Genomic DNA, 144179 nt, shown 5'->3' with positions numbered 1-144179 from the left:
GTTTAAATCCTACAGACGTTAGGCTTGCTCTTTCTCCTTCCCTTGCTATTCGTGACATTCTAGTCTATTGAAGTTGATGAGCAGTGTCGTAGTTGTTAGTGAAGACTCCAGAAGTGAAGGTCCAGACTGCTAGATTTTATGTGATATCTGATGGACTATCTGAGTTAAATCACCACAAGTGTACTTTCAGGTCAAGCAAAGGGATAATAACAAGTGATAAGTGATAGCTCAGTGGTTGACACTCCGTGTTGGTGATCAGAGGGTCAGAGGGTCAGCTCTGGTGTCTCTTGTATCATGGCTGATCCTGTGGTCTGACTGTCCCTTCCTGAGAATTTCACTGGATTGCATACAATGTACTTTCATTCTTTTCCAAAGTGCGTTTTTGTTGAAATTTAGTTCAAAATAAATATAGAAGTAGTGCTTGTAGATAGCTAAATGAATCTAATATATTTTATTATTATACTATTCTGTATACTATTAAATGATGTAAGTACTTTCTAGAGAGCTGTATTTTTTATTTAGTAGATCACTCACACAGGCCATCATCAGCAAACACACTCTCTCATACAAGGGTGTGTTGGAGAAACAGCTATAACACTGAGGAAGGACAACCATCGCTATCTAACCAGACTGACGTAAACCCTCCCGATGCCCATGAAAGCCATGGCAGAGATCTCTCACCATGATATAACTGTTCCAGGATCTCTGCAGGTGAACATATATCTGGGACATGTGCATCACAGCATACAGATGAAGCTCAGCCTCCCTCTTCTCTTCGTCCTCTGTTTTCTTCTCTCTTTCCCCGGCTGCTCTTTGTTTCAGTCTGGCCAGGACGGAGCTTGTAGGCTTTCTGTTGCTCTTGTGTACATCTCCGTCATCTCTGGAATAAAGATGCAGTGAGAACTAAGTGTAGGAAATGCAGTGGAACAGCCAAGCTGTACCAGGTAAGAAGACCAGAGACGTGAGTAATGAAATCAGATCATTTCCAATTTTCTGCACGTTTTAAAATGCTGTATGAAGTGAGACTGAGAAGTCTCAGTAAGTGTTTGCTCATTGCAAAAATCACAGATTTCATAGCTGTTTATTTTTCTCTGCAGTAATCACTGACGGATATTTACATTAAGTTGAGACTTGAGAGAACTCTGAGTATCTTTATTTCCTTTCTTTCTAAAATTTACTCCACGAAATCAAGTCAGGGTGAGTAAAAGTGCCTCAGAACTTCATGTAAAAAAACACAGGAGCATTATAAATAAACTCTGTTAGTAACATCACTAAATGCAGGTGATGTACAGGATGACACGATATCTGTAAATGAGCTAGTTTTTTGTAATATTGATCGAACTGACTAATTTGTGATGATAATATGAAACTAAGTTGTATATTCATTTTCATCTCACTAATATGCTCTCGCCTCCTCTCTGTCTCCCGGTGACTGCTTCCTGTCCCTGGTGATAACAGCAAGCTCTACAAACATCTGTTAATCCGGAGCTAATGGCCTCCCCGGGGTGTAATGAGACAAAGCACTCGCAATTCAAAGTGCTACCCATACCCATGCACCCTGACACTCGGCTCATCTATAAACACGAACAGACGCAGAGGAACGGAGGAGGCCGAGCACTACTGGGCCGAGCGAGGCTTTTTAATTGGCCAGTTATTGTCAGGGACTTCCTGCTTCACTTTGTGTGCTAGAAAATGACAATAAAAGATGGCAAGAGACTGGCTTTTTTTCTGTGTGGTATGTCATAAACAACAGATATAAAAAGTCTACACACACCCCTCTGTTAAACTGCAGGGTTTTGTAAGGCAAGAGACAAAACCCGAGAGTTAAATCATGTCCGATCTTTTTCCACATTTAATGTGATACAGCAACCAAGTGAGAAACAATACTAAACTCTTTAAGAAAATAGCCCAGAATCAAACGTTAACCTTTAACCAACACTTGAGTCTTCAAACTTCAGCACAGTCTGATTTGATCATTTTATTCCGCAAAAATGCTCCAGATCTATGGAGCTGTGAGAGGATCTCTCCTGTACATGTCCATCTTCACGTCATTCCACAGGCTTTCAATAGGAATGAAATCTTTAAAGACTTTTTCCTAAATGCTTTTAAATCTACTTCTTCTAAAGCTGTTTCAGAGTTGACATGGATTTAAGCTTTGGATTGTTATTGTACTGCAAGGTGACATTTATCTACAGGGTTTATGCCAAAATTGATTGGTATTAGAAGCTACCCATGATTCCCTCTATCTTGACTAGAGCTCCAGTCCCAGCTGAAGAGAAGCAGCTCTGCAGTGTGATGCTGCCACCACCATCGTGCTTCACTGTGTGTATCTTTTAGAATTATGCACAAAAATTCTACCTTGGTCTCATCAGACTAGAACACATTTTACCACGTGGTTTGGGGTGATTTTGGTAGACCTGGATTTTTTTTCCATGACAAAAGGCTTCTATCTACTGACCCTACTCCATAACCCAGACTGTTATCACATGATCGGCATTCACACAATCAGATTTTCTTGAAGATCTCAAAAGAACCTCTCTGTTAACTTTTCCTCTTGTTCTTGCCTCAGTGTTGGAGGGATGCCCTGTTTTAGCTGAGGTCACTCTGGTGCTCCATTTTCTCCATGTGTTGATGATGGCCTCCATGGTGTTCCATGCGACATCTAAAGTTTTATGAGTAAGATCCTTCGTATCCTTGTCATGGTGTGAAAGCTCATTGGTTTGAGCATTCAGATGAAATCAAGATGTCAAGAAAATCCAAAAGAAAGAGCTTATCTTCATTTAATCAGAATCGCTTCATTAATGACGTGTATTCTAATTAGTTCTGAAAAGGAGTTTGAATTATTTCTATTTTTATTCAATTTTTCTATTCTACTTTTTACACAGAGAGCTGTAAAGCACGTCACTACATGTCGTACTGTTTATGGTTGTGTATTTGACAATAAAATTTTTTTTTATATGATTAGCTCATTTTTCCCTTACAATAGTTTCTATTGGTTTTTCACTTGAATTTGGTGAGATGCTGTAGCCCATTAAAGGTGGAAATGAATATAACACTGTTTCTAATTTTCCTACAGATTAATAGATGTAGTATTTGTCATACATTCATGCAATTCGATAAACCAATTGTTTTTTGTTTTAATTTCCTGTCCAAACTATCCGTGTTGAAAACGAGAGGTTTCACTGATATGACTGGATTAAATAAAAAGCCTCATATTAAGTGAATTTTCTATCCCTGAGATAAAAAGTGAAACGTGAAGAGACATAAGAGCAAGAGCAATAGAAGCAGGGTCACCTTATAAAGCTGACTGCATTGTATTCTCACTCATCTCATTAAAAAGTCATTGGTAACTTAACCAAGCTCGTCTCCTGCTCTCTCTTCTACTATTTCCTTGCTGCTTCTCTCTCTCTCTGTCTCTCTCTCTCTCTCTCATGTTTCAGACAGCATTTTCCCCACATGAAGCACGACGCTGTCCAGGTGACTCATTATTAATCAAGTTACATAAATTATGAATGAAATACAAAGTGCACCAAAAATGTGTTGTGTATGGATGTGTGTGTGTTCTACTTGCTCACTCCATCCCCTTATTCATTTCCCATTCAGTTCTTCTATACTGTTTCCTCGCACCACAAACACCCTTCATGTCTCCAGGCCAACCTTCACCCTTCCCTCCTGATGCTCTGCCTCCCAGCGGGGTCTCGGAGCAGGTAATAAACAGTTGTGAAAAACCAATAGTGTCCTGGCTATGCTTGTAAAACAGCCATAAAGCACTACAGTGTCCTTGTGCACATGTGCAGCGACAGAGCAAGAGGAGTGAGAGTAAATCTCGCAGTTTGAAACAGTTAGGACAAAAAGCTTCGAACTTCACTTATTATTCTACAATAAAGCTTTAGTTGAAAGCTTCTGTTTGCTCGGAACAGGTCTGGTGTCTTCACAGGTTTTATTTTCAAGCAGCAACAGTAAGCCATGATGTTGTATTTACAGTGGAATATGATCATTAACTGAAACTCGAATCATGACACAGGATCCGTACTGACTGACTGTACTGACTGTACTTGAGCCTAGCCTGATTAAAATGGCTCTGCGTCAGCTACAGGGTTAATCCTATCTCGGTCGCTGTAATATTAATTTATCAAAGTTGAAAGCTGTGAGCTTAAATCCCATCTCTATAAGCAGCTAAAGCGAGCTGATGACACGCACTGTCCTTTTCACGCCATTGTACACAAGCCAGTCAGGGAAACATGGAAGGTGGAGATAAGCTCGCAGAACAACAGAACCAACAGAACCTCAGTGTGTGAGGGGACGAGTGATTACTGATTAGCAAATGGTATAAAAAGAAAATTAGTGCATTAGTATATTAGTGCAGTGTTGGTGTGTGAGCCCCAGAGTGAGAGTCTTGGTAGGAAAAAAACATTTTTAAAACTAGTACAAGAGTCTGAGTATCTATGTTTAGGAAAAATCTCAGATAAAGAACGCTGAACATAATAATAATAATAGTAATAATAATAATAATAATAATAATAATAATAATAATAATAATAATAATAATAATAACCTACAGCACTACACTTCCACATTTCAAGAAACAGATTTTATATATATATATATATATATATATATAACAAAAATAGACAAAAATATGATACTTGGTCATTTATTTCTTGAGAAGAACAAATCACTATAACACATCTGTGAGCATATGACTGTTTGCTTTCAGTATTGTTTCCTCTAACTGTAGATCAGTCCTGCATGTCAGACTGGAGGAATTTTAGCTCGTTCTTCACAGCAGAACAGCTTCAACCTTCAAGCACCAGTGAAAAATGAAATATTTGGAAGATTCCACATGTTCACAAAAATCACAGGAAGAAGAAAAAAAAATGTTAATTAACTAGTTCATTCTATATTAAAGTCTCAACCCTGTTACCAGAGCAAATTACAGACTTGTGAAAAAATATTAAAAGAAATGTTTTTCAGTAGACGGGATAACACCGTCTTAAATGTCACTCAATCATTGAGTCACCCAGTGAGTGTGTGTGATGGAGCTGTAAGCTCAGTGTGTGAAGTGTGTACCTGCTAGAAGATGGAGACGTTCTGCACTCAGGACTCTGCTGAACTCTGCTGGTTCCTGCACAGGAGAGGGAATTAGAATTAGAAAAGAAGCTATTTATTCTCATATCATTTGATTACTGGCATACGGTCAGAATTATGGCCTTTGTGGCGCTATTACTAAAACAAGCAAATGTGAATATATAAAGTAAATAATACATACCAATTTGGGTATTCGTTTTATTTATTACATTTTTCTGCAAAGAAATGCCTTTGTTCCGCTTTGTTTTCTATACCATGTATACTTTCTTTTGATCCATGTCTTGTCTCCGCCCAAGTGATTATTTGTTTCTTTATGTATCACGAGATGTTTTCAGGTTCTTTCTTGATTTATATCTAACTATTGACATTACTAAGCCTCTCATTCCGTGGCCTCGCTCTTTGACCACAGCCTGTTCCTGATCTGCCTTTGACTTTGCCACATTTCTGAGTTCGCCCCTAGCCGAGCCTGTTATATTCTGTTGTTAGCTACATTTAGCTCACAGGCTGTTTTCCTGTTTTTCGACCCTTAGCCAAGCCCCTTTAGCCCTGTTTTTGCCACGTTGAAACCATAATCTGTTTCTTGAGTCTGTTCAGCTCTCCTGCACTTGCTTCCTCTGTGTCTCTGCGTTACTTCTGACAAAAAAAAAAAAAAAAACAGTTTGAGTTTTTCCTTTATTAAAGAATGACATGTACCTTTTATCCATTTAGAGTTGTGTTTAATGTTGTACAACCTCCAAGAAACAGATTAGTGCCTGTTATTGCTATAAACAACAGTGTTCCTTCATCAGCTTCACTTTTTCCTCTGACGTGAAGATAACGTAGTGTTTCCACTTACAAGGAAACCACAAAGGCTGCCAACTGGGTACAAATTAATAAACATTTCTTCAAAGAAAGCAAATCAAACTCCGGATTGAAGACCTGGACAGTAATGTGATATAAAGAGGACTAAAGTGCAACAGAGTGTATAAGCTAGTCCTGGAGTATTAGCTGTCAGAGATCTACGGACATGCTCTAACTCTACACACTCAGCAACCCTGATAATCAGATTAAACGGGGTTATGCGGTACCAGAGGGAAAAGAGATCTATTAATGATCAGCAACTTTATTAATGAGATTACCCTGATTATCTATATCACACAGCATTGTAAAAGCTCTGCAAGAAATACTGTGTTCATTACTGTATTTATTTAAGCCATTTTACACCTTCATGTCCTTCATCCGTGGCAGTCTACAAACATTTTATAAATCTGACCAATCCCTCTCTGCTAAAACAAAGCCTGTTGTCTTACCCTGTGGAGAGCAGCTGTGGCTGTAGTTGTCTTGTTGACGTGATGTGACAGCAGACTGAGGCTTGGCCCGGTCTCTTGAGCCATATTTCACGACATCCTTCACATGTGTATGTACAACACGTATATGAACTGACTGCTCTTGGTCTTTGCCACTGAGGAATTCAGGTAGATCATTGATCTGTGGAGAGAAAGTCTCATAATTAATTAATTCATTCATTCATTCATTTGTTAATTCAATTTATTCATCTTCAGTTATCCTGGTGTATCTGGAGCGCATCACAGGAACACTGCATGTAAGACAAGTAAGAGAGCACTCTTTCAATTATTCAGTTTTCTGTACTGGAAATAAGTCTTGCAAATTTCTCTCATGAGCATCTAAAATCGAAAGATTTTTCAGAGGAGATTAGATACAAGATCTAACTGATAACAACTGTGCAGGACCTGGTAGCTTCACTCTTGCTTCAGATGTGAAAGAATCCACAGGTGTTTCTGTCCATCCTTCCACTGAGAGAAAAGAAATCAATGCTGAATGTGTAGCTGTCAAGAAGCTGTTACAGAGAAAAGGAAAGATGTGGAATACGGCCTCACGGGGTGAAAGGTCTAGCGGTGGTAGCTCACATGGTTAAGGTGCTGGGTCATTGACCGGAAGATTGGGATTCAAGCCCCAACACTGCACCAAGCTGCCAACGTTGGGCCCTTGAGCAATGCCACTAACCCACCCTGCTCCAGGGGTGCTGTATCATCTATCTATCTATCTATCTATCTATCTATCTATCTATCTATCTATCTATCTATCTATCTATCTATCTGTCTATCTATCTGTCTGTCTATCTGTCTATCTGTCTATCTATCTGTCTGTCTGTCTGTCTGTCTGTCTGTCTGTCTAGCATGGTGGAGGATCAGTGCCAGTGTGAGGATATACAGTGTGACCACATCTGGAGCTGGTGTGTTGTTTTCAATTGAAGGGATCCGTAATGCTAAATGGCAAGAATTTCATTCTACACCATAGTAATGACCCCAAGCTCACTGAAGTATTGATCAAATTAAAGAAGAAGCTGCTAGTCTTCTCAGAACAATGAGACCTCACAGCCACCTCAGAGCCCAGACCTCAACACTGTGGTTGAGCTTAACTGGATCACCGGAAGTAGAAACTGCAATTAATATTTAAAACGGAACACCGGAAGTGGAACGTCTAAAATGTTTACAAGACACATGGAAATGTACTCCTGCAGATTTTGTTGTAAGTCTTCTGAAAGCAATAGAAGGTGTAATAAAAGCAAAGACTGGACATACTGAATAATATTTAAGTGTTTGCATAAAGTTGTTGAGGGTTCTGTGCAATTCTTTGTCAAGTGTCAGGAAAATTTGCTTTTTTTCCCTCATGCCGGAATAATGAATAATTTGTACTTAATGGACATTTTGGCTGGAAATGAATTAAAGGAAATGAAGGAAATGTGAGGTAATGACGTAATAATTCATCATCATCATTATCATCATCATACATTTCATTTGTGGCCAGGAAATATTAACAAAGTGTGCTGTTCATTTACAAACTAAGATCAGAACATAGAATAATTTTATCCACACACTAGACCAAACTGTATAATACTTCACCTTGTTGCTCAGATGGAACCATCATCAGTACACCTTTATGAATGAGTCTTTAACTGGTAGAGGTGCATGTGGTGTGCCTTTCATTAGCTTTCAGAGTACATCAGTTGTCCTTAAGGTCCAATTATTTTATCTAATTTATTTTTAAGTGCACTATATTCATGTTTCCAGGTGAACGGTACAGAACTAGTACCCCTGATAAGCCCCAGTGGTGCAGTTTGCACAGTGACCAGAGGGATTTTGAGCAATTTGTCTTTTTTTTCATCTTTCAGTCAGCTTCCTCTTGTGTTGACAGTTACTCCTGTTGGATGTGGTTTGTCCTGCGTGATGGAATGCCATCATTACCCTGGATACTGTGGATCTCAATACGACACAGACTTGTTGTCCAGGTCACAGGTGCTCCAGTGAGACACGCACCATAAGTTTTCTTTGTCTTGGTTTTCTTTTTTCCATCAATATGTATCTGTTCCCAATGATCAGTCACTGATCACCATCGCTCAACACACATTTACATTTCTGCCATTTGGAAGACTTCCCTTTACGGAGCGCCTTACAACTTATCTCATTTTTATACAAAAGGGGTTTAAGGGCCTTGCCCAGGGGCCGAGCAGTGGCAGATTGGTGGACACACAACCGTCCCATCAGTAGTCCAACACCTTAACCACAAAGCTACACACATCTTTACGTAGCACCACGCTCGGTGCATCATGTCAGAAAGACTGTATTTATTCACCAAAAAGTCGTAACTACGAGTGGGAAAACAAGTGGGTTTTTCTTTGAGCTCGGAGTTTCCGAGTTGGGAGGCGAGTCAGTCAGAAAACATGAGGGAAATGAGTTGAAATGAAATGTTTTCTCTATATGCTATTTTAAAAAAAAGAAAAATTAACAATAAAAACAGCTAATTTCCTACGATATAAACTATGATAGCGCTGTACGAGTACAGTAGAAGATGTAACGATAAAGTTTACAGCGGCTTCATAAATTGATTAAAAACATAAAAGAATTCAAAACACATCTGAGGAACTCGAAGTAAAAAAAAACTTGCTGTATTTGTTTTTGTAGTCAATTCAGAAAATGATCACCTCCATCTTGTGACTTCAACGCACCTGACGTCGTAATTTACGACTTCCCAACTTGTAAATACCAGATTCCCATGGTAAAGATGCGTGATTTTATATTTTTTCATCTTTTATTTATAAATATGTAAATAATTTATGGTGCCACAACATTTCCTATTTTTAAATCAATAATAAATAATAACCTTTAATCTTTATTATTTTAAATGTAATTATAACAGGAAACAACCCAAATACTGAGGGGTTAAAACACTTAGTATTAATGAATTACTGCATAACTGTTAATAAAATTATTTAATTATATACCTCACTAATTAATTAATATATTTTTAAAAAGCTAAATAAATAAATAAAATATGTTTTAAAAGCTATTTAAAGGTACAGCACCTGTACCATCCCAGGAGAAACATACTAAAGTTACAACAAGAAGAAAAATATAGTGAAGATACAGAACATGTCCCTTCGACAGAACCACCACAACAACCAGGACAAACATTTGTTTGTTTGTTTGTTTGTTTGATCCTACTTTTGCACTTACCAGCTCGAGGTGCAGAATGAGGCTGAAGTGAAGAACCCTGAGGAGAGTTCTGGGATGATACTCGGTCAGGTAAATGGAGTCATCAGTGAGCACAACATGCATGAACACCTTGTCAAGATCCTCTGAAACCACCACACACGCCTCGTAGTACCGAATGCGCTCGTGCGCGTCCCGGGGAGCATTCCTCTTAAGAAACGTCTCCAGTTTGCTGTTGCGCCGACAGAGAGATGCACCCGACACTGGACTGTCCATCTGGTCATCACCTGAGTGAACTACACCTTACCATAATCTACTGCCATAACGCTCAGCTCGTGCAGTGTGTGTGTTCTCCACACACTCCACACACACAGAGGATAAAATACGGCACTGAGTGCAATAAGAGAGATTCACACTGACTACTACAGTCCCTTAGGAAAGTGTGTCAAAACACAGGGGTGAACACACACACACACACTCAAGAAAATATGATCTGAAATAAGACACGCATATTCGCTTTGTAAGCCATTATGAATGGCTTGTAAAGTATAAGTAAATAATTAAAACATTTTTCCCGGGTTGAAAATAGCTGTTTCTGTCCACAGTGGAACAGGTGACATTTTTATTTAATTTATTTTTTTTAGGTGTGCTCATTTAGAGAGCAGGAACAGTGGCGCCATCTTGTGGATGGAAGTTTCAGAAAACGTGAGAAAATGTGTGGAAAATGTTAACAAAAGATAATAAAAAAGGCATGTTAAAAAAAAATCAAACTGTTAACATTTCAGGTGTATAAAAGTCAGGTATGGTTTAAAAATAAAGGTTAAAAACAAGCACTGGACATTTCCCGTGGGATGATGAAGAAAAAACATCCGGGATATTAAGAAAGTGTGAATTATAGTTTATTTTTATTTTATTTATTTATTATCTATGCTTATGGATACTGCTGGAAGTTGTAAATTTCCCATTGGGATGAATAGAGTATCTATCTATCTATCTATCTATCTATCTATCTATCTATCTATCTATCTATCTATCTATGTGAAGGACCCGGGGGTTCTAATAGACCTCAGCCCTGGCCAATCACAACACACCTGTGAGCTCATGGAGGCGGGGCTTCACTGTAATTATATATTTTATGGTGAAGTATTCAGTCAGTCAGAGGAGCGGCTCAGTGGCGTTTTCCACAGGTTTAAGTTTAAGTTTTAATTTAATGACAGTGTTAACTACAGATATAAGCAACCGCTTGCTTTCCTCAGCCCGGATTTAGCATAAGACGTTGATTAAAGTAGCAATAGTAGAAACCGTATCGGTAGAGATACGGGGAGTGAGCGGCTGGTTTCGTTTCCATGGTAACAGAGCGGCGGGTCTCTCCAGGATTATTGCTAGAAAATAAATAAATAAATAAATAAATAAAAGTAACATGTGGTATCTACAGAAACATTTTCCATACATTAGAAAACACACACACACACACACACACATATATATATATATAACCTTGTAATTAAAAAGGAATTTTATCTTTTAGGGTTCTCTCATTTGCCCCGCCCACAGCAGATATCACTTTCTAGCACTAGCTGGTAGCTCACTAGCTGTCTATCTGAAGTAGGATGGTTTTATTTATCAGAACAGACTGTTTTTATGTTGTTTTTTCACTATAGACCTACAGTGATTTTCAAGATGAAATTATAAATAGTGACTGTAAAAGGTATGGGAGTGGCATATTGGTATTTGGGCTAGTTTTGATTGTATATTGGGATGGGTTTATTATGCAGATCTGGCAACTCTGATTTAGGAAACCTCAGGAGGAAGACTGCACACTCAGTTGGACTCCAACAGGTTATAGTTTATAATTGTGATTCTGTCTGAAGTGCAGCAGAAGACCGGAAACACCTGCAGGTTCTGCTTTATGTTTACAAAATAGCTCAGCTTCACAGAAGACACATAAAGGTTCACCATCACTCATATTATTTTAGTTGTGGACCATCAGCACAGATAGGCAGGTGATGTGTGTTGCGATGGTATGAGTAGACCAGATAGTAGCATTGCTCCAGTTATTAAACAGCTCTGTGTAACTGTATAGACTCAGAAAGAGTCCACTAACTACACAATAATCAGCTAACAGCACCCTGATAAACTGATACTGATGAAGTGGGGGTCTAATTGTAGTTCTACAGTGTTCACACAGTTTAAAAGCTGCTGCAGGATACAGTTGTTTTAATCTAACAGGCTCATTGCTCTCCAGTTGTTCTATATATAATTATATTGGCCAACTACAGAAACCCCAGAGCTCTATATAGAACCCCAAGGAACCTCTTTTTTTAAGTGCAGGGTGTGATGTGATGTGGAAGGTGGGAGGTGCAGGCTGAGCAGGTCAGGTGGCTGTCAGTGTTGGGAATGGACACATGGAGGTATACAGGTATGCTGGAGCTGGTTGGCAGACTGGGAGCTGTCACGGTGGACACTCTGTGCAGGAGATACCACTGGCTCTCTGTGTGGTACAGCCCAGGCAGAGAATCATTCATCAAGCTCTCCTGACTCCTCACACACACACACACACACACATGCATTACACATATACCATTTTGTACTTCTCTATTCATGAGTGTGGAGACCCCTCTCACCTCTGATATCCATGGTTCTCATAGCCGTCAAGTCCGCTCTCCAGGTGCTGAGGGAGATAATCACTCCTATGATGGCGTGGATGTTTATTTCTCTTCCTCAGAAATGAAACGAATCAAAATCAAAAAGAACAACAACACAGAAAATACACTATTCATTTTCTAAGTTTTCCTCATTGTACAGGTGTATGTACCTGCTTAAGCTTTCCCTCCGCTCCTGCAGGTAGCAAATGATGAAGGACACTGACATGACGAGGATGATGATGCAGCTCACTAGCGAGGCCAAGATGGCCACTTGGAAGCCGAGGAGCTTCGGTTTCACGATGGCTGAGAAATAATAAGAACAGAATTAGTCCAAAAGTTTCTTTGTTTAATGTTATATAAAGTTATTATCTTATCCAGAACGCTAATGTGTTTTATTAACAGGAAGTATAAGCTGTTTCGCAGGCGATGTCATCAAACGCACGTAATGTGATGATGTGAGCTTTAGCAAAATAGGGTGAATTTTTAAAATGTTGAAATATAAATCACACAACCTGGGCTAATTTAAACCACATTTAGATTTTCAGTATAATCGCACTATTTATACTCCAGAATGGTGTATTAGGTGCAGATTTATTGCTCGCCTCGTTGACAGTGTACATGGGGGAGTGTTTCATTTTCTCACCAGTGTGTGAATGTGTGTCTCCACAGTGAACAAGCAAGAAACTGACCCCTAAGAATCATGTGATCAACCCGCATTCCTGTTTCATTAAGCCGGGTGTAACTGGCACAGCAATACCGACTAGGGCTTAGTGATGTGCTGAAGTTCACAAAATGTTTCTCTTTTTCACCAAACACACTTGCTTGGGGTGTGTGTTCCTTGCTCTCCAGATACTGTGTGGAAGTTATGAAGTCAGTCATGAAGTGTTTTAATCTTAAAACACTGTATTAAAGCCTGTAATTAAAACTTATTACTGATATTATGATTAAAATTCAGAACTTACCTTAAAGATGAGTGAATGCATAATGATAGCAACTGTTTCCTCCTTTGCTTCACATTAAGACAAATTTTAAAGCCTTATTATGGTTGATAAGCTACTGTATATCTAACATATTTACAGGCATTTTTTCCAGTTCTTGATCTACTTATCTGCTGACTGTAAATCTTTGAACCCAGAGCTCTTGTACCGGACACAGTGCAGTATAGCTCACCTGTACAGTTACTTGTTGGAGTCTCACTGTTATTAGTTGACTCTTTTGCTTCACTAGCATCCGTGGCACTCAGTGGAGTTCCAGTACAAGTCAGTGACCAAGCCAAAGTCCATGTAGAAGCCATAAAGAGAACCCATACGCATCCTGCCCTCCTCCAATCCTTCCATCTCTCCATCACACCTCAGCAGTCAGGTACACATGAGCAAACCTGTTTTCTCATAGCTGCTTAGAGTCCACATGCAGCTCTCACTAAGAGCTTTCCAAACAAACTCTGTTGATTCCACAGCCTCAGAAAAGCTCGGCTCCGCCCACCCAGTTCACCCAATCTCCAGTCACACGTTTCACATGATTAGCATTCAGCTATCACCTTAACGTTAACACGATAGAGACAGACGGAGGTCAACAACCAGGGTTTTAGTTGTCCACACAACACAGTTTAATGAAAGAGAGGTCAAATCAGATCAGTTAAAAGGAGCTGATATGAGATGTATGTATTTGTGAGACTTGGTGCAGTAGACAGACTGAGGCATGGATGATTCTGTGGCTGAATGTGCTCCTAATCTACCTCATCTTATCATACAGAAGATTATCCATGATTGTTTCCAGGTTCTTTCTCATTCTCATCTCAGTCACTGCCTCCATCCTGTCCATTTTTGTTCAACACCACCACAGAGCTGAACTTCCTCACCCGCTTGCAGTTTGTTGGCACCAGGAGTCCCAATGCCACGTCCCCAGCACACCACAACAAAGGATAGTAGCAGCTGTAGCGACTTAGTACACACATTCAAGGACCTGATCAGAAAGGACATCCGAGTATGATACGAGTATATACTCATAAAGGAAATAAAATTATACAACTGAGCAGTTGAGGGTTAAGGCTTGCTTTAATAGCTCTCCTTTATTGCAGAATTGAAACATAATGTGGAGGATCAGTGGAAGCAGGTGGTGTAGAAGTAGAAGGAGGTGTGGTAGTAGAAGCCAGAGGGGTCAGGGATTGGGGCAGTTAGTGTAGTATGGCAATGTGTTATATAAAGAAAACTGAATCTGTAAAAATAGCATTGTGTATGTATATTATGTTTATACAATACATTTGTTGTTGTTCTTTCGGCTGCTCCCTGTTCAGCATCACTACAGCAGATCATCTGAGTTGCATGTTTTGATTTGGCACAGGTTTTTATGCCGGATGCCCTTCCTGACGCAACGCTCCCATTTTTTTTATCCAGTCTTGGAACTAACACTTAGAATTAATCCCTCAGTGGCTGGGTGAGTTTCCTGCCCGGGAATTGAACCCAGGCCACAGCAACGGAGAGTACATATATCATATGCCACTGGATCACTAGGGGTCTTTCACAATACATCTGATCACCTACTTCAGATTTCACACAACAGACATGTCAAAATTAAAAGCATTCATATGATCATATATTCATATATTCTTGCTCAAAATGTTGTACTGTTATATAGTGGCGTCTTTATCAACACTGAAACCGATTGTATCACCTATTACTTATGAAGGCAACATCGTCTAGGCCGACAGAGAAGTCCCCTCCAGACCACCAGATGGCAACATCACCCATTGTTTGAACAGCTGCTGGCCACTTCATTTCTCCCCTTAATTATGTTGACCTGTTATGTGTTAGTACATCAGTCACACTATTAAAGGCCCTGTGTTTGTTAGTTTCTTTGTCTTGGTTTTGTTTATTCCATATAGTTGTTTTGCCTTCCATAGCTAAGTATTATCCTTTACGTTATTACACAGAATTGTTTTAGCTTCATAATCAGAATTACTTGTAAGACATTGGAAGGTCAAGTTACACCTTCACCCTGTGTCTGTTCTACACTGTCCACTGTTCACCTTTGACATAAGGGCTGTGGGAGAAATGAAAAGCCATAAGGTCCATAACAAGCATTACAACATTTATTCCTTATAAAATCACTGGAAATATAATTATATCAGCACTGTACACTTTGATTAATAATGTAGCTTTAACCCAGCTCCACATCACACACGAAGAAAAAAGTTTTTAATCTTTTAAAGATTTAATTTTTGATTAATGTTTTAATGCCACTTTGTACGTTTAATGAGTCTTGAATGCTCCAATACTATAGGGAAGTATTTTAGTGTATGTTTAGTGTTTTTTTTGTCAAACTTTCGGGGCATTTTGGACCACTTAACATGCTCAAAAACTCTTGAAAATCACCAGACAGGTTGGAATCTGCGGCCATTAGGACGTCACTGTGGCTCGGCCCTGGGCGTGGCACACACCCGTTACAGCACCCCCTGGAACATCTTGCTGCATAGCTGATACACACTTGCATCCATGTAAAACTTGGTACACACTTAGATCTCAGTGAGCTGAACAACTTTCACACTGCATGTCATTAAGTCTAATCCACAGGAAGTGAGTTATTTTGAGTTGTTTGCAAAACGCACCCAGTGGAATTTGAAATACTCCTCCTAGGGAATTGATACAACCGCCACCAAACCCAGGCTAATATGATCTCAAGGCATTGATACAACCACCACCAAACCCAGGCTAATGTGATCTCAAGACATTGATACAACCGCCACCAAACCCAGGCTAATATGATCTCAAGACATTGATACAACCACCACCAAACCCAGGCTAATGTGATCTCAAGACATTGATACAACCGCCACCAAACCCAGGCTAATATGATCTCAAGACATTGATACAACCGCCACCAAACCCAGGCTAATATGATCTCAAGACACTGATACAACCGTCACCAAACCCAGGCTAATATGATCTCAAGACACTGATACAACCGTCACCAAACCCAGGCTAATATGATCTCAAGACATTGATACAACCGCCACCAAACCCAGGCTAATATGATCTCAAGACATTGATACAACCGCCACCAAACCCAGGCTAAAATGATCTCAAGACATTGATACAACCACCACCAAACCCAGGCTAATATGATCTCAAGACACTGATACAACCGCCACCAAACCCAGGCTAATATGATCTCAAGACACTGATACAACCGCCACCAAACCCAGGCTAATATGATCTCAAGACACTGATACAACCGCCACCAAACCCAGGCTAATATGATCTCAAGACACTGATACAACCGCCACCAAACCCAGGCTAATATGATCTCAAGACACTGATAATGCAAAACTGATTTTTGATTTCTCACACGGTTCAGCCGTGAGGAGCCCTTAAACTTATGGCGAATAAAACGAAACAGGAAGTGGCTAATAACTTCTGTGTACATTAAGTGATCTACATGAAACCTTAGGATTATGTTAAGCATTGAAAGCTGATCACACTGATATGACAACTGTGAGTCTCGGTCATAGCGCCACCAACTGGCAGCAGGAAGTGTGTCACTTTTTAAAATCTCTAATATTTTCTCCCTTACTTTCACCTGATTCGGTTCAAAGTCAGTCAGAATAATGTCAAGACATGGCTGATGTGAAACTGTGAAGGAATTTTTGATACCTTGAATCATTACTATGGTGATGATTTACATGAGAACATAATAGAAGACAATGAATCTTCTCATATCTTACGAGTGGAAAGGCCTAATGTTCCAAAATATTTCCCATAGAGAGTGTACATGGGTATGAGAAAGTCCAGTGTGGCTGGTGCTATAAATACTAGACTATGTCCACTAGAGGCTCTTTCACCTTTATTTTTTTTTAATATAGTTTCATGTTTACAATTTATATATACAGGCATGGGTGTCGCTAGGCCATTTTTAGGGGAGGCCTTTAGCCCCCCTAACATTTCTACTCAGCCCCCCTAAAAATTCTGAGATTCTCCATAAACTGTACACAAATTGGGGTTCGCCTCAGTTCCTTTTAAATTTCATATGAAAACGGCGGCTCTTCGGTTCCTCCCCGTCTTTCAGCACGTTCTTCAATCCACAGACCACAGCATCACAGAGCGAGGATCAGAGGACAAGTGTGTGTGTGTGTGTGTATGTGTGTATGTGTGTGTGTGTGTGATCAGGAAGATCTTTGGCTTCAGTTCTCAAATGTTATACACATCTATGCATACAGTGGAATGCTGCAATAAGTTTGCCATCCTACCCTGTTAGTCAAACCTTTATTTTAATTAATTAATTAATTAATTTATTTATTTATATATATTTTTTACTATTATACTATCATTGTGGGCTGAGCCCCCCTTAAATGAAAATCCTAGAATCATCCACCAGCCAAAAAATGTATATACACTTTAGGATAAGAAAAACAGTATGATGTATATTATGTTAGTATCATATATATATATATATATATATATATATATATATATATCAATCTATAATGTATAGCAATAAATTTTGTAATAAAATATTTATACAAATTTTTCTTTCGCTGGAATGTGTATACATTTTTATGTATTTTTATCACCCTATATATATATATACTACTCACAAAAAGTTAAGGATATTGGGCTTTCGGGTGAAATTTCAGGATGCACCGAAAATGCACTATAACCTTTCCAGGTGAATTTAATTTGACCTTCTCTACACTTTTGAATGCACATGTCCAACTGTTCAGTGTTTCAGTACTTTTTGCAGAACTTGCTGTTCTCTAACAAGGTGCTTAATGGCAAAATTCACAACTGGTGTTTGATCCATGAATCGACCAATAAATTTTCTGGTTCCATTAGAATTGGTATTTAAACAGTCCTCTTCATCATGCTGTTCACATTTTGACATCATGAGACCAAGACCACACCTAACAACTGATCAACAGTACCTCACCATTGCGAGGCTTCAAACAGGATGTTCTCAGAGGGAAGTGGCTACTGAGCTTAGAGTGTCACAGAGTGTCATCAGCAGGTTGCGACAGAGATACAGAGAGACTGGAAGAGTCACAGAAAGACATAGAAGTGGACGTCCTTTGGCCACATCCCATGTTGATGACTGCTTCATTGTGAACAGTGCCCTGCGGAACCGGATGATGGATGCCACTCAACTCCAGGCACATTTAAGGGAGGTGAGAGGCACCCAAGTGTCACGTCAGACCACTTGAAACCGTTTACATCAGCGTGGTCTGTGTGCTAGACGACCTGCAAGGGTACCTGACCACACCACCAGGCACAGGCGTCATCGTCTTGCATGGGCCAGGGAGCATTTATTTTGGACGAAGGACCAGTGGACCTCAGTCCTGTTCTCTGATGAAAGTCGATTCACGTTGAGCAGAAATGATGGCCACCAATGATGTTGGAGACGTCAAGGAGACAAGCCTTTGGTGCTGTCAATCTTCAGTCTGGGCAGGTGTGTCTACTTGTGAATGGTACAGTGACAAGCCAATACTACCTGAATAACATCATTAATCCAGTCATTGTGCCCCTGCATGAACAATACAGGCCTAATTTCATCTTCATGGACGACAATGCTCCAGCTCATCGAGGTCGCATCATTAGGGAACGGCTGCTGGAGGCTGGGGTACCTCAAATGGAGTGGCCTGCACTTTCTCCAGACCTGAATCCCATAGAAAACCTATAGGATCAGCCGAGTCGCCGTGTAGAGGCTCGTAACCCTGCACCCCAGAACCTCAATGACCTGAGGGCTGCCCTTCAAGAAGAGTGGAATGCCATGCCTCAGCAGACAATAAGTCGACTCGTGAACAGCATGAGATATCGTTGTCAAGCTGTAATTGATGGTCAAGGGCACTTGACAAATTATTGAGACATTGACATTTTTTGTTGTGGTATACCCACCACTGTTGTTGGCTTTTGTTTCAATAAATTGTTTGAGATGAGGAAATCACCATTGCATGCATGGAAAATGTAAAAAGTACACGGTACAGTGATATTATATCATGAAAGTAGGGCATTTCCGCATCATCTTGCTGTAGCGCAGAAAGAAGCTCAGCCTTAAAATCCGCAATGCTGAACGGTGGGTCAGCGCTAGCTAACGAGCTAACAACACGCGATGAAGCAGCTGCAGCAGGAGAAGCAGGCCTTTGTGATGGAGCTGACACGCTACTAATTTTAACTGTTTTGGCAGGCATGTTACACAGATATCTAATAACCAAAAACACCACTTTAAAGTTGTCGAACAAACTGTAAACCTCCACAACTGGGTGGTAAAGAAAATGTGCCCAAAAAAAACAAAACAAAACAGTTAGATTTGGCGGGTGCTTCCAAGTACACGTCCTACTCCATAGTTAGTCACACCGGAAATCCATACTGTTCATTCTTTTTCTGATTAATCTATTCTACATTTTGTCTTAGTATCAGTTTGTGTGTGTTAATATTAAAAGAAGCCTCACCCCATCTCTGTTTTTACTTCATATATCTACGGATGTGGCTTCCTGTTGGTCTAAGACACAGAGTCTCAGGAGTGTCTGCTTTCGTTTTCATTTTTCATCAGACAACACGCCCTTTTAGTGTCTGAAAAATGTATGAAATTTTTGTTATTACTGTTTAAGGACATATTTCTCTGTCCTTCTATATGTTTACTGGGTTTACATAAACCCAAGATTCAAGTTTATTTGTCATATGTACAGATTTCAGTGACAGTCAACAACTACAGCAATATAATTTAAGCAACAAATATACATACATAACTATTTCCACTTTTTCTCTACGTTCGATCGTCTTGTCAGTCTTGTGCATATAATTTTGCCACTTTTGCTCCTTAGTAGTACAGAGATTGTATTTGTCGTGTGTGTGTGTGTGAGAGAGAGAGAGAGAGAGAGACCCGATTTCTTTTCTTAATCTTTCTCTCACACAAGCAGTAAATCAGAAACAGCTCTTTCAGGATATTTGGGTGGCTCTTAAAAGAGCCGTTGTGTTCTCGTCGTTCAGTGTTGAAGCGTTTAGTCATTGAAGCCGTACAGATTGCGTCCCTGGCGTTTCAGGGCGTACACCACATCCATGGTGGTGACGACCTTTCTTTTAGCGTGCTCGGTGTATGAGACGGCGTCACGGATCACGTTCTCCAAGAACACCTTCAATTGATTGTAAAAGTCTTCGCATGTTAGGCTGGAAATAAGTTTAACATTGTAATAGCGAACCAGACGGTGAACAGCCTGTGTGAATATTCTCTGGATGTTACTGCATTGACGCCTTGCGCCCCATCTGCTGAATCTCTTGCGGCGAACAGCCGGCTTGGTCATTCTATGGATGTTAAGGACCTTATGGTGACACCTTGCGCCCCATTTGCTGAACCTCTCGCGGTGTTTGCCTTTACCACACATCCTGCTCTGTCGAAATGAAACCGCTTAATGAAACTCACCACCCAGCGCCTGCTTATTTATCTGCCATCTCCAGGACCTTGTTGAGAACAGGAGAGGATGCGGGCCTGAACGGAAATGAAACCAACAAAATGAAACAGAACGCCACAGCTTTTAACTTACCAGCTTCTTTTTCTTCCTAATCCTTTCTATATATACATTACTGTTATTATTAGTAGTAGTAGTCGAAGTTGTAGCAGCAGAATCTAACTCAAGATATGCAAGTGTAAGTAAATATACAGTAAAATCACTCTGTGGTTGTATATCATCATGCAGCGCTTCCTGAAACACAATCGAGTGATTATTTTATTCACTACCCTTTATTCTTTCTTTATTATTTATCCTATTAATTATTTAATCTAATGTATTCCTCTTCTTATTCTTCTCATAATTTGTTAATCTATTTTCTAAAACACATCAAACAGAGAATCATTGAGAAACACTTAAAATTAAAATGTATCATAAAGATACTACATTACTAATTAATTCCATTTTAGTGGCATGTTGAGATAGTTATATATGATTTTTGTATATACAGCTTAAGGTTGTATCCTGACATCAAAAGGCAATTATTAGCATCAACTTTTACTAATACAATTAAACGATAATTAATGTTATATCTGAAATTTCAGAGAAGAAATTTGGAATACACATTTCTGCCATTTGGCAGATGCTCTTATCCAGAGTGACGTATAAAAGTGCTTTAAAGTCTCTAATGAATACATTAACACTGGTTCAATAGGTTACAGACTTAGGATACTATTAGTGTAAAAACTAAATACAACATATAACAATACATAAAAGACAGGAAAAAATTTGAGCTAGTTTAAATGTTTTAGGAAGAGGTAGGTCTACAGTCGTTCTTTGAAGACGGTCAGTGATTCGGCTGCACGGACATCCGGGGGAAGTTCATTCCACCACCTTGGTGCCAGTGTAAATGGAGAGTGTAAATGGGTATGGGAAAGTCCAGAGTGGCTGGTCCCCGGGCGTGGCACAGGGCTGTCACTGCGCACCCTGGAACTTTGTCAGAAATATAGCTGCACAGCTCATGTTCACTTGGACGTATATGCATGAGAGCCGGTAAACATTTAGATCTCATTGAGCTAAATGACGTTCATCCACCTGTCATGGGATCTGCTTAACAGGAAGTCAGTTATTTTGGGATGTTTGAAAAACGCACCCAATGGAATTTGATATACTCCTCCTAGAGGGTTTGTATGATTTTGACCAAACAGGGTCCAATATGATCTGAAGACATTGAGGATCTAAAGTTGATAAGGGATTTTTGATATCTCAAACGGTTCAGCCGTGAGGAGCCCTTAAACTTATGGTGAATAAAAGGAAACAGGAAGTGGCTAATAACTTCGGTGTATATTGTGTGATGTACAGCAAACCTCAACTTTATATTAAGAGAAGAAAGCTGGACATGACTACTGTCAGTGTCAGTCATAGCGCCACCAACTGGCAGCAGGAAGTGTGTCACTTTTAGAAATCTCTAATGTTTTCTCTTCCTTTCACCTGATTTGGTTGAAAATCAGTGAGAATAATGTCAGGACATGGCTGATGTGAAACTGTGAAGGAATTTGTGATATTTTGAATGATGTTGCTATTGTGAGGACATTATAGAAAAATATTAATGTTCTTATATCTTAACAGTGGAAAGCCCTAATGTTTAAAAATTTTAATTTGATTCTGCTTAGTTTCCTGATTGTGTGACGCTCAAACGGCTCACAACAAATTTTTACATTTATCAGTCCATTGACTAGTCCATTTTCACCTGACTCCTGCAGTACTAGACTATGTCCACTAGAGGCTCTTATCCCGTTATTTAAATTTTTTTACAATATTGCTTCATTTTCACAATTCATATATACAGAGTCAACCAAAAAATGTATATATACTTCAGGAAAAGAAAAATAGTTTGATGTAAATAATATTAGTATAATATTAATAATCTTATCATAATATTGTCATAATATCATCATATAAATCAATTTATAATGTATAGCAATAAATTTAGTAATACAATATTTAGACAAATTTTTGTAGAAAAAAAATTTCTTAAATCCTGAAATGTGTATACATTTTTCTGGGTGACTCTCTCTCTCTCTCTCTCTCTCTCTCTCTCTCTCTCTCAGTGGACGTTGCTGTGATCACTTTCATTACACCCAAATTGTCACTCTTGTCCTTTTGGTATTTCCCCTTTTAATGCATGTACCCACTGTGCTCACTGTGTCTGGTGCGCCTGGGCGGCGATGGCACCGTGTAGTGATGGCCCATAGTGCGAGGGCCCGTCATTGCTGCTTGCAGCTGTATTTTACTGTTATTTCCATTATGTGACTGATCTTTGTCTTTACATGCTTGCCTCCTGCTGGTCCTGTGGCAGCATCCCGCACTCTCATTGCCATGGCCCGGGTTCGATTCCTGGGCAAGGAGCTAACCCAGACACTGAAGTGTTAACTCCCAGTGGTGTTCCCAAGCCCGGATAAAAATGGGAGATTTGTGTCAAGAAGGGCATCCAGCATAAAACCTGTGCCAAATTGATACATGCAGACTGAAGGATCGGCTGTGGTGACCCCAAACAGGGAGCAGCTGAAAGAACAACAACATCTGTCTTTACATGTTTGCAGTCATTGAACTCTACCCCATGCTACTCTATTAAATATTGTTCATTAATTTAAAATGTGTGTGACTGCCACGCCCACACCACCACCCAAAAGCAGCCTGCAAGCACTTCTTTCTAACCCCTGGGTGCTTAATGGTCAGTGCTGGTACAACATCCACAGAGCACTTTTTCACCTATCTCTGGTTCTGGTGTGTGTGTTTAGCCCGTCACAGCTGTGAGTCTGCTACACTGGTGGAGAGTGCAAGCATGAACTCATACCTCCACCATGACACCGGAATGGACCAGATGCTAAAGCACATTCTCGAGGCGAGCCTCCAGCAGCAGGCAGCGACCCATGACGAAACACTCCACCACCTCTGCCATTCCTCTTGCTGCCTCACGCCACAACACCCCCTGCCTCCCTCTGAAACTAAACATCAAGGCCTACATACAAACTTTTGAGTGAATTGCCGCTCGGAAAAGGTGTAGCCTGTACTCACATCCTCACTCCCTTGCTCTAGGAGGAGGCCCAGCTGGCCTACTATGCACTACCATCTGCTAATTGTGACACATTGAAGGGTGAGAGTCTGCTATGCTACAGATGCACTCCCACCACCACGAGTTCCACCACTGAAACTACCAAATCTCTAGGTGCATGTGGATCACCTGCTCAGGCCTACCACATTAGGCTCATGCCTGAGGAAATCGCTAAAAGGGCCACCATGGAACACTTCTTAAGAGATCTGTCACCTGAGGAGCATAATGCGGTGGTCCAGAGAGGACCCACGAACCCCACAGAGATACTGAAGGCCCCAGTCCCCCGCACCAAGTGCACTTCAACCTCCCCTTCACAGTCAACATAGATGCATCAAAGACCAGACTGGAGGATGTCCTGTCCCAGACTTTCAAAGGGGAAGAACACCTGGTCCTCTAAATCAAGCCCTGTCCTCTATAAACAAGTTGAGCCCCACCAAGAGAAACTATGCTGCCATGGAACAAGAAGCCCTGGCAATCAAATGGGCCATTGAGTAGCTTGGGTATTACCTAGCAGGTAAACTCTTCACCTTGGTGACTGACCACTCCTTTGCAGTAGATGGCCAAGGCAGAAGACACCAACACCCAGAGCAGGAGCCCACAGTGGCAATGTGGATGGTCAGTTGAGGATGTACACCATGTGGGTTCTGAATGGACAGTGCCGGTTCAGAAATCATGTAGCAGAAAGTCTTCACTCTAAATGACAAGCATGGAGAGTATCAAGAGGCCCAGCAGACTCGGGGAGGTAAGACAGTTATCATGGGGTGATGTTAATTGCTCTCTCTGTCTCTTTTAAAGAGCTTCATGCTGACAGCAAAGACAGCTGTGAGTTTTCTACATGTACTTATTTATGCTATCAATAATATGAATTATTTAGTTCACATATCCAGAATATTTTCAGTAAAGGACAAAGAACCAATAAAAAATAATACATGAAAATAAATGAATTCATAAAAGCTTTAATATAGAACTTTTTCACAGGCTACAAAGATGTTTACAGTTCAAACTAAATTTGTTTCTTTCCTTCTATGTCGTCTTTTAGTAGTCATTATAAATCATGTCTCCATGCAGATATACTAAAAATGTATATTGCAAAAAAACAAAATAAAAACACAATCTCACTGTGTTTCTGTGAATAATTATATGATAAAGTAAATGCATTGTTACTGTCCTACCTTCTCCAGCTCACTCTTCACCTCTGACACAGGAGCTGCGATAGGTTCTGCCTCCTTTGGTGGGCGTGGATATTGGAGATGGAGCAACCTTGTGACAAGTCGCTGATCAGGCACAGGCTTCAATGCTGAGGGCTTTACACACTCATCTGAATAAAACAGATGAAAAACAAAGGAAAAGAGACAAAGTAAAATAAAGGAACTGAATTTAAAGCCATAAGACAGCGTAAAGTACATAAACATTACAACCTGTGTGAAAAGAATCATTTTCACAGCAATTGGAACTTCATAACTAAAATTACTAAAAGTTAAATATGAGAGCAGAAAATTGTGGTTTGTTTCAGAGTATTGTCTACGGTGAGGCAGCACATCAGCAGCAGGAGCCATGTTTACACCACTGCTCCAGACTGAGAGACAAATGCAGAGAGAAGAGATAAGATATAATGTCTTCTAGTAAAACTTCAACATTTTGAGGACTTTGTCATTTGCCGTAGAGCTAATCTTTTTTCCATTCTGAGTCCAGTTTTGAAAAAATCTTGTATTGAGTATTGCTCAGTAGAAAACTAACTTACCATGTCCCAAACTGTGCCTTTTTACTTCCTGGTAGTTATTATAGCTATTATACAGGCGAGATAGGAGACGCTTCTGATCTCTTAGAGATGAATAAACTTTGGTGTGAAAAGTGCAAATCAATCCCAGAATAACAGCAAATAACCCTGTGAAGATGCTGGAGCAAACAGTAAGACAAGTATCTATATCTATAACAAGTCCTATATCATCATAACCCACATCATTAGAAGTGCACATGGGGACAAAAATCTTACCTCTTAGAGAAATGTCCTCTGTCCACCATTAGGTTTGAAGGAAAAACAGTGAGTCTTGCAAGTCAAAGAACACCATATCAACTGTGAAGCATGGTGATGGCAGCATCATGGTGCCGAGGTGCTTTTACTGCAGGATGAAGTGGTTTCCTTCAGCGTGAGGAAGGAAAATGTTGTGGATATATTGAAGCAACATCTCTAAATATCAGACAGGAAGTTAAAGCTCAGTCACAAACAGGGTCTTACAAATGGAAAACCACCTCAAGCATACATCTAATGTTGTGGCAAAATGGCTTAAGGACAACAAAGACAAGGTGTTGGAGAACTATCACAAAGCCCTGACCTTAATCCGATCGAGGAGCAAGGAAGCCTTCAAACCTGACTGAATTTCACCAGTACTGTCTGGAGGAATGGGCCACAATTCTAGCAACGTATTGTGAAAGCTTGTGAAAGTCATCCTAAAGGGCATTTGATCCAATCTGAACAATTTAAAGGCAATACTACCCATGTGTATGTAAACCATGACCCAGTGGGAATGAGACGAAAGAAATAAAAGCTGAAAGAAATCATTCTCTCTATTATTATTCTGACAGTTCACGTTTTACTGATCATAACTGACCCAATTGACTAAAACAGGGAAGGTTTACTACCATTAAATGGCAGGAAATATAAAAAAAAAACTGAGTTTAAAATGTATTTGGATAAGATGGAAACTTCTGTCTTCAACTGTAGGCTAGAGGTTTAAAGCGTAATACTTTGGTCTTTTCTGATATGAAGCATTTTATAATCAGAAAGCCCAGTGTTTAATTCAACTTAATTATTCAGATTTAAGAAATGGCCTCATTGATGTTGATGCAATCAGCTTCCTGTTTTAGATAAATATCACATTCACACCAGCAAAAAAAAAACAAAACAAAAAACAGAAAATCACATACAACAACAAACCCCGCCCCCTGCTCTGGTCAGTCGATTACCATTAGGCTGCTGATTTCTGATTGGTCAATGAGAAGACAAGGCGGGGCCACCTGGACAGTTGCGCAATTGGGGAGATTTTTCTAATATATAAACCATGCTGGTGGTTCCTGTGTGTTTTGATTTGTGGGATCACAAACTTCACCATGCCGACACACAGAAAAGACTAAATGAGTGATCTGCTCGTGCGCGTGAGTGGTCAAAGAAGGATCTGGCTAATTTCTCTTTAGGTCTGGAAAAGTTGGCTGGTGAAGAACACATCATACACCAAGGGAAAAGCATTTGCACTCGGCATTCATGCACAGCCAAGCTCAAACGTGACACTTTAGAAGACATGCATAAAGGGAAAGTTCTTTTTGTAGTGGACTAAGTAAGCTCAGGGAATTGCATCACCTGAAGAGAAATCACAGCACACGACTTATGCACACTTAGTCTCAGAAACCATAAAGTCCGTGGACGTTCGGAGGGGAAATAAATACCGAAAAAAACACACTTACAAGAAGCGTAAAGACACTGAGGTGAGGCTGGAGACAGCAAGAATGGACCTGTTCAGAAAGCTGTGGGTGGCCAGGAAGCTGATTCTTGTGGTCATGATCCCACTGTCCCTACTGCCGCTGCCTCTCATCCATCCAAGCAGTGTGAGTACATTTACAATCTACGGTAGCCTGTAAGAAACATGTTTTATTACAGAGAATCAATTAACTGTTCAGTCTCTACGACTCAAAATCGCAAACATCACTTATAATATAAACGATTATAATGGAGACGATTTACCGAATTTCTAACAGTTCAGGATAAGTCGGACACCTACAAAACAAAATATTGGGAAAACTAAGCACGTGTAGGAATCTTGCGACTGTTTAGAAACTTTGGAAACTTTTCCCCCGGTGCGTTCTGCGCGAGACGCGTCTCCGTGCGCATTTACGAACAAGTGCACTTTGCGTAAATGTGTGCGTGAACGCGCGCTTCGGTAAATCTCACTGGGTATCTCACTCATTTATAACGCACTGATTCTCAACACCAGGCTTGTGTAAACAGTTTTGAGGTTTCTCCTCTTCCAAACACCTGATCTGTGTTGCTTAAGAGATGGATCAGGTGTAGTGGCAGCATTTCTGCTTTAAATATTGGATGAATAAAACTGCATGAATAAATTTCACTGCTGTTCCTAACGCACAGATTCTGCCGAATAAATGCTTGTCTTGACAGATACAGGAAATGGCAGGCTGCTATTCCTGCATATATTTATAATAGTATGTCACCACGAATTAGAATATCTTTGATATGCCAGAGATAAAGATGCCCTGTAAATAAAGAGTAAGAGAACCTTTCACCAATTTGGAAAGTTTTCAGATCAAGGGTGTTGTGGTGATGCGTTACAAGTAATGACCAGGCACCCTCCTGATGTCCTGTAACATCTTGCTTTGCTGTACGAATTGTTTATTTGAAACACCAGCAGCTTTTGCAGATGTTGTTTGTTTATAGTGTTTTTTGGGTCCCTTTCGAGTCAAACGCTCACTGAAATCCAGCGAGAAACAGCCAATTTTTTTTTTGTTAGTCATGTGCTAGTCTTAATTGACTTCTTTTTAGACTCTAGGCTGATAATGATAATCAGTCTGACCCTGAGGTCAAATCAGTTTCAGTTACCATGATCAATACTTTTCCCACCATCAGCTCCACATTCTGTTTGAACTGTCAGCACAAAGGAAGCTACAGATCAGATTAGATTAGCATTAGCTGCTGATCTAGTGCAGAATAATCAATCAAGAAATAAAGACAATGGTGAACAAGAGCTGAGGATTACTCCGCACGAATGTGTATTCTGACTAAAACCACTTACAAGGCCACCTCATGTACTCAGTGATTAACTACAGAGACTTCATTCTTTTCATCCTGACCCTTACATGCATGATTCATGATCATGGAATACCAGGAACCCCTGGAAAAAAAAAAAGTAGGCCCACATCAGGCTCCTTAAAATAGCCTAAATCAATCACGTTGGAACAGTGGAACTGATTAACAACAAACAGATTAAAGCCCAGCAAAACACCATGTGCTGGCCTGCAGCTTAATCTGCCAGCAGTGCACATTGCTGCGGCGTGCCTTCACCTTTGAGCTCGGGCACAGCCAGCAGGAGATACACATAAGAGTTAGAAGTTTGGGAGGGATGTGAGAGCAAGCCAAGTAAAGACTTAGAATGTCTTACTGGCTGTGAAAATATGTCCCTGCCACAGTCACCATGTCCACTTGACGTGGACTAAGATGTGTTTTAGCCGAAGAAACGGAGACGAATAAAGCTTCATTTAGACCTGGTGGAATAAGTGTATTGCTTTCCTGCATTACTATAGAAATACATGGGCAGGTTTAACGCCGCTTGACTACTTTTAAGCCTGTTATAAAACCTTTTTAATACACCAATAGGAATCACCTGACCAGAACTTCCTCACTGTTCTAGCTTAGCATGCAGGAACGAGTGCCAGAAGAGAAATGACTTCATTTAGTATTCATAATGGCTGAATTCTTCATAGTTCTGATTCAATGCTTTCGAAGATATCCTTTTTATTGCCAATAATAAACCGTTGTATTTTTCTTCACTCTAAGTGAATGGACGTTTGGACAACCTGCTCACTCTGTGTTGTGATTGTGATGTGCAGCGTGTGATTTTTATATCTATTAAAATATTATTTATGTCTGACGAAAATGCTTGAGAAGTCCACATTGTTCTGAAATCAGCAGCATGTGCTGGAAGCAAACTAATGCATGATTTGTGTACAGTGTCTTTGGACAATCTTAGCGAGTGAAAATATCTTGAATATAGTCTAACTGATCCAGTAGTTCCTGTTTCTAAACAGATTTCTGTTTCTTATTTCAAGTGTTCCTTCCTTCCTTCCTTCCTTCCTCCCCCTCTCCTTCCTTCCTTTCTTTCTTTCTTTCTTTCTTTCTTTCTTTCTTTCTTTCTTTCTTTCTTTCTTTCTTTCTTTCTTTCTTTCTTTCTTTCTTTCTTCTGTCTAGATATGAAAATACTACAAATTCAAAGAAAGTATTCAGTTTGAAATTCTTCATAAATTAAATCAACTATTTGATCATTTCTAAAAAACAATACATCATTTATAAACACCTCATTATCACATTGTCACGGCGTAATCTACAGTGAGAAAGAAAGCACTGGCACTGATTTCACCTTACACAGTCTCTGAATTATAGAACCACGTTAATGTAAAAGCTTCCTTTTTGTTTTCCCGAAAGGCTACTACATAGAACCATTTCTTTTTAGAGAAGGTTCTCCTAGCCGCTTAGAGAACCCCAGGGTTCTATATAAAACATCAGGAAACCTCTATAAGAGAGAAATATTACATATATTTGCTCATATTCATGATATTTCAGCTGCAGTGAGGTTACTCAGTGTTAGCTATGATCATGTCTGTATCCTAATGCTAATGTGTGTAAGTTTGTTGTGTCCTGACTCGTCCCATACCCCGTGTCTGTCCCTCTGTAGGAGTCCTCCTGTGCCTATGTGCTGATTGTGACAGCGGTGTACTGGGTGTCAGAGGCGGTGCCACTGGGGGCTGCAGCGCTGGTGCCAGCGTTCTTATACCCGCTCTTTGGGGTTCTCAAATCAAGTGAGGTGAGTAAACCTTTCTGTTACATTAAGAGACACATTATTTAGGAGAAAACCTTTTTCTACAGATAAAAGATATAAAGTCAAATCGATGTGAACAAGAATTCACTGTAAAGCATCAAATAGAATAAACCATTTTACAATGTAGTATACAGTGCCTAAGGAAAGTTTTGAAGAGTTCATTTCTCTTTTTGTTGTATTGGAACATCACATTGAACTATAAACTCTATTCTATATAAAATATAAATATACGTTTGGCTCTGTTTAAATACAGACCACCATTACTGTGATCAAGCACGGTGTTGGTGTTATTATGAGCTGGAAATATACTGTATGCATCAGGACAATGAGCTGAAGCACAGGGCAAAAACTACAGAGGTTATATTCGGGGGAAAATCTGGACTGAGAAAATGTGCAAAGCTCATAGAGACGACTCTGAGACCATTCAAATCTGTAATTCACATGGAGGGGGTGGTGAATACTTAGCTGTTAAATTCCATCTGAAAATATGACATGATTTTATTAAATGTATTTCTATAGAATTGCTTAAAAATATTAAAAACATAAATAATTGTCATTGTGATGTCGCAATACAGCAAAAAAAAGAATGAATCTGTGCAGGAGGAAGGGGAGGTGGTGGTGATGGGGGTGATGATGGACCTAATGTGTGTGGGGGGGGCGGGGTTGATGGAGGGGGGTGAATACTTTCTGGAGGCCCTGTATATTAGAGTTTGTATTTTAGAAATACAGCGTATAGAGAGTCAGAGGGTCAGACACACTTGCGCAATGGTCGTGCGCTGTGGGCTCTCAGCCATGTGCTCTCGACCTTTTGTCAAATTCTCTCAGCATCAGATGACCGATATACTGCTGAGTACACCTGCATAAGTAAAAGAAGCACTAGTGTGGGCCTTTTCTAGGCCAGATATTAATCAAAGTGTTTCTTGAACAAAACGTCTTTAGTATTTAACAATATTCTGACACCGTAGATAAATGGGAAATGAATTGTCCTGTGTAATCAGAGAATTTTAATAAAAAGGGATTAACAAATTAAGTGAACATTAGTTTACCTTTGTCCTGTTTATCACCACTGGTGATGATTTGCATTAACATACTGTAGAGTATCTGGTAAAGTACTAATGATACTAAAAGACATAATCACCATATATTCATGTAAAGTACATCTATCAACACTGTAAAGAAAGGTGGAATTTTGGATGGTGGTCAATTCAACCCCTACAAATCATTTCAAATGACCTTAAGTATATTTAGTCAGCAAGTGAAATATAGAACAGCAGGTAAATTCCACATCTATTAGCTGTTTGTTAAGACTATAAATGCAACATTTAAAAATATACATGGGATGAAATCTACTCACCTTAGCACTAGTACTAAAGCAGTAACCATTTTCTGTATAAAGTCTGGTGACCATCCAACCCATATTTACCTTATTATATGCATAATAGAAAAGAATATACAAAACACTTCGTATAAGACTGAGAGAGCGAGAGAGAGAGAGAGAGAGAGACAGAGAGAGAGAGAGAGATTGAGAGAGAGAGAAAGAGAGACACACAGAGAGAGAGAGAGAGAGAGATTTTAATGCTGTTAAGACATTTGCTCTTTAGTTTATCAAAACATGAAAATGCATGAAACAGTTTTCCTTTATGTGATTAGATTAGAAATAATTCTATTTAGTGGACTAAGACTTTTGGACTTGACTGTGCTGCATCTAAAAGTGTCCTGTGATTAGTACATTACAGCAAACAAAAGCATCTCATCTTGTGAAAGGGATTTTTTGCTGACCAAAAAGTCTTCGGATTAGAAATGTTTTGTCTTAACACAACACACACACACACACACATTGCCTACATGATGTGTGCTCAGTAGAGAGGGATAAAACCTTCACCCACTGCTCTGTTAGTTCTTTAAGCCACTCTGTAAAGGAACGCATACGAAACTCAGTGGTCTTATGTAACCCACAATGCTGACCCATGTGACTAAATCCCACTGACCAACTTGACAAAGCAGCCAGTGATATTAAGTCTGTTTAATCGTGTTTAGTAAATATGGTCTGTAGACGCAATACTACGTTATGCTAAGTGATGTGTAGAAGAGGAGTACCTATAATCCACTACATTTGCTCATTTGAATAATGCTTTACAAAAAACTTAAGGTTAAGGGTTTTGCTCAAGGAGTCACCAGTGTAGCACTGCTGGGACTCGAACACACACTACGATCTGTGACTCCAAGCCTTAACCACTGAGACACCACAACACCACAGTCAGACAGGGATTGCATTCACCTAAAATCATTTGCAGATGATGACACAAGGAGAAGTTCTCCATACCGTTCTCATCCATTATATATCTATATATATATATAGTGAGTGAGTGAGTGAGTGATTGTGTGTGGATCTGATTTATGGTAAATGGTGGGATTGGATACAGGTGTTCATGATTAGAAGTCTGGTGACTGGTGTATCCCAGGGCGGCCATGTTTGTAGTGTGTTCTATGAAACAGAGTTCTCTGTGGAAGTGTGAGCTGACCTGATACACTGTACACCAATGTGCTGCTCTAATTCCCTAATCGTTTTCAATACATTCCTGTTTTTATTTATAGTGTAGTTTTAACTCATTATAATTCATTGACTATATCAGCCTTGACTGCAAACTGGGACCCTTTGTCTCACCAACAACCCAAAAATTGTAGACTTTAATTCATCTTTCTAGACTTGCTTGGAATAGACTCCTCCATTCGACACTACATTTGATTTGTCGTACCCTAATACAAGTGTTTGTGTGTTCCTGTTCTCAGGTAGCCTCAGAATACTTTAAGGACACCACGCTGCTGCTGATGGGAGTTATCTGCCTGGCTGCTTCTATAGAGAAGTGGAACCTGCACAAACGCATCGCTCTGCGTATGGTTATGATAGCGGGAGCCAAACCTGGAATGTACGTCTAACCTGCACTGTTCAGTTACACCGAAAAGTAACACTGATCATTTAAGAATGATTGATTCTTAATGAATATTCCTTAGTCATTTAAGATGTGCTATATTAAAAGAGTAACTGGGAGTTTATTGGGATTAGTTTGCATCCTGGACAAGCCAAGAAGCCCTTAAGAAGCTTATTAACTTTTTATTAAACATTATTAAGGTTCCTGGAACTTTTATGGAGCACAGTGAAAACATTACGCTACGTATCTCATAGCACATCTGGCTGTGATGTATACCTGACATGGTCTCTTGTAGTTTGTAGAGAACTGCTATTTGCATCAACCCAAAGTATGTGCACCCCTGTATATCACACTCATATGTGCTTCTGCCCCAAGCTATTGCCACACAATTGTATAGAAAGTCGCTGTATGCTGTAACATTACAGTTTCCCTTCACTGGAACTCAATCCCTGTTCATGACAATGCCCCTGTGCACAAAGCCCCTGAGCTCCATGAAGACATGGTGTGTTAAGTTTGGAGTGGAAGAACTGGAGTGTCCTGCACAGAGCCCTGACTCTGACTCAACCCCACTGAACACCTCTGGGATGAACTGGAACACCGAGGAGTCTAAATATAAAATGGAAAAAGCCTGTATGGGTGTGATGGCTGGGGTGCACAAACCTTTGGTCATATAGTGTTGTTTATCTGGCTTGGCTTCGTGCTGTCATGTGTTTAGACTGCGGTTCATTTTGATGTTGATGTGTTTGAGGATTTGTGTGGACATATTACAGACCCATGTGCTGAAATGTAATGTTGGGGGGGATGTGTTGCAGGCTGGTGTTAGGGTTCATGTGCTGCACTGTTTTCCTGTCTATGTGGCTGAGTAACACCTCCACCACGGCCATGGTGATGCCTATTGCTGAGGCCGTGCTGCAGCAGCTCATCTACACTGGCATCGCTGACTCTCACGATGATTCGGATACTGTGGAAACACAGGAGGATGAAAACGGTACAAGTAAATTATATTATACTTCATTGGTATGAAATGTTTAGCCAAAGTAAACATATTTTAAACATAACTTGCACTTTTCTTGAAGATAAAGAGAAGAACCTGGGCAAGAACCACCTTGAGCTTTCAGACTGCAACAACAGGTTGGGAAATGTTATTTATTACATCAGCAAGCATTTTTATTCGCAAATTCCTTCTATATTATATCTTTGTTTGCCTCCACAGTTGTTCGAAACCAGAGCTTTGCACAGTCACTGAGGTAAGACACATGACATCATCATCATCATCATGAACACCATCAGCACCAGCCATAATCCTGCTCTTTTTGTGGAATTGCATTCTTTCCTTATCTGTCCAACAGGAAGCTAATGGTGTTGCAGTGAAGCCAACTCAGGGGGCAGACTTTCCAAAGCTGACTAATGGATATCTACCAGAGGTAAGAAGATCAGCATGTGAGGTTGAGATCTTACAGCAAGTCAGTACGACTAGACTACAGTGTGGATCTGATATTTCACCTCTCAACAACTCACACCTGCAAAACAAGCTGGTGAATATCTTCAACAAAACATTCAGCCATAACTGTTTGCACTCGGCAGGTTTCAGTCGATGTCCCTGTGCCAAAGAAACCCAAAATCCGGAGGGACTCCATGTACCCGACCAAGAAGGACCACATGATCTGCAAGTGTCTGTCTCTGAGCATCACGTACGCGGCTACCATTGGAGGCCTCATCACCATCACCGGCACCTCCACCAATCTGATTTTTGCAGAGCAGTTTAACAAGTAAGTCGTCTTTTGTGAATGAAGTTAAGAATTTTGCTGACGTTGGAATCCCGGGTTTTAAGGATTTGTTTAAGAAGGTGTACACAATCCACTCAAAGCCTTTCCCAGGAAATAAACAGCACCTTTGATGTGAATTCATTGAAGTGCAAAGGTCTTTTATACACTGAGTCTATATAATAACCCAAACAAGAGTTAAAAACCTGATTTGTCCCTCAAACTGGGCATGGCATTTATCAGATGTACAAAAGACAATTATAAACTCAGACTCAAAGCAACTGTGGCTTTCCAAGTACTTATTAACTTAATAATGATATACTACATAGATATATATTGGAGTTAAACAGCACACTGAATATAGAGAAGCTTGAATATTTGTCTTCAGGCATTTTTGCTGTAAACAGGACCTTGTACTGTCTTTCCACACCATGATAGAAAGACTGACTTTCAGACCTTATGACACAGAAATAAAGAGGTCAGTCACTTGAGGTCAGTCAGCTGCTTCAGCCATATAGATGCAGAGTGGTCAATAGCCAAACTTCAGATTTTATTTATTTATTTATTTATTTATTTTAAAAAAGCTCTGTTCATATGCAAGTGGAAGACAGGAAACAAATGATGGATTTATTAAGATATCACTACTCTAACTATCTGTTGCATTGGCATTCTGAGATTAAGGGGATGTCAGAGTAAATACTGGAGATAACTTGAAGTGTGCTAAATCAATGAACTCTTGGAAAGTACAGAGGTTAACCTGCTTCCTGATCATATTTAGAATGCTGATGTTAGTTTACTCATGGAAATTAACCAATAAGATTGAAGAAGCTTAAATTAAAATACATCAATAATAATAATAATGATCCTTAGAGAATTCTGCCTTGGTGTTGAACAATATATTCAATATACATACCAGTGTTATTATTAAATCATTTCTTTTGCAGTCGATACCCAGATGCCAAAGTCATCAATTTTGGAACATGGTTCATCTTCAGCTTGCCTATTGCTCTCATTATGTTGGTCTTAACTTGGCTCTGGCTCCACTTCCTGTTCCTTGGATGCAAGTAAGAAGAACTTTCACATTTCTCGTTAAACTTTTAGATTATTTGGGTAAAATTGAATATAATCTACATTAGCGTAATTCGTCCAAAGGGGTTGCTTCATTTTGAGGTTTATGATAGATTTAATACAGCATGAAGTACAGGAAGTATGATGACTATAACATGACTATAAGGTGTCTTCTTATGTCTGAAACCTCTGATGTGTTTAGTTTCAGGGAAACGTGTTCTTGGAGTAAGAAACGTAAAACCAAGCGGGAGATTCTCTCTGAGAAACGCATCCATGAAGAGTATCAGAAGCTCGGTGCCATAAGGTAAAAACACACAGATTAGCGTTCAGTGGCAGTTATAAACGATCAAAAAGCTATACATCATCTTTTTGTTTTGTTTTGTTTTTTAACCAAACAGTTATCCAGAAGTTGTGACAGGAGTCTTCTTCATTCTCATGACCTTGCTGTGGTTCACGAGAGAACCGGGATTTGTTCCTGGCTGGACTTCCCTCTTTGAGAAGTGTGTAAAAATTCTACTATGCTAATTTTCCACAAATATCTTGATTTCTGTTTATTATCACGATGACGCTGTGGCTGATGATGACCCCTTTCTCACAGTACACTGGCCTTCCATTCTGCTGGAAGAAACAAATGATTTTTATACCAGACCCTGATAAGATTAGTCAGGGCACTGTTGGGTTTCTGTATGTGGAGTAACATGATTCTGTGTTTAGCTACTGATGAGCAGGGTGATGGGAAAAGAAAAGGATGTGAGCCCCTGCTGGGCAACCAATTCACACCTCTTTACAAAAAATTAAGGGACATGTGAAATACGTGGCACTGATGTATCCTGAATTCTGTCATGCAGGAAAGGCTACAGGACCGATGCCACAGTCTCTGTGTTGCTCGGCTTCCTCCTCTTCCTCATCCCTGCCCGCAAGCCCTGGCCATCTTCATCTTCGTCTTCGAGCGCGAGCACAGGTCAGAGCTTGCTTTCATCCTCTTTATCCACATCAACATACAGCAGGTCACAGATTCATCTGATGAATGCTCTTTGTTTCTTCTTATATAGTGATTGCATGTGAGGAGGACAAGGAGGATGAAGAGGACCACCCCTTAGCACCCATGATCACGTGGAAAGACTTCTTGAGACTGATGCCATGGGAAATTGTTATACTGGTTGGAGCAGGCTATGCGCTGGCAGCAGGGTGTAAGGTAGGCCAAGAATATGAACATCTTAAGCACATACACTCAGTGGGCACTTTATTAGGAACACTGTACTAATACTGGGAAGGGTCTCACATCTCGCAGACTAAATTCTTCATGGCATTCCAAATAATTCTTCATGGGTTTCACAAGGTGGTGCACACATCCCTTTGAGATTCTGGACCATGTTGACATGACTGCATCACACAGTTACTGCAGATGCTCTTTCATGCTCTGAATCTACTGTTCTCCCACATGCCAGAAAAGATCCACTGCCTCAGATGACTGAGAAGAACTCTGAAGAACACTGAGCTCATTGCTCATTGCACCATGTCCATGAAACCAGACATGGTGCATTTTCATGCTGGAAGTAGTGATTAGAAGATGGTAAATTGTGGTCACGAAGAGATGCATATGGTCAGCAACAATACTCTCAGTCTATGGCTTTAAAGTGATGATAGATTGGTATTAACCTGTACAAAGTGTGCCAAGGAAACATTCCCCACACCATTACACCGCCTCCACCAGCCTGGACTGTTCACTGTATTCATTCAGTTGGTGCCAAATTCTGACCATCTGTGAGTCTCAACAGAAATCCAGATCCACGAGACCAGTTTTGGCGAGTCTGTGTCCACTGGAGCCTCAGCTTTCTGTTCTTAGCTGACAGAATTGAAACCTTCTGCTGTTGTAGCTCAACCATCTCAAGGTTTGATGTGGAGATGCTTTTCTGCTCACCACACATGTACAGAGAGCTTGTCTGAGTTACTGTAGCCTTTCTGTCAGCTCAAAACCAGGCTGGCCATTCTCTGTAAATCTCTGTCATCCACCGGGTGATTTCGTACGCAGAACTGACGCTCGCTGGATGTTTTTTCTTTATTGCACCATTCTGTGGATACTAGAGGCTGTCGTGTGTTCAAATCCCAGGAGATCAGCAGTTATATAAATACTCAAACCAGCACATCTGGCAACAACAACTGTGCCACAATAAAAATCACTGAAATCTTATTTCTGATGGTTGATGTGAACATTTCCTGAAGCTGCTGGCCTGTATCTACATGATTAGATGAATAAGTAGGTGTATAGGTGTTCCTAATAAAGTGCTCATTAAATAAATAAATGAAAGCAAAAAATGTTTTGACTTGTACTCAGCTTTTAGTAATAATATAAAATGCATCATTATGACTCATGAACTTTATGAAGTGTAAGGTTTAAGTGCCTCTGTGTTCACTCTGTGTTCAGGTGTCAGGTTTGTCCATGTGGATCGGGCGTCAGCTGGAGCCAATGAGTGGCCTGCCACCGTGGGCCGTCACGCTACTCGCTTGCTTGCTCGTGTCCGCGGTGACTGAATTCGCCAGCAACCCTGCTACTCTCACCGTGTTCCTGCCCATCCTGTCTGCTCTGGTAAGAACACACAGGGTCCAGATTTCTGCTCCCAACAAACACTCAGTACTGAAATGCTGAAGCATTTCAAATGTTTATATTAGTTACAGCTACTGAATATTCAGTAATACGGACACACACAATCACAACATGAGGAGCAAATGTGGATTATTTTATCACAGCATAATCAAGAGAAATAAATAGGAAATAAACTGAATAAGAATTTATTGATCCAGGATTGGTGTCAAAAGTACTAGCCAATACCTAAACCTGACTGTTTTTCACACATTTGCACTAAATGGACTCTTGCCAGTCTTTCCTCACAGATTTCTGCTGTTTTATCACCAATAACATAGCTATGCTAAACAGCATTTCGTATCCATCCATCCATCTATGCTAGCTAAGCAGCTAAAGTTTTAGCTAGATAGCAACAGTCATGTGTCTTAGAGTCATTGGCATCGCAATCATCACTGGAGACTACACAAAAAATAATAATATGATAATAAAAATCTCGAATCACGGGGCCTGTTTCAGTGTTAGTTTTCAGGTATAAATAATATAAGAGCTGCCCCTTAATGCCTTTGTGTCAAAGTTTGCTTTGCCATATTTCTTAAAAACTATTTACATTTTGAGTGAATGCATGAAGATGTTCAGAGAATTTGTACAAAAATAGTCCAGATCTCATCTGTATTTTATCTGCAACAGTCCAATATTAAGTAGTCTTTATTTGTCACATATGCATTACTGCACAGTGAAATTCTTATTCTTAATGCATATCCCATCCTTGGGGGTTGGGGTCAGAGCGCAGGGTCAGTCATGATGCTCAAGGGCCCAACGGTGGCAGATTGGCGGTGCTGGGGCTTTAACCCCAATCCTCCGGTCAAATGACCCAGAGCCTTAACCACTTGAACTAAAATATGGGTGTGATACTATTTCTAAAGCACTGTTTTTTGCAACATCACCATCAAAATCAGCTGCGCCTTGTTCTGACGACTCCAAGGACCATTTTACGGAGTCGAACTATGTTGTGTCTTGAGTTGTCTCAGACTCAGCTTGTGTTCTGTGTTACTCTCTCAGTCAGAGACTCTACAGATAAACCCGCTGCACACTCTCATCCCAGCCACCATGTGTGTATCCTTCGGAGTCATGCTGCCTGTAGGAAACCCGCCCAACGCCATCGTCTTCAGTTACGGACACATAAAAATCAGCGACATGGTGAGACACACATAGTTGAGAGAAATAAGCAGTTAATGCTTATGCAGTTAATTACGGTTTATCCTAAAATCCTAATGGATTTGTTCTGTTGTGTGTCTGATCAAGGTTAAGGCTGGATTCGGGGTGAATCTGATCGGAGTCATGGTGGTCATGCTGGCTATAACCACGTGGGGCGTCCCGCTTTTCCAGCTGTCCGAGTTCCCTGCTTGGGCAGTCATGAGAAATGTCACCACCAGCTTGTAGGCATGTGTGTGTGTGTGTGAGTGTGTGTGTGTGTGAGAAATGAAAAAGGAATGGACAATATATTGCATAAGAGGCATTTCTTCTCCTTCGATCGTCTGACACCTGAAGAGACACGAAGACCTCGTCACAGTGTCCACTTTATTTGAAGGTGATGCAGGGTGATGTTCTCTGTTTCTCTCATGAATGTTTTCTCCTAAAGCGATGAAGTACAGTTCTTTAAGGTAGATCAGTGCAGCTCGGAGTGGTGGTGTGTTTATTTAGAAGGCTTGTACAGGGAAGACTGTAATTCATTTAAACACCAGACAAATATTACAAACCTGTTATAAATCACTGTAAATACTAGCAACTACAGTAATGTTTCATTATGTACTACGTGGTAGGACATTTATTTGCAACCGACATCTTAATAACGACATTAAACAATCAGAATCCATCTGTTTTTTTGCATTAAACATCACTGTGTTGGTTATGTTTACTGTTAAAGCCTCTGTCCTTCTCCATGTACGGACATTACACCAGTCAGAAATGACTGTGGAAGGCATCCTCGAGGATCCTTTACTGACTCCAGTCCAGTTCAGTTCCAGATCTATTCAGTGATCTATAATTTTCGCGCCCCCTCTGCGGGTTCAAATCCTTCCTTCTCCATTTTCTCCTTGTACTTCAGGAAGCCTCTTCGCTTGTTGAAGTACTTCACCTGTCCGTCAAACAGAAAGGACAGTAATGATTGATGTGTAAGTATAAACAGCCCATGTAACTTACCAAATGATAATATACAGGTAAAGAGCAGCAACATTTACACTCCAGGAAATAAATCAGAGCTGTCCCTGATGTTCCTCTGGCTCTGCAGGCATCTGAGTGGAGAAAGTGAGAAGGTCTTCTCTCCTCTGCTCATCCTCTCAGAGCAGCTTGTTCAAAAAGGAGAGACTAGCTGAGCCATCTACTATCTCCTCTCCTCTCAGTCTAAGGTCTTACAGAAAGATGGGAATGATTAATGAACTGAGCGATCTTTGCTGTAGGTCAGCACTTCCTTCATTCATGTTGATCAGCTGGTTATTATATCAGTGGAACACGTGACCGATAACAACACAATAAACAACTAACCTGAAACAGGAGGCTGCTTTGTTTATTTTTGGTGAGTTTTTACGTCTTTAAGAGAAAGAAAAATAAAGGAAGGACCAACGTCACTGTTACAGTTGATATAAGTGATGACCAGAGCTGTTTTACAGACTGCCTTTTAAATGAAATGTAACTACGACCCAATGAAAGTTGCTGATTTTTATTTTTCTTGTAAGAGCGGCATCTAAGTTCATGACTGATTTAACTCAATCAGGTAGATTAGGGAGAGAGTGAGTGATTGACAAAGAAGGAGAAAGAGAAAGACAGACTGGAGGGGGTGTGAGAAAGAGACAGAAAGATTGGAAAGTTGGAAGGGGGGGGTGAGAAAGAGATGAGAGGAAGAGAGAAGGGAGAGAGAGAGAGAGAGTGAGAAACAGACTGAAAAAGGAGGACAAAGAGAGGGAGAGAGAGACAGAGTAATTGAAAAAGGGGAGATAGTGACAGAGAAAAAGTGATAAAGAGAGTGAGAGAGAAGGGGGAGAGACAAAGAGATAGAAACAGAAAGAGAATCCAGACACACCTATAGCTTACATATAATGGTCACTTTAGGAGAGAAACTTAGTGTAGAGAAACGGCAGCTTGTTGTCCGGCATTAGAGAGACAGAAACACGTCACAGCCTGAGCCGCTGGATTAAACACGTACCCACTGAGCAGGACAACTGGCCTCGTATTCTTTGCGATATTTCTCGCAGGCAGCTGTGTTGTCTTGGGTGAGATCCAGGCACTTCCACAGCTCATCTCTCGCTCCCCAGCAGGCTTGCCTCTGCTTGGAGTTTGGAGCGCTCATAACTTTCCACTGGAGCCTGGAGGAACTGGTAGAAGCTGTGTGAGTGAGGCTCCTGTGAAGGGATAAATACAACTTATTAGCTGGATTAATAAAGCTACAATTATATATATATATATATATATATATATATATATATATATATATATATATATATATATATATATATATATATATATATATATATAGTATTAACTCAGTTTAAAGTAGATAAAGAGCTAAACAGGTGATCTAGAGTGTGTGAAATCAGGCAGATCTCCAGGAACTGGGTCACTAATCACTTTAAGTACTAGTAATGAAAAGCTTTAACACTTCAAATGTAAATTTTAACAATCAGTAAAATAACTGAAGGCAGTTTGTCTCCTGCCTCCGGACACAGTGGAGACATCAACAACAAATAAATAAAACCACAAACAAATCAAAACAGACCATCATTATCTAACAGCTTTCTAACTATCATCGCATATAGCTGATTGGTCAGTTAAATGTTATCTAGGCAGTGACTGGACCACCCGGGTGAGCGTTAGTTATTCTGTTAGACCAGTGTCTGATTTATTCCCCCATTGGGCCGACACTGAGCCTCAGATATTCAATTCAATTCAATTCCATTTATAGCGCCTTTTACACTGGACATTGTCTCAAAGCAGCTTTACAGAAGTAGAGTAGCAAAGAAAGGAGAAAAAAAGGAAGTTATTAAACTATTTTATCCGTAATGAGAAGACTGCAGCAACGGTGGTGAGGAAAAACTCCCTGGGATGATTTGAGGAAGAAACCTTGAGAGGAACCAGGCTCAGAAGGGAACCTCATCCTCATTTGGGTGACACTGGACAGTAAACTAATTAATGTCCTTTCAACAACAGCAACCAAGGGCCCATGAGGAACCATTAGGTCAGTGTAGTTTCTGAGTTCAAAAATCCACCAACACCGGCAGGGTTATAATGAAAAGTTACAAAGCCAACATTGGGTCAGAGTCACCTCTGGTAATAATGTCACAGTTGTCCTTTGCCAATCTTGGGACAATCTTGAGTCCACTGTCCTGTCCCGGTTAAATTCACAGAGCCAATACAAGGCAAAACGTGCAGATTTACCAGCACTGACCCAGCATCAGGTCCAACACTGTATACAGAGACCAACATATCCAACCTAAACAGATGCTGGACCCTAGCCTCGGTGACCAATATACAAAAAGTAAACATATATACAGCCCTAAATCTTACATGTACAAAGGTGAAAGCTTTTTATTGCTCTTCATACATCTTTAATTGCTACTTCCTGGTTGAACATCATCTATTAACACGTTTCCTTGTCTCTGTAATCTGGCATGTATTCCTTCATGCAGTCTCAGGAACACCTGAACTGACAGTTCCACATGGAGCCTCCTCAGGGTTAGTGGAAGCTAAGAGCAGATGCTTTTTAATAAACTTACCAATGAGAATCACATAGCAGGACGAAAGCAAAATAATTTCTGCAGCTTTAAGTCAACTGTCGTGTTTAATCTGATCCACACAGAACCAAGGACACAGCTACAACCACAAGCACATTCCTCTCGACGTCCGGCGCCGAGTGATGACGTGACTGCCAACTGCTAACTGCTAGCTGTGCATGTGCTACGTGACCGCTAGATGGCGCTGGTGTTCCTCACCTCGCTGTGATGACGCTGTTTATTATTGAGTTTTTTCCTTTATTAGCGTTATTAATGTTTAAATATTCAAAATAATCATCTTTATCTTTATTTCTGCTGCACTGATCAGTATAAACTGCTCTTTTACGTTTCCCTCATAAAGAAACAAAGAGTTAAAGTGGAAATTAACGTGCTCACTATGTCTACAAAAATTATAAATAACATATTAATTAATTAATTAATTCTACAGAAGGCCTATAAAAGCTGTGTAATAATCTAATAATAAAAAAATAATTTTAACTAAAAAGAGCAAAAGTTAAATAAATAAATAAATAAATAAAGTAATTAATTTTAAATTAAATTAATTAAACGTTTCCTATAAACCTACCTACTTTCTTTGGGTGAGCATACTGTAGCACAAATAATAGCACTCCTGCATCAAGCCATGACTTTACAGTAGAACCAGATAACCAGGGCTTATGGATACGTAGAAAGCAATGGACAACTGAAACAATGGACAACTGAAGTTCCATGTCCTTCCATCACATCTGTGATGTCCACTATGTTTGGTTGAGGGCAGTGGTGGCTCAAGTGGTTAAGGCTAAAGTGGTTGATCAGAGGATTGGGGTTCAAGCTGCCGCGAATGGGCAACTGAGCAAGGCCCTTAACCCTCTCTGCTCCAGGGGTGCTGTATCATAGCTGCCCCTGTGCTCTGACCCCAACTTCCTCAGTTGGGATATGTAAAGAAAAGAATTCCACTGTGCTGTAAAGAATGTGTGGTGATAATAAAGGCTTCTTGCCCTCAGTTCTTTCTTTAACCTTCTCCTCATTAACATAATCACTGCTTAGCTCTGAAAACAAAAACTAAAACACTCTATAGGATGTAATTCCTGTCAGTTGGCCATCTGATTGAACTGCCATGTAAAAACAGCTTGTTTTGAGTATATATATATATATATATATATATATATATATATATATATATATATATATATATATATATATATATATATATATATATATATACACACTATATTGCCAAAAGTATTTGCTCACCTGCCTTGACTCGCATATGAACTTAAGTGACATCCCATTCCTAATCCATAGGGTTCAATATGACGTCGGTCCACCCTTTGCAGCTATAACAGCTTCAACTCTTCTGGGAAGGCTGTCCACAAGGTTTAGGAGTGTGTTTATGGGAATTTTTGACCATTCTTCCAGAAGCGCATTTGTGAGGTCACACACTGATGTTGGACGAGAAGGCCTGGCTCTCAGTCTCCGCTCTAATTCATCCCAAAGGTGTTCTATCGGGTTGAGGTCAGGACTCTGTGCAGGCCAGTCAAGTTCATCCACACCAGACTCTGTCATCCATGTCTTTATGGACCTTGTTTTGTGCACTGGTGCACAGTCATGTTGGAAGAGGAAGGGGCCAGCTCCAAACTGTTCCCACAAAGTTGGGAGCATGGAATTGTCCAAAATGTCTTGGTATGCTGAAGCATTCAGAATTCCTTTCACTGGAACTAAGGGGCCAAGCCCAGCTCCTGAAAAACAACCCCACACCATAATCCCCCCTCCACCAAACTTTACACTTGGCACAATGCAGTCAGACAAGTACCGTTCTCCTGGCAACCGCCAAACCCAGACTCGTCCATCAGATTGCCAGATGGAGAAGCGCGATTCGTCACTCCAGAGAACGCGTCTCCACTGCTCTAGAGTCCAGTGGCGGCGTGCTTTACACCACTGCATCCGACACTTTGCATTGCACTTGGTGATGTATGGCTTGGATGCAGCTGCTCGGCCATGGAAACCCATTCCATGAAGCTCTCTGCACACTGTTCTTGAGCTAATCTGAAGGCCACATGAAGTTTGGAGGTCTGTAGTGATTGACTCTGCAGAAAGTTGGCGACCTCTTCGCACTATGCGCCTCAGCATCCGCTGACCCCGCTCCGTCAGTTTACGTGGCCTACCACTTCGTGGCTGAGTTGCTGTCGTTCCCAAACACTTCCACGTTCTTATAATACAGCTGACAGTTGACTGTGGAATATTTAGGAGCGAGGAAATTTCACGACTGGATTTGTTGCACAGGTGGCATCCTATCACAGTTCCACGCTGGAATTCACTGAGCTCCTGAGAGCGACCCATTCTTTCACAAATGTTTGTAAAAACAGTCTGCATGCCTAGGTGCTTGATTTTATACACCTGTGGCCATGGAAGTGATTGGAACACCTGATTCTGATTATTTGGATGGGTGAGCGAATACTTTTGGCAATATAGTGTATATATATTTAAAAAAAACTATTCATATTGAATATTTATTACTAGTGAATCTATCTGCTGCCTTGCAGATCCTGGAAAAAATCTAGACAGTGAGACCGGTCAGGGTTACACGTTTACATTTACAGCATTTATCAGAATCCCAGATATCATTCTTCTTCTACTGTAATAAAATGGGCACAAAAAAAACTCCATAAATATCAAAAATTAAATAACTATTGATAATATGGAACTGAATTTGAAATTTCCGTAGAAAGAATGAATTTTACTCACTTGTTTTAGTGTGTATCTGTGGATTGCAGGTTAAACCAGCTGCTGATTAGTTGTGTGAAAGTTCTCCTTCACTCAAAGCTAAACATACCTGTGTTTCGAGCACCATAGCTAACCCCAAGTTATTTATTATGGGTTTAATAAATAACACCATTACTCGATTCCTGAAGTCTGTTGTTAGAATCTTAGTCTTTCCTTAGTTTTCCTGGCCACAGTCGCCTCAGGTTTGCTCACTAGGGATGATTTTCCATCATTTTCTATTCCTGAAGTTCCTGTTGTTAGAATCTTAGTGCATCCTCTGACTGACTTCTTGTGGACATTTTCTGAGGAAAAATATCTCAGCTCTATCTTGTTCATCTCAGATTGCTTTTGGTCATTTATCGTTGGCACAAGAAGATTCTGGTCTGCTTCTGCTCTGTTCCTCGGCTCTGTTCACTCTCTTTCTGCTGCTGTTGATGGATTTTGTGAGAGTAAACCAATTTACGAAGTGTAACTACACACACACACACACACACACACTTGCAAATTATACGTTCAGCTTGTTTTCTGACTTCATCAAGCCTTGTTCTATTATGCAGCACAGACAAAAACAGCACAATGCAGGTCCAGTAACTGTCTGTCATGATGATGATGAACTATTCTCATGTATTTTCTCCAATCTTGGCTGGGTTCTAAATGGTTAGAGCTTTAAAAAAAATGACCTGGATGAGATTTACAATGCTGCAGTAATATTTTCACAATGCAAACTTTTTTTCATATTTGTGTTTGTGTTAAAGTGTCTGAATAGTGATTTTATTTCATTTTAATTTTATTTCTTTAGCTCTTTTAACAGTGGACATTGTCACAAAGCAGCTTTACAGAAATATATAGATTTTAAATGTATATATTTATCCCTAATGAGCAAGTCAGAGGTGATGGTGGTGAGGAAAATTCTTCCGGAGAAACCTTGACTCAAAAGGGAAGACATCCTCATCTGAGTGACACCAAAGAGTGTAATTATAAACTATTTCCCTTGTATAACTCTGCAGTATATGCTCAAAAAGTGCAATTGTGTAACCAGGAAATTCTTTCTAGTTTTAATATGACGTCTGTTTTGTTCAACTGATGGAGACTTGAGTGAAAAGCTGTTTGTTTCAATTGCAGTCCAAAGCCATCTTCATGGTGTTGGCTAGTTCTTCTAAACATTATGTATATAATAGGACGTTCAGGAGATGAACAGGACTGGCGTGTGCTGTAACCCGATGTGACAGACGTCAGTTTGTGTCACGCTGCATGAAGCTGGAGAGTTTATAATCCAGCTGATGTTACTGCGTGTCTGTTCTGCTGACAGTGATCCACTTGAATGATGTTGAAATAACACACACATTTCATAGATAACTTCTACAAGGATGAAGCCTCATTCAGCTGTCCTTTTCATCTCAGATTGCTGACACGCTCGTGTCACTTTCTTCTTTACAGCATCAGGACTCATGTGCTCTTTCACTCTTTTCGCTCAAACACTGATGCTTGCCTACAAAACTAAAAACAATCCAGCACCTCAGATCCTTCATCACTGGCTGAACTGATCCCACCATCTCTCAGGGCACAAGAAATGAGGATGAGGTTCCCTTGGGTTCAACCTAAATGAGGATGAGGTTCCCTTGGGTTCAACCTAAATGAGGATGAGGTTCCCTTGGCTTCAACCCAAATGAGGATGAGATTCCCTTTTGAGTCTGGTTCCTCTCAAGGTTTCTTCCTCATACTATCTAAGGGAGTGTTTTCCTTGCCACAGTTCCTTAGGCTTGCTCACTAGGGATGATTTTGTCTAACATCTAGGACATTATGTTTCTTATATTTCTTACGTTCTGTAAAGCTGCTTTGAGACAATGTTCATTGTTCAAAGCGCTATACAAATAAAATTGAATTGATAATTGAAAGAAAGACCTACATGGAGACTCTTCTCTCTCCTGGTGGTGCAATTCACTTCCCTTAGATGTCCAAAGAGCTGAGACTAAAATGGAAATACTGCAATTTTAATGAAATTTAATTAAAAAATGATTTTGTCTGTGTTGACTTTTCTTGCTGACCTAATGAACCAGCACCAGGATGTATTCACTGATAAAGATTCCAAAGCTTCATTAAGTAGCTGTGGATAAAGAGTCTGCCAAATGCCATAAATATAAAAGTAATCCACTCTCTGAATTCAGTCAGTTGAACCGTATCATTGTGCAGCTTTCATAAATCTTCAATGCAAAATCTGTATAAATACTGTATATATTTTTTTAAAGAGATAAAGTATCTGTTTCTATACTGAGTTGAGATGCTGTCTAGTATAAATTATGAACATCCTTGCAGGTGACCTGCTTTCAGTTAGCCCTTTTCTTCTGCTCATTTACCCCCGAGTGGCATGTGGCATTTATTTAGTGGGTCTTTTACAGTTCCTACTCAGTGAGGCAACAGAAGTGTTTACTGAAGTGCAGGAGTCTAACTCAGAATTTCTGACCTCAGACTAGCAAAAAATAAATAAATAAATAAAATAAAATAAAATAAAATAAAATAAAAAAACAAATAAATAAAACAAACTCAGGGAGATGGTCTCCTAGTTTGGTCTCCTCAAACCCGAGTTCAGGAAGTGACATCGCATCAACACTTCATTACTTCATTATGTCTTTGTTTTTTTGGTATTTGTCTCTATCTGGTGCAGACAGATTCCACCAGACTTTCACATCATGGGAAGTGACAGTTATATTCTGTATCACTGCCGACAGCACATCCGAACGCATGGTCAGAACCCGTGTGCTCCCATTTTCAGGGTTATTTGAGGAAAGACAACACGAATCAACCTCGCAGAGCTCCAGCACGGTGCAGTGTTCAGAGTACACGCACACAATGGCCTTTATACAGAGGTAAAAGAAGCCGTATCAAAAGAGCTCAAACAAAAATGCTTTCTTGAAAGAGAAGTAAGGAGGCTGAATAAATTACAGCTAATCTCAGTTCAATTATGTAAATGTATGCGAAAGGATAACAGGAAAGAGCATGTTTGTGTGCGCTAGGGTTAAAACACAAGACACTTTCAGTTTTCAGTCTTTGTGACGTGGCTCGATAAAGGAAATGGACTTGGATCAGGCACAAAATTCATTCATTCATCTTTATTAACTGGTTGGCACCCAGTCCATGATGTCCCCCTGGGATAGACTCCAGATTTCCCATGACCCTTTGTAGGAAACTGGATAGATAGATGGATCTTTATTAACTGGTTTATTCTGCCCATGGGACTATCGCCTTTGTATTTCAGGACACACATTAGACACACCTAGAGACAGTTTATTGTAGCTAATCTATCTGTTTTTGGACATTGGGAGGCAACAGTACAGCCTGAAGGAAATGCACAGAGACACTAACCTGAGCTCAGGATAAAACCCGTGCCCCTGATGCCCTGAGGCGGAGAAGCAACCTGCTGCACCACCATGCAACTATAGAGACTATGGCAACTATTTAAACTATGCATCATTAATTAAAATGTAGTCCAAATAGCCAAGGCTATAGACATTGTGCTAGCTATCAAGTATCAAATGCCTACTTAAGCAAACTATTTTACTCCACAAATTCTACTTTATGTAAATCTCAGAGCTAAGCCAAGCTGCACAATGGAGCTTTTTATAAGAAGAGGCATGAAGGAGGAGATGGTGAGGATGATTCCAAGAGCCTTGGTTAAAAAAAAGAAAGAAAAAGCAAGGCCTAAAGGACTCCATGGAAACAAAGGATTTCTTGGAAAATGGAAATCAAATGAGGGTAACATTTTATATATAAACTTGAGAACTGTACAAAACCTGTGTTAGGCAGCACTCTGTGGTTTCTGGAGAAGAGGGAATGTGATTGTTTTGTTATTTCTGTTCATGATCATGATCAATAGTATGTAAGCTAGATGTCATCATTTTCTTCTTCTTCTTCTTCTTCTTCAGTATTTTCTGTCCTTATCTGAACAGAGAGGAATTCTGCTTTTTTCTTCTCCTCTGTAATAAGAGGAACAAGCATTTCTTGGTCACGGTCTCTGTACTGATACTCAGTTACTCCCCAGCAAATATTTCTCATAACAGTGTTATAGTCATCGTTAGAGGCTTTTATCACCATCTGACTCGAACTGCACTGCAGACTCTACATGTACTTGTGTACATTTTAAATAAATACTTAAACTTCCTGTCGCAGCTGGGGAGTCGATTGCCTGATGGACGCATTTTCAGTTTTCATAAAGATGGAGGCAGAGGCGAGGGTCACGGGTGAAGGTCCTGCAAACAGGAAAGACTCAGCAAAGCAAACATGTAAATCTAAAGAGAGGCAAAAAAACCCAACAACAACCAGGAATAACATACACTGAGGAAAAAAGCTGAGGAGTGTAAACACAAACTCCACAGCTTCACAGCTGGATGAGTGTTTAGATAGGTGCAGGTGTAATTGTGAACATGAGCAGGCCATGGCTTCTGCAATTTGTAGTCTGGAGAGGCCAGGTTTGTAGACTGCAGTGCATTCTGGGAAATGGAGTTCATGGTCCTGACACTTCAAGCTGGTTGTCTATCTATCAGCTGCAAGGATTTGTAATCCACTGATTGTTTTCTTAAAATGAATTGCACAGAGCATAATAACAACCCAAATGGACGCACAATGTAACTGATTAAAACTTCATTAATTGTGAGATTTTATCACTGTTGTGAACATTTTTTGCAGTAAAAACATAAAGTCTCGACACAGCTGTAATCCTGTGGTATCTTCCTCCCCATCAGCCCTGGAAGCTACGCTCCTGCTACTGACACACACGAGGATTTTTGTGCTAAAATTCATTTTGTTGTGAATGAACACACTTTCTATTTTATCTTTTTAAACACAGCTAAAATTTCCAGCAGAGTGAATACCTGGAGCTTAGCCACAGACGTGCATAATAAGAGGAAAATCCCGAGCGATTACAAATCCCCAACAGGTTTTAGTGAACACAAAAATAAGCATGCATCACAGACTAACAGCTTATTCATAAGCTAACAAATAACACCAAATCTAACAGAACCCTGGCATGGAGGTTTAAATGAATTCATGGGTGCTGCAGTGCCATGCAGTGATAATACTGCATTAATGCTTCACATTTCTTTAACTGAGCCTCATCGTTGCCTTTCCCTTCCTCACTGCCTCACTTCATTTCAACATTCCAAGAAAGCAAGAAAGAGATGCAAGGACGAAGTGAGAAGCAAAGGAATTGAAAACAAACACATGAGACATCTCTGATCACTCTCTCATTGACAGATTTCCCAGCTGAATGACCTGAATCACAGATCTGACTATTCAGGGAACAGATTACACACTGAATAAACTCTGATTAAAAGTATTACTGCAACATTATTGTATTACGCTGCCTCATAAGGCATAAAAATTGATTTTTGTCTATGATTTTATTTGTGTTTATTAAACCACTATGATTCATTGGATATTTTAAGATAAGATAAGATCAGGTAAGATAGGACTTTATTAATCCCACAGGAAATTGTTTTGCCAGAGACTGCTTCAGATTACAAGAGAAATAAATTGAAATTAAATATAACAAAAAAAATTATATATAATATAATTATGTATAATAATAATCTATATACACAAATGTATTCAGAAGTACAAAATGTACGTAAAAATATAAATGAAATATAAATGAAAAATAAATGAAATACTCTATAGGTACAAAATGCGTCCAAAAGTACTATTTTATGGTTCTGATTATTGTTTAATTTATTAATATATTGTCATGTTATTACTATAACCACAGGAAGCACCTGAGAAGTCTTTCCTTAAGAGAATTTGATTTCCAGGGAACAGGATAAAGGATGTAGGATCAATGAATAAAGGAGGTATCAGTTAGAGCACATGCTTATCTGTTTTTAGTTAATATGTAGACACTAGAAATTTGCATGCACTCCTTCTTCTAGTTACTGTATCCTGTTTTATATACACTCATGTTCCACTTCATTAGAAACCCTTTATTGCTCCTTTATTGCTCCTTTATGCAGTTGTGTAATCATGTGGCTTGATGCATAAATCCATGCAGATACAGGTCAAAAGCTCAGGTTAATGTTCACATCAAACATCAGACCGAAGAAAATATCTGATCTCTGTGACGCTAATCATAGCATGGTAGATGGTTTAAGTATTTCAAAAATCAATGATCTCCTGGGATTTTCACATACAGAAGTTTCTAGAGTTCACAAGGAATGGTGCAGTAAAGAAAAAAACATCCAGCGAAGCTGCAGTTCTGTGGGCGGAATAACAGAGGTCAGTGTATGGATATAGTAAGTTGTGTAATCACTTTTTACAGCTGTGGTGAGCAGAAAAGCATCTCAGCATGAACAGAACATACGTAGAAGCCTTGAGGTGGAACAGCAGAAGACCTCATCAGGATCCACTCCTATCAGCCATTAACAGGAATCTGAGGCGACTGCGAGCACAGACTCACCCACACTAAACAGCTGAAGATTAGCCCTTTACAGCCACAGATATAAATAATAAATTAATTAAATAATTTATGCAATATTTCTAAAATACACACGTGGACAAAACTGGTGGTATCCTTCTATTAAAGAAAGAAAAACCCACAGTGGTCACTGGCATAAAGTCACTGTTTTCTGCTCCACTGCCTCACCCGGATCCAGCTACTCCAGTTCCTGGACTTCACCTGCACCCTCGCTCCCCCTCCCTCACCTGTCTACTCACGCTGCTGCACTAATTGCCTGATGAGATTCACCTGTGTGTCTTCTCTCCCATATAAGCAGCTACACTAGACCTGTGACTCTGCCAGGTCGTGCTTTGTGCTAGAGAGTCAACACCTTTGAACCTTAACCTAAATCTGGACCTGACCTGTAAACCTGTGTGCTTCTGACCCCTGCTATGTTTTCTGACCTGTCTTTTGCATGATCTCTGTCAGCCATGAGTACCTGAAAGACCCTCGAACTGAACTATTATGAACTAAGGCTTGGATCCTGATTTAACCCTGAAAAATTGTTCTGACCGATTAACCTGGTTCTGACCCCTGCCTGTATTATCGGACCTGAATTCTCTCTGCCTGCCTGCCTCTCTGTTTATACCCTTCGGAATATATACTCACCTGAGGATACTCATCTGTCTGCCATCTTCGACCTCCTCAGTACCCACTTGCCTGTCCTCAGCTCCAGCACAACTTCACTACTGTTCTCTGGGTTCACTCACCAAGATGCTGACGATTGAGTACCATAGTTAGAGAGAGACTCTGCCATGTTCTGAAAACCTCCACTAACTCCGTCTCCTGTGTTTAGACCACTGCTGTTACCACCTGCACAGGCTGATACTCACCCTGAAGACGGTGCATTTAATACTTATTGTTCAATAAACCTTTTGCCTTCTTCACTCCTGGTGTTCTCGGTTTCAAGGAGTCCTCAAAAACCCAGATATAAGCAATTACACATAGCTTGAAACTGATGAAAGGAATAATAAATAAAAATGTACTGAAAATTGACTAATGAAAATCAGACATTGCTTTTGAAGTGTGGTTTAACAGAAGCCTTTAAACAAAACTAATGAAACTGGCCTTGACAAAAATCATGGTACCCTTAATATTTTGTTGCACAACGATTTGAGGCAATCACTGCAATCAGGTGATTTCTGTAACAATGAGACTTCAGCGCCTGTCCACAGGTATTTTAGTCCACTCCTCTATGAGCAAACTGCTCCAGCTGTCTCAGATGCTTCTGCTGAACCACAATTCAAAAGCAATGTCTGATTTTCTGTAGTCAATTTTTAGTACATTTTTATTTATTATTCTTTTGTCAGTTTCAAGTTATTTCAGAGACCGTTGTGGGTTTTTCTTTCTTTGGAAGAATGGTAGAGTGCCACCCATTTTTTCCATGTGTGTATCTGCACCTACTCTTTTTTTAATTTATTTATTTTTTATTTTATTGTTGGTTAAATCGTGTCTGTCTGTGTGCTGTGACTCTTACGGTGATGTGAGTGTTGTTAATGTGCAGCAAAGATGGAGCAGTTTTTGTTTAGAATCATTTGGAAAAATCAACTATTCACATCTGGACACACCTTCACATGTGTATGTGTAGGGGTGTGTGTGTGTAAGATGTTTCTTTATAGAAGATGTTTCTTTACCTAATACATTTGTAAAGAAGATTTTGACTGAAATGGGTGACATTGGGTGTTTCATTAAATGAAAAAAAAAAAAAAGCCCTCATATAGATAATAAATGCCCCTGAAAATCAATTTCATCAAGAAATCATTCATTTCAGCTCCTGGATAGTATCATAATTCAAAAATAACCAGTTTAGTGAGTGAAAATATATTTCAATTAACGCTGATTGAATTTAAAGGATCTAACCGGAGCAGTAAATGGAAGAATGAAAGGATAACCGCTGCATTGACATTTCTGCAATGTGGTCTAGATTTCTGATCCTGGTTAATGGATCTCCACCCTCACTCCCGCCTACTTCAGAGCAGCAAGCCATGTCAATGTGTGTTGTGCTGGATGCTGGATGCTGGATGTGGAAAAGCGCTTGTGATCGTTTGGTAGCAGCGGATCAGTGGGAAGTGCAGAGAAGGAGCTGGATGAGTTTATGACCCGGTTGGCGAACCATATCAGCAACACACACACACACACACACACACACACACGCGCTCTCTCTCTCTCTCTCTCTCTCTCTCTCTGTGTGTGTGGATTGCTGTGTGGCGTGGAATACAGAGTGAGAGGATCGACATGGAGCTTGTGTAGGTAGCATCCTCACAGGCAGCTCGCCGTCTCTGCTTTTATCGCTCTCCACTCGCCCGACTTCAAACCCCATCTCTCCACAATGTCTGGGATCAACATCTGCTTTTGCCTTCTAATCTCTCAGCTGTGCATCATGTGGTCAGCAGGTAAGAACCTGTGCATCTGGATTACAGACGTCAAGACGCAGGAGTCTGTGCTGTCAGTTCATTTGCCACTAGTTAAATATCTTATTGCATAATTTAAACTTTTTATTTAATGATTAATATTATTGCAGTGCAGCATGAAGTGAACTCATTTATTTCCACCTGTTCCATGCAGTGACATTTTTTTTTTTGGGATGTTTTGCTTCTGTTTTAGCTCTAAAATGAATATATTTATTTCTAGCTTTAGATGAAATTGGTCATGTTTACAAATTCATTTTACATGGATGAATTTCTGAAACCCACAGACCATCATCATCGTCATGAAAAAACCTAAACAAACAAACAACAAAAACAGTATCCTCTCCGCATTCCCGCAAGCACTCAGGCCTGTAATGCACTCATTTGTCAGTCCTTGTTGATGTTCAGGAGCTTCTTGTCTTCAGTAAGCTAAACACAGCTCCGGCTTAAGTTGTACACTTGTTTTTCCTTTTTTTAAGAACATCCTAAACAGCTGCACAGCTGCCTCCAGGCAAATGTGTTTTGAGATCAGAGAGCTTATGTTGACTTGCTGTTAATAATCACATCATCACTCCTCCTTTCCTTTTCTTTTTTTTTCTCCAGACATATGAGGCATTTTATTCATTTCTCCGCAGTGCATGCATATATTAAGCTGCTTCGTGAGATTTTCCAGTCGTTTACATTCGGGATGAACGTCTTTCTGAAACAATCTGACTTTTCATCTTTGTTAGTCAGTGTTGTGGAGTTCATGCTCAGAAAGAAAGATTCCCTCTCAAACTCTTAAAGGGTCTGGGAAAACACCGACAGTCCCTTTAGAATGCTGATATTTCTTACGTATTTATTAGAGTTTAAAAACAGCAGCGGAATCCTGACTCTGTATCTAAAATTGACTCCAGTAAAGAATGAGCTGCTTTGTGTATGAACGCGATGATGCAGTAACGTAACTGTACAGCTGGCCATGTGTCAACTGGGCAGCCAGCTGTCCAGTGACTTACAGCTTCCCAGACATTCCCTACTTTAATGTCACAGGCAGTGTTTCATTTCCAGTCTGAAGTGTGGGAATTCACAACCTGTTTGTGGGCACACTACACTATTCTTAATGGAGGAAGCACTTTAATCTGGTGCAGGCCAGCCTTTTCCAGGACAGAAGCATGACCAATCAGACTGTAGCTGTCCAGGTCTTAATCCAATTCAATTTAATTCAATTTTATTTCTGTCACGCTTTTAATAACGGGCATTGTCACAAAGTAGCTTTCAAGAAGCAATCAGGATATAAATGATACATTCATATAGGCGAGAATGACAATGAGACTGGACAGTGTGATTATAAATCATTTCCCTTCTGTAACTAGAGAGAGAGAAAGAGAGAGAGAGCAAGTGAAATAATATTCTATATAGTGGCTATACTGTGTGTTTGGCTCGATGGTGCATATCATGGTGTTAATGCCATCTGCTGGAATGAAGGGAAGCGTCGTCTACCATCTGCTCGTTAACTCTTAGCCTCTGCTTCAACACTCATATAATGATCCATCAGCACCACCAACAACAAAAAAATTGGGGTCATCTAAAATAATTAATATCAGGTCAGTAACAATACTCCAGAGGGTTCCCAGATTTACTGCAGTGTTTTAGTTTGTTTGTAAGCTGCCACATGCTATACCACTTAACCCACTGTAAATGTGTGCTTATTGTTCTGTGAACCGTACAATAAGGAGGCTGTAGGAGAGGTACGAGGGCACGTGAGTATCAGGGAGCATCTGTCTCATTCATTGCTCGTTCATGTCATATTGCATTCGCCTGACCTTTTCAAACGTTTAATATCACAGGAAACGTAATTCACTTTTCCCTGGAAGGTGGAGATGGATATTCCCATGACAGCCCCAGCAGCATGCGCTCACTCAATTTATCTGAACACTTGTAACACAACCATGACTTATCCACATCAGAGAAAATGACCCATAGTGTCATGAAGTTCATGAATGAACACTGCACATGTACCTTAAAAATCTGTGTAGATATCTAGACTTTCTCAGGAATATCTCAGCTCTGATGGTGAAAGTCACTTTGAAACCTTCATCTTTCAGCAGCTCCGTCCGTCCTTTAGCTGCGATCGAGGGTGAGAAAGCGCGCTATATTTGTCTCTAAAGAAAGCCGCCAAGACTTTTTTCATATGCGCTGAATATTTCATAGGAGTATCTCCATGAAGAGCTGCGTTATGGTCTCAACCTGGTGCAGTTCTCTAGCCTCCGTGGCTTTGCCCTACATCATATTTGGCAGCGTGAGCTGAACGTTCACGGCTAGAAATAAACAAAACAAGGAAAGGAAAGCTTTCAGTCTTATTTAGCCGACACCCGAGGATCGACAGAAAGAATGCTATTAGCATAAAACCTCATCTTATTATTTTTAGATCGTTTTTCGAATGACCTGTCTTCATAATCGGGTCCACAGGATTATATAATCAGCAGCTGTGGTTATTGATTTATTGCTTGAAGACCATGGGATGAGATGCAGCCTGGAGCAATAAAATTACACGGATTACATGGATTTATGTCATATTAAGACTTTCATTTTACTAAATATAACCATTTTATCCCCTAAACATGATCTCCAGTCACACGTGGCACTCAGGAGCAGCTCACTTGAACCTCGACACGCGATCAGTGTCTGACGCTTGATTGTTGTGTTTTTGGTCACGCCTGGCAGTCATTTCTGATAGAAGAAGGTTTTACCATTTCACTACCACGGCAGATTCATGATACAGATGCTAGATGAAACCTACATTGTGCACTATGTCTGTTGCCATGGCAGCATCAACCAGTGTTATGAAACACACTCTTGAATTTTTGATTGAGTCGTATTCCACGCCGTCTCTGGGAGACCTGACACAGACCTAAGACCTAAGCTTCTCCTAAATTAGTATACAGAGTGTTAGATCTCAACTTTTTTGGAAATCCTCATGCACACAGCTTCTTGTTGCTGGTTTAAAGTGCAGCATGTTCACCTCGGGCTTTTTTTTTTTGTCTGCCTGAGAAATACAATCTGCTCGAATGGGAGCTCTCAGACAGAACAAATCTGGTCAAGCTGGAGAAAAGGCCAGAGGTATTAAATTCAGCTTCTGGCACATTTCCACTAAAAACTGTTATTTCTTTTTCTACAGGGAAATAAATAAAGTTTCTTTTTTTCAGATGGAGTCCAATACCGAAAGCAATTAATAATAGTTTGAAGCCATTTTAAACATTTCCTTTGGCTGAGAAAAGATGGCTTGAAAAAACAGTTATTGAGCTTGATGTTATTACTTCCCACGTAATTCTTTAATACTGTCATCAAAATTGTTATAGAAAGACTGTAAGGTAACTGCAGTATACACAGACTAAAACCAAGAACTCTGTATATTCGTGTTTTTATGTGATGAATTGATAATTATGTCACTTTCAAGAAAAAAACCCCAACAGAACGATTACAATTATACATTCTTTTGAATTTTGAGGATCTCTCTTCAGTGTAAATGATTAGAAAGGGTCATTGAGGTCTTCTTGACTCCGGGAAGTCGTTCAGAACCTCCTGACGACTGCTTGTCCTCGGGTACTTTGGCAGGAGAGTTAATGTCAGGAAGGATCTGTGTGGGTGACCAAGGACAGAGCATCACTGCCTGGTTTTTTTTGTTGTTCCTGAATGTTTATATGAAACAACAAAAATAAATGTGTTGCTTAGAAAGAAATGGCTTGGGTCAGTGAGATCGTGTGTGATGTGGTGAACAATCTATCTATTACTAAGTAGTGAAGACCGCAGGAGGGATAAAGGGAAATGACAAAGAGGGCCGAGCCTGTGACCATGGTGACGGACGAGGCAGTGCGGGAAGTTCCAGTGGCAGGACGCCATGGCCGACCCTGCGTGTTGTCTAGGAGTTTCCTTTGGCATGTCCTGCATGCTGATTAGAGACCTGCTCCCTGTCGGATACGCCGTGATGAAAAGCGTTGTGTGTCATCAGCACTGGCAGCACTTAAAGCCCTGGAAGGATCGCTATACACATGCCCCCTTCCACATGCTGACATTCGGGATACCAAAGTGATCTTCCTGTGCAGTGACTGTTTTTTTGTGTGTGTCAGTTTCTTTTACAGTAGCAGAAAGTTTACCAATTCGCCCGTAAGTAGGACAGAAGTTCCAAAATGCCAGGGGACGCTCTTTAATCATCGCTTCGTAGATTAGCTGCAGAAAGAAAAGTGCCAAACTGATGACTAATCCAGGAGTCCCTGCTCTGGAGCGCTTGTAGTGTGGGTTTCATGGCGTGACAGCACAGGCAACGCAGAGAGCATGATTTATAGGCTTTAAGCTGCCTGAGCTAAACGAATGTCATGCTTGTGGACGTAAGGAACCGTGGTGCTGTTTCAAGAGGGCCTAAAGCTCACAGCTGTTGCTTGGTGTTATCACCTTCGGCGACTGGCTCTCTGCTTTCTCATGCTTATTGGATGTCACTTGACCTCTGACCCTAATGCTAACAGCTGGTCTGTAACACATAGTCATGCATGTGATAATGAAATCACTCGGTCATTCAAGCTTCTCCATTAACACACACACACACACACACACTGATTCCCAAAAGACATTCCTAGAACCGTATTTCGGCTCCTCATATCTCTTTCAAGCCCTTAATTCAAAATGCCATCCAAACCCTGACCCGAGAAAATTCGCTAGACTGATTGAGGTCATGTACCTAGATTTACTTAATTCAGAGAACTTGAACAGGAAGAAGTATTTTCTGATGCATTTTAAAAGAGAACTTATCCCCTCTCTAAAGTTTTTTTTTTTTTTAGGTGGGGGGGGGGAGTCTCTGCACTGTGTTGTAATAAAGCTGGAACACAGAGCTGCTATCTGCATGCGGATCTTTGCAGTGCTCCAAATAACTTTAGTGCTCTAAATAACGTTAGTGCTCCAAATATGCCGAGTCCAATGGAGAACACTGAGAAGAAAAACTCTCAAGGGCTGCTGGGAAAAAAAATCATTCACAAATTATAGGCACCTAGAACTGAGGAATCTTTCAAAACGACGATGTCTTTCCCCAAATCAAATAAATGTTGTTTATACTTCACCTAATACTATTTAATCAGATTTATTTCCTGAAGAAATATTCTGGACATGCTATCAGAGTTATCAGGTTAGGAAGCTGGGATGCAGTGCTGCTGCTGCTGGGTGAAACCGGAGCTTTCCTTTTTTTAAGCTGCACATCATTTTAATGCCAGAATGATTTTCCCAGGAAGGTTTTCTTATTATAACGATGAAGAATGTTAATTCAAGTGGCCAAGCACCACATTCATTTTTTTAAAAAATAAATAAGTAGGAATCGTCTCTGCCATTCGTGTCTGTTTAGAATACATATACGTCTGAATATCTGAATAATGTACTCAGATGAATGAAGGCTCTTTCCTCTCCATCTATTAGTACAAAAAAAAAAAAGAAACCTGCTCTGCTGAGCTGTCTGGTCAGGTACGGTCATTTCATCATGCTGCCTTCACTCTCCACTTCTACCTCAAAGAAGAACATGTTACTGCTCATATATCTGAACTAACTATCACATTCTGCACATTTGCCCATAATAATAATAACAGGAAGAATCTTTTATTTTATTTCTTTAATTATTATTAAAGTTATTGTGCTCATGTTACTGCTCAAGACCCAAGATTTGTGATCTTCCAGCTTTGAGAGATAATTGTCTGTCAGGTCAACTCTCAGCTCCAGGGAACTCTGTGTCCCAGAGCACAACACGGCCACAATGGACTGTCACATTCTCACTCACCTGACCTCTAATAACCTTACACAGTCTTTAAGGACTACACTTATGTTGTGAAATAATCGCTCATTGTGTTCTTTACCTGATGTTACCAAGCCTTACTGTGTATTGCTTATCTGGTTTTGATCTCTAGTTTGCTCCTGAGTTTTGTCCCCCCCCCCCCCTAAATTAGATTTGTTTGCCTGTGTATTTTCCTCATAATCTCTCACTGCATTTATATCTGCTTCTGCCTACCTTCTATAACATTCTCATGAACTCTCAGATCCTCTGGCTTGTTGATAGAAATGCTCTAGAGCTTAAAGAAACTCTCTTTAGACAAATAAACCTGCTCAAAACAACTGTTTACATGAATATAGAGATATAAATCAATGCAATCACAACACTTTACATGTTTCTTTCCATCAGCAACTGGCCTCATCAGCAACATGCAGGACCCACCATGGTCTCTTGTCTGCCTATTTGGACATCAACACATAAACACAAACCCCCTGTGTTGTGTTCATACGCCTCACATTAACACACACGACTCAGACAGCCATACTGCACCTGTGTCTCTAGCTTCCCTTCCACCCTCAATCTGTGAGTTTTGCACTGGTCACTAATGTAAAATTAATGTACAGTTAATGATTCCATCTGCACTGACTGTAGAGTAATTTAATTGTTTGCACTTTTTAGACATTATAATACTGCACTATTCCACAGCGTAAATATTTATTCATGTTCTCTACACAGTTAATCTCCTCTTTTAGATTTTTCTTTATGTTCTTATGTTTATATTTTTTATTGTTGTGCACTAAGGCAAAGTCTTTGTAGGTGTAAAACCCACAGTGTTATCAGCAACAAAGCTGATTCTGAACTCTATATGATGATATATCAATGAGTAAAATGATACATGATACAACTAGAGCAAATTTTCTCTACACTGGGCTTCCAAAGAATTTAGAAGAACATATTCAATTAGCGTGGTGCAAGCATGGAGCTGTCCGGTTGTTCCATCTGCCCTGTAGAACAGGTGTTTCCCACCAACAGCCACTGACACCAAGCCTTCTTCAGCTGTGTGATCAGCAGGTCTTAGGCCAAAGCTCAAAACACATGCAGGGTCAAGTCTGTTCTATTGACAGCAGTGCTGTGTTACCCCTCCTCACATTTACATCTAATCCTACAGCAAATATTCCATTAATTATATCACCACCATCTGAATTTAGTCCTGTACAACAAGATACAGAACATTAGTCTTACAGTCTGAGATGAAGGTTTAGACATGAGAACAAACTCAAGGACTTGATGAATCGATTCTGGACCTTGTTTGTTTGTTTGTTTGATAGATAGATAGATAGATAGATAGATAGATAGATAGATAGATAGATAGATAGATAGATAGATAGATAGATAGATAGATAGATAGACACACAGACAGATAGACAGATAGATAGATAGATAGATAGATAGATAGATAGATAGATAGATAGATAGATAGATAGATAGACAGACAGACAGACAGACAGACAGATAGATAGATAGATAGATAGATAGATAGATAGATAGATAGATAGATACACACAGACAGACAGACAGATAGATAGATAGATAGATAGATAGATAGATAGACAGACAGACAGACAGACAGACAGACAGACAGACAGATAGATAGATAGATAGATAGATAGATAGATAGATAGACAGACAGACAGATAGATAGATAGACAGAGAGGCAGACAGACACACAGACAGATAGATAGATAGATAGATAGACAGACAGACAGACAGACAGACAGACAGATAGATAGATAGATAGATAGATAGATAGATAGATAGATAGATAGATAGATAGATAGATAGATAGATAGATAGATAATTCATCCCAATGGGAAAAAATAAAATAGAAATAAAAAATACTAAATACTAGAATTTAAGGGTACAAAATATAATACAAAAAATAAAACAAAAAAAAAATAAAATATAACAAAAATACTAAATACTACATTACACACTAAGGGAATTTACTCTGCATTTCCTTTAAAACAAACTGTCAGCGGTTTCCCATTGAAAAGTTCCAAGCTCTTGTTGTTGTCACTCTGAATTATAGCCATTATGTGTTTTATTACAGCAAAGAGCTTTCTCTACATACAGGGTCGTGACCGAGCCGGCCTTTAACTGACCCAAGACATTTTCACTTCACTGGAAAATGTATGAGAATATATGAAATATATGAATATATGAAAATGAGTGTTTTCAAAAGTGGTGTCGCAGTCGTGTATTGGCAAAAATATATTAATTTATAGACCAGACGTGATAACTCACTATAAATATCCTGACATGTTTCATGCCATGGAGTCAGTGATGGCTGCAGTTGCAGGGTAGAATTGTATTAATACTGGCAAACTGATTCAATACATGAAGCAATCTCAGAAACAGGGACAGACCAAAGGTCAGGCGATCAACAAACAGCAATATACCAGAGGCACACTGCAAATTACATACACCAGAATAGCAAACACACAAACAAGAGCTTGGCTAGTCAGGTAACGAGCACACTCAGTGACGCTTCACATAGAGTCTTACTGTACATTCAAGTCCTCCTGGAAGTTTGTGTTTACGAGTTAAGAAGTCGTAATTACAAGTTCAGGTGCGTTCAAGTCACTTTGGTTGGTGCGAAATGGAGGTGAACCATCGCTTAATACAGTAAACATATATTAAAAAATACAGCAAGGTTTTTAACTTTACTTCTAGATTAATAATTCTAAATTAAAAATGTGCATCACGTGTGTTACATATTATATATCGCAATTTTACAATGCTATAATATTTTGTGCAGGCCATTAGCTTGTTTTATTGTAAATAAAAAAGCTGTCCAACGACAAATCAAACCATTTCTCTCTTATATAGGCTTAAATGTTAACCAGTTATTATTACAATTATTATTATTATTATAGTAACTTGCTGCATAAAACTAACACATAATAACTGAAATCAGCTTCTTATATGAGTAAACATTTACGTTTACTTCAGAAAGACGTTTCTTTACAAAGAAAATCCAGAATACCCCAACAAATGACCGCTCTTAGTTTATTTTCCTTTAACTAAAAATACAATCTTTTTGGCCTGACTTGAACGCACCATCAGTGTGAGAGAGAGAAAGAGAGAGAGAGAGTGTGAGTGTGTGTGTGTGTATAGGCAGAGGCTGATTACTAACAGGTGTGTTTATTAGCACTAAGCTGAACGTGAGGATGCTGGTGGGGAGATTGTACTGTGGAAAAAATATAGCAAATACAGTCTTATTGTTTTTAAAAAAATATATTATTTTTGTTCTACCAGACTCTCCCTTAATACAGAAAAATAGAGGTCAAAGAAAATCCTGAGTTTTCCTGCTCGTTAATTACGACTTTGTGATCGAGCTGATGTGTGTTCAAGTCATAAATACAATCTTTCCATGAAAACACACACCAGTAGTCGGCGGTCATGTTTGTAGGCTGTAATGTGAGATGGACTGAAAGTACTTAGTTCAACATCTATGTCATTTCATTAACTGAGTAATTGAGGGTTGAGGGCCTTGCCCAGGGGCTCAGCAGTGGCAGCTTGGTGGACCTGGGCATCAAACACACAACCTTCTGATCAGTAGTCCCACACTTTAACCCCTAAGCGACCACATCCCACATATTACTCACAGTAAATAAGCGTTGGATGTTTTTCTTTCACATTTACAAAAATTATGTAAATAATTCCAAACTGTATTTCCATTTGAGTAAAATTCCATGCCACAGTATGATGAGATCTCAACAACTGAAAGTGTCGACAGAGTCTCGCCAGCTTAAAAAAGTCTTAATTTTTCAGTTTTTGCACATTTTTCTTTACTTTTTAAGTCAGGAAGCTCATCAAGCCAACGCCATTTGGCTACTAAACTGAAAAAAATGACTTTTTTTCCTGTTAAGATCACTGAAGCAAACACTGGAAGGCGGACAGTTTTAGTGCTGTGCTATCCTGCAGGTTTTCTTGTTTGACAAACTGAATGTTTTAGACGCAGACAGTACGTGTAGATAGATTTAACATTCTGGATCAGGTTTTGGTCCTCTGTGTTCTATGTATCTATTTCTCTACTTGTTTATATTGAGTTTTAATCATCATGTCGTGTCCTCAGGGATTCACAACGTTTTTAGGTCATCTGGAACATTAATGTTTGTGATTTTGGGCTGTTTGTGCTTGAGAGCTGTGTGTATTAACGCTGCTGTGTGCTTTATAAATGGAAAATGGCTTTTAATCTCCATATTTTTCAGAGTCTTCAGAATCTCCCTTTTGCAGTGTGTGTGTGTGTGAGTGTGTGTGTGTGTGTGTGTGTGTGTGTGTGTGTGGGTACGCATCAAATGCTGCATGACTGTGATGTGTTCTGTCTCTGTGTGCTCGAGGGGAACAAAACACAGCAACAGGTCGCATGAAGAATTGAAATGATAATGTCTCATTTTCCTCCTCAGCGTGTTCATTTACACAAGTAATTGAAGTGATACAGCGCCGCTGTAAAGGAGTAAGATAAACAAGGGCTGAAACAGTTCTGGGTTTTGCTGTAACAGAAAGAAAGCATCATCCACTTCAGCCACACACACGACATATTAGTCAGGATGTTCAAGCTTCCTGTGCTCATGGATATGAAATACAGCATCCAGTCAGTGTTTATTCTTTTTTTAGTCTGCTTTTTAGTTTGAATCACTCTTTCCACTCCAAGATATGTTTTTTTTCATTCTCTCTCTCTCTCTCTCTCTCTCTCTCTGTAGTGGGCCTAAGCAGCAAATACCTGCGAGAGCAGCACAGGTTTACAGAGGACGTGGACTGGTCTTACACAGGTGAGTGCCTTCAAAACAAGTCCTCTTGCTGTCTGTGTGCTTTCTTTGTCTCCACTCAGCGTGCTGTATCTGGACAAAACCCAGCGGTATTTATAAGTCTGCCTCCTTCCTCTGGAAATGGAGATGGTCGAGGATATAAAGTCCCTGATGGAAACGGATAAAGTAGGATCAGTGTCATGGCCACCGTCCGACTACTGGCTCTGTGCTGAATGAGTGAGCTGAATAAGCTCTAGGAGCTCCTGCTCTTGGCATTTAGAATGAAAGGAAAAGCATTTAGGAATGTGAAAGGCTGCAGTACATTAATGGAAAATGACTTCAAGAGAAATGGTCTTGAATATAGTCAGATTTCCAATTATAAGAGCACTGAACACTAGATGTACAAGTAGGCTTGTGATATTTGGTCTGTTGCCATCTTATAATAGGAAATACTAGATATTAGACCAGATTCAAGATATTTTCATTTAATCAAGATGTTGATTTCACTCACTCACTCACTTTCTCTCTCTCTCTCTCTCTCTCTCACTCACTCACTCATTTACTGGTTCACTCACTTACTGGTTCACTCACTCACTCACTCACTCACTCATTTACTGGTTCACTCACTCACTCACTCACAGGTCGTCTGTGTCTAAACCTTGCTAGCTAATTTCCGCACACAGTAAATGTCATCACTTCAGTTTGGCATCAGATATCATTTATTAAAATACCTGTATGACACCTGCACTGCAGCCTTTGAATGCAATTTCACCCCATTTTAGTTTTGGGTATAAGCCAGTAGTTTACACATTCATAGAGTTATCTAATCATCTAATCAGCCATTCATGTAGCAGCAGCTCAGTGCATAAAATCATGCATATATGGTCTAACAGCTTCAGCTAGTGTTCACATCACTCATCATAACGGGGCAAGAACGTGAGAAAAGCATCTCAGAATACACAACACATAGGAACTTGAGGCTGTTGCACTACAACAGCAGAAGACCATGCTGGGTTTCACTCTGGACATCCCAGAACAGAAAGTTGAGGCTGCGGTGGACACAGACTCACCAAAACTGGTCTGATGAATCTGGATTTCTGCTGAGGCTCACAGATGGTCAGAATTTGGCACCAACTGAATGACTCCATGGATCCATCCTGCCTTGTGTCAACAGTCCAGGCTGGTGGAGGTGGTGTAATGGTGGGGAATGTTTCCTTGGCACACTTTGGACAGGCTATCATCACTTTAAAGCCACAGACTATTAGAGTATTGTTGCTGATCATGAGCATCTCTTCATGACCATAATGTACCTTTTTAATGATGATGATGAATCACGTCACAAAGCAAAATTTGTCTCAAGCTGGTTTCATGAGTTCTTTCCCCAGTCACCGGATCTGAATCCAGTAGATCACATTTTGGATTTGATAGACGAGGAAATTCACAGCATGAACGTGCACCTACAGGATATGGTTCATATCAACCAGAACCTCAGAGCAATCTTTCCAACATCTTGTGGAATATGTGCCATAAAGAATTGAGACTACTTTATTATGTTTTGAGAGCAGAGGGAGGCCCTGCCTTGTATCAGCACAGTGTTTTAAATAGAGGGAGTGAATAGATATAGAACATAAAACATAGACAAGTTATATTTAACCTTGCTGATTTAATCTTCATCTTTCTGTACATCTTAAATCCCCTGTGTATCAGTGTAACAGTGCTGCATGCCAAGCAAATAAGCAAGTGGTGTACCATAATACTAGCAAAGCTTTAATAGTAAGTGCAGCTCATGAAGGAAAAATAGAGAGTGGTGAAGATGTTTCTAGGAAATTGCTGGACTAATAAGTCAGTATCGTGTCTGACCCTGGACTACAGACATAAAAAACAGCTGAACTTGATCTGTTTATGAGTGAACACCACATGTATTGCCTGACTTGGTTACTTTATATACCCTGTTCATTGTGTTGACTGAAATGTCCCGGAAAAAACAAACAGTATTGCTGTTCTGGGACTTTTAAAGGACGTTATATATGGAAACATTCCCGATCTTAAATTATTAAAAGAGGCCAAAGTATTTGTAGCAGTGAGAAACTCTGAGTTGGAAAGCCTGTTTTGTTGAGTGTCCCGGAGAAGAGAAGGGGGGAAAGCCAACAGTGTGTATGTGCACTGAACTGTGAATAAATATATTAACATGTGAAAGAGTGGGACCAACACAAGCTTAGTCCCAAGACTCCCAAAGAGCAAAAGGGAGGGCAGAAACACACATTACTCCACCACACAAAACAGCCCCTTTTTCTCTTTCTCTGACGGCGGGACCTGACACACCTCTTAAGTGCTACAATCTTTTAAAAACACACTTAAAAAGAAGAAAATGAAACCATGCTGTACAAAGGAGGCATTTTAGATGAGTCGCTTCATTTCAGTACAAAATGTGTACTATAATATCCTTAATCACCAGAGTTACTTATGAGTAGCTGTCAGACTGATATCTGTTGATGAATGTACGCTGATTCATTCATTCACACACTCTCCTGCACCTGCTAGTACTCTATCCCTAAAAAAACATCTTAGGCTTATCTTTTATCAAACATTTGTGGAAATTTCCAAATCTGGCTGTGTTACTGAAAGGTAAAAATTATGACCTCAACATAATCGGGGAACATAATGTAGCTACAAATGTAAAGATTCATGTTTATTAGATGAATTTATCCAAACACACTGCATTCAACGTATGCATTTATTTCCTCTGAATGTGAAATGTGTATTCTGCAATATGAAGAACATCTGGACGAGCTGTGCTGCGAGTCCGGCGTCTTGTGTATATATTTCTAAGCCTCCTCTGCGTGCTTGTCTCCTCCGAAATGCCTTTGCCATTTGTAACCATAGCAGCGCTGACTGCGGCTGATTATAGCATGTCATTGCTGTGCCGTGTGCCTCTGCAGGGGCCAGATGAGACTCAGCAGCATTACGAGAGCTTCACCTTTCCGTCCCAGCTTGCAGTACACATTGCTTTTAATCTCCCTGAATAGACTTGGTCTGGTTAGTGCTGCCATCTGATTCCACCGATCTTTCTCATGACGGCGACCTCACACACCCTGCAGGCCGGGTTTCTGTAACGCACAGGGGAAGCAGCGGGCTTCTTCAAATCTGTTTAGAGATGCACTAATGAGCTGTCAGCTTGTGGGGAGATTTAAAGCAAGGAACAATGAAGTCGAATAATTAGAATGAAGCTGAGGTGAGAATGGAGGTGGGGAATGCGTTACGCTATTATTCAACAGTGTGTGTGTGTGTGTGTGAGTAAGGTGTTAAAGTATGTGGGTGTGTGAGTGGCATGTTTATTTGACATGCATAAGCTTGGGAGACCCGTTTCCATCTGCCTCATACAATCTGCATACGTGATTCAGCCGCAGCGCTGGACCGTCTATAGTTACTTTATTTATTTCTCACTCTGCCATGTGGGCCATTCAGCAAGTTTCCCAGTGAGGGATGTTAGACTATGTTTCAGTATCATAGCATATGTTAGATGAAATGCAATAAAAAGAAGACGATTCTAAGCAAATTATACATTGCTATTATGTTTCCCCCCTAAGGTGAATGAGATGGGTAGAAAGATTACTGTTACAGTTGGAGAGCAGATATATTCACTCACTTGTCCTCAACAAGTATCATTATCAGTTCAGTCATGTGACCAGACCATTTCTGCTCTAGAATTTAATCAAAAGCTAAGGTTTTAGGTTACTGATCAGACGGTTGTGGGTTCAAGCCCCAGCACCTCTGAGCTGTCCCTGTTGAACCTTTGATCAAGGCTATTAAACCTCGGGGCTCCATAACACCAGTGTCTGAGAGAGTTTGTATGTTTTAAAAATCACACAAAATGTTATTAATAATGAATTTAGCAGACAGAGACGAGCATTTGGGATCAGAATTATTTTCACTGATCTGTGGAATATGGCTGATGTATTCGGAATAGAAACCCTTGAGTCCTAGATTTTATCACTTTTCTTTTTCAAAATTTGTCTTCTATATGGAGAGGTATATTTTGTACACTGATCAATTCAATTCAATTTGCAATTAACATTGTTGTGCAGAAGCTGTATCTCATATCTTGAGATACTGCAGCTCAGAGGCCTACTTCATATAGCTGGAGTTAGCGATCCAGCTAGCTGTTTCGTAGTAAATCGACCTTGAATTAATCTCTACAGCTATAATTCTCTCATTCATCCTAATTCAGCTCAGTGCCAAATTTAACTCACTGATCCAAAAACTAAGTCTTGGAGTCAAATCCTTTCCTAATGACCTGTTCTCTGACATGCTCAAGCTCTTGCGGTTGATAAAAAAAGAGACATTTGTATCTCCACAGGAAGTTTGAACCAGCAGCACTGGGTAAAGAAGTACCGCTCCTGCAACGGAGCCAGACAGTCGCCCATCAACATCGAAGAGAGCTTCACCCAGGTTCAGGTGCAGTACCAGGATCTGAAGCTGGAGAACTGGGACCAGCTCATGTCCGAGTCTACCATCACCAATGATGGAAAAACAGGTGGATTTTCTTTTTCATGGGTCACGCTTGATAAAGAAAACAACTTCCAAATTTGATTAGATATACTCGTTTAATTTATTGAGAATGTTATGTTGCGTGATGGAAAGTAAACACCTTTTGTTTTATAGAAATACATCTTCCTGAGCTGAATACCTCCATCTCTGCTGACAGAATAATGAATTATCGTGTAGAATGATATCATTTTTTGGTGCAATTACTGTACGACTAAACACACCAGGTCTTTCCTCACAGATCTCTACAAGTACAGTATTTATAGAGGAAATGAATAGCACTTTTTTGCATTTTCTCAAGCTTAAATTCAATTCTTTGTGGAAGTGAGTGTTAATTCTTTGTAAAGTTCATACCAGGATTGTTAATTATTTAATTGTGTGTGTGTGTGTTTCTCAGTGGTGATCAGTGTGAATGGACAGTACTATGTCAGTGGAGGAGGACTCGGGTCACGGTTCAGAGTAGCCAGAATCACGTTCCACTGGGGCCGCTGCAACGCCTCATCGGACGGTTCAGAACACAGCCTCAACGGCTACAAATTTCCTCTAGAGGTAAGAGGCATGTTGACACATCTTCACACATACTCTAGGAAATGCACTCTAGGATCAAGAGTTAAGGATTAATGCTGCAATCCGTTCTGTACTCGGATCTTGGAAGAACCCAACTTCTGACACGGAAAAGTGCAATAGAATGGACATTCAACTCGGAGTTCCATGTGGGAACTCGCACAACATCCAAACTAATCTCTACAATCAATGCAACATTAAGGCAGACCGTCAACAGCAAGAGAATTCCCATTACATCTTTCTTTACTTAAAAAAACTTCCATCCATCCATCCATTCATTTTCCACACTGATTATCCTACACAGGATCATGTTGAACCTGGAATCTATTCCAAAAGGCTCAGGGTACAAGAAAGAGGATCAGAGGGCACAACACATACACACACACACATGTTTCTAAAACTCAGAGACTGACCAAACAAACATGACCTTTCTCTGGGCATCACCTGGAACGTGTTTAGATCAGATCTGAGGACATCTCAGGTTTAAATCATCTTAGAACTGAGTTCTGAATACAACGGACTGCAGCATCAAGCTGATCTACTGTATCTAGCAATATAGTATACTGTAGGACAATATGTAGTTCCTTTACTGCAGTAAAAATAGAAATAATGTGTAACTGATTTTTCACGTTTATTAAGACAATTAGTAGAAAAGATTAAGTAGAAGGTAGAACAAGGAGAAAACTATATTTTGATACTGATCACCTAGTACTATAATATTAAATATTAATGGTTATGTGCTAATATAATTAACTGTTAATATACATTTTCAGATTTCTCACACAGAGTAAAAGCTGCTTATTCTCTGACATTATTCCACTCTAATGTGCACAATCTCTGTGACAAATAAATGCAGACTCGCACCCAGAGGCTCGCTGCTACAGTAGTTTGAAATGCTTGTTTCTTCATGCTGCTGTACTACCACTCACATGCTGTCACTCCCAGATGCAGATTTACTGTTATGAGGAAAATGAGTTTGACTCTATAGACGATGCTCTGAGGGCTAATGGCAGGATCACTGCGCTGGCCGTGCTGTTTGAGGTGAGTCAGTACTTCTCAGTTCAACGCTACTTCCTTTTTCTTTGCCTCTTGGTACTCAGACATGTGCATGGTTTCACAGGAGGGCTTTGAAGATAATGACAACTATGCTGCCTTAATCGATGGGGTCAACGCCGTCAGTCGCTACGGTATGTGGGGGTTGTTTGTTTGTTTGCTTGTTTTTTTTTTTTTTACAGTACAGTTAAATACAAAATTCACATTATCATAGATTATTGGCAGTCTGTGAGTTAAAGTAGTGAAGAAAACTTTGGCTGTGATTTTATTAATCCTTGACAATCAAGATTATAAGAGAGAAGAATATATTCATCAGGGCGCACAATGTACTTTACCCAAATATAAACGTATATAACAAGTTTGCCAGATGTGTGAGCCTCATTACATTGAAAAACATCAGATAAATGATCCACTTTCAAAATGCAGGAGAAAACAGTTTCATAGATCATAACTGCGACTCTGGACAAGTTAATCTACACAGATTTTTGCTAGAAACTTTTTTCATTTAAAACCTCTCATATTTGATCTACTTGATTAGATATTTACTTAAAAATACATTACAGAGATTTTCATCTATACGTTATATGATGTCATATTTTCCTTCCTGTTTGTTATGAAGGTAAAAGTAGCATGCTCGAGTCCTTTCGTCTACTTGGTCTCCTGCCCGAGTCAACAGCTAAATATTTCATCTACAACGGCTCGCTCACCACGCCGCCCTGCACAGAGACAGTCAAGTGGATTGTGTTCAGAGACACGGTGCTGATTTCTGAAACGCAGGTCAGAGCTTCTCTTTTCTTTTTTTATGCTCAGTAAACTCACTCCCATACACGTCTTACACTGCTAGCAGTTTTTCTTTAATTGTCTTGAATGTTGCATCGTGATTACAACCGTGTCTGTTACGCAAAACAGACTTTATTATCTTTCTTTCTTTCATTTATTTATTCACTTATTCATCACAGTAACCTCAAAGATGAGCCACGGATCCTGTCGCTGTGCTAACCACAATTTCTTGTCATTGTTTATTACTCATCCTTATTGAAACGTGATATTAGGTCCTTATGGAACATATCTGCACTTTAAAAAAATGCTTGATTAAGATCAGTCCCAGAAAAATTAAATACCTGGGGATTTGGGTAACGCATAACCATGCCGATCTGTACAAGGCTAATTATCAGCTTCTACTTTCCAATATAAAATTAGATCTTAAACGATGGGACTTGCTACCTCTCTCCTTGGTTGGAAGAATAAACACAATTAAAATGAATCTGTTTCCATTTGGAATAAAAAACAACCACATATTAAACAAAGCATTCTACAGAGGCCTCGTGAATCAGGAGGAATGGCACTTCCAAACTTTCTTTATTATTGTGGTATGATGGTGGTATGCGAGGTATGATTGTCAATCCTCCCATCTGGGTAGCTATAGAGGCGGCATCAACAGGATCAATATCTCTCTTATCATTATTATGTGCTAAATTACCACAAAAACAGCCCACATCTGGTTTAACCTCAAACCCAGTGGTTATACACTCAGTTAAACTTTGGAATCAGTTTTGTTGTCATTTCAAGCTTATTGATCTATCTTTGATAGCACCACTGAATGGGCACTGTATGTTTGCTCCGTCCTATACAGATAATGTTTTCGGGGTATGGTTAAAATATGGTGTTGTGTCAGTATACAGTCTTTATATTGACAATATCTTTGGCTCATTCGAACAACTTGTACAAAAGTTTAACATTCCCAGGACACATTTCTATAGCTATCTACAACTTTATTTCCCATAACTCTGACTCTTTTCCTTTGTCTCCTCCTCCATCCCTCTTAGATTTTGTGTATAGATGTAAACCAGATGCTAAACAGATGATTAGTGTTGTATATAAGTAATTAAACACAAGTAATTCAGCCACATTAGATGTACTTAAAGGTAAATGGGAAAATGATATACAAGAACAAATTTCAGATAAACTCTGGCAAAAGATAATACATAGAATTTACTCATCATCAGTCTGCCTTAAACACACAGTAGTTCAATTTAAAATTGTCCACCGGCTTCACTGGTCCAAGGTAAAACTAGCTAAGATCAGAGAGGATTTTGATCCCACATGTGACCGATGTAAGCAGGAACCAGCTACGCTATATCATTTTTGGAGTTTTATTTTTTATACTTTTTCAAAAATATGCCAAATACCACAAGAACTATCCCCATTCATTGCACTTTTTGGTTTTTGGTGCACAAGTGGTGTACACCTGAGTGACGCCCAGGCCAATATGATAGCCTTTAGCTCCCTTCTCGCTAGGAGAATGATCTTGTTTAAGTGGAAGGAACCGTTGCCACCAGTGGGTGCTCACTGGATTAAAGATGTCTTGTATTTTACTCATCTAGAAAAGATTTGTTATTCCATAAAGGGATCCACTCAGGAATTTTATGATGTCTGGCAACCATTTATGAGCCACTTTGAAAATATAGATGCAGATAAATTGGATCTGTAATGACAGATTCCTATTTCAGTCTCTTTCTCTAATACCTTTTTTTTTTTTTTTTTTAAATTCTTTAGTAGTCTATTATTTATTTTTATTTATTCATTTATTTATTATTTTATTTATTTATTTTTCTTTTTCCTCTTATTTCTTGATGAATGGGTGGTGGTGGGGGGAAACAACAACAACAACAATAATAATAATAATAATAATAATAATAATAATAATAATAATAATAATAATAATAATAATAATGTATGTATGTATATGTATCTTGTTTAAATTTCCAATAAAAAAAGTCTTTGATAAAAAAAAAAATGCTTGAATATTAACTGTATTAACAGCCCCAGAAACACACCTAACAATGTATCCATACTCTTTCAGCTCCAGAGTATGCAGTTCTTCCCCTCAATTGGCTAAATAACTACCAGGAAAAAGACGGTTTTCAGAGCCACTAATTGAGATCTTGCATAAACTCATAAAGAGGATGCTTAAACTACTACACCAAACAGGAGACTTTTAGAGAAACATGGTAGATGTATCCCTAGGGATAAATGCTATGAATAAATAGTAACTTTATCATTTTTTCAATGTTTCTATACTTCTGTAAAGCTGCTTTGAGACAATGTCCATTTTCAAAAGCGCTATACAAATAAAGTGAAATGAATTGAATTGTACTAAAATGTATGAACCTTCAGAGAGGCTTGGCGTTGTTGTACACGGATTTGGAAGCCAGATGCACCTTTAGTGTACTTGGTGTCTTGTTTGTTTCCACTAAAGTCCTTAGGGAGAGACATTTTTTTGCGACACAAGGAATCAATCAAGTGCAAAGGATCTAGCCCATGGAGTACACACCATTGACCAAACAGCTTCCATCTAAGGGTATAAAGAACCCATGAACTAGTGGCTCTTGCATTCAGTAGTGTGTTCTAGACTCCTGGGTTTCTGTCCTCAGTTGCTGTGTTAAAGAGAGGAGCCATAGCGACAGGTGACATGACTAAGTGTGCCACATGTCTTCTTCCATCCTGGACAGTAGATCTGCTAAGTGATGAAGCTGGTAGTGTGTTTCAATCATTAGCTAGAGCAGTGTTGGGACCAAGGGATTTCCGTCTCTTAAGTGGCTGGTGCTGTTTAGAGCCCACAAGATGGATGAGGTCACCTGTTATGGGCCTGAGGGTGTGATACTCCCTGCTGTTGCCTGACCTCAAGTGTGGATGGTTTGTTTGGTCATGCTGGTTTTTATAATTATGCAACCTGCACTCTACCATCCAGTGCTTCATTAGAAGAGAGAAGCAAACATTTTTCCTGGATAATTAGCGTATGCCCTGCAGCGTGGGTTGTGCGAACCATGCTTGGTGAATTACACAAACTTTGTGTATATCCTGGTCTACCTGTAGGAATGAGGTGTCACCAGCTCTCCTACAGAGAGATGAAATATTCATGTCATGCCACACACAAAGCAGTTGTAACTTTCCCCATGAATGTTAAATCTTAAGTTTGCTTTTAGTTTTTGGCCAGCATCCCAATATAAGAATCGATCAGCATCCTAGTATAGGCATCATGGTGGCCCTGTTCTTCAGCCCTGGTCATGATCCAACCTGTTGCTTGGGTGTGGTTGAGCTTTGTGTACAAATCCAGATCTCTGCATTAAACTCAAAAGCTCAAGCATTGCAACACTGGAAGTGCTGTTGTGATCACCTCTATGTCTATGATGCTATGGGTTATGCAGTTATTTGATCACTCGTAACCTGTCCCCTTTTTAAAAATGGCTCAAATAGTTTCAAATCTGTGAGCTGGAAAACGAGTTGGAAGAGTTGAATGCTGCGGTTCAAGTGCTAGGTCAATATCTGCCTGAAAGCATCCTGGATATGGCTGAATAAACAGTATCTGTGAGTCTTAGACAAGCCACAGTGAGGATGACCACTGGACTATAACGAGTGTCTGAGTTGTGTAGTCTCAGCTTTTAAACAATGAAGTCATGTCTAACACCAGGTCATTAATGTGCCTTGAAAAATGGACTTTTTTATTACGCTTATCAGTTTGTTACCAAATGTGGGTGGTACATCTCCATGTGGTGGTCCGACACGTAGGAGGTGAGAAACAGAACAGAAAGGCCGTATACTGTGTGATAATACAAATACTGCAAAACTCATACAAATACTCGTGTACACTCGCAAGAAGGATGTATTCCTCAGGAAGGTGGAAACCTGTAAAACAGTAGCGTTGAGATAATTAAATGGCTTGTATTCTGCTCCTTATGTGTGTATTTATGCGTGGGATTGAAGAGTTATGTAATATGTGCCTGATTTCTTTCTCTCACTGTACTGTACAGGGATTTCCACACTGCATTGACCACAGGTTCTGGTTGTACTAAACCCTGCTTTTAACCCCGGGTAGAGGAATGTTTCACACTGTAATTTAGTGACAGAGTTAGCATCTTGTGAGACAAGCTGTTATTTAAAGTGCTATTTATCCAATCACAAATCAGGATTCTGTTCACTCAGCCACTAGTTCACATCTGAAAAGCCCTTTAGTGTGTGTGTTTATAGGTGGAGGTGTTCTGTGTGTGTGTGTGTGTGTGTGTGTTCTATATCAGCATAACATTATGACCACTGAGAGGTGCCGTGAATAAGACTGATGATCTCCTCATCATGGCACCTGTTAGTGGGTGGGATATATTAGGCAGCAAGTGAACATTTTGTCCTCAAAGTTGATGTTAGAAGCAGGAAAAATGGACAAGAGTAAGGATCTGAGTGAATTTGATGAAGGGACAAATTGTGATGGCTAGACCACTGGATCAGAGCATCTCCAAAACTGCAGCTCTTGTGGGGTGTTCCCGGTCTGCAGTGGTCAGTATCTATCAAAAGTGGTCCAAGGCAGGAACAGTGGTGAACCGGTGACAGGGTCATGGGCGGTCAAGGCTCATTGATGGACGTGGGGAGTGAAGGCTGGCCCATGTGATCCGATCCAACAGACGAGCTACTGTTGCTCAAATTGCTGAAGAAGTTAATGCTGGTTCTGATAGAAAAGTGTCAGGATACACAGTGCAGGACGGGTCAGGACTGTTTTAGCAGCAATAAAGGGGCCAACACAATCTTAGGCAGGTGGTCATAATGTTATGGCTGATCAGTGTAGCTGGAGGTATTCTGTGTGTGTGTATAGCTGAAGGTGTTCTGTGTGTGTATATATTGAAGGTGTTCTCTGTGTGTGTGTGTGTGTGTGTGTGTGTATAGCTGAAGGTGTTCTGTGTGTGTATATATTGAAGGTGTTCTCTGTGTGTGTGTGTGTGTGTGTGTGTGTATAGCTGAAGGTGTTCTGTGTGTGTATATATTGAAGGTGTTCTCTGTGTGTGTGTGTGTGTGTGTGTATAGCTGAAGGTGTTCTGTGTGTGTATATATTGAAGGTGTTCTCTGTGTGTGTGTGTGTGTGTGTGTGTATAGCTGAAGGTGTTCTGTGTGTGTATATATTGAAGGTGTTCTCTGTGTGTGTGTGTGTGTGTGTGTGTGTGTATAGCTGAAGGTGTTCTGTGTGTGTATATATTGAAGGTGTTCTCTGTGTGTGTGTGTGTGTGTGTGTATAGCTGAAGGTGTTCTGTGTGTGTATATATTGAAGGTGTTCTCTGTGTGTGTGTGTGTGTGTATAGCTGAAGGTGTTCTGTGTGTGTATATATTGAAGGTGTTCTCTGTGTGTATGTGTGTGTGTGTGTGTGTGTAGCTGGAGGTGTTCTGTGAGGTGATGACCATGCAGCAGGCTGGATATGTGATGCTGACAGATTACCTGCAGAACAACTACCGGGAGCAACAGCAGCAGTTTCTGGGACAGGTTTTCTCATCTTACACTGGAACAGAGGAAGTCCTTGCTCCTAGTGAGTATCACACACACACACACACACACACCATTCTTGTTTATCTGACATGTGCTCTAATTCACTAGCTCTGATTCAGTGCTTAAACTCTGATGATGCCCTTGTCTAAAAAAAAGCAACAACAAAAACCACTACTGGCTGCAGTGAGCTAGCGTTGCTAAGTAACATCTTTTCCCCTCAGCATGGCCCTTCCTTTGTTCCCTTTTCCAAGCAGACTTGCACAAAGTGGAAAAGTTTTTTTTTGGTATGTGGACAGCTTTTCTGGTCCATCTCTCCTTTTTTCCCTAAAATACCGTCAAAGACATTCCATGATGAGTTTCATTCTATATTCAGTTACTGCTTTCTCCCTCATGTTCAGTTGCTCACAATAAATGCTTTTGTCCTCCAGATTTCAACCTTCATGCCTTCAAAATCTCACACATGGAAGGCTACAGTCTCTCTCTCTCTCTCTCTCTCTCTCTTTCTCTCTCTCTCCTCTCTCTCTCTCCCTCCCTCTCCCTCTCTCTCATCATCATTACAATCATTCCAAAATACCACTTGTTCCTCTTTCAATATTTCATACAAGTTTCTTGCACTTCATTTTATACATCCTCATGTTCTGCTTTACTAATTTTTCCCCCTAAAACATGAGAGTCCTCTTGGTGGGGGTGGTGGGATCCCAATTATTCAGTGCTCCAGGGCCTCAGACTTTGGAACACTGGTCCACAATCTTTCTCTGACCGTTCATTGTCTGTTTACAAAACCTCTCTTTCAGACACACTCTCTCTGTAGTTTCCCCTCTCTTCCTAACATAGCTATGAGAAACACAGTACATGAATGAAGAAACCCTTATTATTATTATTATTACTATTATTATTATTATTATTATTATTATTATTATTATTATTATTATTATTATTATGAAGATGATGATGATTATTATTATAGATGAATCTGATCACCCTGTCTTGTGCTCAGTGTGCAGCTCAGAGCCAGAGAACGTCCAGGCAGATCCCCAGAACTACACCAGCATAATGGTGACGTGGGAAAGGCCTCGTGCTGTCTATGAAACCAGCATTGAGAGATATTCTGTCACCTACCAGAGTCTGCAGGGCAAAAACGCTCCCAAACGACAGTACCTGACTGACGGGGACCAAGATGTGGTAAGCTGTCTGTAGATTTTAAATGATCAAATCTAAAATGATAGAGTTTTGAACATTTTAGTTTGGATTAGTAATAAATCTTAGTGACAGAAATTAAAATAAAATGAAATAAAAAACATAACAATACTACAATAAATATTTTACATGAAAATACATGGAAAAAATTAATTAATATAATAATAATAATAATAATAATAATAATAATAATAATAATAATAATAATAATAATAATAATAATAATATAAATGGAAATTAATGTAAAAAAATAAATTTATATTATTATAATAATATTAATATTAATATTAAAAATAAATATTATATATAAATTAGACATAAATATTGTCAGGTAAGGAAATGCTGAGAGGATGCAGCTGCGACTGAAACAGTTTAATAAAGTTCAGGTAATCAGCAAACAACAAAAAAGGGTGAAAATGCAAAAAACGTCAAAACAGACAATCAGGCAGAAGAACAAGGCTTGTTATCGCACACAGAGTGTATAATTTGCAGTGGACAGAGAGATTGAGAGTCACTTTAAAGTGTGTGAGTGTGAGTGTGTGGCTGAGTGAGTACAGGTTTGTGGGTAAATTTGAATGAAGAAGTGTGTGTGTGTGTGTGTGATGGAAGATAAACCCTGTTTGTAGGCTGTGGTATATGATGGGAGTTTGTGGATTCAGGTGATGTGACAAATATATTAGATTAAAAAGAAAATATTTCTTGTTTATCGAGATGAATCATTCTGAGATGCATGAACCAGTGGCTTGAAATCATTTTCCACTGGTCTGTCTTACAGGGTGCCATTATCCACAACTTGCTAGCCAATAACAGCTATGTGGTCCAGGTGGTGGCGCTGTGCACCAATGGCCTGACGGGTCGCATGAGTGACCAAGTGATAGTAGACATGCCTCTGGAAGACCCTGGTAATATCCACTGCCCTGCTCACACTCCACATACTGTAACTGTAACTACATCAGTATTAGATTTTTATGGCATAATATCTTTGGCATAGAATCTTTTTTTTAACCCTCATTCTCCAGAAAATGATCCTGATCCTTCTGTTGAATCGACACAAGTAGAAGATTTTACCGAGGTAGGATTAGTTTGTTTTGAAAATGAAAGAAATCTCTGATTGCAGAAGTGTACCAAAATCGCAGGCTGTATTATTTGCATAAATGACACATTTTTTTTACATTTTATTTTAGGAGACCTCACAGGCCTCGTCATCTCCGAGTCAGACAAGCAGCAAACCCAGAGCTTTACCCGCTCGTACATCTTCCTCCAAGAGCTCCGTGCACCACACCACCTCCACCAGTCACCCAGCATTCCTGTATCCTTCTGTCAGGACAACCACGTCATCTGAGCAGCAATGGATGCATGTGGAATCTCAGACCGTTTCTCCTGATCAGGCCAGAAGCCATGACAAGCATCCTAGCAGTCACATTGTGCCAGAGAATGAAGACACCATGCTGGTAACTGAGGTTTTGAAATCTGTTCTGGATAAGGGAAAGGGCCGAGCGAGGATGAACAAAGCGAGAATCAATGCGGTGACTTCAGCTCCCAATGCAGAGAGTAATACCATATACGTCACCAGTAACACTGTCTCAGGGAAGAATGTTCATGAACCTACACAGCCACTGTTTAACGGTAAGTTCATGAAGCTTAGCACTCAAAACACCAACCGTGACGTTTCAACAAACAGACCTGACACACTAAAAACACTAGAAATCTCACAATACAAGCAGATAGTACTTTACTGGACAATGGACACATTGCTAACGCTTATTAATTTCTTGATAAAAATGAAATGTAATGTTCCCGCATGTGATATCAGAGTGAGAAGTCACTTACGTTCAGGGTGAATTCTCAGTAACACAAGGATGGGTTTTTTCATTATGTATCTTTCCCTGTGTTTTAGGTTGTACAGTTATATGATGTCATGTAATCACTGTGCTCTTGCTTTGTAGATAGATAGATAGATAGATAGATAGATAGATAGATAGATATTAATGAATGAATGAATAAATAAATAAATAAATAAATAAATTAGAATATAAGGGTACAAAATATAACAAAAAAATATAAGAAATAAAATAAAATAAAATATAGCAAAAAATACTAAATACTAGAAATTTAAAGGTATAAGAGATAATAAGGTAATGTGCAAAAGCTAGAATTTAAAGGTACAAGAGATTACAAGGTAATGTGGAAAAACTGTGTGTTTATAAAAAGAAAATATATAATATACAGAAAAATATAAATTCTAAATGTATAAAGTTATCCATAAAGCTCCCTGAGATTATATGAGGAAGAAACCTTAAAAGGAAACAAACTCAAAATATACAAATATAGCAATGTCTAAGTAGGAAGTCATGCAGACTGGTGGCACTAATCCATGGGAATTAATCTATTAGAGATAACACTCCCAGGAGAGGAAAACAATAATCTCTGTAAGAACAACCAAGGAGCTAATAATCCATCTGATTCTTTCACATGGCGTTATTAATGGATTAAAGCGTTATACAAGGAACACTTTTAAACCGTTTCGAGAATGGCATGTGAATAAGCAATAAGCAGAGAAAAAGCCCAAGATACTGACCACTTCTCAGCAAGCGGATAAAATACAGTGTATAAGGATTAAAAATGGAATTTTCTGTGGCTTAAACAGCGTTTGTGTTTCCCCCCCGGACAGAGGAAAGCAACAGCAGTCCACAGTCTCGTGTGGGAATGGTGGGGGGGACGGAGAGAGAAAAGAGGACGGTGGTGCCGCTAGCAGTGGTGTCTACTCTAACTGCAATATGTCTGTTAGTGCTGATCAGCATCCTCATCTACTGGAGGTAATATCACACACACACACACACACACACACGTTTTAAGGTTTTACTTTTTGGACTCCCTTCTCATTGCTGCCAGCATTCAAGGGCCATGATACAGAGTGTGATTCCTTCCTTTGGTTTCCTATTAGTGCAGTGATGTTCACATGAACTCAGCAGGACATTTTTTTATCCTTAGGCTTAGGACTCTGTTCAGCTTCTTGTAATATTCTCATAAAAAGTTAAGTAGTCTTTATTTGTCACATATACATTACTGCACAGTGAAATTCTTTCTTCATATATCCCATCCTTGGGGGTTTGGGGTCAGAGCACAGGGTCAGCTATGATACAGCACATCATGGGAGCAGGGAGGGTTAAGGGCCTTGTTCAAGTGGCAACAGTGGCAGCTTGGTGGTGCTGGGGCTTGAACCTTGATCTTCTGGTCAACGACCCAGAGCCTTAACGACTTGAGCTACCACTGCCCAGAGGTTTTGTGAAGTCACTGAAATCAGTCCTGTTTAACTGCCTTAACAGTATTTCTTATTCAGTTCACTAAATGACATCAAAAATCAAATTATTAAATGAATCAAATTATCACTTTTTCTTCATAATTGACATAAATTGCTCAACAGAAATCAACAAATTTAAACTCAAATTAAATGCAAAATTTTATGTCACAGACACAGTACACAGTATGACGTGTAGTGACATGCTTTACTGACTCTCTCTGTCATAAAAGTAGAATCAATAAGAATATAATATACTAGGAATTCTGTTCCTCCAGGAACATGGTGCTACAACAGAGGGTGGTATATTCTCACACTATATAGGTGGGAAAAGGAAGGAAGTGTGTGGAAAAATATAAAAGATAGAAGTATATGCAGATAGATGGATGAACATTATGACTGTGATGTATAAAGTGTAGATATGGGCAATTGTAGTGCAATATATCATGTGCCCCACCCCAAATAGTCCAGAAAGGTCTGGGTTGGGGTTGTAGTGTCCTGGTTGACGACCTGAATGGTCTGCATCAGCTTTAATAGCGTTTATCATTACAATGTGACTAAGATTTTTTTGGTGCTTGGGTTTGTACAGGAAGTGCTTTCAGGCAACACCTCTTTACGTAGAGGACAAAACATCTCCCAGAGTCATAACAGCTCCATCAACACCTCTGCTCCTTGATACAGGTACATACACACACACACACGCACACACACACACACACACACACATATCTTAAGTGTTTTATGTCCACACACACATACAGTACATATATACTATACACATGCAAACGTGCTTTTTCAGAAGAACACACTGCTCTTCCAGTGAAAGACTTTGTGAAGCACGTCACAGACCTTCACTCCAACAACACCTTCTCCAAGGAGTTTGAGGTATTCCTTATTTCATATTAACTGTTACACCACTGAATTTATCAGGATTTACTGTATGTATATCAGGGTGTCTGATCTTATCCACAAAGAGCCGCTGTTTGTGTGTGTGTGCAGCTTTTCTTTCCAGTCCAGCAGAAGACACACCTATTCAATCAGCTGATCTCAGCTATCTATGGACTCGGGCGTGTCTTCTGCTCGGACAGAACGGAAACCTGCATTCACGCCCACCGGCTCTTTCTCGGATAAGATTGGACAGTTCTGATTTATTTCAATAAACTGTGAAATATAACAGGAATGATTTGACTGACTTGCTGATGAACAGGAAGTGAGCATGTGCAGAGACGGCACCTGAGCATGCTCTGTGCAGGAAGATTGCCTAAAATGATTGAAGAGCATGTTATGGAGCACACACTGCCTCACACTCACACGGATTCTCTCTCCTAACCTTCAGGGGTGGGGTTTAACACCTGAGTAACTCTTTGTGATTTTCTAATATCTCAGCATACAGACACACAGTACTCACAACAAAACCTTTTCTCTTTGTAATATCAGCCTTATACAACAATCATTCCCTTTATTTTCTTGCATGTTGGACTACACAGACATCGTATGGAGCTTAGCAGCTTGTGATTATTGTAGGAGCTTTAATACAGGTTTATTGTCCTTCAAAGGTGTGAATAACTTCCTCTTATATTGCAAGCATTATTTTAAAACTCTGCTGTAGCGTCTATAGTCTCTGACTGTGTCTCAATCAGCTCCCTAGTTCAGTATCAGGGCACTGATCAGGGACTTGCCCATTTTAAGGGCTCCCTAAACTCCTTAAAACATCCCACAATGCAACACAAAAACCAGGCAGCTCACTATCAACGCTCATCATGGTCCCTTATGGGAAATAACATCATCATGGAGGATGAACCAAACTCTCAGCTGATTGTCTATTGATGTCCATATCATTGGTGTTGTTGTTGAAGGTAGAAGTAAATATGATATACGTTAAAGTTTTATTTTTAACTTTATTTGATTACGGTTTGTTTGAGTCTAATGACATAATAATGGTTAAAAATACACTATCTAGCCTTCGGTCCTGCTTGAAGCACCATGACTGAAACATTTGTGATTAAGCTAACAAATTTATGACATATAAAACTGAGATATTTGACATGTTTGGGTTTTTTATAGTAAGTGTTGAGGAAATTATTGCCAGAAAGTGAATCATCAGGAATGTTGCCAGAAAGTGAATCATTGGTGCTTTAATGTGTAGTGAGTCGGAGTCTTAACCAGATCCTGAGCCTCATGTACACAATGCCCTGTTTCACCCTGTTTCCATATTCTCTTTTGCTAGTTAACCGGCTAACGCAGCTAAAGTTAAAGACATCTTTACCGGTCAGTCTGCAAGTTTTTGTCACTTGATCGGTCACTGCTACCTGTATGTAGCTGGCACTCATGCTGATGAAGTCTGAGTTTTTGTAAAAACAGCTATGAACTCACTAATATAGAGTTGACCATCATCACTGAGGAGGCTATATCAGACTCAGTGCTGAGACTCAGCTGACAGATTTGAATCCTGACTCAGAACTCACAACCTTTTGGTTGTAAATGCTCAGGTCCAGAACAACCCATAAGCAGTGCAGTGGCTACTTTTACACCTCATGAGCGTCACTCATTGCAGTGATAAGATCAGATCATTAGTGCTGATGATGCTGTCACAGAGGGATGAGTTGCGCTTCTGATGCCGTATCCAGGGTTCAAAGACAAATCATTTCTTTATTTTTTTTCCTTCCTGGCCAGAGGTGCTATGGAAAACCTTTCCATAGATGTCACGGTGCTCAACAAACACTGACTAATTTATTAGGAACTCATTTGCTACTGTTCATTTATGCAAATATCTAATCAAGGAATCATAAAGCAGCAGCTCAGTACATAAACATATGTAGACATGAGTCAAGGGCTTCAGTTAATATTAGGATGGAACATCAGATTGAAGGATCTCAGTGACTTTCACCATGGTATGGTTGTTAGTGACTGGTTAGAGTGTTTTAGAAACTGCAGATCTGCTACGATTTTCACAGATAACTAGATTTCACAGAAATCTTACACTAAAGAGTGTGATCAGACTTTATTTATAGAGCACATTTAACACAGCAGAAGTCGATCCTTAGTGCTTTACACTAAGAATTATAATAACCAAAGACAATGACAACAATTAATCAAAATAAAATAAGACTAGCGTTAAAGACTCTCAGTGTTGGAGAGGCCCTGATGTTAAAAGCTAAATTGTTCCAGATCTTGACAGCTATAGAAAAAGCACAATCTTCCTTAGATTTACAGCATGAGCGAGAAACAGATAAAAGAAACTGACTACAGGATCTTAGTGACCTAGGGGCCGTATGTGGCTGAAGGAATCGAGAGCAATTTTCACACGAACATCTTCAAATTGGCATGAATAGAAGAAATATCATCGCTTTCCTTTGTTCTCGTTAACAGCCTAGCCGCTGCATTTTGAACCAAGTGCAAACATTTGTGGGGAAGAAACACAAAAACTACAGAAACAGAGAGAGAGAGAGAGAGAGAGAGAGAGAGAGAGAGACTTTTTTGTCATTGTAGTGATACAACGAAATTTGTTTGGTAGCTCTCAGAACCCAGCAGCCATAGCAAATATAGTAATTGTACACAATATAAAAAATAATTGTGCAGAATATAAAAAGTACACATCAGAATGAACAAAAAATTAATGCACTAAAATATAAAATAACAATATATAACAGCAAAATATTTCTGCAGTGGAACTTGAATCTTGAGTGCAAACATTACAAACAGATATTATCAGAGGAAGGGTACGATAACTCAAATAACCACTCTGTACAGCAGTTGTGAACAGAAAAACATCCCCGAACACACAGTGTTGTCCAGTGTTAATGCAGTTCCTAATAATTTAGTGGTTGCAAATGATTGTATTGAGTATTTTGCAGTATTTTTAAGTCTGGTTGCAGATTTGAAAGTGTTGAACTGGTATCCAGTGGACATAGGATTTACGTTGAGGTTAAATCTAGTGGGTTACACATCAGGAGCAGAACCCAGTAACTCCTGAGGGTTATAAATGTGCACCTTTAAGCACCTGTAGGCTGTTAAAACTACATAGTTGTGTAAGTGTAGCTCTATAAGTGCCAGTCATAAGGCTGAGCGAGGTGGTTCTGTGGCGTGATTGTTGTATGAGGTATTTGTTGTGCGTTCTGCAGTGTGCTGTCCTTGTGTAGGGGTTATTCAGGTGTAATACACTGCCCAGGAAGGTTATACACGGTTCACAGAACCACAGTTACATATGTAGCTAGCTCTTTATGTATCAGCACTGGCTGTTCAATGTCTGTCCTGGACTCTCATTGTTGTGTTTTTTTTCCTGCATTTTACTCCCCATCCCCTGATTAGAGCTTGAAAGAGTCTTACGAGGTAAGACACATCAGTCTATGTTCATTCTTCCTTTAAATGCATAGCTGTAGTTCGTTCTTGTCTCGTCTGTCCCGGGTTAACGTTACCGAGAGCCTCGTTGCATGCACTTTGGCATGTCAGTGTGAAATGTGATGAAATCTAAACGGCAGAAAAATGATGTTAGAATGTGCTGTAGAGAGCAGGACTGGCTTTACATGACAAAAAGTCTGTGGGTTATTTACAGGAAATTCAGTCCTGCACTGTGGACATGGGCATTACGACAGACAGCTCAAACCATCCAGACAACAAGAGCAAGAACAGATACATCAACATCCTGGCCTGTAAGAGAACCAATTATTTTGTACTACAAAAACACATGGAGTACAAAGTGCAGTCTGTAAAGAAAACTGCGACAATCTTTGTGTTAAAGAGAACTGCTGTGTGAACTGTTAATGGACTCACCCCCTCACAGACAGACAGACAGAAAGACAGAGAGACAGACAGAAAGAAAGATCAAGTCATATATTTTTTTCTTTTTTCCAGATGATCACAGTCGAGTCAAGCTAAACCATTCTGCAGAGAAAGATGGGAAGACTGGAGACTATATAAATGCCAGCTACGTGGATGTAAGTGTAATAAGTCCACACATCTGGAGTGTATTTAGTGTAAAGTATTGATCACTATAGGAAGTTGTACAATCTTTGTACTAGTTATATCTTGCTGTGATTAGTGCTGGAAAATGTGTTTTTTGCTCTATAGGTACAATCTGTTAAGTCTTAAATAAAGGCAGTGTACATTTGATAAGTTCAGGTAGAAAAGAATGTTATAACTAGAAGGAATTCAGAAATTATGCTGATGCTCATATTCATAAGTTGCTCAAAAACTCCTAGTTATGCAGCTGCACTTGATGATATAGTACACAGTTATAAAGGAAATGATCTATTATCACACGCTCTGGTGTCACCCAGATGAGGATGGGGTTCCCTTAGTCTTGCTCTTCAGGTTTCTTCCTCATGTCGTCTCAGGAAGTTTTCCTCACCATCATCACATCGACTTGCTCATTAGGGATAAATATAAAGTATACTTCTGTATTTTAGATTTCACTAAAGCTTCTTTGCATGAATGTCTATTATTAAGAGTGCTATTCAAATAAAATTGAATTGAATTGTTCCAGCTTGTGGTTTACAGAGACTTATATTGAAAGAGACTTCAGACAAATTTCTATGTACTATTTCTTATTAATCTTTACAAGAATTCTAAACTCTTTTAGGGCTACAAACACCCAAGAGCTTACATTGCGGCCCAGGGTCCACTGAAGACAAGCCTGGAAGACTTCTGGAGGATGGTATGGGAGCAGAACGTCAACGTCATCGTCATGATAACCAACCTGTTGGAGAAAGGGCGTGTAAGGAGAAGCAGACTTATGGCATACTTTATAACAAGAGAGCTCAGATATTTGGAGTATGACTTATAAGAAACTCACCAGGCAGGTGAATAAGGTATTTAGAGACAGATGTGTTGTATTAAAGATGGAAATAAATTCTACAGTGGAAGACTTGAGTACTTTAGTATACTTTGCTTAATATATGTGCTTCATTATCAAGCAATCTGTCTTTATTTGGTCAAAAAGTGGTTGTGGCATCATAGAAAAAAATGTTCATATATATTTACTACTAAAAGTTTGACATATTAATGATGAATGATGTAAACTTGACAAAAGCAGCTCTATAATTATTAGCAGTAATCTCTCCATCTGGAGGCCACTATATCATATCAAATCATAGGAATCTTTAAAAATAAATATCACATAACTCTTCCTACAGAGAAAATGTGACCAGTACTGGCCTATGGAAAACCAGGAAGAGTACGGGAGTTTTCTTGTCACGCTGAAAAGTACCATAACGTTGGCTTACTACACCAAGCGGACCTTCACCCTGAGGAACATCAACAGCAAAAAGGTTCTTCATCATCATGCTTCTGTAATCTGAGCAAGATTTTATACAACAGGATGCCAGAACTGTGCTTTTACGTGTGTGTTATAGGGCTCTCTGAAGAGTCGCAGTCAGGAGAGAACCATCGATCAGTACCATTACACTCAGTGGCCAGACATGGGTGTTCCTGAGTACACACTTCCTGTGCTGAAATTTGTACAGAAGTCGTCTGAGGCACGGAGCGCTGAGTCCGGCCCTGTGGTGGTGCACTGCAGGTAAACATCTGGAGAGACAATGAACTGACATCTGGATATCTCTGTGTGTGTGTACTTTATAAATACTATTAGAGGTTAAACAATGATTAGTAAAGATGCTTTATGCATGTGTTTAGTGCTGGAGTGGGAAGAACAGGAACTTACATTGTGATAGACAGCATGCTGAAGCAGATTAAAGCTGAAGGGACGGTGAACATCATGGGCTTCCTGAAGCACATCCGCACCCAGAGGAACTATCTGGTGCAGACTGAGGTAGCTACAAATCTCTACTATTACACTTGACCTCATGCTTGTCTCCATATTTTATGGGCTATAGAAATGATGGGAGAAATTACTCAAAGATTTGATATGAACGTCCACTCAACGACCAAATTATTAGGAACCGTATTCTCCTTATTTTAGGAATTCTTATTCTTATTCGGTAACATTGTGTGATCAGAGATGCTTTTCAGAGCTGTTGTAAAGAGTGGTCGAGTTACCTTACCCTTCCTGTCAGTTTCAACATGTTGGTCCTCTCTCTTATCAACACGTTGTGTCCTCGAACAGAACTACTGGCTTACTTTTTGTAGGGTTTTCCCCTCAAAACATTCTTTAAAAAATCCCATCCCAATTTTCTTCTGAAAATCCCATTAGATCTGCAGTTTCTGAAACTACTCTAAAACTATGCCATGGTTAATCTCAGAGATCACTCTTTCCCTCAATCTGATGTTCAATCTTAATGTAAACTGATGCTCTTGACTCATACCTGCATGCTTTTATGCACTGAGCTGCTGCTTTATGAGAATCATATAAATGTATAAATTAACAGATGTACAAGGGGTTCCTAATAATTGCTCAGTAAGTGTATATATTAATCATCTAGTGTAAATGAATCTAGTGATCCTGAATGAATGGTGCATTTGTAGTACATATAGACATACAAGCTGAAATTAAACTTAAACTGACTGCTGCACTGTAATTATTTATACAGTAACACACCGTTACAGGACTTCTGAGCATCTGAGCAAGTTTCAAAGTAATAATTATGGATTAAATGAAGTCACAAGATCTCAGATTGTCAAGACTTACCCTGATGGTCACTAACAGACAGTCATTTAGCCAGCAAACAGAATACACTCGAAAGGACTAACTTGTTAATCAGGGGAATGTAGCCAGGTTACAGGTCATGTGACAAATCATGTGGCGAAGGAAACGACAAAATTTTCAGTCACTTACTAACTGCTCTGGGTTTCCATGAGCCCCAAGTTAAAAATCATCTTGTTTTCTTTTCTTCAGGAACAATATGTTTTCATTCACAACGTCTTAGCAGAAGCCATCAGGAGCAAAGAGACACAAGTATCAGCTAGCCACATTCATGCTTACGTCTCTGATCTTCTCACTCCTGGACCAACAGGCAAAACTCATCTAGAGAAACAGTTTAAGGTAGGATGAAATGACTCCATGGCTTTGCTTTTGGATAACAGGGAATGAGACAATGTTCTCATCTCTTTGTTTTTACTGCAGTTGATTAGCCAGAAGTGTGCGAATCAGGATGACTATGTGACAGCGCTGAAAGAGTGCAACATACCAAAGAACAGGCCTTCAGCCCTCCTGCCTGGTGAGTAGTGCTGAGGTATACAGTGTGTTCTCTCTGAACATTAAGGTCTGAGACTATAAGACTGAAGTTAGTTTGTAGCTCTTACATTAACACTTATAACTCGTCTTAAAGTATACATACCCATGTGGAAAAATTTACATGAGAAAATAACATTAAATACACGTATGTGCACCCCTGACCATCACACCCAAATATGGTTCGTCTGCAAAATGTTTAAAGCACACAGTTGTACAGAATGTTTCTGTATGCTGTAACATTATAATTTCTCTTCACTGGAAGTAAGAGACTCGAACCCTGTTCCAGCATGACAATGCCCCTGTGCACAAAGCCCCTGAGCTCCATGAAGACATGGTGTGTTAAGGTTGGAGAGGAAGAACTGGAGTGTCCTGCACAGAGCCCTGACTCTGACTCAACCCCACTGGGATGAACTGGAACACCGACTGAACCCCAGACCTCCTCACTCTTACAGCATCGGTGTCTGATCTCACTAATACTCTTGTAGCTGAATGATAACTAATCCCCACAGACACACTCCAACATCTAGTGGAAAACCTTCACAGAAGAGAAGTAGTGGGAAAGTGGGAAAAAATCTAGTAATGGATGTTCAAGAAGCGCATATTGGTGTAATGGTCATGTGTTCACATACTTTTGACCAAGTGTATTTTTATATGAAATTTACTTCTTTACTACTTTTACTACATTTCTGTATCTGTACCAACAAAATCCGAAGTGTTCATGGTGCAAGATCACATGCAGTGCTTCATACCACCGTAAGAAAACCTTAACTGCAAAAGAACTGGCACACACGGTCAGTCTGACTCCCTTGATGTGCTCTTCTGAATGTCTCTTGACATGCTAGGTTGCTAGTATCATCAATTACAAGTGTGGCAGAAAAGGCACAAGGTAGCTTTGGCCAACAGTACACCAGTCCGTCCTGCTCCAAAAAAAGAATCTGTCCATGAACCACATTGCCCATCTGTTTGCATTCTGCTCTGCCAAGGCTGCTTCAAAAAAAAAAAAAAAACCCTTCTAGGGAATTCTTGGTCACTGAGAGTCTGCTAGGTGTGCATTTACTAAATTCCCAGAGCATGCTTGCCCACTTTAACTTCACTTGTGATTCTGTGCCTGATCAGAGATGGATATAGAACACCACTGTGGTTCTGTCAGTCTGGACTAGTTTGTGTGAACCCCTCAGATGTTCTTGGACTGTTGCACAATGAGCCACACAGCATTTTTGAGGAGGTTAATATAAAACACTCAAGTTTTTCCATGCACCCCCTCAGCCAGGAAGTGTCTGTCATTACACTCTCCCTCTTGGCATGGAGAACAAGCCAAGGGCACGGCTATAAAGAGGAAATATACGAACTAAGAACTGCTGCTGTAGTCATTATCCCAGGAACTCTATTCACAACATGCTAATATGGAACATCCTTTCAACAAACTTTATGTACTGTAACACTTAATCCCACCATCCGGAGTCACCAGGAAGAGGATGTTTGGTTTCTCTCAAGGTTTCTTCCTCGTATCATTAGCATGATTTGTGTTCACTCCTGCTGCCAATCCTCTACTCTACGCTCTGCTCCTATGGACCTGAGCTGCTAAGTCATTAGTTTCTTTCCATTCCTGCTGCAACAGCTCAGCAAACCTGGTCAGTTATTAGGAGGCTGAACAGCTGCTGTCCCTAGTGCTGCGATTCTGCATGTATACGTTTTCTGTCCAGAGCCATTGAGACTGCTTTAACACTGCAGTAATGGTGCTAACCACAATGAGGTCACTGTCACAAAGTGATGAGAGTTATGAGTTATGTTATTTGTATCGGTCATCACCAAAACTCCACTAGATCCAAAGGAAGCTTGTCTTGATTTCCAGAGTAAAGCTTTTTGTGTGTCAGTCAGGTAAACCACCTCCTACTGCATATTATCAGTTTTAATCCTGATCTCTGTATGCAGTGGAAAGATCCAGAGTAAGTCTGTCTTCGACTGGCACGGATTCTTCAGACTACATTAATGCTTCTTACATCATGGTGAGAACTCCTTCCACATGGCACTTTAGGCTGATTGTCTAGTCTTAAGATTATTGCGATTGAGTTTCAGAGTGTGTTCTGTTTTGCAGGGATACCATCAAAGCTGTGAATTCATCATCACCCAGAGACCCCTGAGCAGCACTATACAAGACTTCTGGAGGATGATCTGGGACCACAATGCTCAGATCATCATATCTCTGCCAGATACACAGAACCTGGTCAGTCACACACTCACACACACACACACACACTAGCTCAGTCTGTACTGTTCTATAGCACTGATGTTGAAATAATGTGTTTAATTACAGAGTGAGGAAGAGGAGTGTGTTTACTGGCCCACTAAAGAGCAGCCAATCAGCTGTGAGACCTTTACAGTGACGCTGGCAGGAGAAGATCAGATTTGTTTGTCTTATGAAGAGTCTCTGGTGGTGCAGGACTTTATTCTGGAAGCCTTAAAAGTAAGAAAATCACACAAATGCATTCAGATACAACTATTTTATTTCATCAAGTATTCTCTCCACTGTAGTGGAATTTACTCAATTGTTTTTTAATGTCTAACAATTAAAGGTGCACAAGATTCTTTTGTGACACAAAGTTTGTTTAAACAATTCAACATTACTGGATCAGTACATCTAGAACCACTTTACCTGCAAATACAGATATGAACATTATGGGATATGTCTCTTATCAGCTTTCCTCATCTGAATTCTGATATTTTTTAATATTCCCCTTGGGATAGGACTTATTTACATACTCTAGATCCATCCTGCCCTGAAGTCTGACCAGATTTCCAGTCACATTTGATTAAAATTATCCCCAAAACGCTTCCACCGCGCTTTAATGTGTGAACATTGCTCTTATTGTTCTGACAGTGTAGTTCTTGTAAAATGTAAGGATTCGTAACATGGCCAAAATGCTGAATCTGAGCTGGAGATCTCTCCTGCTCCCTTGAGCTCTTATGTCTCTGACTAATGCCCTCCTTCCCTGGACTTTTGTTGAACGTCATCGTGTAGACCCAGATGCATTTGTACCATATTCTTTTCATTTTTAAATAATAGCTCAAGTGGTACTCTTTGGAATATTTTTATTTTTTATATATCCTATTTTTATAGATCCTGATGATATTTTTCCAGGACTTTTCCCCCAAAGTTGTTTTAATAGCGCCCTTTTCATCATGATGCAGTTTATTTAGCTATTTTCTCTGAGAGGCTCGGGGGTTTTATGGGAACAGATGCATATCCAGTAGACTGAGATCATTTGACACTTTAATTGCACATAGCTCAACTCCATTCAGCTAACTCTTTAACAATGTTTATTATTGGTAAATATCTTTTTGGTTATTAATGTGCTATTTAATGTGTAGTCCAGTTCAGTTTAAGGTTATAACTCTACGAAATGAAGATTGAATACTTACATATATAAGGTACTATACATTGAGTTTCTTCTCTCCTGTATGTTAATGGTTATTGCTGTGTATCACTGAATGACAGGACGACTACGTGTTGGAGGTTCGCTGCTATCAGGCTCCACACTGGCCCAATCCAGACAGACCCCTCAGTAATGCCTTCGAGCTCATTAACATCATCAGGGAGGAGAGCGCGCACAGAGAGGGCGCTATCGTGCTACATGATGGGTAGGTGATATACGTGGCACAATCCCAAAAAGTAATACGGACATTCTGTAATGATTTTTGGTGGGTTATACCCTGTGTGGTGTCTTCTGTATGGTGGTTTAATACCACTAATGAATATGAACTCTGAGGATGAATGTGTATGGAAAAGCAGTGAATTTTGAGTGTGGGATCAGTTTGTCAGTCGGCTAGTCACTTGCTGATGTTCATCTCAGCATTTTTCAGGAAGAAGGAATTCCTAGTTGTACAAAAATACAAATTTAAGAAATTTCTACTTCTTGTTATTAGTAATAACCAGATTTTCCTTTGGGGATTAATAAAGTACACTCTACTCTACTCTACTCTACTCTACTCTATTATTAGTAGTAGTAGTAGTAGTATTCAAATTTTTCCCTTGGGGATTAATAAGGTACACTTCACTCTATTATTATTATTATTATTATTATTATTATTAGTGGTAGTAGTAGTATCCAAATTTGCCTTTGGGAATTAATAAGGTACACTCTACTCTATTATTATTATTATTAGTAGTAGTAGTAGAAGTAGTAACAGTATCCTAATTTGCTCTTGGGGATTAATACAATTCAGTGTACTCTATCCTCAATGATGATGATGATAATTATTTGTGCAGGTATGGAGGCTCCAGTGCTGGGACACTCTGTTCCTTGATCACTCTGATTAATCAGCTCGAAGAGGAGAACATGGTGGATGTCTATATGACAGCAAAGATGACCAACTTGATGAGACCAGGAGTATTCAGTGACATTGTGAGGACCCTTCCCCTTTATTTTCCCTGTATTTGTTTATAATAGTTTCAGCTTACACAGGAGTCTGTATACAGAATGTACTGAATCATGGTGAGCTCTGAGTCTCTATGCTCTTTATACCAAAAGATTACAAGTGTAAGATGTTAAAGCCGCTCCTCTCTTGTATTTCCAGGAGCAGTATCAGTTTCTTTACAAAGCGATATTAAGCTTGGTGAGCAGCAAGGAAGACGAGAAAACGCTTCATTCCACGGAGAACAACGGCAACATCCCGGCTGGCTCGGCAAACATCACGGAAAGTCTGGAGTCTCTTATGTAATGTAAATAAGTCACGTGTTACAAAATGATATAAAGAGATGATATCATTTGACTTTGTTTACATCAAGGTAGAGTGTAGCCATTTGGCTTTACACACCACACCCCTCAAAAAACAACAGAAAAAAACAAAACCCTCGGTACAGGATGGTCCGATACAGGACGTGATTTGGTCTTTAATCGTGCCTTTTTGTAAACGGTGTACTTTATAAAGCGATTTGATATGTTATTGTTGGAACTAATGCCAAAATTTCTACTCTTTTCAGAATGTTGAGTGCCGCACTGCTAGTGATGTCTATTTAGTCGAGTTAAAATGTTAAAATATTTATAAGTAAAAAGATATCCGCAGATTTTATAGACGAATGTAGCTCAAGTACATTATTACACAAAGAAACATTTCAGATATATGACTACACACTGATCACATCAACAGACCAAACCCTATTTGTATAAAAAAATTTCTATTTTACTACTTTTGTTTGACATAAGAGTTTAACCACGTGTTTTTTGGTTTTTGTTTTTAGGCGATATGTGTATACGGTTAAGTGACAGTGCTGTTTTATTCCATGTCTGTGTTTCGTTACTTTGATGCATGAAATTTACGTAGATGTAAAGAAAAGCAACGATTAATATCTGTGAACTATGCCTGTAAGTCTGTTACTGAGTTTGTGTGTCTAACTGCTGATTAAGTGACTACGCTGTGTACTTCTTTTAAATGAGACAGGAAGAAAAACACTACAACCTCTAAACTTGCCACTCGCACGTACTGTGTAAGCATCTCGGTGTAACTGTTGCATTTTAACACGTGAATCGGAGACAGAAGAGGAGCCAGTATTAACACATTCCACTTTCCCCTCGGAGTAAAATGAGGTAAACGTATTCGGTTTGTATTCTGCTGGGGTTTGTTGATCTAGTTGGTTTTATATAAAAGATGACTTACACAAGCTGTTCTGCTCTGTGTCCTCTTCATGCACTATTTTCGGTTACTTTGATTTGTATACAGCTGCCCTACATGTGGATTATGTGACTATGCGTCTGGTGTGGTAGAAAGTCATACATCTGTTTCACACAGTGGAGACGTTACAGACGGGATTTATTAATCTTTTTTTTTTAACATAAATAAACCTGAAATTAACAAAAAGCCCCCGGATGGCTCAAAGGGTAGGACTGGTCATGCGACTGGTTTAGACTGGCCACTTCCACTGGTTTGCAGGGGCATCTTCGATCAGTGGTTCCCATGGTTTCCATTCAGCCATCTTTCTGGATAAAGCCAGCTCTGACTCTGCCTACAAAATATTTAATACATACACACTTCATTACACACTGCAACTTCACAATGTTCTGACATTTTCTGTTATTCATGATGATCAGTTTATACACACTATATGACCAAAAGTATGTGCACCCCTGACCATCACACCTATGTGTGTTTCTCCTCCAAAATGTTTCCACAAACTTTAAAGTACAGAAAGTCTCTGTATGCTGTAACATTATAATTTCCCCTTCACTGGAACTAAGAGACTCGAACCCTGTTCCAGCATGACAAAGCCCCTGAGCTCCATGAAGACATGGTGTGTTAATGTTGGAGTGGAAGAACTGGAGTGTCCTGCATAGAGCCCTGAACTCTGACTCAACCCCACTGAACACCTTCGGAATGATCTGGAACAGCGACTGAACCCCAGACCTCCTCACTCTTAGAACATCAGTGTCTGATCTCACTAATGCTCTTGTAGCTGAATGATCACTAATCCCCACAGCCATGCTCCAACATCTAGTGGAAAGACTTCTCAGAACAGAACTAGTGGAGTGCATTATAACCTCAAACACAGGGGTGCTGGTCAGGTTGGCACACACTTTTGTCTAATTAGAGTACATATACTGAAACAATGGGGGAATAAACACTGCTTGGTATTAACAGAGTTTTGTTAATCTATTTAATCAGTGTTGTTGCTACTGTAGATTGGTATCCTGAAAAATAATATCCAAGTATTTGTTTAATTTATAATTACAGTGTTTTATAAATAATAAATAATAAGCAAGAAATATAGTGATAAAAGAATTTTTTTTACAGCTTTCCAGAAAATGGCAGTACAGTATACATATATAATGTATATATATGTATGTATTATATATATATATATATATATATATATATATATTAGTTGATGCTGCTATGCTGATTTTGGACAGAATGCTAAGGAAAAAATCTGTAACCTATGGCAACCTCTACGCAGATGGGCTTGTATTTACAGAGATGACACATGGTGTCCATGTCATTATATCTAGATAATGTAATATAAATTCCTCTCTCCTGCTCATTTTGAGAGAGTTCTCTGTCCCGGGTGCAGCTGCAGTGTGTAGGAGTTCAAGCAGAATTGTTGCCTTTAAAGCACAGTAATTACTGCTGGCTTTGACGAACAGAACAGCTTTAAATGTTCTGCTGCCTTTTTTATTTTTTTGGCGAAACCGTGGCTTTGTTCGGTGTCGGAGCACGGGCTTTGTACTCACTTGTGCGATGACCTCTTCAATCTGGCCACAGTTGATCTTCTTTTCGAGTTTCTCCACATCAGGTTCCTTTAGAGAACATCATACCACCAGAATCAAACACAGTTCATGTTCATTTGTTATCTCTACATTAGGGAACTGTAACGATTTGGCAGAGAGCGGTGTGTAAACAGGCGCGAGAGAGCCGATATACCCGTAACTCTGGCGCTTATACACCGGTCTAGCTCTAGTCATGAGCTAACAGTAGGTCTGATTTTGAACACAGCTGGTCACACATCAGTAGGAGATTAATATTTCATAGCAGATTTCATCTCATCAAATAACAAAGCGCTGCCTTTGAACCGAAACCACATACTGTACAGAAACCTGATATTTACAGCTCATCTTATCCATCACATCACATTATCTACAGTCTATCAGACGCTTCATGCTGTTCTAGTCAGAGGTGTTCTTACCGATTTGACATGGTCCAGTCGCTCGTTTATTAGCTGCTCCGTGTACTTCCTGTAGGCGGCATCCTGAGGCATGGCTTGGACGCAGCCCAGAATCTTGGAGTACAAAATCCTTAGACGCTAAGGGCAGAAAAATGGCAAATTAGATGAGGTTTAGTTCATCAGTCAGGGTTTTACATGAGTTAGTCTTCTTCTGCATTAATGTACCACACACACACGCTTTTTACTCAATAAATATTATAGTATTTTAATGAATACTGTATTCTCTTGTGTTAACAATTTAAAAATAAACCTGTTTGCAGTACAAAATCCTAAGACTGTCGGAAATGACACTATTCAATATGTACAAACTTCCACAAGGGGAATGAATGCAAGTCTACAGTTACATTCCACTTGATAAACACTGTTTAATAAAAGTCATCCTCATCCTGAGTCTTCCTCACTCTTGAATAGTGAATAAAAAGCATGGACTTTACCTCATGTGGGTTGAGGGAAACAGCCAGGCCCACCAAGCCTGTGGTCTGGGGGGAAAAAATAAAGAAAGAGACAACGAATTAACTATTATATTAAATATGAATCACGGTCACACTTCTGTAACAGATGCAAATAACAAGCTGTTAATCAACAGATGGGCGATTACTAAAAAGGAAGTAACAGCTGAGAAGGCAATTTAGAAAAAAAAACCCTTGTAAATTAATTCTTTGGGCATTGATACCTGCTTTGCCAAAATACTTGAACCAAAGCTTAGAGACTAGATCATTACATAAACATCTACCATGCTGTCCAACTAAATGCAGAAAATGAATCAAACTTGACAGTATGATTCATATATACAGGGCAGTAATTGATTATTAGTCTATAACTCAGGGTTATACACGAGGTACGTACACCAATGAGAGTTTCACGGATACCAAAGGCTCTGTGGAAATGCTCGAAGAAATAATTTACGAATAAACCCGTTTGTATTCAGCCTGATAAACAAGGCCAACTGATTGTCTTGTATGTTTCCATCTGAGATGATAATCGGAGCACGAACGCCCCGAGATTATTAAATACACCTCAACAGCTTCCTGCCTTTCACTGAACATGAACGCTATTGAAGTGCTGATACTGCCCCCTAGTGGACACAATTCATCATGCATTACTAACCAGATCTGTGTGATGATTTACAATTAACAACAACAAAAAAAAACCCCAAATACATTAATCTAAATCTGTTACACATAAAATCATAGAGTCTCTCATGAATTGAACATGCTTCATTTTAATAATCTTTCCTCTTTGGATTATCCACAAGCAACAACTTAAGATATTTCAAGATAATTTGACCAAATAATAAATGTCTTTTAAACATTAGAGAAACCGAAAGGGCAGACATGACTCTTTAAGCAATAATTACAGCATGTGTTAAAGTAATAATGTTGAAAATATTTTGGTAGAAATATTTTCTATTGTGTGAGTTTCTTTTCTGAGGATGAAGATCAGCACAGATGAACCTCACAGCTGCAAGTGCACAGTCAAAGAGTTAAAAATGACACCGAGAATGTCCGTTCAACTGCGTCCTATGATCAGTGAGGCTCGAGGATGCGGCCCTGGTGTTCAGAAAAAGTATTGCTGAAATATTATAAGAAAAATCTTTATCATGCACATCAGTGGAGCGGTCAGAGCTCGTCTCCTTGTGCTGTAGTCCTGGATTATGTCTATCTGCATCAGTGATGGTTCTGCTCATCACCACTAACACTCTACAGTGTAGACAACAAAACCATCACATCTGCTCGCTTCCGATGTATTTGGGGGGGTGTGGGGTGTGCAGAAACCTAAAGCATCTCCACATCATCCATCATCTACTTCTTAAAAACCAGTTAAATCCGAAACTCCACCAGTACTGGAGTCGTCCACACAGAGGCTCCTACCCAGTGGGCTGAAGTGGTCTGTTAATAACACACAGGACCGTCACGGTGCACTGCAGCACCTCAGGAACATTATATAATCATTATATAAACGACTATATGGTGGCTTTAAGGTGTATCTTCTGCTTCATACTGAGATTAGTAATAATGTTTTTAAACACATATTTCTAATCACATTACTCACTTACATTCATTCTTCTGCACAATCACAACAAACCACAAATATTCACTTACTAGGAAACTGACAGAGAAACACAGTTACCACAGATTCTGCCAGCACACACACACACTCACACACACACACACACACACACTCACACACACCTCTTCATGATAACACACTGATACACAATCAACCTACTGTACACACACACACTCTCTCTGACACACACCTCACTGTGCTCTTCATCATAATACACAGATACATGATCACTTACTGTACACACACACACTCAAACCCCCCCTCTCCATCTCCATCTCCACCGCCCAACGCCCCCCTCTCCATCTCCATCTCCATCGCCCAACGCCCCCCTCTCCATCTACATCTCCACCGCCCAACCCCCCCCTCTCTATCTCCATCTCCACCGCCCCACCCCCCCCTCTCTATCTCCATCTCCACCGCCCAACGCCCCCCTCTCTATCTCCATCTCCACCGCCCAACGCCCCCCTCTCTATCTCCATCTCCACCGCCCAACGCCCCCCTCTCTATCTCCATCTCCATCGCCCAACGCCCCCCTCTCCATCTCCCTCGCCCAACCCCCCCCTCTCCATCTCCCTCGCCCAACGCCCCCCTCTCCATCTCCATCTCCACCGCCCAACGCCCCCCTCTCTATCTCCATCTCCACCGCCCAACGCCCCCCTCTCTATCTCCATCTCCACCCCCCAACGCCCCCCTCTCCATCTCCATGTCCACCGCCCCACGCCCCCCTCTCTATCTCCAACTCCACCGCCCTACGCCCCCCTCTCTATCCCCATCTCCACCGCCCAACCCCCCCCTCTCTATCTCCATCTCCACCGCCCAACGCCCCCCTCTCTATCTCCATCTCCACCGCCCAACGCCCCCCTCTCTATCTCCATCTCCACCGCCCAACGCCCCCCTCTCTATCTCCATCTCCACCGCCCAACGCCCCCCTCTCTATCTCCATCTCCATCGCCCAACGCCCCCCTCTCTATCTCCATCTCCATCGGCCAACGCCCCCCTCTCTATCTCCATCTCCACCGCCCAACGCCCCCCTCTCTATCTCCATCTCCACCGCCCAACGCCCCCCCCTCTATCTCCATCTCCACCGCCCAACGCCCCCCTCTCTATCTCCATCTCCACCGCCCAACGCCCCCCTCTCTATCTCCATCTCCACCGCCCAACGCCCCCCTCTCTATCTCCATCTCCACCCCCCACCGCCCCCCTCTCTAACTCCATCTCCCCCGCCCACCCCCCCCCTCTCTACCTACATCTCCACCGCCCAACGCCCCCCTCTCTATCACCATCTCCACCGCCCACCGCCCCCCTCTCTATCTCCATCTCCACCGCCCAACGCCCCCCTCTCCATCTCCACCGCCCAACGCCCCCCTCTCTATCTCCATCTCCACCACACAATGCCCCTCTCTATCTCTATCTTCCCCCCCACAAAAACCCCTCCATCTATCCCACACAACCCCCTCCCTCTCTCTCCATCTACACCACACAATTAATATTATTAATCCTGTACGATCTGTATGAACTTTAGTATGTAATGAATCCATAGAATTTAACTTAGACCTAGTTTAATTTGCCCTGAAAGCAAAACTCTCATTATTGATTTCTTTAACCTTCAAACTAATATTTGTTCCTAAACTGCACACTATCTTTAAGATATAAACAAAACAAACAAACAAACAAACAAACAAACAAACAAAGCAACAGTCGCTGATTTGTTTGTTTGTTGTTATTAAACTGCCCGAGAGACTTCTCTAGCGCTTTATTACACTCCAGCTCTGTCATTGATCTAACACTCCACCCTGATACTCCTGCAAGAATAAACATCAGCTCCTTTTACAAAAACTACATCCTCACCTCAACATTTAGAGACACTTTACAAATTATTAAATGACCTCCACACGTACCTTCTTTATCACACCAGCCATAGCTGCTAGCCGTCTATGCTACTCTCCGTCGCTGGAAGATGACGCCAGAAGAACGCGCCTCAATAGTTTCCCTAGCTACAGTCCTCTAGTATTGTGTTGTGCTGAAGTTTTTCTTTTTTATGGAAAAAAAACGGAAAAGATATAAATATTTAAATCGTAAAGTAAAGCAAACAAATATACATATCTTATGTGTCTGTGTCTAGAATGAAATATTTTCGTTCATACAAATTCCAATTTAATAACTGAATTTACAATGCATTCAGAATCCTGTGTTCATGGTGTTAATTTCGGAGCTTAGCATTCAACCAGTATAAATTTAGCATACAGAATAAACTTACTTTAATAATAATAATAATAATAATAATAATAATAATAATAATAATAATTTAAAAAGTATAGTTGGGTTGCTCAGGGCTAGACTAGAGTGTATATTGCTGTTCTACAGTACAATGTCTCCCCCTAGCGGCAGCGCTGCGACATTACCACAGAGCACCAGAGCAGCGTGAATGCAATAATGGGCTTTAATCAGATTAATTAGTGTAAATTGTAGTGTACAAATATATATATATGTATATATATATATATATATATATATATATATATATATATATATATATATGTATATATATATATATATATTCTTTTAGACAAAGAACAAAGATTCAACATAGAGCCATATATAACTATCTACACTGTACATAGAAGCTTCTCCTTCCCTCCCTCAGGTACCATGTCTTCTGCTCGGATCTCCACATGTCTGTTGGACGTTTCATCTTGGACACTGATGCTTGCCTACAAAGCCAAGAATGGACCAGCACCGTCTTACCTCAGAGCTGTTATTACTCCTCACCCTGCACCTCACTTCCTCAGATCCACTAGCACTGCTGGTCTGGTCCCACCGTCTGTCAGGGAAAGAGGTAGGTATTCATCTAGACTCTTCTGTGATGGTGGACTGAACTTCCCCTAGATGTCCGTACAGCCAAATCACAGACTGTCTTCAAACAACGTCTGAAGACCTACCTCTTCCTGAAGCACTCAAACAAGCTCTTATTTTTTCCATGTTTTATGTATTGTTATACGTTGTAAAAGTAAAAATAAAAAAATAGATAAAACACCAACTCAGTTTTTGGCTGATGGTATCCTAAAACCTACTGAGCCAGTGTTAATGTATTCATTGATAGAGACTTTAAAGCACTTTTGTACGTCGCTCTGGATAAGCGCATCCTCCAAATGCCAGAAATGTAAATGTAAATGCTTTTATGTTAGATCCCTAATATTTATTCAGACATTATATTTAAATCTGATTAAATTCTTTCCTTAAAACAAAGTGATCACCTCCTTTATATGATGGCTTCAAGTTCTATACTATGATCAGTTTCTAGAATTTATTTCTTGGTGCAAATGAAGCAAAAAAAATCTGTTTTAATGCTCCTGGTCTCTGTGTAAAGTCTGTTGGTGGAATAGGGGTCAAGTCTAAATATAACCTGCTGTTTGTGTCTCTGCATGAACTGTATCCTCTCATGCTTCATATCCTATCCTGTTACATTACACAGTAGAGGAGGAATTCACGCCGCTTTCAGATCACCAGCGTCTGGAGCTGATGTTTGTTTACATGTGAGCTTGTTTGTTGTTACAATGGCAGAGCAACGGGATGAAGAAGTCGAAGCAGAGATTATCGATTTTGCCATCCGGAGAAGTCTTCAGGACAGTACTTTACCCCTCTGTACAAAATGGAGGTGTGTCAAATAAAGAGTTTTCTGCTCCTTAACCATATCACATGCCTAGTACTTCTTTGCATGCTTCCAACTAACCGCTCCACTGCTTTATTATTATTATTATTATTATTATTATTATTATTATTATTATTATTATTATTATTATTATTATTATTATTATTATTATTATTCTTTCAAGTACAATGGAAATGGCGAGTGATGAAAATCTGAAGATTTTATCAGCTATAGACCAAGGTACAGCTAAATCCTGTCATCTCTAAACTATACACTGTGTGTTGATTACGCAATCTTAATGTACAAACTATTTATTTAATTGGACATCACTTATTCATAGCAATAATGTTCAAAAGCAAGCACGCAGGAAATATTCAGCATACATTTGTAAATTTCCCATTGGGATGAATAAACTATCTATCTATCTATCTATCTATCTATCTATCTATCTATCTATCTATCTATCTATCTATCTATCTATCTATCTATCTATCTATCTATCTATCTATCTATCTATCTACAAAGAACAAGTTCTATTTATCTGAACAAGTGCTGTTTATCTGCTCCAGGTGACTTGGATACTCTGAAAGCACTACATGGGCAAAGAAAAGCGTTTACAGAGACAGACAGGAGAGGCTGGCTTCCCTTTCACAGAGCCTCAGTTCAGCCAAATGTAGAGATACTGGAAGCTGTTTTACTCGGTGAGTGGAGATTACAGTAATATTACAGATTACGGTCATTTCACACAGGCACAACCCTCATCGAATTTCAGGTAATGCAGGTAATACAAGTGATGTAGGTACAGTAATACAGGATCGATGACACTGTAGCATAACCCACCGGGTCAAGGGTCAAAGATTATAATTTTCAGATAATACTCTGTGTAATTGTACAGGATGAGTGACAACAGCACAAACTTGCTGGAGCTCTAAAAAAAAGTGTCTAAAAAACAGGCATCCTTTTTTTCTTTTTTACTTTATGTACTGTTTTCTTGACCATTGCTGTCAATGTACAGTTGTCCATGAAACATTTCTGAATAAATATTTCAGCTGTTAATATTCCACAGTTCAGCAATTTTATATCAGCTTTTGCTCGATGGCCTTCATATCCATACAGAAAATGAGACATTGATCCCAAAGATATTAAACCTGTAAAATAATCCTCCCTAAACTAGTTTGCTATTGCTCAAAGCTGGAGCAAATAAATCGTCTTTCATATACAGACACCAGGAGTTTTCACTGTTTTATTTGATTAAAAATCGTCATTTTAAGACAATATTTTCTGATCTTATGTTGAAAAACTATTGCTTTGATTCTATCAGGTGACCAAAAAAAAAACACATGACACACATGACCTACAGTATACACTCAATGAGCAGATTATTAGGAACGCCATTCTAAAACTGGTGTAAAGACCGATTATTTGAGTTACTCTTTGAGTTACCATTTCTATCAGTTTCAACAAGTCTGTTCATTCTTCTCTGATCTCACAGAACTACTGCTTACTTTTTTTCCTTTTAGTTATTTTTGTGTTTCTTTCCCCAACATTCTTTAGTGTAAATTCTAGAGACAGTTTTCTGAGAAATCATAGCAGATCTGCAGTTTCTGAAACTCTCAAACCAGCCACTAACAACCATGGTGAAAGTCCCTGAGATCACTCTTCCTCTCAGTCTGATGTTCGATCTTAATATTAACTGATGCTCTTGACTCATACCCACATGCCTTTATGCACTGAGCTGCTGATTTATGATCGATTTATCAGATAAATATATGGATGAACGGATATAGAGGGGTTCCTAATAAATTGGTCAGTGGCGTATATTCTTCGCTGGCGGTGTTCTGGTCCATCAGCGTCAGAGCTGCAGGTTCAGATGCATTGTGGATATTCCTGACACTTTACACTGGAGCAGTTGTATAAGAAGCAGCAGCAGTTCATTTCATTTTCCGTTCTAATGAAAGAGCAGATAGTAATCAGTGAATAGAGTAGTGCATTAAAACCGGTTTGGTCTGGATGATACTCTTCATTTATCTGAGCATGATAAGAATTTTCCTTCCTGTAACACTGACTTGTTTTTCATGAGAAGATATGTATTATTCCTCAGCAGTGTGCATTGTGTGTATATTCAGTTCTCAGCAGATAAATGTCAGATCAGCTTCTTGTCTAAGGAAGAAACTTCAATAGCTTGACACTTATGATAAAAGAGCCACAGTGTTTCTTGTAAAAGATTGCACATGCAGAACCTTTTGGTCTTCTATGAATAATAATTGTAGCAGTTCCTTTTGTATGAAAAATGTATTCCTAGCGCTTTTTCTACAGAAACCCATGAATCATTCTGAGTTTTAATCATGAGGCTTGAACATTTTTCAAAGCCAATTTTTACAAAAACTTTATGAGACCTGTTTACTAGTTATGATAGCTGTTGATCTTTTGGCTGCTCCCTACACGTGTGAGGGGTTGCCACAGCAGACCAACTGGTCCTCACAACAACTTGGCACAGGTTTTATACCGGATGCCCTTCCTGATGCAACCCTCCCATTTTTATCCGGGCTTGGGACCGGCACTGCATCCAGTGGCTGGGGTTTGGGCACTGGCTGGGAATCGCACCCGGGCCTTCCACATGGTAGGAGAGAAACCTACCACTGAGCCACCAGTGCCTTGTTTAATAGTCATGATAGTAATTAGCAATAACAATGAAAGTTATGTTGGAATTCTTATGTGCAATTTAGACATGAAAGATGAAATCCTTGTGCTACATTGGTGCATCTGTACAGTAACATACAGTGTATTAAAAATGAACAGTTATTGAAGGTATTGTAGAAATCTGAGTGCATGCTGAAGGTGTCAGTTTTGTGTCAGAGTTTAAGAGAGAATAGTGCAAATTGAGAAAGTTTCACATTTTAGAGTGTGGTGCAAAAAATCCTGTTTGAGTTTCAGTTTTTTCTGTAGGATCACTTTTGATATAGTATAGAATAGCATTAGAGTTTTACTTGTTTTTCTGGCAATAATGCCTTATTATTGAAAAGTTATTGATAATTACAGAGGCAGCTTTGGGAGTTTTAAAATCCTAAAAGATTTTCTTTCAAATAAGACTATTATTTAATTATTATTATTATTATTATTATTATTATTAGTAGTAGTAGTAGTAGTAGTAGTAGTATTTATTTATTTATTAATTTATTTTTAAATATTAAGCTATATTCTTCAAAAATATTGAGTAGTTTGATGGTGTGCTATTTTAAACATAGCATAAGAAAATAAATTGGTAGATTTATCTGTCTCGGTTTTATTGGTTTTTTGAACACCCAGAACATCAGCACTGCTCTCTCTGCTGCCCCCTGTGTTGTGTATGATGTTACTGCAAGATGTTCAGTGTGTTACATAAGATGATATTCTCTGTATAATGACTTGGTTGAGGTGAGTTTGATCAAATTTCAAGACACAGTCAAAAAAAAGTGCTACTTGTTTAGTAACAACACATATTACATTTGGAAAATGCAGGCTGGTGGCAGTATTAAAATGTGGTGTGTAAAAACAGCAGTTGAGTGAATGTGGAAAGACAGCATGTGAGCTCGGTATGTCCATGTGCTCAGGTAAGTAAAATGCTATATGAGATGGGAAGCTGCATGTAAACCAGATAATTAAAATCAACTAGACTTGATTACTCTTACATTTTGATAAGTGCAGAAGTGAATGTTCATGAATCAGATACATTAACGATTATGTGCATTTTATTTGATCAGCATCTCAGGAGTTGAGCGTGGAGGAGGTTACAGCTGACGGTGAGACGGCGCTGACTCTCGCTGCTCAGACTGGACTTGTGGAGAATGTGAAGATGCTGCTGCAGCATGGCGCATCCCCACACAACACCAACAGCAAGAACGAGTCCCCACTTCTGCTAGGTAAATAAACCTTTATCATTTATGTGTATACATATGCCATAATTCCCTAAGATGTGGCTCTTTGTATTGTGTGTAAAAAGATTATTATTTCATATCCATGAGTCTTCATGTCCAGTTTCTCCATCCACAGCGGTTAGGGTTGGCTCCTATGACATGGTGCTGGCGCTGATATTAGGTGGTGCGTTTGTGGAGCAGGTGTGTCTGAAAAAGTGGACGGCCACTCACGAGGCAGCCAAAGTGGGCTGTGCTGATATCCTGATGCTGCTACTGAGGCACGGCGGGAAGGTTACAGCTCGAGATGGCCATGGAGTCACACCACTGGGAATCACTGCTGAGCATGGCCATGCTAACATCTTAGAAATCCTCATTGAAAATGGTAAGATGGAGCAGAAATGTTTGGAACAAAGTGTCAGAGGTGAGAAGAACAAAAAAACAGTTTTTCTTAGTCACAGCTTTCACAAAGTGATAGGTGAGACAGACGCAGAGGCAGTTAAGCATAGTTTATTTAACCCAAACACAGACAAAACAAAAGGCAAGATCAAAGTCAATAAACAGGTAAACACTTACGTGAGTACAACACTTTTTTTTTGCCATGACATTGCAACCAAATTTCCCCTTTGTGGGACAAATAAAAGATTATCTTATTTTAGTCCATATATGGATGACTAATACATCTCTCATACATCATTTCATCCTCGATTTATTAAACGATTTATGAAGTCATGCTTTTCATCTCCACCAGGGGGTGATGTTACTGCACAGGCGACCAATGGAGACACAGTGTTGTATGATGCAACAGGCTCAGGAAACCTGGACTGCATCCTTCTGCTCCTTCGACACGGTGCAAATCCCAACGTGGCCAGTTTCGCCTCTCAGCTTCCCATTCATCGTGCTGCATATGAAGGCCATTATCTGTGAGCCTAGCACAAAACATCGCACAAGCACCTCTCAGTGGTCAGGGCTGCCAAGGTTACAGCAATTTGGATGGTTTGGACAAGGGGTTAATTTAAACATAGTTGGCAACCACAAAGATCTTGTTTTAAAACGTAATAATCAGAATTGAATTTAATCAACTTTTAAAAAACTTGGGCCACAAAAGTAAGTGTTAGTGCAGACAGGGATATCTATGATGTACAGAACTATTTCTTTATAAGATATATTGGCTGGATTTGGAGAAGGAAAGATGGATTATGGAGTCAGATTCAGAAATGTGTTCACAAACAAGTGACCATGTTTCCCACACAAGTACTGTGAGAAACAAAAAGACAAATGTGCCTCTATTTTTCAATGCCTAAGATGCCTTGGGATAGTTTAATGTATTTTTGTTCATTTTCTGACTGTTTAAGATGTACATTTTGGTGAAACCTGGCAACCCTGTTTACATTCCTCTTTTAATGTTTCTGAGCTGATAGATTTTTTGCAGAACATCAAAACAGAGAGTGTGATTAAATAAAGACGTCTTTTCTTTTCAGAAAATAAACCAAGAGGTCATGTTAGTCCATGTTAGTACATTTGCCAGTGGTCTTTAAGTCCCTTAAGAATAAAATGCATTTTATGTTGTCATTTAGCAAGAATTTAATTAAATTTTAGTTATTAGTTTATAACTTCAGTTATTAATAGTTTACACCCATCAGCTATACCATTAAAACCACTAACAGGTAAAGAGTATAACGTTGATTAATTAGTTATAGTGGCACGTGTTCAGAGGTTTGATATATTAGGGATCAACCAAGCGGTTAGTTCTTTCTTGAAGTTCTTGATTTGTTGGAAGCAGGAAAAAGTGTAAGGATCTGAGTGACTTTGACAAGAGACAAATTGTGATGGGTAAGCAACTGGGTCAGAGCATCTCCATAACAGCAGGTCGTAATGGGGTGTTCCCAGTATGCAGTGGTTAGAACCAAACAAAAGTGGCCCAAGGACAGAAAACCTCTGAGCAGCCAAGTTTTGTTCATTCACATGACCACTGATGGTGGGTCAGAGCTAATTTAGAGGTGGGGGATCTGAACAGTATTAGGCATTTAATGTTATCATTGCATTAGACTGGACATAATAGTTGCCAGTATTTACTCAATCTGGAGGCACATTAATCTGGAGAAACTGTTACTTGCACATTATTATTATTATGTATTAATTTTTTTCATTAACGTTGCAAAATGTGTGAAGACCGATATATCTATCAATACAGACATGCTCCAGTCTCAGCATTCTTTCATAGCATCTATCTTTTTAATTCAACAGAGCTCTGAAAACTTTGATCCCCATCACAACGAAGAAGGCCATCCGCAAGTCTGGGATGAGTCCGGTGCACTCGGCTGCAGACGGAGGCCACGCTTTCTGCTTGAATTATCTTATAGAAAAGGGCTTTGATGTCAACTGTCTTTTGGGTGACCACATTTCCAGCAACTATGGTGACATGAGGAAGACAGCGTTGTATTTTGCAGTGTGCAACGGTGATGTCACATGTGCCGAAATGCTGCTGGAGGCCGGGGCAAAGCCTGACCTCGACCCTCTGTACTGCCTCCTCGTGGCTGTGAGGGCCAGCCACTATGAGCTTGTGCGGCTCTTGCTGGCCCACGGCGCGAATGTGAACTGCTTCTTCACAGCTATTAGTGACACGGTGTTTCCTACAGCTCTACAGTACTGTCTCCATGACGAACTAATGATGCGTTTAATACTTAACAACGGCTATCACGTTGAAAGCTGCTTTCAGTGTGAGCACAACTTCTGTATCCAGACGCATAACTACACAACAACCTATGACAGTTGCTTCAGCAAAGTGACGGTGAGCTCAGGTTCTGCTCCAGCTGAAGATGTCCATGATTTAGAAATGTCTATAGCTGCTATTATAAAGTTACTATTATTATGTGGTATATTTTCTTGTACAGTTTTCCAACACAGTAAACACTAAATGATCAAAGATCCAAAAAGTTCTTTTTATGGGCCAATTTAAGTAAATCTTGATTTGACTTGAAAAGCCGATTAGTCTACATTGTATTATGATGCCCTTTTATCACAGTTGGATTAAAAAAACCAACAAACCAACAAACAAACAAAAAACCAACAAGCTAATTTAGAACAATTAGCATAAATCATGTGGATTTAACAGCAAAACTCTATCATGTGGCTACCATGCTGTAGATCAATGAATGAGAACAGCTTTCCACAAATTGTTGCTGTAGCCTATAGCAAGGGTCACAGGTAGATACAGTCTGCAGATCCAAAAAAAAAGAGTTTTGGTAAATCTACAATCACTACACAACAACAGTGGTTTTCACACTGTACATGTTTGCTACGGTCTAAATCTAAATGCTGGTCTGTTCCTGGAATCGCGGCACAATTCCAGTTTAACTGAACTCAGCTAGTCTTAGGTCCAGTACTACGCTGAGTATCCTGGCCCATGTGACATCTTTCACATGAACAATTCAGCATACAGACCCTGCTGTGTTTCAGACTAAACTGCCAGTGTGAAAGCACTCTCTTACACTTGTTGTTCAGATGCTTAAATATAAACCTGAGCACTTAACCAGTAATAGCAACAACTGGTTCAAGCTGAGTCACTGCTCTGAGTATAAATCTACAGTAATATGCTACATCTTCTGTGTCTGGTAGTTTTGTGATTTCGTCAGTGTGAGCTGGCTGAAGCACCTGGTAGGACGGCTTGTACGGATTCTCCTGGACTACGTGAGACATGTTCCCATCTGCCCCAAACTGCAGAAGATCTTAGAGACGCAAAACAAGTGGCCTGAGATCTGTGACATTCTCAGTAAGTCATGTTGTAATGTGTGTGTTCATATTGAGTAACAGTGTACAGTAACCATGTGACGAACGCCTGTCCCTTCTTGATGTGAATTTAGGCAACCCACGGCATCTGCAACACCTGTGCAGGCTGGTTATAAGGAAGAGGGTAAGCCTGAGGAGAATAAACAACCCCAGATTTATGAGTGAACTTCCCTTCCCTCCTGCGCTAAAGAACTATCTGATCTATAAGGAGTATGACTTGTATGGACGAATGGAAAGTTGAAGTGGGATATGGGGTGAATGATGGTAGAACGAATGACAGCTACTTTGTGCTACGACTGTTTTTATGTCATGTATTAAAAACAGAAACTGGTTAAAGTTGACTGATGCTGTGTTCAATTTTCAGTAGTGTTTGTCTACGTCTAGGATAAAAACATTTAAACTTTTTGTTACCAATCCTTTCCTTTAAGTCAATAAGTGTATCTCCTTTATCTCCATAAGAGTTGATTTCACAATAAAAGCTAAAAGACCAATTTATTCCAGCTTTAATTTACTCACAATTTTTTTGTTAGTATTCGGTGTTGTTTACTTGTGAACTTGAATCAAACTCTTCTTGTAGCCTCCAACAAGCTTTTCACATACTTTCTGGAATTTTAGCTCGCTCCTCCTGACAGATCTGGTGCAACCCAGTCAGCCATCAGTCCCTTTTTCCAGAAAAACACCTCAACAACGCGATACTCCCACCCCTATTAGATTAAAAGTCTCACCTGTTTTCCTCCATACACAGTGCAATTATTATCAGAAAACAGAAAACACTCATTCTACAGGCTGGTGATGATCGGCAAATTTCAGTCTGCCTTTTTAATGCTGGTATTATATTATATTTAGAACTAAATCCTAAATATAACAGTTGGCCAATGTTCTAAAAAGTCATTTCTGAAATTATCCAGAGTGTCAGAGACAGTCAATCTGGAGTATGTACTTTTGACCCAGTGGAAGACTGTAACAAATCTGTGTGTCTAATCAGTTGCTATAAAGGATCCTTGATCGATCTGCCAATAGAAATGTACAGTAACATGAACTGTGTGGACTTGTGAAAAATTGAAATTGAATATTTTCAGCCATGAGGTAAATTTTTGGCCTCAACCGTATAAAGAGTTATGATATTTTGTTTCTACAAAAACACTTACAATTAATTTTAATTTAATGATTAAATATTAAACAATATTATACAAATATCACTTTATTCACAACACCAGAGCAGGTCGAGTACACATCATTCAGGTGATATCTTTTGTTTCTCATGTTTCTGTTGTTGTTCAGAACGTATTTTTGATAAATCAGTTCACAGTAATAAACAGTAATAGAAACATTGTTCTGTTTCATTTTCTTTTCGACATTTATGCCACCAAGGTCACAAATTATAAATTCATTTTTATATGTGATCTAGTAATTGCAAATATTAATCACAAATGTTATCTATATTGTTTGGGATTGAGATAAAGACAGTCTGTACTAGGACTATTATGTATTTTTGTTATTTCTGTATAGTATTCTGGGTTAATTTGACCCAACAGAACCAAAGGGTCCAAACAGTCAAGTCAAAGTCAAGTCAAAGAAGCTTTATTGTCACTTCAACCATATATAGCTGATGCAGTACATGGTGAAATGAAACAACATTCCTCCTGGACCAGAGGAGCTACACACAAAAACAAAGTGCAGGTGACGCGGACAAAACATAGCGCTGAACTATACTACAAGGTGCAATTCTTTAAAACTAAACATACAACATAAGTGCAGAGGATGACGAGACAAACAAGACACATAACACTGACTATGTGCAAAAGGACAGTGTTAGACAGTGAGTGCAAAAAAGAAACAGGGTTAAGGACAGTGAGTAATAGCAGCAGAAATAGTTATTTTAGTTATAACAGTTAAAACAGTTAAAGTGTAGTTCAAGAGTAAACATAAGACGAGGGTTAAGGGATGTGTAGGTTTAGATGTAATGTAAACTGGCCTCATTGGTCAAATATAAACACAGGTAAACATTTACATATTTAATGTGTTAAGTATTTACTGCATGACATATGTATAAGCTATAACTTGAAGGCACAGTGCTTATTTCGACACTCTTTCCTCATTACAGAGTTGTGCTTATTTTGGGACTGAACAATGCTGTGAGGATCGGCTGACAAGGCCTCAGTACAGCCACTGACTGAGATCACATTCTTTTTGCGTATCTATCTGGTTGACTCCCACCTCCAAAAATAGCTACAGCATCATAGACCAGGGCTTTGTTATGCACCCCTCTGATCAAGTTCTTAAAGCTTGTCCATCTGCTCCAGCAGTGCCTCAGCAGTGTCTTGTGATCGCTAACACTAGTGTCTGAGCTGAAAGGACAGATTTACACTGTGGTCTGTACCACACACAAGGCCATGAGCACCTTTGGCTACCGCCGGGAGCTGAGCAAGTACGAGGAGTTGGATGAAGATGAGCTGCTTGCCTCATTGACAGCAGAAGAGCTCCAGGAACTGGAAAAGGAGCTGGCTGATATTGAGCCAGATGACAAAGTCCCTATCGGACTAAGGCAGAGGGACCAGACAGTTAAAACCCCAACTGGTACATTTAGCCGAGAGGCTCTTTTAAAATACTGGGAGAAAGAGACACAACAGATTCTTGAAAATGAAAGGATTGGTTCGTCAAGCCCCCAGGTCAGTAACTGGTCAGAACAATTATATCAGCTGTGATCATTTGTTAAATACATTAAAATATAGACAGAAATATTGTGATGTAGCATTTTTAAATATCATTTTTATTATTTTTTTTATAATAAAAGGTTCTAGAAAAATCTCTATTTTCTAACTATTAGCTAAACACTGCAACACTATGATTGTTACACTGTGATGTTTATAATCTTTTCAAGGTAAAAACAGAAAATTCAATATAATCAAGAGTCCAAAACTTAAATTGTGTGTTCCAGTTTTGCTGTGGATTCCAGGCTGGTGAAAATAATGAAAAAGTGAATATGACAGAAAACACCAGCGAGGAATCGGAAGATGAGGAAGAAGCTGAGGATGAGAAGGAAAAGGATGTTTGTGTGAACGATGATGATGATGAAGATAATGAAGAGAAGAGTGAATTAGAGGAGCCAATTACTGAGGAGGAGGAGGAGGAGGAGGAGGAGGAGGAGGAAGAAGAGGAAGAAGAGGAGGAGGAGGAGGATAAAGAGGAAGAAGAGGAGGAGGAGGAAGAAAAACAGATAAGAAAGCCAGAAAATAACCCCAAAAAGGAGAGTGTTCAGGAGAAACATCCTCCTCTGCAAAACATGTACAATGGTCACTCAAGCATCAAGCCAGAAGACCCTGTGAGGAGAAATTCACCACAGGAGTCAAACCAGTTGTCAGGAAACCCCACCGTCCTGGATGAGGCTCTGGAAAAGATCCTGTGTGATGACCCTGACACCACTGAAGTCAATCTCAACAATATTGATAACATCTCCCAGGAGAACCTGATCCGCTTTGCAGAAGCCCTGCGCTCCAACACGCATGTAAGGTCTTTTAGTCTGGCCAACACTCGTGCTGATGATCCAGTAGCGTTTGCAATTGCCAAAATGCTGAAGGAGAACTGTCACATTATAAATGTAAACACTGAGTCTAACTACATCACAGGAAAGGGTATCCTAGCCCTGGTGCAAGCGCTTACACACAATAACACACTAACAGAGCTACGCTTCCACAACCAGCGCCATATCTGTGGAGGTCAGGTAGAGATGGAGATGGTGAAACTGTTGAGAGAGAACACCACCCTGCTCAAGCTTGGCTACCAGTTTGACCTTGCTGGCCCTCGAATGAGCATGACTAGCATTCTCACTCGCAATCAAGATTTTCAAAGGCAGAAGAGAATGCAAGAACTGCGTCAGCAGCAAGGAGGTGCCTCGACTCCTATTAACCCACGCACAAGTGTGCTTCAGAAGAGCACACCAACCTCTTCTCCATACGGGTCTCCTCGGAGTTCACCATGGTCCTCTCCAAAGCTGCCACGTAATGATGTGATAAAACGGCATCCTCAACCAACTCTTCTACCACCTCCCCCACCTCCTCCACCCCCTCCACCCCCTCCACCCCCTCCACCACCACCTCCTCCCAAACCCCAGAGCATCACTGAGAAAAGAGGTCCAACCAGAATGATCGCAGAAGTGATCAAACTTCAAGAAGCAAGTGCCAAAAAGCAGCAGGACCAGGGCAAAGGCAAGTGTAAGTCTAAAAAAGGGAAGAAAAGGGTTCCTAAGGAAAACGGAACTGAAAGCATCCTCAAGGAGCTGAAAAATGCTCTGAGACCTATCGCAGACAGAGACAGTTCCAGACCCTCGACGCCGATGCGGTCGGCTCATGATGAACTCATGGCTGCTATCCGAGCAAGCAGCATCAAATCGCTCAAACGGGTGAGTATCATAAAACAAGACTAACACAAAAAAATTCTGCATCCACACATGGAAAATCAGAAAAATGAAAGTTGATCAACCGCTGAAGCATTCCAGTGGTGTCTGATCATTCCTGACATACTTCCTTGCACCTACATATTATGTGCGTATGTGTGGGTGTTATATAAATATTACCTTCAGGCTGTATGCACCACAGCTCATTTTATTGACATGTTCTAGAAGGTGCTAGAACATACACAGGAAACAACTACACTATATCCCTGTGCTGGTTATATCTCTGTCCTGAGATAGCAGGTTGGTGACCCCAAGTAATACCACTCATTTACCACTCACACCTTCTATAAATAGACTCTATTTACTCTGTCTTACACTGATAAGTCAAATAGCTCAGTGCTGGGCAACAGGATGACCAGACCAAATAAACAAGACATAATCACGGTAATCACAACAAATACAAATCTTTCTTGTGTGTACACTACAGCATCCACATTGTACGTTGCACTAAACACACTGAGTAAAAGGATGACCAATAATGACCTGTACTTTTCTTTACACAGGTGGAAGTTCCTCAATACCTTCGGTAAGAAAGAAAGAAAGAAAGAAAGATAGGATGGTCGGATGGATGCCACACGTCATCTCCAAGGATCCTTTCCACAGCACTATGTTCATACGAAATACTTTATAATAAATTTGCAAAGGGAGTGCAAACTTCATCACGATCCTGTAACATCTATAAGTGTGAACTGGGCCGTGTTGAGGGTTAATTTAACTTTAGACAGATGCTGCAATGTCCATTGGAGCTGTATTAATTCCAAGGCCCCTGGTTTGGTCCTGATTTGATCTGGGTTACTGTATGTATGGAGTTTTGAATATACTCCTGATGTCTGCATGGGTTATCTCCAGGTTCTCTGGTTTCCTTCTAAAAAACATACCACTAGGCGATTTGGTTGTTTGCTAAATTGCCCTTTTGTGTGAATGAGTGTGTGTGAGACATACACCCCATCCAGGGTTTATTCCTGTCTCATACCTACAACAGGCTCTGGATCCACTGTGACCTTAAAGTGTTTATAGAAGATGAAGGATGAATGGAGGTTATGTCAAGAACATCAGCTTTAAATTTCTGTTGGAGAATGTTTTGAAATAAATGAATCAGAAAATAATCATAATTTAAGATTATGGCAAGTAAGATTATTAGCAATAATAGATACGTGGATGGAAAAGGAACCATTTAAAGTAAAAAAAAAAAACCCATTAAGATAAAGAACATTTTCTGGAAAGCTTCATTTTTGAGTCAATTACTCTCACAGATCACTGCGTACGACTTTTGAACTATACTTTGTTCTAACTACTTAGTAGACATCCTATAAATTACTTTACGATTATTATGAGATTCAAATATTTTTGGATAAGGGAAGCAATAGACGAAACCATAAATAGTTGCAGTTCCTTCGTATTTTGACACGAATAACAGTAACAGTTTTTAATTGTTTTGCATGAAGGCTTGTCTTTACATACACTGATAAAAAAACAAAATAATACTGTAGTTCCTAAAAGTAATTTATATTTCTCGGGTGATTTATTCTTTTTTTTTTTGGATTATTCTCTGTATAAATGTAAATATTTGATTTGATGTGGAAAATTAAACCTTTACCTGTCAATTTACTTTCTTTCCTTCTCTTCTTGTTTTTTTTTACAGTAATATCTGTTTCGGAGTAAATCCGATGCCCAAGAATGACCAGCACTTTCATGTGAATATTGTTCTAAATGTTCCCTGTGTTTTATTTCAACTGGCCCAAAGGAGATTAGCCTTCCCTGACTAAAATTATACCACAAATGATTGCTAAAATTAACAGTATCACAGTAACGCCTAATCCTGTCCACGCGCATTTGTGTGTTTTGGAAAGCTTCCCTGGGTTTAAATCCATTCCACAGCTGTTCAGTGAAGAGTTTCTGAGGTAACTTCAGAACTCATCTCCTGAGGCCAGAGAATAACTTCCTTTAATAAAATGAAACCTGTAGCTTATGCTAGTTTTGTATTTTGTTGAATCAAATCTTTTCTGTTCCGCGAACAAATACAGTTTCGAAACAAATGTCTTTCTTAAAAGACTGCAGGCTTTGACATTTTCAAACAGCTGCTAAAGGTCAAAGGAAACAAGCATTCAAAACACTTAACTGACTAACAATCATATCAATCTAATATCTGATCTGTCTGCTAAATCCCTCTTCCAGCACAGGGTAATATAGGTAACACCTGCTAGAAAGATGATACTGTACATTATAAACACATACTTTTAACTTATTTTCTCCATTGTATCTCAAGCAGAGGACCAGTAGATAAGTCTGGGGAAAACATTTGGTGGTCTGGGTTAGCACATTTAGGTCATAACTCTAGGGTTGTAGGTTCGTTTCCCGTCTCAGCTTAGTGTGTGTGGAGTGTGTAAGTTTTCCCTGTGTGTCAGGGGTTTCCTCCTCTGGGATAGATTACAGGACAAAATGAATAGATGGACATGATTGTGACTCAACTGAAAGACACCTCATAGATAGTCTAGAAGCAAATGCTTTTTCATTTCATTTCCTAAGAAGAGTAAACAGTGGGTTTAGAAGTATTCCAACACCTCCAGGTTTTCTACACACAATAATCCATAATGTCAAAGCCAAATATTTTTATTTAAGTGAATTAAATCCAAAGAATTAAAACAAAAAAAGTTTTTTTTTCCTTTTGTTTGAGATATTAGATATCTTTCAGATTATTATATAAGTATTCAGACCCTTTTTCGGACCTTGAAGAAGTCTTGACAAGTTTTCCACACCTGGATTTGGACAGTTTCATCCATTATTCCAAGTCAAACTGTATTAGAAAGGATGGTGAGTGTCTCTTATCTACACAGATGTTTAATGGGCTTTGTCTGAGCCACTTAAGGACATTCAACATCGTCTTAGCTGTGGGTCTTTGTTGTGCTGAAAGGCTCCTTCACTCCACTCTGGGGTTGTGTGCACTCAGAAGCAGGTTTTCTTCAAGGTTCACTCTTAATTTGGATGCATTTTGACTGGCCTCCCATCCCTTCTGCTATGAAGTACCACATATCATGATGCTGCCACCACCATTCCTCATCGTGCAGATGATATCAGCCAGTTGATAAGCAGCACTTGGAAAGATTTAGCTTTTGGAGTGCAACTAAAAAAAAACATTTTTGTTTCATCAAACCAGAGAACATTACTCCTCATGCATTCAGAAAACTTTTAATGCCTGCTTTTTTTACTCAGGAGTTCTTAGCCACTCTACCATAAAGGCCTAATTGATTAAGTTTTTCTGAGATGGTTGTCCTGGCAGGTTCTCCATCTCTGCAGAGGACTTCTGAAGTTCTGTCAGAGTGGCCATTGGATTCTGGGCACCTTCTGACCAAGGAGATTTTTAGGAAAGGCCTGGTCACTGTTAGCTTTTTCTGCACTCCTGGGAAAATGCAATCCTAAGTGGGGTTCCCTGCCACTACCCTGTGTTTGTGGAGTTTGCATGCTCTTCCTGTAATTCGGGGAGAATAAATACCACTTATTAGATATTTAAGATAAGAATAAGAATTAGATATGTACAATGTAAACACTATCACACTACTGCATATGCAAATAACTGCACCACAGTGTTACAGTAACTGCCAATTAGCATAATAATTTCTGTTCTGGTGCATAAATTTCCAATATTTCTACTGGACCAGTTGAACATTTTAGACTCTTTGTACACATTTCCATTTTCTACATATACTTAATATTTCTTAATGTAGAGGTGTATATTATAGACAGGAAAATTTAATCAAGGTTAAACCCTGTTATTTACTGTTTTTGGCAGAATTCAGCTTCAACAACATCCAACAATTTTTAAAGACTTTTACACTTATACCTATCAAATAAAACAATGACCCTGAAGGTAGATTACATAATTATGCTAATTATGCACCATGACCAGTGTGTGTGTGTGTGTGATCTATTAAAATCAGGCTCTGTTGGAGTTAGGTAGACTGAAGTCTGGGCTGAACTCCAGCATGTGATATTGGATCATTTCAGAGGTACGCAGTGTTCAGCGTGCTCCTGATCCTCCAGCAGCGGCACTACGCATGTTACTGTTCCCCTACATCTATATTAGGACTTGTTAATGAGTTGAGTCATGTATACTCTGACCAGGGGGAAAAATTCACACCTGAAAGTGGAACCAATGTATTAATGCTTATTTAAAACATTGACAAGACAGACTGAAAATAAGCCTATAAAATCTCCTGAACCAGGTGAAGGTAGCTGCAAAACTGCATGGCCAAAAGTATGTGGACACCGGATCATCCCAACCACATAAGGAGATATTTTATGGTAGGCATTATAAGTGAAACAACACAAGAACACATTATGGAATATAAACACAGCCTTAGAAGAGGTTTTGTGTTGATCCCAGATCATTTATGGGGATATTTACACTGCAGTTTAGTCTGAAACAGAGCAGGGATTGCATGATAAATTGGTAATGTGAAAGCTGTCACGTGGAGCAGGAAGCACAGCATGGTACCGAACCCGAGACTACCTGCGGGATGTGGTGAGAATTCAGTTGGACTGGAACTGTGGCACGATTCCCATAAATGTGAACGCAGGTCATAAATCATAAAATAAAGTAACTTGTGCATGTGTTTCAGCCGATTATGACATCATTCGTTTCTGCAACACACATGCAGCATAAGTGGCAGGGAAACAATGTGGGACCAAGAAGAGGTAATACGCCTTACTGCCCATAATAACACGAAAATGATAACATTGTTGGTCTGCGTCTCACTGGTGCATCTGTGACCAGGACAGCAAGTCTTTGTGTTGTACAGAGAGCCACGGTATCCAGGAGAATTTCGGGATACCGCCACAACATCCAACTACATCCAACAGGACTAACTATCAACACAAGAGGAAGCTGACTGAAAGGGACGTCTGGGTAATTAACCAGATTGTATCCAAAAAATGTAAAACCACAGCTACCCAATTTACTGCAGAAATAAATGCACCCCTCGGCTCTTCTGTTTCTACCAAATCTGTTCATCAAGGGCTTTGCAGGGTCAATATTCATGACCCTATAACCAAACTATTGGTCACTCTGGGGTTTCTATGATGCCAGCAGTGTAAATCTTGGGCTGTGGACAGTTGCTTTCTGGTGAGTCCACCTTCACTTTTTCCCCACATCTGGGAAGGTTATGGTGTGGAGAATCCTCTAAGAAGATCATCACCCAGAATGTTGCATGCCCAGAGTGAACAACAGGGGTGGATCAATGGGCATGTTGTATGTGGAATGAGATTGAATCCCAGGTCCAGCAAGCTGCATCTGCTGGGCTCTTGATTAAGGCCCTTAACCCTCAGTTGTATAAAACTCTGGATTGTGTCAGTGATGGTTTATGCTGCAAAATCAGACCCAATACTTGTGCTAGATTTGCATGAACTTGTCAGAAAACATTTTCCTCCACCATCACATAGTGACCTGCTCACTGTTCGGCAAGAGGAATGGCTCAAAATCCCTCTGGCCACTATGCAGGTCTTCCCCAAGTCAAATTAATGCCATATTGGTCACAGAAGAAGGCCATACACCACTAATAAATTCCTGCAGTCTAAAACCAGGTGTTTCAGTTTCATTGTCCAAAGCCAAATGCTAAGAAAAGATTTCACTATGGTAATAAATATGTGACAATTCTTCGACAGAGCAGAAGAGGATACAGTGCAGAAGTCAAGATAAACAAATCACAGACTGTAAATATCGACATTTATTCGAGTGCACAATTTAATAAATCTCATCTCTTCCAATTTCCACTGTTTCCTGATACAAACACAAATCTCAGACAAAACAAGGTAAAAAGATTGCATTCAGCCTGGGGTCAGGTTAATGACGGATCTCGATGAGAAATTAGTAAAGCATCACAGCATGTGTCATTAGCATGACAAAAGAAAGTTTTAAGGCAGTTTGCATTTAGTTTATTTTTTAAATATATGATTACTAAGTTGACTAAAATAAAGCAACAACTCTCAGAATATCAGAAATAAAATATTTCTGGATCTCTGGTCAATTTAAAAAACAAAAAGGAAAGAGAACCAGAACCATAAAGTCCAATTGCTATAGCCACTGATCTTGGAAGAAATCCTCAAGCATGATAATGTTATTTTGCATATCTCTGTGTTATTACTCTCTCTTCACATAGCAGATTTCAATTTTAATGTATGTAAAAAATGTACAATTCAAACTTTTAAGAAAATAATGACAGCACACTAGAATCTGTATATAGAAAATGTGAGGTACAAGAGAACGCTGTATGAAAATAGTGTTCCTGTGTCTAGTACAAAGCTGGAAAGACTGGTCCAACCTTGTTCCTTTGACTTCTTGTCTGTGGACAAAAAAAAAGGAAAGAAAAGGAAGAAAAAGAAACCTTGAGTAAAATAAAACACGGCAAACCTTTTCCGATGGAATGAGGTATTACACAGATGAAGAGAAAAGTAAAGAGAGAGCCATGGACATTACAATCAAAGTACAATTTAGAGACTGAAAACAGCTTAGTGTCACTTTAGTGTGATCAGCGGGAGGGAGAAAGTGCTGTTAGTCTTCCCACTCTTCCTCGTCCTCAAAGTCGTCCTCGTCTTCATCATCATCTTCATCTGTGGAAAAAAATGTTTAGGTCACACTGGATGATCACATGCTAATGAACTCGCTGTACACAGTGTAACAGATTAGAGGTATGCTTTTAAAGACCAGACAAAACACAACCAGATGTAGGAACACACACACACAGCTACACAAAGAGACACACTGCAACACACAAAGGCAGCCAAACACACAGACAGACACACACAGACTGACAGACAGACAGGCAGACAAACACACACAGTTTATCTTGCTGGAACCTACAAAATGTCCCTACAAGGACCAAGCAGGAGACGTTTGGTCCTCAGAAAGATACACATCTTGGCACACACTCCAGAAGCCACACCCATCATAAGTCATGTGTGTATGATGCACAGTGCTGAGTGAGGTGTGTGTGTGTGTGTTACATACCTGAAGAGTGGATGGCTTTGCTCCTCTTCTGCATCACCTCCATCAAAGCTCCCACTATTCCTGCTGTGGGGGCAGGAGCTGCTTGTGCAGGCTCAGGACCATCTGTTACCTACAAAACCACAGCGGTCAGAAACGAGTCGGTCAGACTGCAGAATGTGACTGTTACACACAAAGACAATGATACGTGTATAATTTCTTAAATATAATCAGCAATATTTGTGTTTTTCTGCTATGCACGTGTTCTTTATTATATATTAGAGCTTGGAATTTCTCCAGAAATATAAGAAACTATTCCATGGCAACCCTTTCCAGACTTTCAGTCGAATTTGAATTGCGTCTTAAATTATGCCTGCAAAACGTGTATTTTGCATTTCTACACACGGTGACGTACAGACGGCTGCCGAGTGTCATCGAGTGTCTGCCGTTTAAACAAGTCTGCCATATTTGAAAAGTACATCAGTGCTCCTGTTCTTCATGCACTTCCTGTAGCACACACTAAACCTGCCTATAAAGCAAGCACCCCTGTACACATCTGCATTTCTACCTCTCACCCAGTCCTCTGAATTAGACATTTACTGTACAGAGAGCAGATGAGGTGTGACAGCGAGATGCGAGACCTAGGTGGAAGACCACAGTGTAGGAACAGTTTAGAGCTCTTACATGTTTGGAGCCTAGTACAGCATTTCTAAATCAGGGAAAATCTATCTTACGGTATTTCATATTAAAGCCCCCAACATTAAAAAAAGAAAACATAGAGAAGTGGTCTTAGTGTGCCAGAAATAAAGAGCCCAGTAAAGACTTTAATCTGGCAAGGCAAATGAATTTATAAATGAAATTCATATTAAAAATTGAAAATTGAATTACACTGTTATTCCACTAGGGGGCAAAATAGAGCAAAAAAGCCATATTTATATTATTGTTAATAATAATAATAATAATAATAACACAAATAAATAAAATAATAATAATAATAATAAATACACAAATAAATAAAATAATAATAATAATAATAAAAATAAATAAATAAATAAATAATAATAATAATTAACACTGTAACCGCACCGCTTCCCACTCATTTAACAGATAAAAGGGGGTAAATTTTTTACATAAACATTGCTCTTTGTAAATCCTATTATCCTAATCCTAATATTTTGAGATATTACAGGATATAGGATAAATTAGAATGAATGCTGAGGTCATTTTTGAATATACAGTAAAACGTAGGTGATACATATGTAATCCATTTGTGCATTTAGAATGTACCGTTCAGATAAATGAAGATAAATTAACATATTTAGGAGGAGTTCTTAATTAATGTGCTCTTAACTGATGATCACCTAACTGATTTCTTTTTGGTCCAGGCCACTGACACTGGACTAAGTGTAATGTAACGTGGTCTGAGGATGACACTCCTGATCTATTCTGAAAGGCTGTTAATCAGAATCATTATACAGTGCTGCAGGAATGAATCCTACAACCCAGTAATGAGTTCACTTCCAGTTCCATCGTCCTGAAGTCAGTGGGTTTTATGTATTGGTATTTGGCTAAAAGCCTGAAATAAGGTCTGTGGTTAACAGAAGCTCAAGATATTTATTGTTTTATTCTACAACATAAAATACACCAGCAAAACCCCCACTTGTGATTTTTAGAGCTAGTCTTGATAAAGACTGCTGCTTACCCGGGTGGTTAAATGTTACTACTAGAGGTTGTCTGGGACATTAAACATTATCACACAGAACAGGAAAACTCATTTACTGCAGCCTTGTTTATACATAAACTGTTCCTACTCAGATTCGTCCACTAAAAGAGCACAGAGGATCCTTATCAGGGAAGATGTTTTTAAATAAAAAGTGAAAGAGTTGTCTGAAGCTTAGTCGGTGCTGACGGTGAAGTCATGTGACTGTGGTTCAACCAGGAAGTGATTTTCACTCTGGCTAGAAACAAACTACACAAAAAAAGATATATACATCATCCCGGCAGCACTCTATAATCATAACCATATATAAATGTATATCTATACACATATACACAATATATAAATGTAAAGCCATCTGTAATATCAGTTAAAACATTTATGACGCATAAATGAATGATGGTGAAGCAGCACAGGTGAACTCACTGTTTTGAGCTGGATGCCCTGTCGAATTTGGTCTAAAAGTGCACCTCGCCCACCACTGTCTGTTACTGTCTTGTTCCCTTGTTCGGGTTTCTTCAACGGCGTCCCCTCTCTGATCTGCTCCAGGAGCGCAGACCTTCCCTCTGAACCCGATCCGGGGAGAGCAGAATTGAGTGGAGGTGGTCCCGGGGGTGGAGGTGGAGGAGGAGGAGGAGGAGGTGGAGCTGCTCCTCCGGCAGAGGGAGGGGGAGGTGGAGGAGGTGGAGCCTGTGGAGCCATGGAGGCAGGCATAGGTGGAGGTGGTAGGGGGCCTCTGTTTGGGAGAGGAGGTGGTGGGACTCCCATGCCTGGTCTGGAAGGAGGAGGAGGAGGAGGTGCAGAAGCAGGAGCTCTGAAGGGAGGTGGAGGAGGCGGTGCTCCTCGTCCACGGGACGGGGGTGGAGGTGGGGGAGGACCACCTCGTGAGGGAGGAGGGGGAGGGGCTTGAGGGCGATAAAAGCAAAACATTTTAGCAACAAAACTGTTACCCTCCTTTACAATATGTGCCATTTATCATGATAATAAGTGAAGCTAAAGAATGTATCACCAGCATTACTGTCTTTACCATAACACACACAAACACACACACAAACAGACACACACACAAACAGACACACATACACACAGACACACACACAGACAGACACACAGACAGACACACAGACAGACACATACACACAAACAGACACACACAGACACAAAGACACAAAGACACACAGATACACACATACACACACACAGACACACACACACAGACACACACACACAGACACACACACACAGACACACACACACAGACACACACACACACACAAACAGACACACACACACAAACAGACACAAAGACACACAGACACACATACACACAAACACACACACAAACAGACAAAGACACACAGACACACACACACACAAACAGACACACACACACACACAAACAGATACACACACACACACAAACAGACACACACATACACACAAACAGACACACACATACACACAAACAGACACACATACACATGCAGACACACATACACATGCAGACACACATACACACACACACAAACAGACACACATACACATGCAGACACACATACACACACACACAAACAGACAGAGACACAGACGTTATTCTTACCTTGTCTTCGAAACTCGCTCTTTACAGCCTCGACTCCTCCTTTTTTCTCAATAAAATCATAGATGGCCTTTGACGTCTCCTTGTCCTTTAGATGGACTTCAGAAATACCACAAATGTCAAACAGGTTCTTCAGTTCTGGGTCTAGATTATTAACCTAGGAAAATACAAGAAGCTGAATCATTTAGTGTCAAAAACACTCATCAGATTGCCTTGTCTGGAACGGCAGATACACACAACAGTGATCAGTACTCATGTAGCAAACTGAAAGACCTTTTCCAAATGGGGCAGTTAGTTTTTTATTATTATAATATATATATATAATATAGTGTCAAGAATAGGTTGCAAATCAGCTTATTATAACTGATCACTATTCCCTGGGTTCTTCCTTGTTGTGTCGATTTGTTTGCATGTCTTTAACTCAGAAGAAGGTGCCAACTGTGTCGTGACGTAATGTGCTGAGGAAGTGTTTTGCTTGTCAAATGTGGCCTTGAGTTTATTCAACATCAGGTGACTCAGAGTTAGTTATGTCGCTTTCTTAAGCAAAAGACATTTTAAAACACCAAACTCATCTATTTTGTTAACATGCAGCTAAATTCAGTTGTTTTATGTGTCCGTTTGTGTGTTTATGGAACTTCACAACTCCTGAACAGCTACAGTTAACTGCGGAAAGTATGACATTAATATAATCCTACAATCCAGACAATAAAGACTTGTGAAAAGACCAAAGAATCATAGGTGCTTACATCAAATCCTGTGTTGGGATCCCAGCCTACATGTCCAACATGCCTGACAGGAAAAAATACACAAAGATCAGACTTATAGTATTATACTGTACATCCAACAGACATCATCATCATCATCATCATCATCTGGTACACATCCTCCAACTTCAGGAGGCTATGAGGAGTGGGGATCTATTCATCCATCAGCATGTATTGTAAGAGTTTGATGCACTGGAGAGGAAATACATCACAGAAAAACACACCCAAAAGAATTGTACTAATATAATCCCTAAGACAACAGAAAGGGGAGGAATTTTTGTAGTTTCTCCACAACACATCTGACATATAAAATCATGTGCAACATTAAATAACAGACTCACCGGAAGTTGCTGGGTAAGCCAATTTCAGACTTTGTGATTTTCTTCTTTTTGTTTTTGCCTTTGGCCTTGTCTCTTTTGAAGTTGCTGGGGATGTTGTTGTTCCCTTGATAATTGTTGTTATAACGGGTGTTGATCTCAGGGTTCCTGATGTCCACCGTTGCCATCGGCAGTGAAGGTTCTGCAACTAAAAAACACATTCCTGTTACTGACAGAACATGGCCACCTTATAGCGCAGCTGTAATGGGTATTTCTTTAGGCAGCTATATATACACACACATGTACATAGTACTCTGTTAATATCAGGCACATTAATAAAAAATACTAATTTAACATTTCTAAACTTTACTTATGTTTGTATGTCAGTAACAAAGGGAACACTTTATGCAATATCAGACATGGGAAGAAAGGAATGCCGGCTGTCAGGGATTGTCTGCAAAAAAGACTTAAACAACTGGCAGGTTCTTGAGAATCAGTTCCTCAAAGAAACATTTACTAGCATCATTTTTTGATGAAATTGCACAAAATGTACTGGAGAGTACAGGTGCATTTTTAAAGACATGTCACCATGCCAAAGATATCCCAGGAACCACAAAGCCTATTAACAATAAGACTTTCAGCATGTCATTTTGACACTAATAACATTTAATCACCAGTTATTTTGCCCATTACTCATTATTATTTGCTGTCAGACTGGATGGAGGCCTGGTCAGGTTTAGCAACAAAATCACAATCTCTATTGAGATCTAGGCTTTGACTGATTCATTCGAACACATTCACATTCTTTATTGTGAACCACTCCAGTGTATGTAGCTTTGGACTGCATACTTCAGGTCATTGTCCTGTTGGTATGTTTATTTGTCTTCATAAAATGTTCCTCTCTAAGCTTGAGTAGTTCCTGCTGATGTAGCGCATATCCACAACATGATGCTACCACCACCGTGTTTCCCTACAGAGATTGTATCTCATCATACCAGAGGACCTCCTGGGTCTATCCAGTTTCTTTAGAGGTAGCTTTGGGCTCTTTTTTTTTTTTTGCTTCTCAGTCACATGCCTTCCATGTTTGCTCACTGACACTGCTGGACGGCCTTCTCAAAACAGTCACTGTCGTGCCATGTTCTTTGCATTTTAACGGGCACACCATTTCTGGAGCTGCTTCCACTAAAGGAAGACAAAAACTCAGCTAGTTCTCCAAGCAGCTCTTAGAGCTAACTAGCAAACTGTATAGTTAATGATAGCTCATAAATCTGGTAAGGAGGAAAAGCCAACTCGAAAGAAAATGCTAGAAATCTATGAAAATTCACCATGTCAAAAAAGATGACAGGAGTTTCTTGTCAGCTGTGGAGGACAGAGTGATCTGTCACTATGAACTTGTTCACAAGTTCTTTTGACATATGGTCAGACTTGTACAAGGTGGAAAAAGAAAATGTTCAGATAGCTGTATTTAATGTATATACAGGGTCATGTCACATAATGAAATTGTTGGATGATCATGACTTTAATTTTCGGAGTATTTAGATGATTCTCACCAGCACAGTGTTTTTGCTTAGTGTTATGCTAACATTAACATTACGTTACTTGTTAGTAGACCTGCTATGCAATGTTTGTGCTGTGCGAGTTAATTTCTTATCTAAGTATATGATTGAATGTTGATTCAATCTGCTCTCTGGGATGATTTATAACAGTATATATGACAAAAAGGCCTGAAGTGCTTATTTCCAGTGTGACTGGATTTCTGTGTGTTTACGTGACTGTGCCTCCAGGCTGGGAGGATGAACACAGCTATAACATGAACATTTTAGCAACAGGAGGGAACTTTATTAGAAGGAGTTGAAGCTACAGCACTTCATTTAAGTTACATATGGTGGCAAGACCATGTAGAGGATTGAGTAGAGCTACTGTGCGTAAAAAACACCCATGTATACACACACACACGTCAGTTTATGGATTAAAATTCAACCTACCATTTGGTGGCTCAGCTCTTCTTTCTGAGAAACAGAAGCAATACACCCATTATGTTAATACAATGATTTGTTAACGTACTTTTAGCATCATATATTGAAAAGATAAAGAAGCTGAGTTTGCGAAATTTGTGAAAGGACATGATTCCATAGTCTGAAAGCCCCAATCACAAGCAGCTGTTATGGAGACATGCAGAAGAAAGCAACAAAGGAAGCGGTTCTGAGTTCTGAGTAAAGGTAATCACTAGCAGACCGTCTTGGTTGGACTCCACAGAGCTGCAAAGACATCAAAGGACCTTCAAATCACCTTCAAAGAGTACGAGCATGAAGTTTGAGACAGAGAAACGAGAGAAGGAGAGAGAATGCGATGAAGACAAAGGATGATGGAAGATGAGGTGAACAAGTAAGAAAGAGACGTTCTAGTAAACGCCAGACAGAGAGGATATTGTTTACATGCATACAGCTGTTTAAATAGACACTATTCTGACTTCTTTTTAAATGTAGGAACTAAATAATGCTCATGCCTTAATATTTCACTAAAACAACTGAATAAGTAATATAGTGCCACTGTATATTTAATTAAGATTAAGTTGCTGTGCTAGCTGGATTTCACTTCTAATCAAAAAAGCCACAGAGGAACATTTCTGAAGCGATTTCCGCACAAATGCGATCAGACAGCCTTGTGTAGGGACGTGTTATGTTTGCTTAATGCACAGGGAGGTAAGGAGCGACTCTGCAGTGAAGAATTTGATTTGCTTTGCTGATTTGATTCAATACTATTATAATACTGTACATAGTACAGTACTACTACAATGCAAATCTAAAACAGAAAGCTGCCTATACATTGGTTTTGCACTGCATCATGTTATCTATGATCTGCCATGTTCAGGAAAATAGGCACCTCTATCTTAAGGTGAAAGAAGTCATACGCAATTTAGTGATACATAGAGATATACAAGGAATCTCTGGCATGAATCTCAGTCTGGCAGTCAGTGCTTACCGGTTTTCCGGTTTCTTCTTGACGTCAGCTCGTTGATCGTCACTCTGAAATGCTTGGCCTCTTGCTCATCTGAAAAGTTGAGTCCAATCTGACAGTTCTGTTTTTGGGGTAAAATTGAATTTGCATCAGAAACACTGTACAAAATGTTTCTGTACACATAATACTTTGTAATTCTAAAACTCGTCAGTGATGTTAACTAGCCTGAATTAAAACATTTCAAATGATTTATAGTTATTAGAGCCATTGGTTTAAAGCAGGCTGCTTCTACTCACTGGGTGAGCTCTAAACTTTTCAATCCTTATATGGCTACATGACATGTGACATTGACAACTTATATAAATGATGGACTGGAGAAAAGAAGAAGCTTGCCATTTATCCATTTCCTAGACAAAGCACTGCTGCTCCAAGTTCAGCCATGCTCATATTCAATTCAATTTATTTGTATAGCACTTTTAACAATGGACATTGTCTCAAAGCAGCTTTACAGATGTATAGAAACACATAGGGGGAAAAAAAATTCTAAATTTTATAGTTAAGTTACTATTTTATCACTAATGAGCAAGCATGACGGTGATGGTGGTGAGGAAAAACTCCCTGATGTGAGGAAGAAACCTTGAGAGGAACCAGGCTCAGAAGGGTACCCATCCTCATTTGGGTGATATGAGATAGTACTGTCATCTCTACTCCTGCACTATGACACATTCATTTCCTATAAGCTCCTTACTCCCAAACTCTGGTATTTGATTTCTTTCACACAAATCATAATCTTTTTAGACATCACTTGAACTTAAACACAGTGAAAGCCTACAGTGCATTCAGGGTCATTATTGCACCTATTATTGCAAAATCAAACCAAAACAAAATGCTCTGATTTCTCATCTGAGGTGTTAAAGAACAATATGACTCGACTGTAATTAAATAAAAGTTCCCTGAATCCAATTTACGTTAATTAAAGCAAACATTGCTGGACATTTAAACAAAGCACTGCATTTGGGATTGTATAGTAAGCAGCATTGGACACACTTGACAACTTTTAGAGCTTTTGCTTCTAGCTTTCTGGTATCTAAAAGTCAGACAATGTAAGTATCTACTCAAACCTCTCAACTTACTCGAAATTTACATTCCACTGAAGTGCTATTAAGTAATGCCTCATTCCTAAAATGATGCAGTGACTTTTCCTGCTGAATGATTAACCTTCATTATGCCACCCCTACAGCTTCAGTGCATCCAGGGATGCTTCGCTAAACCTTTTTCTCAGGACTTCACACATAAACCTGTTATATAAGTAGGTATATTACTATTACATAAGAATAAAAGCAAAAAGCCTGTAATTATTTCCATCTAAAATGCCATTATAGATACAAAATGTTATACAGTGAGGGAAAAAATGATTTGATCCCCTGCTGATTTTGTACGTTTGGCCACTGACAAAGAAATGATCAGTCTGTAATTTTAATGGTAGGTTTATCTGAACAGTGAGAGACAGAATAACAACAAAAAAATCCAGAAAAACACATTTCAAAAAAGTTCTACATTGATTTGCATTTTATTGAGTGAAATAAGTATTTGACCCCTTTGCAAAACATGACTTAGTACTTGGTGGCAAACCCTTGTTGGCAATCACAGACGTCAGACATTTCTTGTAGTTGGCCACCAGGTTTGCACACATCTCACATCTCAAGGAATTTGGGCCCACTCCTCTTTGCAGATCCTCTCCAAGTCATTAAGGTTTTGTGGCTGACCCTTCAGCTCCCTCCACAGATTTTCTATGGGATTAAGGTCTGGAGACTGGCTAGGCCACTACAGGACCTTAATGTGCTTCTTTTTGAACCACTCCTTTGTTGCCTTGGCCATGTGTTTTGGGTCATTGTCAGGCTGTTTTGGGTCATTTTCAATGTCCTGGCTGAGGGAAGGAGGTTCTCATCCAAGATTTAACGGTACATGGCCCCGTCCATTGTCCCTTTGATGCGGTGCGGTTGTCCTGTCACCAGGGGATGGTGTACTTGGGGTCATAGGCAGCATTCCTCCTCCTCCAAACACGGCGAGTTGAGTTGATGCCAAAGAGCTGGATTTTGGTCTCATTTGACCACAACACTTTCACCCAGTTCTCCTCTGAATCATTCAGATGTTCACTGGCAAACTTCAGATGAGCCTGTACATGTGCTTTCTTTAGCAGGGGGACCTTGCGGGCGCTACTGGATTTCAGTCTTTCATGGCGTAGTGTGTTACCAATTGTTTTCTTGGTGACTGTGGTCCCAGCTGCCTTGAGATCACTGACAAAGTCCTCCAGTGTAATTCTGAGCTGATTCCTCACCGTTCTCATGATCAGTGAAACTCCATGAGGTGAGATCTTGCATGGAGCCCCAGACCGAGGAAGATTGACAGTCCTTTTGTGTTTCTTCCATTTGGGAATAATCGCACCAACTGTTGTCACCTTCTCACCAAGCTGCTTGGCGATGGTCTTGTAGCTCAGTCCAGCCTTGTGTAGGTCTACAATCTTGTCCCTGACATCCATGGACAGCTCTTTGGTCTTGGCCATGATGGAGAGTTTGGAATCTGATTGATTGACTCCTTCTGTAGACAGGTGGGTTTCATACAGTTAACGAGCTGAGATTAAGAGCACTCCCTGAGAGTCCTACTGTAATCTCAGCTCCTTACCTGTATAAAAGACACCTGGGAGCCAGAAATCTTTCTGACTGATAGGGGATCAAATACTTATTTCACTCATTAAAATGCAAATCAATGTAGAACTTTTCTGAAATTTTTTGTTGTTATTCTGTCTCTCACTGTTCAAATACACCTACCATTAAAATTACAGACTGATCATTTCTTTGTCAGTGGGCAAACGTACAAAATCAGCAGAGGATCAAATAATTTTTTCCCTCACTGTACATGGTCATAGAGTTAAAACTTAAAAAAAAAAAAAAAAAACACCTTACATCTCCTGGAAAGCTCATGAAGTAGGGTCTGGAAGAGTTCATCACAAAGTTGGTGTAGAGCTCCTGATCAAACAAGGTTCGGCCATCCTGGGAAAGCATCGAAAGCATGACTTTAGTTGAGAACAAACCAAACATTTTCTGCACTGGAATGCTCCATGAGGAAATGTTTTGTTCCATGAAGGTAAGTCAAACACAGTTATTATAATATGATCTGGTCTAAACTCCACCTGCAAAAACACTGAGCTAGCACAATTCTCTTCCTTACAGAAAACCAAAAGGTACTCACACTGTGTTTCCCGGTGTCATGAAGGGGCAAGGCAATGTGTCATTAGATCTTATATACTTTATATTATAGATAATTAAACATTTTAAAAGGTACACTCAACAAGTACAAGCCTACTACGAATTCAACAAATGATAAGTAAAGCAAATAATCCCATGACACAAAAATAATCCCTTATTTACATGTCATATGCGTACAACATTCCAATTCACGCTCTTACACATCTAATTTACTTGACACCTAATCCATGCCGGTGTTGAACCATTTTCCAAGTTCATCTGCAGATAGTCATTACATCTCTATGTACAGATCGGTTTTTCTTTCATTTAAAAAGATCATGTTGGCTTTTAGCATGAATATGTTCACCTTAAGGTTATCTAAAAGCGAGCATGCTCCAAAACGACGTCAAAATTTGCATTAAGAAGATATAAATCCATGCAAAATATAAATGAATTTGCAGTCTCTCTCTTTAGCACAGATACGGATCAACAATTTTGATGACATCACTCTGCACTTCAGCTTCTATCAGATTTTCTATCCAATCAAATTCTCTTATTACAGCCTAAAGTGTCCCGCTCCCAACATTATAAAAGTCACCTTGCTGAAGTTGCTGTTGTTGAGCGAGAGAAATCACACAAGTGAGCATTTGCTGTAAATGTGCTTTGGCTGTGGGAACACATGCACATATTATTCAGTGTTCCAGCTGTAATTGAGTTAAGAAGGAAATGGCTTGAATTCACTTAGAAGAAGGAGGTATTTGTGCCAGCTCTCGGCCTTGCCACAGGCGTTTTCCTACACCAAATTTGGGATGTTTGCTGCAGGGATTGTGAGCTACCTACTAACTGGCAGGAATGTTTGTTTCTACCCTGTACACTGTAAGAGCATCGTCTCTGCCATGAGTAGTTATTATTAGATTAAATACTTAACCAAAAATATTAATTTAATCATAAATATTAATTTTCTAACAACATTTTTTATTCAACCAGCGACTAGAGATGTTGGATGTCTGTATGGATCAGACTGGGCTATGAGCTAAGCTAAACACTATTGGCTATTCTAAAGGGGGTGGAGACACTCCATATGTCCCACAGTGACTTCCTATTTCAGTGGAAATCAAATAATGCTAAGCATTTCAAGTCAGATTTGATTAAAGCTGAAACCAAAACAAAAAACTGAAAGGCAGATCATAAAAACAAACCAAATTTACTGTTGATGGGTAATAATGTAATTACCTCAAAACAGTGTGCTTATAAATCTGCATCCATCTATGAATAGATCCAAGATAACACTTTAATGACACCTTGCTATTAGCTTGAGTCTGGCCACTCGCATTTGATGATTAAACACAGCTGACGTAATCCAAGTGAGGGACCTTGAGATCTTGCCAGCCTTTTGTCAATATGCTTAGAGCAACACTAGAGATATGCATCAGGTACATGATCAACAAAAAAAAAAAAGTGCAGAAGAGTTGGGCAAACTTTCTGAGAATGTTAGTTATGCATGTTACCGTCAATTAACCCCTGGATACCCAGCAGGGACAGTTAGAAACTATTTGTAAGCATGCATGCAGAGTGATGCATAAAGCATTACATGCAATAAATATTGCCATAGAACAATGTCCTTGAAACCTTCTCACTGAGCACCAGTTCTGAATGACGAGGAACCATGGCAGATATCCTGTGGCCCTCCAAACCACTAGCAGCACTGAGTATAACTCACTGCCAAATCTGAAAAGACAAAGCTGCTGGCATGAATCTCAAAAACACCCATGCGGTCAAAGTATAAGACTTTAACTTGGAATTGAATTGAGGTCCATAAAGGCAGGGGGTGCTTGTGGTTTAATTACAGTTTGTATTCCAGTTATAAAAAAACACCAGTCATAGTCATATGATGATGATGATGATGATGATGGCTGTAAAGCAACCTATTGCCAGTCCCTGTGCTTTGGTGGTAGGGGACTGCTGTCTAAGCTCTGGATAAAGGTGGATAAGGGGCAATCAGATCACAATCCAATTAGACCAATGTCACCACTGGAAAAAGAGCCTGGGTTAAGATGCTCTAAAGAGGGCACACAAACTGACTGTTTGGCTGTGCTTGCTTTGCAGTTTCCAAAAGTTGCACCCTTAACCATGGGCTCTTGGGTGGCAGACCCAAAGAGTGACACACAATGTTGATATGCACATGTATAGCAAAGCAGATTTAATACACTTAAATCCTATATATCCCAGTACTAGGATAGCAGTGTCGATCAGCTTCCCTTCTTGAGGGATCAATTACAATCAAGGATTGACTCCAATACTAGCAATAAAATGTTTTAGAGCAACATATTGCCAGTCTCTGTCCTTTGGTGGTGAGGATTCCTATCTATGGCTTGACCCCCTAGGAGGATAAGGGGCAATAAGATGTCTACCAGGGTTCAGAGGGAGTGATTGCACGAGGCAGGCGCCGACCTTCGTGGCTGTTAGAACAAGGACCTGGGTTGTGATCTACAGGGGGTACACAAAACCTTTACACAGGGGCTCTTGTTCAAAGCACATATGTAGCAAAGCAAATTATGTACACTTGACAAATAGGTTTCCCTGAACTAGGACAGCAGTGTCAATCAGCTCCTCTTCTTTTGTACAATAAAGAACTGATCACAACTCTTGCAATAAAACAGCAGCATCAGTAATGCAAGTATACACAAAGGGGAGCTGGATCATTCTGCACAATCAGTGCACAGTTTGTAATATTACTACACCCTTAAACCTAAAATGGTATTTCTAGCCCAACGGTCCAGGACAATTAAATCACTCATTTTTAAACAGGTAAATCACAAATAGGGGGAAAAAACAATATCACTCAAACCAAGCTACAAGCAACCTTCTTATTATTACCAAGAACATGTGCCCCTGTATTCAAGTCGCAATTCATCTAAAGTGTAACTTAGGATGCTGTCTGACTTCATTTCATGTAAATCAGTCAGAGAAGCACACTTAAAACATTGGGAATAGTATGCTGTTTATGCTGAGAGGCTTGGGCGAAATTTGACATGAAATCTGCCAGTTGTGGGTGTTGTGTCAAAAATGGCGACGTGGCACCATAAAGATGGTTAACACCAAGGCTGTGAGCACATAGCTGACACTGTCTTTGGCTTCCAAGAGATTGAGACATCAGTTACATGAGCGTTATTTTTGCAGTACTGTTCTTTCGGGTAACCACATAGTGTACCATGAACTAGTATGCTGAAAATCGACCACAAATAAAGAGGAAAGAGAAAACTGACTCCAGCACCAGAAGAAGATTAGCAGAATCCTAATTCATCATACTCAGTTATAAACAGTGTGTTATCACATGATTAAAACCACACAAAAACACACAGGCCTGCCAGTCAGCTAGACAGAGGGGACATAGAATATACATACTGGCCAAAAGTATGTGCACCCCGACCATCACACCCACATGTGCTTTTTAAACATCTCATTCCTCTTGCGTTTGCTGTTATAATGAGCTCCACTCTTCTGTGAAGTCTTTCCACTAGATGTTGGAGCGTGTCTGTGGGGATTAGTGCTCATTCAGCTACAAGAGCATAAGTGAGATCAGACACTGATGTTGTAAGAGTGATCTGGGGTTCAGTCGGTGTTCCAGTTCATCCTATAGGTGTTCAGTGGAGTTGAGACAGAGTCAGGGCTCTGTGCAAGAAACTCCAGTTCTTCGAGTTTGGACACTTCTAACTTTGTGGCAACAGTTTGAGGAAGAAGCACTTATGGGTGTGAAGGTCAGATGTCCACATTCCTTTGGCCATGCAGTGTATTTGTAGGCCTTAAAAATTCAATTTAGAAGGATACAGAAATAAGAGCTTAAAATGCATTTCAGCTATGTTGGAAAAGTCAGTGGTGAGGTACTAAAAAATACCACACTGTGACTGTGATTAATATAAAACTGTGACACTAACCACTGATTTCAGTGTTTTGTGAAGGAAAGAAGTGAATCTAATTGTGTTGCTGCTTAATACTTGAATGATAGAAGTCCAAAAATACAACTGCAGCACATTTCTGTATTTGATGTGCCAGAAGAAATCTATTGCCTTGAATTGAAAAGCTAACAAACAAATAGAGACAGTGACTTACAGTAAGACTCAATTAAGTATCTAAAATATGATGTGCACTGTTACCAACTCACTTTGATATCTAAAACCCTGATATAGTACGACCGCCGAGGGTTGTCTTTCACCAGGCAGGCCACACCACAGCATCTTTTGGTCCAGGATGAGTTTCCATCTGCTGCATACACCTGCACCACGGCGGAAGACAAAGTCTGTGGAGACGGAAGAAGAACAGTGTCAAATATTCATTTATAACCTGCAGTGAGAGTCTTTTTCTGGGTGTCAGGATAGCAAAGGTAATAGAATCTGTGTTTATAGGAAACTGTTTTATTAGTGTGTTACATCCACCTTTAAAATTTTATTTTTGTGGTTAACCAAAGCCAGCTTCTCTAGAGCACAGATGGATTAGAGGGTTAATAATAATACCCACGTTCAGGACGTATAATAAATTAAATAAAACTGCACTTACTAAATAATAAAACTGCACCAAAGTAACTTGTTTAGTATTTAAAAGATAAGACTACTGAATTACCATATTAAAGACCTTTGGGGAGGGGGGGGGGGATCTTTTATAACACTGGAAATTCCATTCCTAGTGGACCGGAATCTAATTTTATGAAATAAGTCAAGTTTTAAAGACAACCTGAAATCATACCAGGACTTTTATGCTGCTGACTCATGTTCTTGGCCAGATTTCAGAAATTCTGAATTATTATTCCTCACTTAAAAATTCATCTTTGTAAGTACAGAGACGTTAAAGCAGCCTCTGAAGACGCTACTGTGAGAGTTGCAAATGGTTTTCTTTTACAAAAATATTTGCACGTCAAGACACTTATCCTTGAAGACCAAAAGAAGCTTCAACTAACTGCAAGATAAAAACTCAGAAGCATGTAGGGGAAGAAACCAGGGGGCAGTTTACAGGTTCCAGTATCTCATGTGTTCCTGGAACTCAGTAAAAATAGACAGATGGATAGATAGATGGATAAATATCTGATAAATCTGTGAAATTACTCACGATAATACCTTAATTATTCATGTTTATTGTTTAAGCACCAACAAACATTAACTTTACTGCAATTTATAGAACATCAGAAAGTCTAGCTGATATCAAATCTTTACTACTTTTACTTACTGTTATGACATAACCTATAGTACAAGCTCTCATTATAGCATCAAGCTCGATTTTACAGCCCGAGGTGATTGGATAATTTGAATGTTCCTGTAACCTTGATCATAAACTTTATCAGTGATTGTTACTGGATGTAGAAGGAAATGTTGTTTCAGGTCAATCCTATCCCTTCGGGTCTTATCATCTACTTTCATTAGTATCCAACTGGCATATGTGGCTTGACTGTTCTGAACTATGAAAATACCACACTGTCACACTGCATGCTGGGTGGATGCATGGATATCTAAAAGGAGCTACAGGACATCTGGAGGGAATCACACATTAGGAGATGTCCTGTAATATGCTCCAATATGTTATCTGCTCAGGGTTTTGAGAAAGGGAAAAAATAACTTGTCAAATTGTCTAAACTGGTCTACTATTAAATGGAAAATAAAACGTTATTCACTAAAATCAGTCATGAAAGAGGATGATAAACAGTACAAAACATAACACAAAATATTTTTTTTTCATAAAAACAATGACTGTCCATGTCAAACCATGTTTCTGTCCATGTCAGAATGTTACGTCTCTGATCTATAAAAATTATTTGTCTGATTTTACACTTCACTGTAGCTGCTTTCCAGCCATATTTCTGTTCCAAGCAAAAATGCCATTTGGCATCCCTAATAAATATACAATAGTTATATGATATATTTATTTTATCATGTTTTAAAAATCTGTTTTCATAACAGAAAGCGAGAGAACCATATCTTTCTACAGAGCGGTCAAAACTCCTGCACATCTGTCAATCATTTCTGATTTGTATGCCGATTGGCACAACATCTGCAGTTTTATTAGGAAGGAGACAAAGGCTGCTCTCTTGGCATATTTTCGTGTTTCACTGCTGTGACGCTTAAAGGCAAAATGTATACTTTGGTATTTTCCAGCTCTATAGTGTGAAGCATGATTTCCATTTTGAATATTATTTAATATACTTGATGTTTACAGCCTGATGATCCACAAGCCTCAATTCATTTTTGGGTAAACAGGAAATCTGTGGCTATTTCTTTAGTACTATACATAAACCCAAATCCTCCTAAAATCTTTCAACAGTGTTCATTTAAAAACAGCAAACCCTGGGTTTGCATCCAACGGGAAGACTTCAGCAAAGTCGACTACTATTTTCCAGACACAGGTGCTCGTGAGTCCATCACAGCACTTCCTGCGGCTCTGCTGATGCTGCAGTGTAGCCTCATTCTTATTCTTCACCTTGTTTGCCAAAAAAAAAAAAAAAAGCCATGTGCTCTGCCACAACAAAAGAGTCTCTTAAGCAGTCCTCAAGACTTCCTTCTTGATCATGCAACAACAAGGGTATTGATGGAAAAAATCAAGTCGCTGATCAGTTACGGAAAAAAAAAGGAAGTAAAACGAGGACTGGACGGTGCTGTGCCCATCACTGCAGCAGGAATCAAAAACATTTTTCATTTCTATTTTCTTTACATAATAAACAGCCACTGTGAAGCGAAATTCAGACATGAATAAAAACATGATTTGCTATGATTAAAATATGGAAATGTTGTTATGTACGGAAATACAATAGTGCACAAACGCAGTTCTACTTCTCTGAACTTTGGCCTGAGTGAGGAGGAAGTTTCTCTACATGAACTGTTCCTAGAACAGTCACATTTACCTGCCTACACAAAACACAGGTAACACACTGGAATGAGGAAGTGCAGCTCAATCAGGATCTGAGGCAAGCGTGATCTAAAGGTCAGATATTTCAGGGCAGGGTCCTACACACCCCGCTTCACTTCAAATAGATAAAAAAAAGAAAGAAAAAAAGGTAGAGATAAGATCCACAAGCTATATGAGCCAAGGAAACAAATGATGAAGCATGTTAGATAATTACAGACCAGAGGATCATGCTGGAACATTTTTAAGTTTACAGAGTATCAGATACTCCAGACCTAGCATTCAGAAACATCTGGAAACATTTCTAAAACATGCTTAATTAAAAAAAGCACAAGGATTTAACACTGCTTATCTGAATATATTTTACACACACACACCAACTCAAAGCATTAGTCTCTCATGTCCACCTTAAAGGTCTTCCCTCACACCTGAAGGAGACTAAAGGCGTTGGCATGCTGTGTGGAAAAGAAAGGTAGCATATGTGTGTTTGCCCCATATATTGGTAAAACCACGAGTTATACCTTTCCCTACACACGAGTTTTGCTTTTAACTGAGGTTTAGCAACGTGAAAGACGCAAAAAACAATTTATTAAAGTGGGCTAACCAGCTTAGCTAGCGACTCCGGTAAGAATGTCAGTCTCTCACGAGGCCTTGAAACTATCTTGAAATTTTCTAAGTGTGACCTGGATAATAGCTCATAAACGTCCCGGTGTTGTTGAAACGGCTCGAAAAACTCAAAAGGATTATTGTTACAGCGGTGAAGTTTCGCATGAAAGCGTGAGCATAAAGAATAAAGCGGATAAGAAAGTTGTTAGATTCTTACAGTGCATTTTTTGCCCAGGTGAGCAAACAGCGTCTCGTTCTCCGGTCCTGAGAGCAGCCTGGAGCCTGCATTAGTGTGTCGCCTCGGCGGCGGCTGTCCGCTCATCTTCCCGACACTTCAAATCCCGAAAAATCACTGCAGGAAAAATATAATCGTATGGACCCACAATCTGATCATTGACTCGGTCACCGCGGCCTGCAGTCCGACTTCATTTCTAAGTCTGTTCTGGTCAATTTATATGTTTGTATATGGTAAAAGGAAGAAAAAAAAAGTTCTGTAGTACTCCAGAAGCCTAGTGTTTTTCCATAGGGTTCTCCGTGTATCCTGTGGATCTCTCAACTCATCACTCGAGCAGACATCATGGCAGCGGTCACTGGGCGACTGGACTGACAATCACACGACCGGAATAAACTCCGTATGTAATGAAAAGAGTTACAGGTCAATCATATGTCATGGGGCAGTTCAACACAGACACGCGCGATTACACGACACATAAGATATTACAGCCGCACACACACAGGTACTTCCTGTAAGCTGATCGCGTCGGTAAGAAGGAGAGTGGGCGGAGCCAAGGGAGTCAACCCCGGGATGACGCAGGATGTCAATCAAGCGGAGAATCTCTTCGAATGAAAGGCATTCAGTCCACGTCTGAGGTGTCTCTCTTTAGCCTTAAAATAGAAAATCGAACAACAAAGCACATATCTCCAACTCGTTTTACAGCATTAATAACGATTTAAACTAAACCGTTTCAATTCTGCAGCAGTTTTACAGCAATAAAAAAAAAAAAAAAAAAAAATCCGCATTATATTTTATAGTGTTGTGTGCGTCTGTCTTCTAAGCTTCACTCAAAGTGAAGGAAAGATTGGGAGAGAGATTGGGAAAGGAGGATTATGGAGTGGATAAGATCTGTTCCTTGAAAAAATGTGTCCCACTTAAAGATGAGAAAAAGTAGAAACCGGTCTCTATTTTTCCATGACCGCAATTTATGAGCTAGTTTTAAGGCCTTTGGTGTGGTTTGTGAGATATAGTTGGGCTGAAAATGTCCTCGATATCACTACAGTTAAAATTTTGTCCAAAATCTCTCAAAAGAAGCTGTTAAGAAGCTGCTGTTTACTGGATGACCGCATGTTGGGTAACGTTGAAAGTTTAGTATATATACACTAGATAGTGCATATGCATATCTCTTTATTTATACAGTTGTATATAGAGTGTATAATGCACAAATCTGCACAGAAATCCTCTGCTCCAGATTCATATGCATTATTATTGTTTTTTGTTAAGTCTTACTATTTAAATGTTTACTGTTCTCATGCCAGATATTTATGTATGTATGTATGTATGTATGCATGTATGCAGGTATGTATGTATATCAGTCTGCCCCAAACCAAATCTATAGGCATGAGCAGCTGCTTTTTTTTTATCCTGGGCTCAGGTTTCTTAGGTGTGGAGTTTCACATGTTTGCTGTGTTAGCATGGGTTTTCTCAAGCTTCTCAGTTTTATTCCAACCTTCCAAAAACATGCTGATAGATGACGCTATAATACCCCTAGGAGTGGCCCTAGTGAGTGTGTGAAAGCGGGTGTGTGAAAGATTAGAGACTGTGACTTTACACAACAACTGCTGATGTTGGAACTTTAAGTAACTTGACAGATAACATGCTTGTAACCGAACAGATATATAACAGCTTTTTAGATATTTTTTATCTATATATATTTCTTATATATATTTTATATTATATATATATATATATATATATATATATACATATATATATATATATATATATATATATATATATATATATATATATATATATATATATATATATATTGCATTTAAATGATACATGAAAAAATAACTGACAGTAATAATTGATACTTGTTAATTATTAAATAATAATAATATTATTATTAATATTATTAAATAATAATTGATTTTTGTTTATATAAAGGCTTATTTGGTATCATTTAATCCCTGTATTGAAGCATGTCTTCAAATCTGCCTCTTCAAAAATGGACATTTTTTCAGTTTTGAAACCTTTTAGCTGTTTGGTTAGCAATAAAGGAGTTATTAAAATAATTCTTCATAATGCTTCAGCTCTGTTAAAAGCCAGTCAGTTGAGAACAAATATAATGGATTGATCTCTTATCCTTGAATTCTTGTAAAATAGGTTAAAATTAAAAATATATATATATTTTATTAAAGACATGGAAGGATATAGAGAGAAAGAAGCTGAAGGAGAGAGACAGGACTGGAGGAGCAACCTTAAAAAGGGCTTTCACTTGAATAATGATTTTGATAACACAGGCCTATTACTCAGACACACACAGCATGCCTCCCACACACATATAAATTTGCAGCCTCCCCTCTACATTTTGTCTTATTAAAATAAATTTGTTTAATCTGTTCCTGAAAAAGAAACCCCAACAATGTGCCTTGTTTCCTATTGGGTTGTTATGGTCTGAATGAAGCTTGGGGTCAGGGGTTAGGGGAGTGCAGTGCAGCTCTTGTGGCCCCAGCATC

General features: G+C 39.6%; 9 protein-coding genes across 13 annotated transcripts in view; 4 read left to right on the top strand and 5 right to left on the bottom strand.

Moving 5' to 3' along the window:
• lg19h12orf56 (linkage group 19 C12orf56 homolog) overlaps positions 1-9854 on the bottom strand; it is a 15829-nt gene extending 5975 nt beyond the window's left edge. For both annotated transcript variants that reach the window (XM_058417039.1, XM_058417040.1), the window contains exons 1-4: positions 9603-9854; positions 6378-6555; positions 5071-5125; positions 682-880 (exon numbers count right to left, since the gene is read on the bottom strand). In XM_058417039.1, the coding sequence (XP_058273022.1) occupies positions 682-880; positions 5071-5125; positions 6378-6555; positions 9603-9854 (684 nt within the window). The remainder of the gene's footprint in view (positions 1-681; positions 881-5070; positions 5126-6377; positions 6556-9602) is intronic.
• A 10140-nt stretch (positions 9855-19994) lies between these two features.
• On the bottom strand, positions 19995-20601 carry LOC131370042 (histone H4-like). Its single transcript, XM_058417072.1, has one exon. The coding sequence runs from the start codon at positions 20589-20591 to the stop codon at positions 20211-20213; it is 381 nt and encodes a 126-aa protein (XP_058273055.1). The 5' UTR covers positions 20592-20601; the 3' UTR covers positions 19995-20210.
• Positions 20602-26849: 6248 nt separating this feature from the next.
• slc13a4 (solute carrier family 13 member 4) lies at positions 26850-40153 on the top strand. The gene is made up of 16 exons (XM_058417033.1): positions 26850-27369; positions 30225-30353; positions 33159-33295; positions 34111-34286; positions 34375-34429; positions 34512-34545; positions 34648-34722; positions 34883-35067; positions 36006-36125; positions 36332-36433; positions 36528-36629; positions 36978-37090; positions 37182-37324; positions 38555-38716; positions 39773-39910; positions 40016-40153. Exons 1-16 carry the CDS (start codon positions 27271-27273, stop codon positions 40151-40153), a joined length of 1908 nt encoding a protein of 635 aa, XP_058273016.1. The 5' UTR covers positions 26850-27270.
• Positions 40154-40277: 124 nt separating this feature from the next.
• LOC131370046 (cytochrome c oxidase assembly factor 6 homolog) lies at positions 40278-43619 on the bottom strand. The gene is made up of 3 exons (XM_058417077.1): positions 43480-43619; positions 41913-42108; positions 40278-40847 (listed from the first exon to the last, which is right to left on the bottom strand). Exons 2-3 carry the CDS (start codon positions 42054-42056, stop codon positions 40752-40754), a joined length of 240 nt encoding a protein of 79 aa, XP_058273060.1. The 5' UTR covers positions 42057-42108; positions 43480-43619; the 3' UTR covers positions 40278-40751.
• Positions 43620-54862: 11243 nt separating this feature from the next.
• On the top strand, positions 54863-96466 carry ptprz1b (protein tyrosine phosphatase receptor type Z1b). 4 transcript variants are annotated; one of them, XM_058416987.1, is made up of 30 exons: positions 54863-55113; positions 65677-65745; positions 70079-70255; positions 70664-70815; positions 71776-71871; positions 71951-72017; positions 72503-72660; positions 78077-78227; positions 79185-79369; positions 80160-80286; positions 80404-80456; positions 80569-81010; positions 82056-82200; positions 83272-83363; positions 83503-83567; positions 86991-87011; positions 87235-87331; positions 87534-87616; positions 88261-88395; positions 88814-88948; positions 89033-89196; positions 89313-89448; positions 90472-90618; positions 90700-90793; positions 92743-92816; positions 92906-93034; positions 93125-93274; positions 94307-94449; positions 95078-95213; positions 95386-96466. In XM_058416987.1, the coding sequence occupies exons 1-30, from the start codon at positions 55050-55052 to the stop codon at positions 95527-95529; spliced, it is 3831 nt and encodes a 1276-aa protein (XP_058272970.1). In that variant the 5' UTR covers positions 54863-55049; the 3' UTR covers positions 95530-96466. The 4 variants fall into 4 exon arrangements, with proteins under 4 accessions (XP_058272970.1, XP_058272971.1, XP_058272969.1 ...); XM_058416985.1 differs by having other exon boundaries at positions 54864-55113; positions 83482-83567; XM_058416988.1 differs by lacking the exon at positions 86991-87011.
• A 135-nt stretch (positions 96467-96601) lies between these two features.
• On the bottom strand, positions 96602-102606 carry ndufa5 (NADH:ubiquinone oxidoreductase subunit A5). Its single transcript, XM_058417076.1, has 5 exons — positions 102493-102606; positions 98959-99003; positions 98486-98602; positions 98034-98099; positions 96602-96811 (listed from the first exon to the last, which is right to left on the bottom strand). Exons 1-5 carry the CDS (start codon positions 102511-102513, stop codon positions 96710-96712), a joined length of 351 nt encoding a protein of 116 aa, XP_058273059.1. The 5' UTR covers positions 102514-102606; the 3' UTR covers positions 96602-96709.
• Positions 102607-104069: 1463 nt separating this feature from the next.
• asb15b (ankyrin repeat and SOCS box containing 15b) lies at positions 104070-112483 on the top strand. Its single transcript, XM_058417038.1, has 9 exons — positions 104070-104249; positions 104428-104483; positions 104813-104944; positions 107984-108142; positions 108273-108518; positions 108885-109056; positions 110381-110924; positions 111752-111905; positions 111997-112483. The coding sequence occupies exons 1-9, from the start codon at positions 104149-104151 to the stop codon at positions 112161-112163; spliced, it is 1731 nt and encodes a 576-aa protein (XP_058273021.1). The 5' UTR covers positions 104070-104148; the 3' UTR covers positions 112164-112483.
• Positions 112484-114179: 1696 nt separating this feature from the next.
• On the top strand, positions 114180-118185 carry lmod2b (leiomodin 2 (cardiac) b). The gene is made up of 3 exons (XM_058417037.1): positions 114180-114591; positions 114861-116321; positions 116879-118185. Exons 1-3 carry the CDS (start codon positions 114316-114318, stop codon positions 116903-116905), a joined length of 1764 nt encoding a protein of 587 aa, XP_058273020.1. The 5' UTR covers positions 114180-114315; the 3' UTR covers positions 116906-118185.
• A 3892-nt stretch (positions 118186-122077) lies between these two features.
• LOC131370025 (actin nucleation-promoting factor WASL-like) lies at positions 122078-142214 on the bottom strand. The gene is made up of 11 exons (XM_058417047.1): positions 141658-142214; positions 138112-138246; positions 133668-133754; positions 130729-130825; positions 129732-129755; positions 127771-127954; positions 127412-127454; positions 126669-126822; positions 125495-125973; positions 123376-123484; positions 122078-122978 (listed from the first exon to the last, which is right to left on the bottom strand). The coding sequence occupies exons 1-11, from the start codon at positions 141760-141762 to the stop codon at positions 122920-122922; spliced, it is 1476 nt and encodes a 491-aa protein (XP_058273030.1). The 5' UTR covers positions 141763-142214; the 3' UTR covers positions 122078-122919.
• Between the last annotated feature and the right edge of the window lie 1965 nt (positions 142215-144179).

Source organism: Hemibagrus wyckioides, linkage group LG19 (genome assembly GCF_019097595.1).
Source record: "Hemibagrus wyckioides isolate EC202008001 linkage group LG19, SWU_Hwy_1.0, whole genome shotgun sequence".
Lineage (NCBI taxonomy): Eukaryota > Metazoa > Chordata > Actinopteri > Siluriformes > Bagridae > Hemibagrus > Hemibagrus wyckioides.
The sequence above is the reverse complement of the archived record's forward strand: the minus strand, read 5'-3'. Positions and strand labels throughout refer to the sequence as shown.

What these genes read in the sequence shown, in the direction of transcription:
- slc13a4 (XM_058417033.1), top strand. Translation starts at nt 27,271, where the DNA reads ATGGACCTGTTCAGAAAGCTGTGGGTGGCCAGGAAGCTGATTCTTGTG. An exon ending in CTTTCAGACTGCAACAACAG is followed by an intron (nt 34,430 to 34,511) that starts GTTGGGAAATGT and finishes TTGCCTCCACAG; the next exon opens with TTGTTCGAAACCAGAGCTTT. An exon ending in CAGAAGCTCGGTGCCATAAG is followed by an intron (nt 36,434 to 36,527) that starts GTAAAAACACAC and finishes TTAACCAAACAG; the next exon opens with TTATCCAGAAGTTGTGACAG.
- ndufa5 (XM_058417076.1), bottom strand. Translation starts at nt 102,513, where the DNA reads ATGGCTGGTGTGATAAAGAAG. An exon ending in TGGCTGGTGTGATAAAGAAG is followed by an intron (nt 99,004 to 102,492) that starts GTACGTGTGGAG and finishes TTTTCCCCCCAG; the next exon opens with ACCACAGGCTTGGTGGGCCT. An exon ending in TTGAAGAGGTCATCGCACAA is followed by an intron (nt 96,812 to 98,033) that starts GTGAGTACAAAG and finishes AATATTTTGTAG; the next exon opens with GCAGAGTCAGAGCTGGCTTT.
- asb15b (XM_058417038.1), top strand. Translation starts at nt 104,149, where the DNA reads ATGGCAGAGCAACGGGATGAAGAAGTCGAAGCAGAGATTATCGATTTT. An exon ending in AGAAATCCTCATTGAAAATG is followed by an intron (nt 108,519 to 108,884) that starts GTAAGATGGAGC and finishes CATCTCCACCAG; the next exon opens with GGGGTGATGTTACTGCACAG. An exon ending in TGAGATCTGTGACATTCTCA is followed by an intron (nt 111,906 to 111,996) that starts GTAAGTCATGTT and finishes ATGTGAATTTAG; the next exon opens with GCAACCCACGGCATCTGCAA.
- LOC131370042 (XM_058417072.1), bottom strand. Translation starts at nt 20,591, where the DNA reads ATGTGTGGTAAAGGCAAACACCGCGAGAGGTTCAGCAAATGGGGCGCA.
- LOC131370046 (XM_058417077.1), bottom strand. Translation starts at nt 42,056, where the DNA reads ATGAGCGCTCCAAACTCCAAGCAGAGGCAAGCCTGCTGGGGAGCGAGA. An exon ending in CCAGTTGTCCTGCTCAGTGG is followed by an intron (nt 40,848 to 41,912) that starts GTACGTGTTTAA and finishes TTTGACGGACAG; the next exon opens with GTGAAGTACTTCAACAAGCG.
- ptprz1b (XM_058416985.1), top strand. Translation starts at nt 55,050, where the DNA reads ATGTCTGGGATCAACATCTGCTTTTGCCTTCTAATCTCTCAGCTGTGC. An exon ending in TACACAGCCACTGTTTAACG is followed by an intron (nt 81,011 to 82,055) that starts GTAAGTTCATGA and finishes CCCCCCGGACAG; the next exon opens with AGGAAAGCAACAGCAGTCCA. An exon ending in GGAACATCAACAGCAAAAAG is followed by an intron (nt 88,949 to 89,032) that starts GTTCTTCATCAT and finishes TGTGTGTTATAG; the next exon opens with GGCTCTCTGAAGAGTCGCAG.
- LOC131370025 (XM_058417047.1), bottom strand. Translation starts at nt 141,762, where the DNA reads ATGAGCGGACAGCCGCCGCCGAGGCGACACACTAATGCAGGCTCCAGG. An exon ending in TCAGGGTTTTAGATATCAAA is followed by an intron (nt 133,755 to 138,111) that starts GTGAGTTGGTAA and finishes ATGCTTTCCCAG; the next exon opens with GATGGCCGAACCTTGTTTGA. An exon ending in AAGAGCTGAGCCACCAAATG is followed by an intron (nt 127,955 to 129,731) that starts GTAGGTTGAATT and finishes TGTGTTTTTTAG; the next exon opens with TTGCAGAACCTTCACTGCCG.
- lmod2b (XM_058417037.1), top strand. Translation starts at nt 114,316, where the DNA reads ATGAGCACCTTTGGCTACCGCCGGGAGCTGAGCAAGTACGAGGAGTTG. An exon ending in TTGGTTCGTCAAGCCCCCAG is followed by an intron (nt 114,592 to 114,860) that starts GTCAGTAACTGG and finishes TGTGTGTTCCAG; the next exon opens with TTTTGCTGTGGATTCCAGGC. An exon ending in GCATCAAATCGCTCAAACGG is followed by an intron (nt 116,322 to 116,878) that starts GTGAGTATCATA and finishes TTCTTTACACAG; the next exon opens with GTGGAAGTTCCTCAATACCT.